This window comes from Xyrauchen texanus, chromosome 9 (genome assembly GCF_025860055.1).
Source record: "Xyrauchen texanus isolate HMW12.3.18 chromosome 9, RBS_HiC_50CHRs, whole genome shotgun sequence".
In the NCBI taxonomy this organism is placed as follows: domain Eukaryota; kingdom Metazoa; phylum Chordata; class Actinopteri; order Cypriniformes; family Catostomidae; genus Xyrauchen; species Xyrauchen texanus.
Genome location: NC_068284.1, coordinates 1,281,555 through 1,425,733, shown reverse-complemented (window position 1 = coordinate 1,425,733; position 144,179 = coordinate 1,281,555). Strand labels below are relative to the sequence as shown.

Here is a 144,179-nt window from a genome sequence, read left to right as displayed (position 1 = left end):
CAAAGCGACATAGTTTCTTAATCTAAACGGGTAAAATATAATTAAAGGAGTTAAAAGAATAATCAAACATTCGCTCACTTTTAATGATGCTCAGATATCATTAAAAACCTTTTTCATTTATGGAGTCAGATGAAATAACGAGATAATATACATAAGAGAAAATGTATTTCATTTAATCTTGTTGTGTTGCGTACAAGGAAAGACAGTAACGCGCAGAGACCTTCACCCGTATTATTGGAGACCGTCATTGGACCGATAAACGGGCTTACATGTCCTAGTGAGATTATTTAACCACAAAAGCTGCGATTTAATGAGATGATGAGCCAAAATATTATTACCACCTGTCTAATGTGCTGTTGGTCCTCCACGTGCCACCAAAACAACCCACCGAGGCATGGACTCTACAAGACCCCTGAAGGTGTCCTGTGGTATCTGTCACCAAGACATTAGCAGCAGATCCTTCCAGTCCTATACATTGCAAGGTGGAGCCGCCGTGGATCTAACTTGTTAGTCCAGATGTTCAATCGGATTGAGATCTGGGGAATTTGGAGGTCAGGGAACCACCTTGAACTCTTCATCGTGTTCCTCAAACCATTCCCAAACACTGTGAGCAGTGTGGCGGGGCGCATTATCCTGCTGAAAGAGGCCACTGCCATCAGGGAATACAATTGCCATGAAGGGGTGTACCTGGTCTGCAACGATGTTTAGGTAGTTGGTGCGTGTCAAATTGATGTCCACGTGAATAGCTGGACTCAGGGTTTCCCAGCAGAACCTTTCCCAGAGCATCACACTCCCTCCACCGGCGTGTCGTCTTCCCACAGTCCATCCTGGTGCCATTTCTTCCAAAGGTAAACCACGCACAATCATGAGTGCTCTGACCGGTCTGGAGTTACGCAGCCCCATACGCATCAGGATGCAATGCACTTTGTTTTGTGACACATTCCTCTCGTAACCATCATTCAAATTTTCTGTGACTTGTGCAACAGCAGACCTTCTGTCGGTTCGGACCAGACGGGATAGCCTTTGTTACCCTCACGCATCAATGTTCCTTGGACGCCCAACAAATTGTCGCCGCTTTGTCCCTTCTCGGACCACTGTCGGTAGGTATTCACCACTGCTGACCGTGACCATCCCACAAGCCTTGCTGTTTCAGAGATGCTCTGACCCAGTCATCTGGCCATAACAGTTTGGCCCTTGTCAAAGTCGCTCAGGTCTTTACATCTGCCCATTTCTCCTGCAATCAACACGTTGACTACGAGAACTGATGGTTCACTTACATCTAATCTACCCAGACCTTGACATGTGGCCTTGTTAGGAAATTATCAATGATATTCGTTTCAACTGTGAGTGGTCATAATGTTTTGGCTCATCAGTATATAGTTTACATGCGTGTCAGCGAACGGAGCGCAAATTCACTTTGAAGTGCGAGGCACATACAGAGTACATATTTAATAAACAGCAGCCTTTTGCGGTTTATCAATTGTTTATCAATTGTAACAATTTATTAATTGTTGACTCAACAATTATCATGTTGAGTCATGTAGCGACCGGCTTTTACGGACTGAATGCTACTGTCATAACATAGAAACACTTCAAAAGCTAAATTGAATGAAAAAAAGGATGAAAGAAATATATCACTACAGTAAAGTTATGTATTATGTATTCACTGTAATACTACAACTGCTACTACTAATAATAAATCAAAAGTAATTGTATAATATTTAAGCAATTTCTTTTTTATTTGACAAAATATAACTCCAGTGCTGTATTCTGGATTGTGCTGTGAGGTTCTGCATATAAGAACTTCATTTGATAAAAAATAATACAATATTATGTTGAAAATGTTTATATTTTAATTTGATTCATGTTTTAATTAATTCATTTATTTAAACACCATTTTGATGATAAAATTGAAATAAACAGATGATATGGAGTTCAGAAAAAAAAAAGTATTAGACTCGGAATCAGCGAGTACCAAGTATCGGTACTCGTTCTCAAACAAATGGTATCGGGACATTCCTATTATTATATTTATAGTAGGGCTGTCGATTTAAAAAATGTACGCAATTAATCGCACCATAATAAGGAAGATTCCTGAGAAATGCAAGCTTGTAATACCACCTGTTTACTCCAGAGGGCAGTAAGTGAAACTTCAGCTGTATGAGCAACGCACAGTTTATACAGTGAAGAAAACAACACACAACACAGACATACCTTATGTTCTTGCGTTCAAAACACTTGAAGGAGCACAAATGCGAACTAAGGGATCTCAAGATGTGTTTAATGATTGAGTATTAAACTATATTTAACTTCACACAGTGACCTAAACATTTTATGTTTATGATGCAACACACCCGAGACGCTACACAAGCATGTCTGATGCTGGTGTTGATTGACAGCCCTAATTTATAGGCATGAGCTGTCCTATCTGTTTAGGAAAACAACCAATTACATTGTTTAATGGAATTTAATTAATTATTCATATACATATTATACACAGCAAAATCCCCAGTTAAGTGAAAACTCCTTAGTGTCTCCATGAGTCAACTTTACAAATGTTAAAAACTAACACTAAAGCAGTGTTGAATCCACAGCAGATAATTCAATAAAGCAAGTACACTCTCTGAGTGATGATTGATCATTAGTGATGACACCTGCTGTTAACAAGCAGAGTCTATAAAAGAAAAGAGGAACAGCAGACACCCCAACAGTTGAATCTGTCTTGCTGTCACACAGCCTTAGATAGACATCAACTGCAAATAAAATAGGTTATTGGAAATCAATATCTTAATATGTTGTGTGAGGATGTTTAAGAAATTTGGGGTTATTTTGATTTTCATATGAGTACAAAAAGTTATGTTTAAGAGTGATTGTCTCTATTTAGTGTTGCTGATGTCATTTTGTTCATTTGAAGTCACCATTATGGTGATTAGTGTTTACTTTGGCTAGACACTTGAACTTTGTATAATTGTACAACAATATACTGTCCAAGAAAACAACAATAATGTATAGTGATGGATAAAAAAAATAGTTGGTTAAGTTCAAATATCTCTTACTAAGCCTTAACAGAAAATATAATTTGGCATTCTAATATGATTTGGGACAAATAATTTTTAAATTTAGACTGAATATGGTAATGGGTCCTGTTGTGTCAAGTTGAGCAGTTACTGTCTTCAGAGTATATAATCATTTGAGATGACATTAAGTTCTGGCAATGTTGAGTTCTGTACTTGCATTTGATTTACATCTCATTAAAATGTATTACATTTTTGTGGTATCCGCTGATTTGTTCTCTTGTTTTCCTGTTCTTGTTGTTCCTCTTTCCTTCAGTAGACTCTGCTTGTTAAGAGCATGTGTCATCACTCAGAGAGTTTTATACTTTATCTCATTAACTGTTTGGCCAATTCAACACAACTTTAGTGTTAGTACTCATGGAGACACCTAGGGGTGTTAATTTAACAGTTATATATGCATGCTCAGTGAGTGTTATACGCATGCGGGTCAGTTCAGGAGCATCAGCTGTACAGACCAGTATCTGATATGTCATATGAACTGTACAACCTTACAAAAAAAATCCGATTTGAGCATAAAATCTTCAGCTGAGGTGTAAATGTAGCATTTGTTTTGTTTTGGGGATTTGAACTCTCTTTTTCTATTGTTACATTTAAATATGATTGAACATCATTCCTTGTGTTCATTTACTTCAGTGTAATATGCAGTACTTGAAGTACTACGAGAACTACTATGTGTTTAATTACGTACATTTTTTTAACGCGTTATTTTTGTAAAATTAATTGCACTGAATGTGGAATAATTAAATGCTTCTCAACAACTTCTCTGGTGATGTAATGTGGAATAATGAAGGCCTCTTTTAAACTTCTTTTGTTGGGGGTAGCTACAACTGTTTCCTGTTCTAAAGATGTTCTAAGGAATGTGTTTTTGTCTCTGTTCTCACGTTTCCCACGTACCGCGAATGTATGTCACCCCCATATAAGGTAAAGAACTATTTCATTGGTGAGGGTCCAGTGGAATGTGGTTTTCTGGACCATATAACAGAATGCTGAAACAAAAAACGAAGAAGAAGGGATTTGATACCATTGAGTCTGTGTCATTTCTTTCTTCCCTCAGCTGAGCCGTATCGAGACGGGGATTGCAGATCAACAAATAAATTAAATACATTGGATGACAAAATTATCGAACAGTTTGGGGGCTCGTCGGGATTTCTCCAGACAGGTAAGACTGATTTAAGTATCAGGTATTCCTGTCTGATGAGAGATTGAATAAAATTGAATAAAACTTAGTTTAATTTGGCTCGATATTAACTCCGTTAATAACTCTGCTCGGGGGCCCCTTCTCAGGGATGATATTGCCTTATTATAAATAGGAAAAACCCCACGACCGCAGCAGTAGTTTTAAGGATATCCTTATTCTGGTATGAATAGGAAGAGGACGGTAATTGTCCTAAGGAAAAGACGGAGAGAATTTGATCTGCATTATTGATCTGCAGGAACCGTGTCGATCGGGAATTGTATTATTATTATTATTATTATTAAAAGGGTGACATTATGGGACAGGAAATAAGTCGCCCGTTATCGAACGAAACTCCAAAACAGTGGATGTTTCGCAATAATCAGGGTTTCAATACTGAACCTTATATTAGTAATCTGGCCGGATGGTCAGAAGGAAAAACACAATTAGATCCATATCCTAGAGATGGCTCATTTATTGATCGATTCATGAGCGAATCAAAATCTATGGTTAAAAAAGGGTGGGGGGACCCTCAGTGGGATTATAAATACATGAAAGAGTCATACGAGGTATGGAAGAAAATGAAACCATTCTGGGACAAAGGTCCTGAACGAAAAGAGACTAATCAAATGTACGCAGCGGTCTCTGTGTCGGAACAACCACCTAAATATGATATTGTCGTGAACAAAGCTTTAACCCCTAACCTCCCAGCGACACCATGCGCACTGTTGTATCCCGATTTAACACAAGTAAAGGGTAACTCATTCGCTGCAGCCGCAAACGTATGCGATTCAGATTCAAAGAAAGATACGGGTGAAGATACAACAGCTGCATTTCCTTTTATCCAATGCCCAGATGGATATAAGATCATTCAACTAACAATGTCAGAGGCGCTGGCGATATGCAAGGAATTACCCGACCCAGTTAGGTCTCCCTTGCAATACGTGAATATTTTAAAGAAACTTACAATGTACAGTCAACTGACCGGGCACGATTATAGATTCCTATTGTCCAAAACATTACCTCCAGACGTAACTGAAACAGCATTAGTTGATAAAGTGCCTTTGCTGGATTCTAAATTCGATCAGCCATGAGAGGAGGAAGGGAAAACCAGGTCAGGAAGAGACTTTAAAGGAACAACCATAGACTGGGCATGGGGAGACAATGACGCCTTGCCAATATTTTTTGGAGACCTCCTCAAATTCCTGCAGGGCATGGCCGCATCCAGACAAGATATTACACATGCGGCTAACACGAAACAAAAAAGAGACGAAGGTCCAGTGGCATTCTTTGCCCGGTTTAAATCTTCGTGGACAGATGAATCATCCCTTTCAACTGATGATGATCAAGCGATTCTATTTATAAACACGTCCTTGAATAACATTGACCCTGAAACTGCTCGATTAATTTGTATCACAACTGCTGGTTTGACTGCAATGACAATTTCAGAATTCGGATGACGTCTTCGTGAGCTGTCCACTGCTGGGGCTTTTGAGGACTGTCAGCGTTCTTTCTCGAAAACGGCATCCGCAATGTTGCAATATACGCCCCAGATGTATTCTCGCACATGCTATTACTGCGGCAGACAGGGACATCTAAAGCAAGATTGTCGTAAAATGATGAAAGATCTGGGACAACCATATTGATGTAAACGAAATGAAAGACAACATTCAGCGCGCTCTGTACCACCGCGCTCTGAACAGTCACGAGAAATTGGCCCACATAACCGCTCCACACCGCGATACCCCACAGAATGGACACCCCGCTAGGGAAGCCCACAGAGCACTGAGCCCTCCGCATATGCATTAGCATCAACGCTGCGTTTCGATAACTCAGCACTGCCTTTTATATCGTTAAATATTGACCACAAACCGTATACATTTCTGGTCAATACTGGCGCATCTAAAAGTTCATTAACAGCACATTGCTATGAGGGCTCTATTACGGGACGCACTCTAAACTCTGTGGGAATTAATGGTGTTCCCATTAAGTGTCAGATGACACCAAAATTACCCGTAACATCTCCTGATAACCCAAACTTGTTTAAAATGCACGATTTTGTGATTTTGCCTGACTCTCCGTTCTGCCTACTGGGTCGTGATCTGATGCATAAAATTGGGGCAAAAATTACTTTTGATTCTAACTCACTACAATTATTGTTTCCCTCAGTATATTTTCAGTCTGTGTATACAGGACATTGTGGAGATGTTTGCAGCTCAACGTCTGTCCGCACTTCTGCTGCGAAACAGGAAATGCTCGACGTCGACCCAGCGCTATGGGCCGCCCACAAAGATGAGGCGGGCCTTATTGACGTAAGACCATATGTTGCCAAACTCTCCTCAAACCTACCAGTATACTGCAAACAGTATCCACTTTCCAAAGAGAAAGAACAAGGCATTGGCCCAATAATACAGCAATGCCTGTCACAAGGTATTTTAAAACCTACTCACTCACCATACAACACACCAATTAATCCAGTAAAGAAAGCTAATGGTACATGGCGTTTAACACAAGATTTAAGGAAAATTTATGATTTAATTATTCCGTTGTCACCTGTGGTACCAGATGTACACACTATTAACTCAATTCCAGCAAACCACACTCATTTTACTGTTATTGATTTATGTTCTGCCTTCTTCAGTGTGCCAGTTGCACCAGTTACGCAGCCCCTGTTCGCATTCACCTATGGAGGCCAACAGTATACTTGGACGCGAATGCCTCAAGGATTTCGAGACTCGCCTGCTGTGTTCTCTGCTGTAGTGCACGCTACTCTCAAAGGTACCAAACTGCCACCACGAACCTGTCTTCTAAAATATGCTGAGGACATCCTGGTTTCCAGCCCGGACATCGAGTCATGCACAGTCGCTTCAACTATTGTGTGCAATGTCTTAGCGAAGGCTGGCTTCAAAGCATCAAAAGAAAAGCTTCAATGGGTGGAACCAAAAGTTAACTATCTGTGTCATGAACTACAAAAAGGAACAATACGACTCTCCACAGACAGGGTGAAAACAATTACTACCTTCAAATGTCCTAAAACAAAAACTCAAATGCAAAGTTTCTTGGGCTTAGTGAACTATTGTCGAGCATGGGTGCCAAATTGCTCATTATATGACAAAATACTGAGAGAAGCAACACTCTCAAATGCTGAAGAACCTATAGAATGGACTGCTGAAATGGACATGGCTTTCAAACATCTACGAAACAGCCTCAGCTCTCCACCTGCGCTAGGCTTACCGAACTATGATGAACCCTTTCATCTGTACGTGCACGAGGCAACAGGCACAGCAGCAGCGATCCTCGCTCAGTCCCATGGCGGAACATATAGACCAGTGGCGTACTTGTCAAGAACTTTAGATGCAGTCGCCAGAGGCCTCCCTGCATGTTTGCGAGCAGTGGCTGCTGCAGCATTGATGGTACAACATGCAGAACGCATTGTACTCTCACATCCATTAGTTGTCCACACCTCCCACCAGGTAGGAACTATCATGCACAACATTACAACACAACACATGACAGCACAACGTCGATCGGGGTATGAAGCTATTTTATTGGCTACTGCTAATCTGACCATTAAACCAACTTCCACTGTACACGGCCCGACATTATCGTTACACAAATTGCTGACTCAAGGTGAGTTTTCCAACGACACACATGATTGCTTTGATCGCCTAAAACATGTACTTCCTACAGGCCGGATGTTTCATCATCTGCCCTGGAGGAGGGGGACCATTGGTACATTGATGGGTCCTGTTCCAAGCCAAATGATTCAGTATACTGGTGTGGTTATGCTGTAACAGAACTTCCGAATCGAATTATTGAAGCTTATTCGCTCCCATATAAATCTGCACAAGCTGCTGAGTTGTTTGCGTTGATCAGAGCATGCCAATTGGCTAAAGGTAAATCAATCAATATATACACAGACTCGAAGTATGCTTATGGGGTGATACATGATTTTGCTCGGATGTGGGAGGAAAGAGATTTCAAGACAGCTGAAGGCAAACCTATATCACATCATAACCTGGTTTCAGAATTATTGAGAGCAGCACAGTTGCGTGCCAAATTGGCCGTAATAAAAGTTGCGGGGGCACATTCCGTTCAAACGTTCAAACACCTGCAAACAGATTTTACACATATGCTGCCATGTAAGAATAACAAATTATTACTCGTAATCGTGGACCGTTTTTTAAGTGGACAGAAGCGTTCCCGTGTGTGAGGGAAAATGCTAAAACAGTGGTAAAAATTCTGGCAAAAGAAATAATATCGAGATTAGGCATTCCAACCGTTATTGAGAGTGACAATGGCACTCCGTTCACGTCCAAAGTTACGCAACTACTCGCAAAGGAATTGAACATAAATTGGCATTTCAGCATACCCTACCACCCACAGTCGGCGGGCGTCGTTGAACGAAGGAATCGCACATTAAAAGAACGATTGAACAAAGCCTGCACCGAAACCGGAAGAACATGGGTTGATGTTCTACCGGCTGTGTTGACTGAACTCAGAATGTCACCATCTTCTGTTGTTAAATTCTCTCCATTTGAAATACTAATGGGTAGGCCTTTCCCGACCCCTTGGGTCAAAGGCCGCGCTGGCTTTCTCTCCACAGGTGACACGGAGGTGGTGATTGCAGAATATGTGGATTCCCTCATTAAGACATTAAATGCAGTGGTGGCTCAGTGGTTGAGGCTCAGGGTTACTGACCAGAAGGTCAGGGGTTCAAGCCCCAGCACCACCAAGATGCCACTGTTGGGCCCTTGAGCAAGGCACTTAACTCCAGGTTGCTCCGGGGGGAATTGTCCCTGTAATAAGTGCACTGTAAGTCGCTTTGGATAAAAGCGTCTGCCAAAATGCGTAAATGTAAATGGCATAAATGGTGATGTCTCTCTCTCTCTCTCTCTCCCTCTGCCTGCAGAAAGCCCTACTCATCCATTTGTTCCAAATCAGTAGGTTCTTGTGAAGTGTCTGAAACCAACGAAGTTAGGAGAACCAAAGTATTTGGGCCCAACTACTGTATTGGCAGTGACAAGAACAAGGGTGCTGACTGACCTTCAACCGCAGTGGATCCACGCAAGCCATGTGAAGCTTGGTCCAGAGGAGGGCCTTACTGATTCGAGGTGAACGGTGAAAGCACTGGAGGAGCTGAACACGCAGCGCCAGTGCCCAACCGGGAGTCTTTGAATTAGGAGGACCTGAGGAGGGGACCCGGAATAGTCAACATGAAAACATTCCTACTGACGCTCTGCATATATCAGGCGGTTATGCTTGCCTTTACCCGTTCAGTGTTAACACAACAGCAGGGAGTCACAAGTGTAATTCCAATTCCCAGAAACAATGTATGGTGGTTATGGATGAACTACACTGCTGGTGGTAAACAATGTATAGTGTGCTCTAGATCGCCAGCATCAATTTCTTATGTCATCCCTGTACCAATGAATACATCAACATGTTTAACTCATCAGGAGGAGCTGGTTAAGAAAAGGCCTCCATATTTGAACTATACAATCAATCTGCCAATAGCCGGGACTAACAAAACAACTCGAACTTGCACTGACCCTAATGCCATAGCCGTGCTCCAGAAGGAGTCAATGTGTCCTTTTTACTGTTTACTTTACAGGGCCAGTGGACGTGTTAACGAAACTATGCTGGACAAATCCCGATGTACAAACTGGCCAGTGCCAGGTGCCAGTCCACCCAAGCTAGTTTCCTGGATCAAGTTTAATAAGACTGAATGTTATAAATTCTCAGATATGGGAAACAGAACTTCATTACATAAAAAATGGTTTCGGATCAAATACTGTTCTCAGGTGAGGTGGATCGAGGCTGTAGAAACATATTCACATCAAAGCATCGGTTTACCCCACACAAATATTTCACAACATGAGGGGGGTTGCAGATATGTGGTGGGTATGTTCTGGTAATGATTCAAAACTTCTTGTCGCACCTCCTACACCATTTGATGGTTTGTGTTTTATGGTAATGTTACAGGAAGATGTTTCTGTTATGAAGGTACGGGTGAACACCCGGATACGAAGGTACCTAGAAGGTGATGCCTCAAGTGACCCTGAAGTATATTTAGACAGTGTTGGACAGCCTAGAGGTATTCCAAACCAGTACAAACCCCGAAATTAAATTGCTAGTGGTTTTGAATCCATCTTTTTATGGATAACCCCAAATAAAAACACTGAATGGATCAATTACCTCTATTATAATCAGCAGCGTTTCTTTAATAAAACTAAACGGGCCTTCGATTTGGTGAAAGAACAATTACATGCAGCAAGTGAAATGACTAAACAGAATCGTATAGCTTTGGATTACCTCTTGGCTAAAGATGGAGGAGTATGTAAAATGTTTGGTGACAAATGCTGTACATACATCCTGGGTCACACTGATGATGATGGAGAATTCACGAAAGTATTGAAGGAAATGGATAGGTTGAATAAAGAGTTAGCAGATAACGCCGGTCATCAGGGAATATGGGGAAACTTTTTCAATATGTTTGGGTGGTTCGCATCCTGGATTTCTTCCATTATATCAATTGGTGTATGCATTATACTTCTGTTATTATTTGGCCCATGTTTGCTACAATTACTAATGCAAAAGATGAATGTGATGATAAACAGGCATAATGTCGCCATGCTCCATTATATGCGTGTACCTAATACTTTCAGGATCAAAGTGGGCATTGTGGAATAATTAATGCTTCTCATCAACTTCTCTGGTGATGTAATGTGGAATAATGAAGGCCTCTTTTAAACTTCTTTTGTTGGGGGTAGCTACAACTGTTTCCTGTTCTAAAGATGTTCTAAGGAATGTGTTTTTGTCTCTGTTCTCACGTTTCCCACGTACCTCGAATGTATGTCACCCCCATATAAGGTTAAGAACTATTTCATTGGTGAGGGTCCAGTGGAATGTGGTTTTCTGGACCATATAACAGAATGCTGAAACAATAAACGAAGAAGAAGGGATTTGATACCATTGAGTCTGTGTCATTTCTTTCTTCCCTCAGCTGAGCCGTATCGAGAAGGGGATTGCAGATCAACAAATAAATTAAATACATTGGATGACAAAATTATCGAACACTGAATTAACGCGTTAAATCGACAGCCCTAATATATATATATAATAAAAAATATTCAGATAATTAAAATGCATTACATTCTTGTAGCAGAAGAGTTAATCATTGATAAGACCATTCAAAAAGCGGCTTTAGAATACAGTGTATTGTTTACTATCATATTATTGATCATAAGCCAATCATTGGCATACAGTTCACAGCAATCCATTACACAAGTGAATTTGTCAATCAGTTGGAGATTTATTATGAGGGCTTGTTTAAGGACACGTCAATTTACACCTGCATCAGACATGCTTGTGTAGCGTCTCGGGTGCGTTGCATCATAAACATAAAATTTTTAGGTCACTGTTTCAAGTTAAATATACCTTTGAGTACAGGAGGAGATTTACTTAATTATTTATGTTTACTGTGTCTGGATAAAACACCTTTTGTGTATGCATTTTACATGCACCCTAAACAATAACCTGTTGTTATTATTAACTGATCATTATTAGTAATTATTATTAACTTAATAATATTATGTGTTATGTGTGCAGATTGTTTCAGTTGTATGTCAAGATCAGGCGGAACTGTCTCTGGCGGGGCAAGTCAATGTGTCCAGGACAGTCTGCTGGTAAACAAGTAATTCAGGCGACACACCGTACACCTGCGTTTCTCTGTCACCATGAGGTAATTCCTGTCAATGTCCAGGACCTTATGAGCTCTTTTGTGGATGTTGTAGCCATTTAACTGGTTCCCACAGATAGGGCAGAACAGCCTCACCTTCCATTGGTGATAGGGCATCCACACTAGGAGCGTGTGTGTAAAGAAACAGTCCGGAGATGGAGCCTGGTGGTAGATAATGGAGGGGACTGGAGGCTCATTCCAGAGCTTCAAGTCTGGCCTAAGTCTGCCAATGTGAAAGAGTGTAGATGCAATCCAACTCTGATCTTGTGAGAGGATCATATTCCTCATTTCATTTGGCAGTGCTGAAGCAGAACCAGAAGCATGAGTGGAAGAAGCAGAAGCAGCAGGAGCTGCCACGACAGGATCACACTAAAGAAAAATAATAAATAAATAAAATATTTCAGATGGAGCATATGTGATGAAAGTTTGTTTCTGTCAAGTTTTGCATTTACGGCATTCACTATGCAACCGCCACCCTTATAAATGCTGTCTATATCAAAGAAGAGGGTATTTACAGATGTTGAAGGGGAAGTGCTGGCTCTCAGAAGTTCAGAAGAACAACTGGCTAGTGGCAGAGGGAGAAGGGCTGGCTCTCATCGTGGTGAAAGGAAAAGGTCTAGTTGTCACAGAGACGGATGAGGTGCTGGCTGTCACAAACATAGAGGACATGCTGGCTATCACAGAGGGTGTGGAAGAAGTGTTGACACTGTCATACAATGTAGTTGAGGAGTCAGATGAGGTATGTAAGACAGAAAGAGCATGTTATAGTAATAAATAAAATCAAACAATAAACAATTTGTTTTTTAAGTACCTGAAACTCCTGTGTCTTCCTGGGTACGTTTATATTAGGCTTTGCTGCAGCACTGTAGCTTTGAAAAATAAAAGTGGGAGTTACAGTGAAGGTGGGGGTAGTGTGGGAGGCTAGGGTGACCGGTGGGCTGGGAAGGACAAGGGCTGGTTCCAGGTAGCCAACAGGCCGAGGAATTAGTGGCCTCAGGGTGGTTAGCTTGGGTCTGGCAGCATTAGCTGAATTGCACGGGGCACGCCTTTTCAGCCTAGCTTGCCCTGCAGTGCTCTGTGGCAGGTTGTAGACATGCTGTTCTCCCTGGACCTGTGGTGGAGCAACAGCACGGACACAGGCAGGCGGGAGAGGCTCAGCAGCAACACTAAGAGTGTCAGGCAGATAAATCCCCTGCAGCAGAAGAGTCTGTTCTTGTTTCTTAAGTCTGTCATTTTGCCACTGGACCAGAGTGGTTTGATTGACCTCAACCAGCTGCAGAGTGGTGCTCTGCATGATGGCACCGTTAGCTAGGATTAGCTATAATCCTGCAATATAAGAGACCACCTCATCAGCAAGCTCTTCCCCTTCTTTCTAAGACACTTGTGGATGCAACAGAGCCTGATGAAAATGGCCTCCACAAGATGACAGCTGTCTGGCCATTGGGCAGGCGAAGCTGTGGACCCCAACACACATCGCTTCAGGCTGTCCACTCCAGGGGTAAAAAAAAGCCTTCTTTTTTGGAGACCTGAACCTCGCAGTGGTCAGCCTCTCCTGGTGTCTGGCAGCAAACACCACCCACTGCTTGTCATACTGAAGCAGGTTATGCCACAGGCTCACAATTTCTTCAACCTGAAGAAGAATAAAGGATAGAAGCATAGATGAGTTAAAAGGAAACTGATCAGATTTAACAAGCATTTTTCCCATGTTAGTGCATTTCAACTTTTTGCTGACCTGCTGTCTGCTAAGCGTTAGCCCTGTCTTTGTCCTCAGCTCCACCAAATGCTAAGCCAGGCTGTCCACCCGGTCCATCCCAGGAAAATTTAGCTCATTCACAGCCTGAAATAGTATCATTTCAAATTGTAAAGAAAAACAGATCAATCGAATTGCATCTTAATGATAGCATTAACAATCATTTAATCATATTCCAAATTAATTTCTACTTCATGAAAATGGCATGTTCCTACTGTTATATTTATATACCAAAATCTCCTGCTCCTCAGTGGGGGAACATGGTTCATACTGGACTGTGGATGCAGAGAGGAGGCACAAGATAGCTGGGTGAAGTGTGCAGCTGGCTGGAGTGTGCAGCTGGCTGGGAGAAGTGTGCAGCTGGCTGGGAGAAGTGTGCAGCTGGCTGGTTGTAGCGTGCAACTGCTGGGTGGAGCCATCAGCTGGCTGGGAGAAGTGATCAGTTGGCTGGGAGGAGTGTGCAGCTGGCTGGGAGGAGGCAGCAGCTGGCTGGGAGATGTGCGCAGCTGGCTGGGTGGAGTGTGCAGCTGGCTGGGAGGAGGCAGTAGCTGGCTGAACTGTGGGTGGGGTCCAGTCAGCTTCAACTTCGAGCAGAAAACTCAGTGTAGGGTCCTCATTAAATTCTTACTCAAATCCCTCATCCCGCTCTTCTACATTTACTTCCTCCGGCATCTGGTCTGTGTTAACAGAGTCAGCATCCATTGCCTGAAGTGGTTGCCCTGTCTGACTAAGTAGATAGTCCACTCCAATTAGCTCTCCTAAAATAAAAACAAAGCACAGATTAGTTATCAAATGGCCCTTTCATTAGCAGGAAACCCATTTTTGTAAAAAAACCTTGTGCTGTACAATGTACTAGTATAGTAACAATACCAAAATTTGGGTAGTTGGTACCAATATCAGTAAACTTTCATGATTCTCGAAACCAATTTCAATACTACAGAAAAAAAAAACACATTTGCTAATGAACACAATCATTTGAACTATTAAAAAAGTTCAATATTAATGCAAATACATAAATTAAAACAATGCCAGTGAGCCTTTGCAAATATTGCTTTAAAAAAGAAAGACCAAAAAAACATTTTTAAAATGGTCCCAAATGTGGAGGTAACGCTGGCCTTTATGTGGTCTATACGGCTGATAATGTCCCTACCATAAAGCCACTTGCTGCTTGGGACGTCGATGGGCTCTGGAGGCTTCTGGCACACAACAGGTAAGAGGCCAGGGTGGTTGATAAAAGCCGCACATTCCTCCATATAGTGCGCCAAACGATCAAGCCACTCCTCCCCATGGTTCTCCCTCAGCTGCTTTACTAGCCTGGTGGGGCTGTTGCCCTGCATCCTCTCTCTCAGCATGCATATGACACAAATGTCAAACGCATACCTTTGTGTACAAGAGGAGATTTGCTTCAGTTATTATTCCATGCTAAATAAAAACACTTTCATTATATTATGAATTTATTTATATTACACATTTCTGCATATACACTTGTGAAATGAGATGATTAACAATGCCATATTAATGACAGGTGTTATAACTATCATTAGGACAGTCTGGCTGGTAGACAGGTAATTCAGGCGACAAACAGTACACCTGAGAGTCTCTGTTACCATAAGGCAGTATCTGTCGATGTCCAGAACCTTCCGTGCCCTCTTGTGGATGCCATAGCCAGTGAGCTGCTTCCCACATGCAGGACTGAACACTAAACTTCCACAAGTGGTAGGGCATCCATACCAGAAGCCTGTGGTTGAAAAAGCGGTCTGGTGATGAAGCCTGGTAGTAGATTAGGCAAGGGACTGGTGGCTCATACCAGAGCTTCAATTCTGGCTGAAGTCTGGCCTCATGAAAGAGCACAGCAGAAATCCACCTCTGATGCCATGAGGGGATTGTCTTCCTCATTTCAGTGGGCAGCCAAAATGTATCTGGCTCAGGTGAAGTAACAGGGGTGGGTGCATGTGCAAGAGCAGGGCTGGGTGCATGTGCAGGAGCAGGGCTGGGTGCATGTTCATGTGCAGGAGCAGGGCTGGGTGCATGTGTAAGATTAGGGCCAGGCACAGAAGAGGCAACATGCTCCTGATTCTAAAGCAATGAAAGATTAGAGATGTAATATAACCATTGCAATTTTATTTCTCTCAAGTTTACATTTATATTACACACACAGGTACTAACAGATGCCACAACAGAGAGTCGGGCACTCACAGAGGCCATAAGAGCGGGACTGGCTTAAGGAGAAGGATTGTGACTACCAGGCTGTAAGGACACATATTGTGCATTATTAACAAACATAATGATGATGATAATAATCAAACTTGTTAAGGTCTTTTTAAATTACCCGAACCCACCTTGGTACATTTAGGTTGGGTTTGGCAGCAGTACTAAGTGACCCTCCAAACCGTGGCTTTGTGAACTAATAGTGGGGGATTACAGAACAGATTGGCATTTATGTAAAATCATACATATGTTGGAAAGTTGAAGATATAAATATTCATGAACCTATTTTAAGATAGAAATCCCCCATGCGCACTCTCGCTCCACAAACTGTGGTGAATTAACATCTCTGCTGATACTAAAGGAATACAGACCAATACACAAATAATCACCCTGCCAACCACTAAAGGACTGCAGGGGTAGGTAACCTACTCAAATTAAAATAATGTTACCATTGATACATTAATTGCAGGCCATCTAATGGTCAGGGCAGAGGCAGAGGCCTGGACCGAGCTACAGACCGGGACAGGGGCAGGACTGGAGGCGTTTGAAGAATTCGTGGCCTGGTAAATGAATAATCAAGAGTGAGAAAAACATGCTTTGTTTATATCAGTTTCAGTCACGTGACTTTTTCTGTGCATCTGCCATCTTTATGACCATCAGCAGAGAAAGTGATGGTAGTGAATACAAAAATATCCAAAAAGTGATACGAATTAAAAATGTCTATCATTGGATTTGATCCATACCAAGTCCATGAAAATATTTGTGCACATCTAAAGTAAGAAAAGACATTGCAAAATGTAACATTCATGGCCATTTATATATATTTAATCCATCTCTGTACACCAGCGAAAGTCTGAGGGCAGAAGCGTTAGGGAGAACCTGTATAAATATAAATCTCAATAAATAAAATATCAGTAATAACTTGTCTCTTTGGGTTTTAAAGGCAATTAAAAAATAATATGTCCATTTCAATCAGATTTGTTTCATGCTGTATTTACATGTATTATGAGATCATAAATAAAATCTGTGATTCATAATCTGAGTATGCATCTAATTTGACATAGTCTAGTTTGAAGCTTTATAAATAGAAATAAAAATTCCAACCACTATACATCTCACAGCACATTGACATAATGTGAAGCAGATAATTACCTGCATGTCTGAAATGTATACCTTAGGAGGATGGAATCCACAAATGCATTTGTTCACCGTTGAAATTCACTGAACAGCATAATAGCGCGGGTAATTTTAAAACGGTTATACGAGAATACAACGAGTAATGCCTCTGTACTGTCAATGACCACCCAAAGATGAAGTTGGCGATCGCCATTGGTTCAGCACTCCTGCCAAAGATGAAATCGGAGATCACCATTGGCTCAAGGCTCCAGAAATATTACCATTCTCTCTAGTCAGAGAGTGTTTGCATGGCTGGGAGAATAAATCTGCACTGCTCGCACATACCTGTGACGATAGCTAATATTCAAGCCAAACGTGGGGCTCAAACATTTTCGAGATTAAGAATATCATGCTCTACCGACTGAGCTAGCCGGGCCCACATCTTTTCTTTATGTGTGATGTCATATATTTGTAATTCTTCAAAGTACATGCCTGATATGAATCATCCCATTTCATGGGTGTCTGACAATAGGAACTTCCAAAGAAATGTTGGGTTTAAGACTAGGGCTGGGCTAAGATTTACTTTTATTTGTTTTCCTGGCATTTGTCTTGTGTGATGAAACATTTGAGGATTTGACAAGTCCTGTGAATTGTTCAACCAAAATGTCAGATCATTGCAGAGGTGTATAGTAACAAAGTACAAGTACTTCGTTACATTACTTAAGTACAGTTTTTACATTTTTCTACTTTATGGAGTATAAACATTTCTTTGAACTTTTACCTTCACTTTACTACATTTTGAAGAGAAAATTGATTCTTTTACTCCGATAAATTTCTCCAGACCGTTACTTTTGTGACTGAATACAACAAAAAATAGCAACTGTATGTGTATATAGCAACTTGAGTACTCAAGATGGCACCAAGTATGGCTGCTGCATTGCGAGCTCCGACACAACACTGCAGTTTATTGTTTGTTTTGTTTACCGTTTTTAGTTTTTGTGTCTTGGATGTTGTCTGCCTTATTGTATACGACAGACAAACGCTTTTGGACATTGGTTCGGCAATTACACACTGAAAACTGGATGAAAACAGTCAACCCGCTGTTTACAAACCCCCAAGCGGAGCCCTTTGTCTGGGCTGTCCGGCCGTGGAAACGCAGAAGGAAAAGAGAAAAAAAAGCTGGCGTTCTCATCAGAGTAAGAGATGCATCAGAGCTAATCAACCCCTGCTACCCAGTATACTGGCAAATGTTCATTCTCTTGACGGCAAGCTCTGCGAGCTGAGATCTCTTTCCAACGAGAGACGAGGGATTGATGCGTTATCTACCTTACGGAAACCTGGATGTCTGCAGAGATATCTGCCTTACGGAAACCTGGATGTCTGCAGAGATTCCAGACTCTGTGCACCGAGCGGACACAGCGAAAGACCTCTTAGGTAAAAGCAGAGGTGGTGGTGTATGTTTTATGATCAACAAATCATGGTCTTTTTGCTCTCCTGATCTGGAATTTCTCATGCTTCTGTGTCGACCATTCTGGCTACCGAGGGAATTCACAGCGGTCAATATCACTGCTGGGCCGCGTCATCAGAGCGTGCGCTAACCAACTGGCTGGTGTTTTTATGGACATTTTCAACCTGTCCCTCTCCCTGTCTGTAGTCCCCACATGCTTCAAAACGTCCACCATTGTGCCTGTACAAAAGCAATCAAAAATCACTTGTTTAAATGACTGGTGTCCTGTTGCTCTGACCCCCATCATCAGCAAATGCTTTGAGAGGCTAATCAGAGATAACATCTGCTCTGTGCTTCCCACCTCTTTGGACCCATTGCAGTTTGCCTACCGCTCCACTGATGATGTCATTGCATCTACAATACACACTGCTCTCTCCCATCTAGAAAAAAGGAACACATATGTGAGAATGCTGCTTGTAGACTACAGCTCAGCATTCAACTCCATAGTGCCCTCCAAGCTTGATGTGAAACTCCGGGCTCTGGGCTTAATTGGCTCGCTGTGCAGCTGGATTCTGGACTTCCTGTCAGGCAGACGTCAGGTGGATTGAATGGGCAGCAACATATCCTCATCACTGACCCTCAACACCAGAGCCCCGCAGGGCTGTGTTCTCAGACCACTCCTGTATTCCCTATACACACATGACTGTGTGGCAACACATAGCTCCAATGCCATCAAGTTTGCTGACGATATGATGGTGGTAGGTCTGATCACTGACAATGATGAAACAGCCTAAAGAGAGGAGGTGCACACTCTGGTGTCAGGAGCACAACCTCTCCCTCAACGTCAGTAAGACCAAGGAGCTTGTAGTGGACTTCAGGAGGAAAGACAGAGAACACAGCCCCATCATCATTAATGGAGCACCAGTGGAGAGAGTCAGCATCTTCAAGTTCCTCTGTGTTGTTGTAGAAATGTTGATACTCATTGATCAGTGATAGTCATTGCAAGGGAATGCCCTTGTGTCTGAGGAATGCAGAGGGGGAGGATCTGCTTCTGTCAGAGACCTTGGGATAAAATAGTATAAAAAACAAGTCAGCCCTCCCCTTCTTGTCTCACTCATGGCACAGATTAACTCCTGTGTAATGACTGGGTCCTTCTTGCCAGAATAAATTATTTTAAAAGACTGTTTGATTCAGAGTGTCTCTTACGCAGTGATAATGGTTGGTTAATAATTTTTTTGCCACAACAATTTGGTGTCAGAATAGTGGGATTCCTTGGAAGTGCCTTCTGGACCTGAGTGCGGACGGTGTTTGGCCACCTGGACTGAGAAGTTCCAGCTCTACCTCGTAAGCTTAAGAGAGAGGGGCCGACCGCATCAGGGCCAGGAGAAACTCAACTGGAATCAAATGAAAACGAACCCGTGGCAACCCAAATATCTCTGGTAAGGGACAACTAAATTATTTTCTTTTGGTATAAAAGTGAGTGAACCATAGTGGCTGAGACTGTTTTCTGTGGTGCGACTACAAGAGGTTCTCGAGCAGAGACTGAGACCTACGAACAGGTCAAGAGGTTTTCTAACAGAGACTGAGTTCTCGCAAAAATTGTTTAATTAGGTTAGCTGAAATACTGAGCGTACTCCAGAGAAAGATTTTGAGCAAACCGTAATTACCAAAGCACTAGGGAGTGCACCCTTAGCTAATCTTTGGTTAAGAAATCAGATCTGTTGGAGACGTCCGACAGATTATTAGAGGTGCGTCGAACGGTAAATCCAGAGAGGAACAGAAACAGCCAGTATGGGGAAATCCCAAAGCAAGCTTACCAAAAACGGTTTTCTGTCAAATGAGAAAAAAACTATAGGAGAAAATGTATGCAGGACATAGAGAAACTGATCAAATACCATGATTTCCCCAGGGGAGGGAACACTGAGCACGACTGGACTGAGAGTGGTGTGTGAATCAGTGGAGCAGGTCAGCGGGGCACAAAGGTTGTTGTGGCTTCGTTCAACATGTGTGAAATTTGATAATGTGAACAGACAGTGGGCTGTTGGCTTAAGGAAGCAGATAGAAGAGAACAAAAGCAAATGCAGAAAGAATTAGCATGTAGGATTGAAAAGTGTAGGAAAAAACTAAAATAAAATGTGTGAAAGATCTGTTTGTGTGTCAGCACCACCAGAACCGACTAATGAAAAGTATGTTTGTGTTTCCCCACATGCAACGACAATTGTGCAGGCGCCGCCGGCATATAATCATCACTATCCCGTGGCGGAGCTGAAAGCCCTGAAACTGAACCCCGACCTGGCTCTCCGCCCAGAAGACAAGCACCACAAGCAGCTTATCCCGTCTCGGAGAGAGAAGGAGACCTGAATGAACTTTTTTCTGAGACCTGAGATCGCACAAGCAGTGAAAGCAAGTTACATTGAATGGAAGAGCGGGGGCTGACCTCCACCCTGGCACACGCTGTACACGCAGAGGAACAGCTGCTGACAAAGAAAGACAAAGTCAAGGAGAGGGGTGAGAAAGATCTTCAATTGGCAGTTGTGCGACTACAGTCTAATGTCAGTACATCGAAACCACAGCAGAAGTGGGCCGACAAAAAGAAGAGAGGCTACAGAAACCAGCGGAAGTGGAATTGCGGCTTGTGTGAGACTGATGACCATGAGTTCAGAGAATGCACGAAATGCAGGCTGTGCAAATAAGGGGGACACTGGGCTTCAGACTGTCAGGAGAAGAAAAAGGCAGACTGAGACAGAGCAGAGAGCAGTGAGGGAGGGGTCCGGACACAGGGCGATCGGCAGCAGGCTACAGAGAAGGGGAGTGAAAAATTTTTTAACCACACACACGTACACTGATTTACATACTGCTCTCTGCAATGAAGACAATGCTTGCAAATCTTTCAGTGTGACTGATGAAGTTTTATGTGATAATGTTTCGGATGAATGTTTGAGAATGTACAAAAGTTCAGGGTTTTTACAAATGCCGAGATATCAAATGTTAGTTGAGGGGACATTAGTAAATTTTTTGGTAGATTCTGGGGCTGGTCATTCTACGATACGACCATGTGACTTGCCATGTGTCCCAAAATTGACAGGTTCAGTGCATAAAGAGCACTTTGGCCTAGGGCCATTTTTTTCTGAAAAATTCACAGTGCCCTTAGAGTGTGAGTAGGAGAAGGGGAGAACATTTAAACATGTGTTTCTGTGTTCACCAGCTTGTCCGGTACCTCTAATGGCCAGAGATTTAATGTGTGAATTGAGTTTGACCCTTACTTCCTTTGGAATTAGCATTGAGGAAGAACCACATATATGTTGTTCTAAATTTGAACCGCAGTGGGCCTATGAATGGCGTGTGAAAAATTATGATTGGGCAAAAATGATCTTGAAATTGGCAAAAGATCGAACAATGTCATTTAACGCCTGACCAATTGCATTGCACGTCACATGTCGTAATTGAACGAAAACCACAATATGAGGTGGTTTAACGGAGCAGAAAATGAAATTTGATACGATTTTCTGGATAGAAAATGTGTGTGCGCTCTCAGCTTGCCTGACAGAAAAACAAATGCAGTTCTATTTGATAGCAGAAGAAGCTGTGCCGCACTTATCTTTGGCCAAGGACAAAGAGCAGCTGTGGGCAGGAGTGGAACACAGGAGAAGTGTAGGAGCATTTATATCAAAATGTGATTTTGAGATTGAAGTACAGTATGTGGATGATTTGTTGATCTGTGCATGTGATGAAGCACCTAAAGGGGGAGGGACACAACTCAGTCTTTCAAAATTGCAGTTTGTGAAACAGGAAATAAAGTTTTTGGGACATGTTATCAGACCAAACAGTAAATCCATCTGTGACAAACGTGTACAGGCCATAAAAGATGTGCCAAAACCAATTACGAAAAAACAATTATTGTCATTTTTAGGAATGTGTGCTTATTGTCGTACATTTATTCCTAATTATGCCATTCTTGAACAGCCTTTGCGAGCCCTGATGACAGGGAAAGGGCTGAGGTCATGTGACAAGCTTGTTTGGACAAGCGAAGCCGAGGAGGCATTTGCTAACATGAAAGTGCAAATGGCTCTGGCTCCCACTTTGGGTCTGCCAGATGTAAACAAACCGTTTGTTCAGATGATTGATGAGAAAAATGGGTTTATGACTTCTGTTCTTTTGCAGACTCATGGAGACAGACTGCGAACTGTGGCATATTTTTCAACCAAACTTGATGCAGTAGCAGCAGGTCTACCACACTGTTTGAGGGCTGTGGTGGCTGCTGAACTGGCAGTACTGGCATCCAGGGAATTTGTGGGGTATTCTGATTTAACTTTGATGGTTCCACACACAGTCTCCATGATTTTGCAAGAACAGAGAACGTCACATTTATCTACAGCCCGATGGCTGAGGTACCACACAATTTTTTTGGACATGCCAAACATAACTGTTAAAAGATGCACAACTTTGAATCCTGCCACACTTCTCCCACAGAGGAGGATGGCGAGGGACACCACTGTTGTCTGTCCACGCTTGAACAAGTGTGCACACCGCGTCCAGATCTATTAGACACGCCATTAGACAATTGTGACAATATCCTCTTTGTGGATGGGTTGGCTTACAAAGATCCACAAACAGGAAAGAATAAGGTTGGTTACGCAATAACCACTGAATTTGAGGTCGTGACATCTGGCAAACTGCCATCAAATTATTCAGCTCAGGCAGCTGAGCTGGTTGATTTAACAGAAGCATGTAAACTTATTACTTAATTTAAACATAACGTGGCAAGAGGGATAAAAACACCTATAGTATCTCAACCACCATCAGGGGGGCCTTTTGAGTATCTGATGATGGATTTCATCGAGTTAACCCCTTGTGGGAAACAGAAATACTGCCTGGTGATGGTTGACATGTGGTCCAAATGGGTTGAGGCTTTCCCAACCTCGAAAGAAGACTCAGCAGCAGTAGCGAAAGCTCTTTTAACCGAGATTGTTCCGAGATGGGGAATTCCAAGGAAAATCAGCTCGGACAATGGGACACACTTTGTCAATGAAGCATAGGCGGAAATCGTGGGGTCCCCCCCTAAAATATCATTAAAATATGTGTATTGTGAATAATATAATGATATATTCTTAAAATAATTGTTTAAGGAATAAAATAATACAAATGCAAACGGGGCAACAACAAAAAACCCCTTCAAAAATTGCTCTTGAGAATTGTTATGTTTATTGTCCCCCCAACATTTTGATGAAATTTTCGCCCCTGCAATGAAGCAATAAAGCAGGTGGGTCAGTTTTTGGGAATTGACATGAAAACACACTGCAGTTACCACACCGCCAGTGGAGAGGGAGAATCAAACAATCAAGAACAAATTGGCTAAGTGCTGTGAGGAAACTGGGCTCACATGGGTTAAAGCACTCCCAGTTGTGTTGATGTACACCAGAATGAGAAAAAGAGTCAAAACAAATTTAAGTCCATTTGAAATACTCTTTGGTAGACCACCATTCATGGGAATAGAAGGGGAAACAATGGCTGCCATCAACAGATCTGTGTGAGAGTGACATGTTGAATTATTGCAAAGAAATGTCTTCTCTGTTGTCCAATGTTTGTGTTCAGGTGAAAGCTGCTCAGGGGAAGGTTGCTGAAACCTTTCTGCATAAGATCAGGCCTGGCGATTTCGTTGTGATTCATGACCTGAGGAGAAAGAGCTGGAAGGCGAAAAGGTGGCTGGCACCATTCCAAGTGCTACTAATGACTCACACACCAGTGAAGGTCGCAGAGAGAGCTACGTGGGTTCATGCCAACCATTGCAGGAAAGTTCCGCCCACATCGCAGGAGAATCAGCAACAGGAAGAGATTGTTCCGAGTGAATTTCAATAAACCCGAGATCAAGTTTGAACACCAAGTACCACTATCAGTGGAAGAGCAAGGCCAACCACAGAGAATAACACGGCCTGTGTGCAGAGTGAACCCCATCGTGTGGTCACAAGCAGTAATCATCATGAAAAGGTACGAACTGAAAAGAATTCAAGAACAATGCGAGACGGTTTAAAGCAGGATGGTCTGACTGCAGGGTCAGAATCAATGTGAAGGACAGAACAGCGGACAACTGTACAGCCGTCATCAACGACAAAGAAGTCAACTTCACATGCCCATTCAGCAAGCCACATGAAACTTCACCTGCAGCAGTGTGGGTGTGTGGCAACAGGGCATTTCATCGGATGCCAAAGAAATAGTCAGGGTGTTGTTATCCAGCTTTGATGAATGTGGGTACATCTGTGTATTTGCCAAACCAGGCACCTGGGGTGGTCATTGTTCTTAGGGGTGGGTACAACGGTAACAATTAATAAGATAAATGGGCTAGCATGGACAGTATTAGCAATAGCTAATCGCACAGAAAATGCTTAGACAATGATAAATGATGAAATTAAACAGTTAAGAGATGCGGTCATTCAAAACAGGTTGGTTCTTGATATGTTAACTGCAGAGAAAGGGGGAGTTTGCAAAATGTTGGGAATGTCTTGTTGTTTCAATATTCCAGATTACAGTGACAACATCACGAATGTAATTGAACACATGAGAAAAGCCGTACAGGAGCCAGAACATGTTGAGAGTACATGGGTTACTTGGTTTATGAATCTCTGGGGAGGATGGGGGTAAAGGCTGATTCAAACTGTGTTACCAATTGCGGTGATAGGACTGTTGATATTGTTATGTTTATCATGCATTATAACGTGTGTTTCCAGCTCAGTACAGAGACTGGTTAAAGCAGGGGTGTCTGTTCAAATGGTGAAAATGACAGTATATCCAGAGGATGATGAACACAAATATGATGATACGAGTAGCGAGAGCTACTGTGAAATGTGTTAAAATGAGGTATGTCTTCCCTTTCTGAGAATGTTTTGATATGTAAAGAGGGTTATAAGCAGTGGTCATCCGTGTTACGAGATGACGTACAAGGAGAGGGTTTGAAATGAGGGATTTTACTCTACTTTTATTCTTTGTATTTTTATAGCCTGCTGACATAACCAAAATGTTAAATTGATGTGTTTTTCCTACTTAATCTGTACACTATTTCTTGTTTATACTGAGGTGACTATGTCAAATGTGCAGTAACTGTGTTTACTTATTTAGCCTGGCTTCAGATAAAGTCTTTACTTGCTTGCTAATACTTAAGGGGACTATCCCCACAAAAAAACAGCCTAAGCTTTTTATTATTCCAAATGTTATTTCACAAATGTTTAAAAGAGTGTTCAATTAAGCGAAAATCAGAGATGAAGAGTGTAAGTGTGATGATATGACTTAAAATTTGTCTTATTGTTATTATTGTGATTGAGTAATCTGAATGATAAAAAGCGGGGAATTGTTGTAGAAATTTTGATACTCATTGATCAGTGATAGTCATTGCAAGGGAATGCCTCTGTGTCTGAGGAATGCAGAGGGGGAGGATCTGCCTCTTTCAGAGACCTTGGGATAAAATAGTATAAAAAACAAGTCAGCCCTCCCCTTCTTGTCTCACTCATGGCACAGATTAACTCCTGTGTAATGACTGGGTCCTTCTTGCAAGAATACATTATTTTAAAAGACTGTTTGATTCAGAGTGTCTCTTACGCAGTGATAATGGTTAATAATTTTTTTGCCACAACAGTGTCCACATCACTGAGGAATTCACATGGTCTATCCACACTGAGGCCATTGTGAAGAAGGCTCACCAGCGCCTCTTCTTCCTGAGACGGATGAGGAAGTTTGGAATGAACCACCACATCCTCATACGGTTCTACACCAGCACTGTAGAGAGCATCCTGACTAGCTGCATCACCTCCTGGTACGGCAATAGCAAAAACCTGCAAAGGGTGGTGCGAACTGCCAGAAACATCATTGGAGGTGAGCTTCCCTCCCTCCAGGACATATATAACAGGCGGTGTGTGAAAAAAGCTCGGAGGATCATCAGAGACTCCAGCCACCCGAGTCATGGGCTGCTCTCACTGCTACCAACAGGCAGGCGGTATCGCAGCATCAGGACCCGCACCAGCCAATTACATGACAGCTTCTTCCCCCAAACAATCAGACTTCTGAACACTTGATCTCTCACGGTCAATAATCAGCTCTGCACTTTATTAATCTATTATCTCACACTGGACTGTCATAATTATATTCTCCACAATAGAACTACAGCATATATATATATATATATATATATATATATATATATATATATATATATATATATATACAGATACCTGTATATATATTATATTATTATTTTTTTTTATTGTATGTGCATTCTATATTGTGTGTATTGTTTACTGTACATTGTATATTATTATTGTGTTGTGTAATTATGTGTACATTTGATATGGAAATTGTGTTGTGTAAAAATGTTGGGGGGGACAGTAAACAACAATTCTCAAGAGCAATTTTTGAAGGGGACACCAAATTTTTTTTGTTGTTGCCCCATTTTGCATTTGTATTATTTTATTTCTTAAACAATTATTTTAACAATATATCATTATATTATTTACAATACACATATTTTAATTATATTTTAGGGGGGGACAACCCTCAGATGGCTATGTTGCTCGGAACTGCACACAAGACTTTCACCTACTGTTGCACTTGTCTATATGGTCGTGTGACAATAAAGTGATTTGATTTGAAATGCATGCTGATTCGTTAAAAGAATCAAAAGAGTCGAATCTTTTAAGTTTTATTACTTTGAACTAAACAAATAGATTCAAAAAGTGGTCTGAATTATTAGTTTTGTGAATAACGAATCTGAATCAAATTCACAAGCGAAGCGCGCGCCATGTTGCGTGTTCTGTTGTCCATCTCCTCTGGGGAAGACAAGAAACTGATCGTATAAGTGTTTTTTTTTACTAATTAATGTGATATGTTTAGGGTTAAATGCTATGAAAGCTGTGAAATAATGAAGTTGTGCGATCAATCTCCCGCCTTTCCAAGGAGACCTGTTTATAAAAGTCAATCAAATGCGTTTACATTTTGAATTTGAACAAGGTATGATGTGAATGAATAATTACCAGCACTCGTGAAAATGTCCATAAATAGTTAATTTTATATTTTGTGTAGATGTGAATGGTCTCTGCCTAAGCCAAACTTGTTTTCTGGTGGTTGCTAAAGTGTTATATTTGCTTTGTAACATATTTAGGGCATGCTATGCAGTTGTCAAGTTGATCTCTGCTAGTTCGGTAAAGTTGGACATATTCACATATTCGAACTTCCCGGATCAATAACTCATAAGCGAAACATTCTTAAAACACAAACAACACCTCTTTCAAACCGCAGTAATGTAGACAACGAGCTACAACATCGTTTACATCAAAACAAGCCTCCGTCGGAGCTGGACAAATTACATTGATCTCTAAGCGCAGCCGGCTGAGACACAAGTCCGCAGGGACCGTCTGCAAAGTGCAAAACCGAAAAGCGATACTACAAAAATATTCAATAACTTCACTGTTACACATTGTAGTATCACCAAATTCAGTTCATAGATCAGTGGCCTCCTGCTGGTTATACTACAACACTTAGTTTGGAAAAATTTGCTTTTTCATATTTTTGGGATTTTATTTGGGGGGATATTCAATAACTTCACTGTTACACATTGTAGTGTCACCAAATTCAGTTCACACATCAGTGGCCTCCTGCTGGTTATACAACAACACTTAGTTTTGAAAATTATTATTATATTTTTCATATTTTGGGGGAATTTAATTAGGGAAAATATTAAATAAATTCACTGTTACACAGTGTAGTGTCACCAAATTCAGTTCACACATCAGTGGCCTCCTGCTGGTTACACTACAACACTTAGTTCTGAGAAATGTTCTTTTTCATAATTCTTTTATTTTTGTTTTAGGAAAAACATTCAATAACTTCACTGTTACACATTGTAGTGTCACCAAATTCAGTTCACTCATCAGTGGTCTCCTGCTGGTTATACTACAACACTTAGTTTGGAAAAAAGTGCCTTTGCATTATCCTTGGATTTTGTTTTTAGGGACCAATTATTTTACAAACTCTATAAGAGATAACCAAAATCTCCTATGGCCTCTTTAGTTAGGGGTGTTGCACAACACACAATACCAAGGGATATCTTTGTTTGGTATTTGTGCAGCTGTCATTCCAAGGCATTGTATGTGAAACCATCTTGCACAAGTTCCACACTGAATCTATATGGGGATAAATACGTTAAACATATTAAGAAAATGTTAAATTAAGGAATCCTGTAATGCATAAAATTATAGAACATTTGATTACTTTAATGTTATCCCTGGAATTTTGCTACAGATTATTTATAGATAATGCACTATTCATATTATCTACTGATGGTTTAAAACAATTATACATTAAGTCTCACCCAAACAGCATCAACAGTTTTGGGCAGGTTCTCATTTCCACACAAGGAACAGAAATCATTCTTTGAAACTGAATAAAGTATATTATAAGTGTTCAACACATGATTTTAATATTTAGAATGATACCTGATGCTTTTAGAATTTCTTCTGCCATGTCTCTTCTAAGAATGAGAAAAGATTGTTTTGATGAGTCAATGTGAAACGTTTGTGGTATGTTTGGAAATTCCATCATTGTCATCTTGGCCATCTGTACGGATGACATAAGAACACATGTACTGTGTATGATCTTACATAGTAAAACTACATGTTGTTTTATTTATCCTAAAGGCAATATGTTGCATAGAATCACCTGCATCACAAAGATCCCACAACTGGTGCCATCTTTTTGAAAGGTGTGATCTATCTTGCCAGGCTGCCACTTGATGTTAACCCAGTCCTCCTTTCCAAATCTATTCCGGCGCATCTTGAAATACTGTCTAAAGGACAAAAGTAAATTAATTTTTGATTTACATTTGCACATACACCATGATTTTCGAATTTCCCCAAAATGTGTGTAACCTATTTATTTCCCATAATCTATTTTATATTACCCAAATCTGTAGCCAGCCTTTTTGGAGTCCTCAACTTCATTTGACCCTTGCATAGGATCAACCACAAAAATGTGGTTTGAAAGGGCATGAAGATACTGTTTGAAACGACACCATGCCATCTTTAAATATGTCATCAATAATAAATATAATTTTTTATTTTTTTTTAAATAAAACTTAAAAACCACAGTTGAAAAACCGATACACAGCATTGAAAGTACATTTACTGTACCAAAGAGACTTAAAAGTATGAGTATACAAAAGTAAAAAGCCATTTATTTAGGTATATTTTAACATTCCTATTAAAAGTATTGAGAAAATTGTAAGCTTTCAGATCAGTTGGAAGTGAGTTTCACAATTTGGGGTCATAGTGAATGACAGAAGACTCAAAGCTTTATATGAGCAGTACGGACCATCAATGAGATACTGTTGTATGGTCTGAGTGCTTTGTTTGGGCAATCATTTAAAATTATTTCACTAAGGTAGAGATGAAGACATCGAAGAGGCATCTTGAGGCACTGATAATATGTTATTATCAGCATGTACAAAATAGGCTTCAATGAGATACAAATGTCAGTATATGTCACTGTCTGTGAGTTGATTAATTACATAAAAAAAAATAACATTAACTTTTATTAAAATGTTTTTGAAATATGAATGTATATTTAGTTATATTTACTTGATTATATGTAGTTATAAATCTTTATAGTAATTGTAAGGCTGATAACCTTTAAATGCACAAACAATGAAACGTGCAAAAATGCTTAAAGGCACAAAGTATTACATGAGTACATATATACTCACCACAAGCTTCCAGTGTACATTTTGTATATTGACAAATCCAATGGCTCCATCATAGTCATCAAATTTGACCTGATACAATGTATGAAAATGTAAAAACAACTCTTTTTTTCCCCTCTACTCTATTTAATATACAGAAGTAAAAGAGATATTGCATGTACCGTAATTTCCGGACTATAAGCCACAACGTTTTTACCACGCTTTGAACCTCGCGGCTTATACAATGATGCGGCTAATATATGGATTTTTCCCGCTTTCAAATTTTATAAAAAAAAAACAAAAAAACATTCTGTGACGTGCTCAGTTTTTTGGCGGTGTGAAGCTTTCATTAGACCAATGAAATTGCCGAACGGGTTAAGGTCAAAACAACTTTTTTTGTTTACTGTTTAGATTAAATCGAGCGCGCTCAAACTTCCCATCATTCTGATTACGGTAGTAATTTTGTCACCCTCACCATGGCAAAGACATGGAGAAACGCATATGATGCTGCTTTCAAGTTGAAGGCGATTGATCTGGCTGTTGGAAAAGGAAATAGAGCTGCTGCACGGGAGCTTGGTCTTAATGAGTCGATGATAAGACGTTGGAAACAGCAGCGTGAGGAATTGACTCAGTGCAAAAAGACAACTAAATCTGAGGCTATTCAACTCCGACACCGAAGGAGATGACTTCAGTGGTTTCAGTGCACAAGACGAGGAAGATAGTGACCAATGACTTTCTTGGTAGGCTACTGTTTACTGCAAATGTTTTATTACAAGCCGTGTGTGGCAGCGGGGGCGTGGTCAAGCGCCCGTCCAGGAGAGAAAAGCTGTAAGGGCGCTTACACCTGCGCTAAATTATGTCTAACACCGGTGTCTAATTTCAAGTGCCCTGCTTCACGTGTCCTTCTTGGGAAAACTGTCACACGGGCACCAGTGTGACAGTTTTCAGCAGGGCACTTGACGTTCCAGGTAAGGCTTTTAATGGCCACAGCAATGTTTACAATAAATTTTATAAAGTTTCTCAATTCTTCTATGCGCCAACACTAGACTGACGTGTGTCACTCTCTCAGCTCTGTGGCTGCTGCCTTTTTATGCCGCTCTCCCCATGCTTACTGAAATTAGACACCGGTGTTAGACATAATTTAGCTCAGGTGTAAGCGCCCTTACCGCTTTTCTCTCCGGACGGGCGCTTGACCACGCCCCCGCTGCCACACCGTGTTTCGTTAAAGCCTATTTATTTTTGTTACAAGCCGTGTTTCGTTAAAGCCTGAGTAAAGTTCATTTGTTTCAATGTACCGTTAGGCACCTGTGGCTTATAGACAGGTGCGGCTTATTTATGTTCAAAATAATATTTTATTTAAAAATCAGTGGGTGCGGCTTATATTCAGGTGCGCTCAATAGTCCGGAAATTACGGTATACAGTATACATAATGTATTATCCTCTACAGGACAAACCAAAATGTATTGGTTAAAAACAACACATTCCAGTTTCATATCAAGGATTATAATAACACTATAAATGGTCTATACACACATTTCAAACCCTACTGACACCCTTTCAGAATACAGTACTAAAATGATCAGATCTTCCTACCTTTTTTAACCCTTGCCTGGTCATCTGCTCTCTTGTGTAGGGATGCACCGAAATTAAAATTCTGGGCCGAAACCGAAAATCCAGGATGCACTTGGCCGAAAACCGAAACCGGTTTCTTTTTTTTTTTTTTTTTTACCTATTTAAGAAAAAAAAAAAGATTTTTTTTGTGTATAATTGTATTAATATTATACTTTTTCATTAATTTCATGAATTTAATGAATCTGAATTGAAAAACTACAAACCAATAAAATAAATCACACTTTTATTGAAAGTAGCACACCAATATTGGACAAAAAATATATTAAAACATTATTAAATATTATTCTTCATTCAGTTCTGTAAAAATCTAATTTTACAGATTTTATTAACAATTATCCAAATAATGTAAAGTTTTAGAAAACTATTATATGCAAAACAACAGTAATGAACTTAGCTAACATCTTTCAAAAAGTTTAAATATGCAACAGTAATTTTAATTAAAACAAAAAGGCAGAACACAGAATGGCAGAGGGCCTCTATTCCACTGATCTATATATAACTATAATATATAATTATATATATATAGATCAGTGCTCTGTTCTGTTTATGTAAACGTATGTACACTTTAAGTGAACATTATTGTGCAAAACAACAGTAATTGAACTAAATCCAACCTCAACTGTAAACGACTGATGTATCCTCAAGTGAAGAACAAGTGTAATGTAATTGCTATACACATCAAATTGGACCGCTTTCTATTTAAGTACAAGTGACCGGTTTCTCTTCAAGAACAAAAGTTGCTAAACTTTCTGACAGTCTCTCCTGTCAGAAAGCTCATCAAGAACATGAGATGCTGCTCTGAACAGTCTCTCACTCTCTGTGCTGGTGCTTGGGCAGATAAATACCTGTGCGCATCTGCGCGCAATCCGCGCAAGCAAAGGAAAGTGGCCTTTGTTTATGCGACCGTAGTCAATGGGATTGTAGCTTCTGGCGTAGTTCAGCTAGATACGCCTCAAGTTGTGGTGTAGCTGCGCTAGTTGTGGCACTGCTGTGGATCGGCGCGCTTTCCTGTAGAATCTCTTGCTGTACTCTGTATATATATATCTTGAAAGTTCTGCTGAACAAACACTGCAGATCGCAAATGTGATGTCCTTATCAGAAACTTTGAAGAATTTCCACACCGCTGACATGATCGGCCTTTGTTTGGTAGCGCCGTGATAAGGGCTAGATCGATCCAGAGTGAAATCAGAGCACAGAGGGGCGGGGCGAGGAGGTATATATTTTCAGCTCATATTTTCGGCCTTTTTTCTCTTTCGGCCGAAAACCGAAAGTGCCATTTTCGGACGAAAATTTTCAGCGGCCGAAATTTCGGTGCATCCTTACTCTTGTGCCGTGTAAAATTACACCCATGGTTTAGTGATTCATGTGGTATAGTCGGCCAGCAAAATTCTTAGAATGTTACATTGGAGCCTTCCTCAATTCTATCACCTTTTGAATAAATTGTAAAGAACATTAATAAAAAAAAAATGTCAGGTAACTTAGAGGCCATAGTTAATGTCTGATCACATCGCTGTCAACAAGTTTGAGAATGGATCACATATGCAACACTTTGGTGAGATTGGTTTGTCTGAAGTCACTCCAGAACTTCTGGAATGACAATCTACTTGGATATTATTTTATGCAGAACAACCCAAAAATGTAATATTTTCCCAAAAACTTTTTTAAGGTTTGATGCATCAACAGATGGATTAATTTGAGATAAACAATCTGGGACAACCACAGTTTTAATGAGAAACTTGCCTCGCCTATGATGAGTTCATCAGGCCTCAAACTCTGAAACTCCCTGTGCCGCAGGGTAAAATTCAGCCTCTGTTCAGCATGCCTTACAACAGCCACAACAACTTCAGTTGGTTTGCATGTCCAAAGGACATCAACCTACAAGGATATGAACAAGAAAACTGTAATCACTTCACACAGTATTTGAAAACTCCAATTTAATTCCATTTAGAAATTTGCAATACTCTGTCTGCACATTCTACTGTCCTGGTACAGAAAGCTGTCATTAAACTAGCCCACCTCATTTTGAATTCATGGATATTTCTCACATTATTAAAATAGTTATTTTATGTGATTTTGGAAGTATTTATTGGATGATGGACCGTGTGCCCTGGGGTGAACATGGCAGTTAGGTGTCAATACAGCTGGCTTAATTTTTAATGTTTCATAATGCTTCCTTAATGTTTATATATCTCTGCAAAGTGCTAAATGGTTTCAGGCTCTACAAGTAACAATTACTTGATTTTAATCTGTTTAGAGCATACATTTTATTTTAGTGATCAGCAAAAAAGTACCTCTGTTGCAGGCTCGGACACTTTACATGTGAGATCATTGCTGCTGTTCTTCACATCTGTGCTCTTCTGAAGACCTTTGCCAGTGGTTTTAGTTGACTTTGCCCTCTTTGGAACTGGAACAGTGAGTGGGTGGAGCAGTGTAAAATTTGGTGTTGGCAGTGTGGGGCTGTGCTCCATCTCTCTTTGCCCAACCCTCCTAAGATTGATTGATGTCTTTTGGTAGCATGGGTTTAAGGAGTAACTGCTCAGAGAAGTTATGAGACATTATGTGTTCTCTGTATCTCCCCTGTAGAGAGCCATGCATTTTCCTGACAAAGGTCCCTGGCCTCAGTCGCCTCTGCTTTTTCAGAATTGAGTGTATAACAATTCCAAACCATCTCTCTACATGGAAGTTTGTGTCCCTTGTTTTAGTTGGGTCAAAGCTGTCATCTTCTTTGTCAGATGCATACCTTTTCAAATTCCCCAACAACAGACCACTCCAAAGGGGAAAAATGTCTAGGTAGTTCTCAAAAAGGACATCAACAATGCCTTGGCAGAAGTATGGATTTTCTTCATTGTGTTTGGTCCCTGCATCCTTTTTTTGAAGCTCTTCCTGTAACTTCATTAAGACCTTCTTGAATTCATATGTGAAGGGAGATCTGCCAACAATTGTGGGGGCATTTGTTCTTTCTTCATAATCTTCTTCCTGTGCTAAGGGGCTGTCCTTTAATTTTTCTGTCTCTTCCATGTCGGGAATCCTGCATTCTTTAATTAAGTCCTGCGTGGCCTTCAGATTAATCAGGACAGTATTGGTATTGTGTTTGCCAATTAATACAGTGCACAGTGAGCGAAAGATTTTGAGTGCTGTGGTCATCGAGGTAGTGTTTTGCAACCTGGCAAATGCAAATGTTGCAAAATCCTTCAAACTTTTGTCTGCTGTTTTTCTCCCAATTGACTGAGCGACAGCTTTGAGCACATGTGCAGAGCATATGTGTAGCACTGTTAATGTTCTAATATCCGTCCATGTCTTCAATTTTGAACAAATAGCAAAAGCCCTGTCCAAGTAGCTGACAATGTTCTCCCTGTTAAATGACAGAAGAACACTTTGGAGTAGTGCCCAGCTGTAGTCTGTTTCTACCTGCTGTACTCTTAGTTTTGTGTACTGTGACAGTTTTCGGAGGAACTGCATTAGCCAGAATGTGATTGGTGGTATAGAGTGTTCATTTGTCAGCATTTCACAGACTGGGAGGGGAGGTGCATTCTGACCACATCCAGGAAGAGTGAGAGAGTAGTAAAGGAGTCTTTTGGTCTGACCAGGAACTTTGGATGCAACATTACCTGTAGCATCTAAGTATAAGGTCAGTGGAGTCTTCTTTCTTAGGTGTTGCACAACAATGCTTATTCCTGTTTCAGTATACATATGTACACCAAAGGGGTCAACTTGAAAGTGCTGTATGTACCCAGGCATTTTGTGATATCTGAAGTCACATTCCTTCATGATATTTTGTGTGAGGTACATCTCCATGAAAACGTCATCATGAATTCTTTTACTTTTTCTAACCTCTGAACTAATCACGTTAAGAACATTTTTATTCAGACTTCGGGTTATGTTTCCTGAAATTAGTTCTGTAACGGGTGTTTTTTTAAGTTTACTATAGAAGAGTTGGCTCACTCCTTTATTTAGAGCTCTTGCAATTTTCCCTCTTCTTGTGTTTGCTGCTGGTCTGAATTTCCTTTTATTTGTTTTGTGTGCCATTTTTCCTCTTTGTAGCACAGATATCTTAACCAGTGTGTCTCCTTCTGGCTCCCTTTTCCTTTTAAAGAAGTACTTTGCACTGCAGGAAGGAAATGTACAAACTGCGCTAATGTTTAAATAGGGACTATTAAATTTATGGCTGTGAGGAGTTTTGATATGATGGCTTTTGAAGGCAAGGGTACAACAGGGATTTTTCTCTCGGAAACTCTTGTACAATATGTTGGTCCATGGTTGCCTCAAGTTTCGTTGAACCATGCAGTGGAACTATTGTCTGCCATTTCTTTCTGTTCACTGTAATTGTGAACCTCTTTGAAACCACTGGCAACCTTCTCCATTATTTTTTGTTTCCTGTCTTTCCATGTTCAGGTTGGGCTCCTCTCTGCAATGACATCTTCTGTTGTTCATCTTCTGCCTCATTCTTGTCTGCTACTTCCTCTACATCTGTGACTGCTTCCTTTACTTGAACTATACTCTGCAATGACATCTTCTGTTTTTCGTCATCTGCCTCATTCTCTTCTGTGTCATCATCTGATACTGGTTCGATATAATGAATCATGCTCAGAGGCAGGTCTTCTGTCCCACTGTCTTGAGTACATGCCTCTGTAACATGTCTCTCTTCGTCAGTTTTTTTTTGGCTCCTTAGTCTCACAATCAGATTTTTTTTTCTTCATAACCTGAGCTTCATTAATCTGTTGTTTTCTAATCAAATCCCTCACTACACTTCGGTTTCTGGTCCATATGACCCATAACCAATGACGGTTTTTCTTATCATCTTGACCAAACAGAGTCAGAGAGAGTTCAGAACAGATTTCTGAGGAATACCCTGTATTTCTCTTTGAAATGTTAGCACTCATCATTGTTGTGACCAAAGCTTCCATTCCACCAGCCATTGCACATACGTTTTTCCTCTGAGCTCTGTTTCCTTTTTTAAATCTACCCATAGTTTTAAAATTGCCTCTCTAACCTAGGAAAATGGGTACAGGTAAAGCTTCAACCTTTTGTCAAGATAAAATCTTTTGTCAAGATTATCTTTAAAAAATATAAATTTCAAAAAAGTCAGTTTGTGTTGTAAGATTATTTGGCAATAAGACAATGTTGACCAATATGTAAAGCTACAGTCAGCACTTTAAAGAAATAGTACTTAAACATATCAATACATTACTATGAACTAATCAAACAAGTAAACATCACATTTCACAGTTTTACACAAATCAATATTCCTAATTTGTAATTTGAATAATATTTCAACACATGGTAATGATATGTTAGGTACATCATATGTATTTGTCTTTGTATGCTATTTATTTCTGATCTATATGTCGAAAAAATATATAAATTTGATTGGAGCATAAACTTGAGCAACATTTAAGTTACTTACACACAAGATCTAGATCAAATTTACATTTCTGAGTCTGAACAGGTATACATGCATACTTCAACTAACTATGTTAATAACTACAATGAAAAGACAATAAAAACAAAAGATTACTTACATATAATGATGGAACTGGACTGAAGAACAATTGTCAATGGAATCCAAATGCATAAAGAACTGAAAAATTGCTTTCTAGCTCATTGGTTTTTTTGCAGACTAAAACAAGATCACTGCAGGTAGAGCTTAATTGAAAGTTGCTTCTGATTGGCTAGTGACGTAGTCACCCTATGCATCTTGCATTTGATTGGTTTAAAGGCAGTGGCCATGAGGCAGCCATGAGATCTATGAGTTCACCATAAGAACATTTAAAAAGAAAATAAAAATTCCCCAAAAATATGAAAAAGGACATTTCTCCAAACTAAGTGTTGTAGTATAACCAGCAGGAGGCCACTGATGTGTGAACAGAATTTGGTGACACTACAATGTGTAACACTGAAGTTATTGAATATTTTTCCTAAAATAAAATCCCCAAAATATGAAAAAAACAAAATTCTCCAAACTAAGCATTGTAGTATAACCAGCAGGAGGCCACTGATGTGTGAACTGAATTTGGTGACACTACAATGTGTAACACTGAAGTTATTGAATATTTTTCCTAAAAATAAATTCCCAAAATATGAAAAAGCACATTTTTCCAAACTAAGTGTTGCAGTATAACCAGCAGGAGGCCACTGATGTGTGAACAGAATTTGGTGACACTACAATGTGTAATCGTGAAGTTATTGATTGTTTTTCCTAATAAAATTCCCCAAAAATATGAAAAAGCACATTTTTCCAAACTAAGTAGTGTTGTTGTATAACCAGCAGGAGGCCACTAATCTATTAAATGAATTTGGTGATACTACAATGTGTAACAGTGAAGTTATTGAATATTTTTGTAGTATCGCTTTTCGGTTTTGCACTTTGCAGACGGTCCCTGCGGACTTGTGTCTCAGCCGGCTGCGCTTAGAGATCAATGTAATTTGTCCAGCTCCGACGGAGGCTTGTTTTGATGTAAACGATGTTGTAGCTCGTTGTCTACATTACTGCGGTTTGAAAGAGGTGTTGTTTGTGTTTTAAGAACGTTTCGCTTATGAGTTATTGATCCGGGAAGTTCGAATCTGTGAATATATGTCCAACTTTACCGAACTCTCTCACTGGTGTGTTTGCTACAGTATGTGGTTGCCAGGTTGTTACTATGCTGTTGCTAAGTTGTTTTCTGTGTTTTTTTTGCTCATTTCGCTGCAGTTTACATGGTGTTCTAAGTGGTTGTCAGTCAGGTTGATACTATGCTGTTAAGTTGTTTTAATTGTGTTTCAGCACATTTCTATGCAGATACCAGGGTGTTATGGGTTGCTGCTTATTGGCCCAAATGAAAAGATCCCACCCCCACAAGTCTCTGTTCTTCTCCTTCCTTCAATGTTCAAATGTTTATGGACTGTGGTGTTCAAGTAGCCTACGCTCATCCCATAAATATTATCATTCTGATTTGACTTGAATGCACCATTAAAGGGATAGTTCATGTAATTTTCTTACCATCATTCGATCCAAGCTGTGTATGACTTTTATTTTGTTTCTGTAGAACACACACACACACACACACACACAAATGATTTTCAGAACAATATCGCTGTTATGTAGGCCAATTCAATGTAAGTGAATGGCAGATAGAACTTTGAAGCTCAAAAAAGCACATAAATGCAGCATAAGTGTAATCCATAAGACTCCAGTGGTTTCAACCAATGTCTTATGAACAGATCCTACTAGTTTTAGGTGAGAATAGTCCAAAATATGACATATTTTTCAACCATAAATCTTTACATTAACAGTCTCCTTGGCGATAAGGATTTCAAGCTCAAATACACTTCCTATAGCGGTATCTAGGGCTCTGCGCACGCATCAAGGCTAAATATAAATGGAATCAGTAAATAAAATGCTTTATATCAAAGATGAACGAGAAACAAGGCGTACTCTTTGCCATAGCGGCTGTTTATCTGCGAAACGCCGGTGTGTCTGGGTCCACAAAACCATTCATGGTGAGTACCACCGGCTGGTGTAGGAGCTGCAGCTGAATGAAGTCTGGTTTGACAGGCTTGACAGGACCCAGTTTGATGAGCTGCTGCAGAGGGTGGGTCCCCTGATCTTTCCATTAGAGGAGCTGAGAGAGCGAGAGAGAAGGATCACGTGAGCTCTACCGTCTTCTCTCGTATTGGCTGTTGCTCCCGTAAGTCGCTCTTCATTTGAATAAAGTTAAACTTGTCTCAACTTTGTCACATCGCTGGGCACGCCCAAATCTGGTCGCCAGCGGTCGCAACAGCTCGTGTCGCCGGAAGTCGCTGTGCTCTCATTTAGATTTTATGGGATGGTATATAAAATACTATATAAAATAATAATAATAAAAATAGTGCAAATATGAGTAGGCACCACCATTACAAGCTTGCTTAATGAATAATGTATGAATAATAATAATTAGAAGAATCATATAAAAATATACAACTTTAAATAAAGTGCAAATACACGTAATCTTAACAAAAGAAATCTTAACAAAAAAACAAATGTGTAGAATAACAATAACAATAATATATACTGTATAAATATACCAATATTATGCAAGAAAAATAATCAATCAAAAGAACTTTGATCCAGTTTAGTCAAGTGTTTGATTGTGCTTGTTGAAAAGTGGTGCTTGTTGCAGTACATTTCGTGGTATTTGTGGCCAGATCTGGTTTTGGCCATACCAGCTGTATTTGGTGGCAAGCTAAAAATGTGAGGGTCATCATCATCACAACCACTCTGCAGTCTCACTTCTTTTTGGAGGGCTGATGGGAGCAGGTGCTGTCATTGTTGCATCTTGTGCAGGGATTCCTTGAGTCAAAATATCCCTCTCCTGAGATTTGGCACATCTGGTGTACCTAGAATGTATAGAAATTAACATGCATAATTAATAAATAATGTGAAAAGTATTGAACAGAAATGAATATGCATAGGTTGCATAACTAATAAAGGGAATTTGCTATTTCTCAGTCAAATTAAGTACAGAAATCAAATCACTCACCACTGTGTTAGTGTGGCTGTATTAACCTCAGGGAGTTGGAGGGTTGTCTGCTGCATCACTTCAGTGTTGCTCAGAATGCACTCTCTGATATGCTTGTATACACGTGCAGTCATAGTAAATCTTGAGATTTTAAAACTTTCTTGACACACAGGGTTGGGATAAATGGCACAGAGCTTTACGAATACCGCTTCAACAATTCTGTTGCAGTCAGGCCACTGTGCAGGACTGTGTGCGCCAACAAAACATCTGAAAAGGTGTACATTGGAGAGATAATTAAAAGTGGTAACAATATAATCATGCAGTTTAGGTAAACTGCCTGGAAGGGGTAACTGTGTGATTAATAATACAGGTGAAAAAAAATGGTACCTTCTGGTGCTTTCGACCCCTGGTGTCACAATTTTTTTGGTGGCCCTAAACCATCCTTTGGAAAGGGAGGATTTGTGGCGTGGAGAATACACGGTCCGCTCTGTCATAACCCACAAGCGCCTGCCATAAAGCAATAATGCGTGCAGATTCTTCCCTTTTCAAGGCAATACTGTGCTCCCTGAGGCTAACTAAAAACTCTGCCAAATTCTGGACTGATCTGAAGCCTTCGATGTTGTCAGGTCCAACCGAATCCTATATTAGATATTCAAGATTACCATTTATAAACGGAATAAAGTAAAACTAAAACATTATAAACTGTTTACCTTTGGTAACACAATACATGAAAAGTATAAAGTAGTTAGATGCTTACATCAGGAAAAGAAGATTGTCCAGCAGAGGAAGATGACTCATTGGACAGGTTTGTGTGCATTGATGTTGGATTCACAGAAGCTAAATTCATGTGAAACAAGTTTTCCATAAATTCATTGCAAAGAGTGTTAATTACATAAATTATATCACAACTTGTGTGATAATCAGAAGCAAAACACCAACATTAAAAAACTAACTGATAATGGCTGCTGATGGTGTAGATTGCATGCATGCTGGGTGAACAGGTGGTGCAGACTGTGTGGCAGGTGGAGTAAGCATGGGACCAATGGAAGCAGATGTGACTGTAGATGGTGCAGGATGCTCTTCTTCAACCATGGTGGAAATAGTAAAATCCTCAAAGTGCATTGGTTCCACATAACCCTCATCCTCTGCAACAGAGACATCAGTTGTCTTTAATTCTTGAATTGCAGACTTGTAGACCTGGGCTACACTCCCTCAAACCAAATGATATCCAGTTTGTGAACTGTCTGTCATTAAAGTCTTTGTGAAGACTGTACTGATTCATGACACATTTATATTTTAGACAAATTAGCAATTTACTTTACTTTTAAAATATAATGAATGTACCAGTATATTTACGTGGAGTAACAAAGGACACAATCTTCTTTCCAAGAACATCCCCTGCCAGCACGTTAACACCATGACGAAGGAGGCCACTATAAGAATGGGGATCGTGCAAGCCCTCAAATGTTGCAGCAGCTGCTCTGTCCGAATTCCACCTGGCCAATCCATCCAACAGGTACGCCTGGAAAAATGTATCGCTGGCCAGAGTGCCTGAAATTACATTGACAGAACACAATGTTCATTTAAATCCATAATTTAACTATTTTAAATGCTGTCTGTTGGACAAAACAATGCATTTACCTGGAATGAGCTGGGATTCAAGCTCTGCATGCTTTGCCTTTTTAAGCCTGTTCAAGTCCTTCTGGTCCCAAAAGAAAATGCAGCGGCTGAGGCAAGACATAAAACTTGCATACAGCTGATGCAAATCTGTCGTGCAACCCACAGCAATCCTTCTCATGAAGTGCCAGATGTCTAGTCTGACCTCCATGTTCCTCCACCCTTCAAACATCCTTCTGAGATAAGTGGACCCACAGCAGTCACGGTCTACATACAGCAGTGCAGGCGGTGGCACTCCAGCGTCCTTGTACCTTTTAATGATACCACTAACCATTAAGGCCAATCCAAAGCCTTCACTGGCTGTAAGCACAGACATTATGACCTGCCCGTGCTCGTTGCCGACATTGGTAACCCAGTTAGCTGTTCCGGCACTGTTACCAGCAAGCTTCCGTGCAACTTTCTTGGTGGAGTCCATCTTTAGCACATGTCCAAATTGAGGTTATGCTGGCTTTGATCTCTTCCAATCTTTGGAGCACATCCTGAGCATACACCTGCTTCAGCCACCGGTGCTTGGGTACAGGAAGCATGGCAGGTACATCTTGGAAAGTCACAGGCTTCACAAGTCCTGAGGTGACTGCATTGCAAAAACTCTGGCAATCTGTCAGATATTGAGTAGTCTTTTGCAGCCACACTTCAGAGTGCTGCTCCTCCAACATCTTCTGTACTTGACTGCTACTGTTCCCCTGTCCTCTTGTATTTCCTGCATGACAGATACTCAGAGGTCTTGAAGTAAGATGTTTTAACATCAATGACGTGTCTGATTTTCTGATGCAGGCTGGCTGATCTAAGCTCCTCTTTCACAAAGTCTGAATGTGGACATGTCAGATTGACTCGCCATAGCTTTCGTGGCATCCAGAGAAACAAGGGGTGGCCAAAGTAATGCTCTGTACCTGGTACTGCAGTTATGGCAAAGGGACACTGGGGAGGGTACAACCACATCCACCAGGGTCCACCTTGGTGAAGTCCATTTCTAGTTGGTTTTGTGCTGACCATTTACAAAGCCTTTGATATCCAAAGCTGATCACCAGGTGGCAATGTGTGAGTCCAGCCCGCAGGAAGGCAAACATTTTTACCTGTGCAAAAAAAAACAAACAAAAAAAAAACAATAAATAAATTACTATTGCATTTTAAAAACACATTAAATAAAACCTCCAAACAAAATAGCATTCAGATGTTTTTGTGCTTACTGGACACTTTGGATTCCACCAAGTCCGCCAGTTCTACCAGTTCACAGTCCTCTTGCTCAGAGGCCAAATCAGGGGTTCTTTCCAAAACTGGCACAGTTGGTTGAGGTGCCTTTCTAGTTCTTCCAATTAAAGCTGAAGAATACACACACCACAATTTAAACATGTAATTAAATCTGCACAATATTTACTTTACTCAAATGGTGTGTTAAAAAAACTATTGATACTTCAAAAGCCTGCTTACTTGTTTTGTCAAAAACCTGTGGATTGCGTGTTTTGCCAACAAGAAAAGAACGGACATAAGAGACGGAAGGTGAGGACTGTGTGGAGCTGGAGGATTCTTTTGAGACGGGGATTTGCTGGAAGCTTTTAGAACCCATATTCTCAGTCTTAACACAAATGGCCTCACGGCCTTCTGGGAAAAGCTCAATGTACTCAGCAAAGGCTGCTTTATTAGCCTTGTGGTTTTTGGAGTCTTTCACTTCTGATGGTTCCCTCCTCATACTTGCCATCAGGTATCCAGCATTTTCAGCAACCCACTTGAAGGTCTGGTCTCTGAAGACTCCAAACTGCATTTCATGCTGCCCTATAACATTTAATTTATTGCCTGGGTCTTCACCTTGGCGCAGTACAGCTCTCCTTGCAGAATCCATGACCTTTTCTGGAGACAGAGCCCGAGACCAAGGTCTCTTTTTGTTCTCCTCCTTCACCTTTAGGGTCATAGAAGAGTCACACATATTCAGACTCCCCTCAGCTTCGATGGAGCCTCCTAAATTGAGGCTCCATTTCTATAAAAAAAAAAGAAGTATTAATATACACTCACCTAAAGGATTATTAGGAACACCTGTTCAATTTCTCATTAATGCAATTATCTAATCAACCAATCACATGGCAGTTGCTTCAATGCATTTAGGGGTGTGGTCCTGGTCAAGACAATCTCCTGAACTCCAAACTGAATGTCAGAATGGGAAAGAAAGGTCATTTAAGCAATTTTGAGCATGGCATGGTTGTTGGTGCCAGACGGGCCGGTCTGAGTATTTCACAATCTGCTCAGTTACTGGGATTTTCACGCACAACCATTTCTAGGGTTTACAAAGAATGGTGTGAAAAGGGAAAAACATCCAGTATGCGGCAGTCCTGTGGGCGAAAATGCCTTGTTGATGCTAGAGGTCAGAGGAGAATGGGCCGACTGATTCAAGCTGATAGAAGAGCAACTTTGCCTGAAATAACCACTCGTTACAACCGAGGTATGCAGCAAAGCATTTGTGAAGCCACAACACGCACAACCTTGAGGCGGATGGGCTACAACAGCACAAGACCCCACCGGGTACCACTCATCTCCACTACAAATAGGAAAAAGAGGCTACAATTTGCAAGAGCTCACCAAAATTGGACAGTTGAAGACTGGAAAAATGTTGCCTGGTCTGATGAGTCTCGATTTCTGTTGAGACATTCAGATGGTAGAGTCAGAATTTGGCGTAAACAGAATGAGAACATGGATCCATCATGCCTTGTTACCACTGTGCAGGCTGGTGGTGGTGTAATGGTGTGGGGGATGTTTTCTTGGCACACTTTAGGCCCCTTAGTGCCAATTGGGCATCGTTTAAATGCCACGGCCTGCCTGAGCATTGTTTCTGACCATGTCCATCCCTTTATGGCCACCATGTACCCATCCTCTGATGGCTAATTCCAGCAGGATAATGCACCATGTCACAAAGCTCGAATCATTTCAAATTGGTTTCTTGAACATGACAATGAGTTCACTTTACTAAAATGGCCCCCACAGTCACCAGATCTCAACCCAATAGAGCATCTTTGGGATGTGGTGTAACGGGAGCTTCGTGCCCTGGATGTGCATCCCACAAATCTCCATCAACTGCAAGATGCTATCCTATCAATATGGGCCAACATTTCTAAAGAATGCTTTCAGCACCTTGTTGAATCAATGCCACGTAGAATTAAGGCAGTTCTGAAGGCGAAAGGGGGTCAAACACAGTATTAGTATGGTGTTCCTAATAATCCTTTAGGTGAGTGTATATACTGTGGTAATGTATATGAGGTCCTGTGTATTAATTAAGCAGTATGGCATGATACATTTTGAAATATATTGCATATTGTTAGGCATGACATGAAGTGTGACTTCAGCTGTGACTATATTCACAATATGGCACAGCCTCGTACTGCCAACTTTAACACTTAAGTTTTTTTTTTTTTACACTTTAAGAAAATAGTTCAACCAAATGTTACATATTACTATATCTTTCAGTCATCTGAGTGCTACTGTTCTTAGTCGTCTTGATAAGTGGACATGTTTATACATGTGAAGAGTACTGAATGATGCATTTGAGATAGTTCCCCAAGAAATGAAAATAATCTTATCATTTATTCACCCTTATGCCATCCCAGATGTGTATGACCATGTGATCTTTGTTTGTGTTCAGCATAATAAAGAAAGTAATGAGGCATGAGGGTAAATAAATGATGATAATTTTCATTTAGCCTTTTTTTAATGTACAATCCCGTTAATGTGATGAAAATCATCAATATATGATAATCATAATTCTTTTTTTATTTTTATTTTTTTTTTTTTATTGAAAGGAGTAAAGCAATATACAGTGAAACCATGAAAGTTACATTTTCCCTCCTTCTAATTTTAACTAGAACAACCCCCCCTCACCCCCAAAACAACCCTGGGCAGCTTAAATACAACAGAATAACATAGCGTCTGGTTACAAAGTCAAAATATAACCATTATGTCACTACACCTTTTCAAGGCATGTACCCATGCATACCAACCAAAACAAAAGTAATGATGATAAAAGTATCACTGTTACAGTATAAATGCATACATAAAAGAGAGAGAAGAAAAATGATAATAATAATAATTTTGCCATTCTGTGAGACAAACTACACTGAGGTCAAAACAGCAAATACAACGACACAAAAAGATGTAAAGAGAGAGATACATGGAAAATAGGTTAACTGGGTAATTCTTCCAGATTTTTAAAATATGACAAAATAGGTTCCCATTTCAAATAAAATCTGTCCACAGATCCCTTAAATGTAAATATTATCTTTTCTAATTTTAAAAAGAACATCACATCTTCTAGCCAAACTGTTGCAGATGGAGGGGTAGGGGATTTCCAACTTAACAAGATTCTTCTGCGGGTCAATAAAGAAGTATACGCAATGATGTCCCTCTGGGTTGCAGTTAAAGTCCCTGTAAAGTCAAAATTAAGTATGTGTTCTGAGTTTGTCATATCACAGAAAAATGTGTTATTAGCCACCCAGCCAAATTTGAATGATAAAAAAAGTCGGCAAGTACATAAAATAAGCTATCAAAATCTTGAAAAAATGAGCAATGGTCTCTGCTCTCAAACGCTGGGGGCGTGTCCGCTGGCTGCGCTGAAACCACGCCCACTCGCGGGAAAGCTGCCGTCGCCACACACACTCAACTGTCACCGCTACAGCCGGAATGGATGCTCCTAGCAGTTTATTAGGTTTTACCAAGCCATATATGTTTGAGCCTCCAGAGCCTGAATCTGATTCAGAGGACATTGACCAAGAAAGTCAACATCGTCCCCCTCGTTCTGCAACAGAATGGTAAGATTTTGCTCTCCCTTGTATGCAAGTTAGCCAAGTTATATGTAACGTTAACTAGCTAGCATAACCTAATTTAAGACACAAAGTTAAACTAGCAATAAATAACAGATTAAAACATATTTTTACACTTTATAGTTATAGATCAAACTAACAGCCATAATGGTTGTTATAGTAAGGATAAAAACGATGTGCATAAATCCATGAGATAATGGACTGCTGAATATTATTATTGCAACACACAAGCTGAGAAACAGAATACGCTCTAAATTGTTCAGATAACTTTTCTGTGATTGTTTATAACACAATACATTTGAGTTGTCAAATCTAAGTCACACTGTGAATTAAACTGTAGGTGCACCTGTGGTGAATGCAGGACAATGCCCACAGAGGATGAGAATGTCTGCTGCAAAGACATTAATGCTGTATGTAAAGATAAAAAAATGTGTCTCCCTCCCATAATGATCATTAAAAGTATGAATACACAACTAGTAGAGTATTAGATCTCTAGCACTAAAACACCTTATAACATAATCCAACAGGTTCAGAATAGATGCGGAGAGCTTCCTGAAGAGCCACGGTGCATGACTCTTCATCCAGGCCTTGAGCCTGTCTGCCTGAACCCATACTCTCTGCAGAATGCCCTAAACACCTACCAGGCAGACCATGGGCCACTGGAGATGAAGGAAAGAGCTGTGCAAGTTAGACCAAATAATTTTGAATGTGTAGAAATTACATTTGTGCTGATAAAATGACATGCCTGTCTTTCAAAAACTGGTAAGGTTTAGGACACAAGAACAAAGTCACACTATGTATGCAATCATATTAGGAAATTATGTTTATTAATGTATACGTGAATGATATGAGGCAGACTGCAGGTTGATGAATCAAACTGTCATCTTCTGGGGTCCCGTTCTGTTAGACCTGACCAAAAAGTGAGGAAAAAATAAGACCAAGGCCTTTTTTGTTGCACAAAGAAACCAGATATTGATAACTTCACAATGTCAGTTTTTATTGCAATTATTAGACAGAAGACCACTGACCCAATACAAACCTATGTAAATATAATATTATTATGTGACATGACATTTTGTTTTTATTTTGTCATTACAGTCGTGCTCGCTATCTGGCCTACAGATGTTTTGTTTCCTGGTGCTGGGGATACTTGGGAAAGCACAACAGGGTTGTCATACCGTCTTGTGTTGTGCACCGTATTCACCAGGAGTACCCGGATGAAGATGGGGAGTACACAGGCTTTAGGCCTCCCATTAAATGCAGAAAATCTGTATATTGTACTTGTTTTGGAAATGTGCTATGTACACAATTATTCAATACACTTTCAATAAATTTCATTTTAACTATCAACCAGTTTGAGTAATTACATGTTTATATGCGTCACAACTTACTGTCAAATCTGGACTATCATGTCTATATACATTGTGCAACAAGTCGATAATGTAATTTTTGTGACAGATCTAATGTACTGTATATATTACCCGAATAACAGAAATTGAGTAAGGGCAAGAATAGTACTGTGGAAATGGTAACTTATATGTTGGCAGAAAACAGAAAGGGATTGTGGACTTAGATGGGTGTTGTTAGAGCTGTTCCCTCACAACCTGGACAGCTGAACCTGGACACATGGCTAGCAATTGCGTCGGATTTCCCAGGACGTTCATACTGTGAACACAGGAATCCAGGAACAGCCACTGTTTTCATATCAGCCACAAAGGGTGCAGGGTCCTGGATGACCTCGTTAAAGAGGATGTCCGTCAGTTCAGTCACATATTCTAAAACACAGGTGAGAGCACATAGCATACAGTTTGAGTCATTCATATGGTATCAACTGTTGACAAACTGTTAACAAAGTAACATGTATTTGATAGTATGGAGATATCAAAAGACAATTGAGAATTAACTTACCAGTAGAATATTTGGTCTTCACCATGGACACCACATGTTCCCCTCTCTTGGCCTTGGGAAATTTAACTTTGAACTGCAGTTCTCCTGCTGCAGTCCTCGCTTGAGTACGGCCAGCATTTTCGTTGAAATGCAATGCAGCCAGGTAAAGTCTGAAATTAGGATTTGTATGGGATTACTCCAACATAATGATGCCATTAAAAGTACATGTTACTTTACAATATTGACAACATGATTACTATACAATTTACCTGCAAAGCATCCCCAAGTATGAGAAGACCACGTTTTTTGGTGCGAACCGCAGAATCACACTGTGGAAACCCTCCAAGGCAGATGTTTGATAGAGAGGGCTCAGCTTTTTCACATCACCAAGAACACGCTTGTTCATTAGCACCTTCTCCAGCTTGTGGATGGCCTTTGTTGCTAGAAGAGGACAGAGAATAACCAATACATAAAAGATGAGTGCATAACAGCTGAGAGTATACTACAGGATTAGCATAATTTCTATTGAATAGTGGCGTACCGGGCTTCAGCCATTTGTTTTTGTCAGTGGAAGGAGGGTGGAGGCACTTGGGGAAGAGTGGATTTTCATGGACATGCACATTCTGGACGTGGTTGAGAAGAGATGTCCATTTTGCCACGGTTTCCTCTCCATTTGATGAACCGGATGCTGACCAGTAGAGGTGATTTTTTTTTATGCTCTTCTGCCACAATTTGACCTTGTTGCAGTCTTTCTCCTTGGACATGGCATCCACCTTCTTGGTGAGTGCTGAGAACAGTTTAAAAAGATGGAATACATTTGTTCTACAGTGGGTGTTGCACAGGATTAGCTGTGCTACAAATAATCAAACTACATTTTCAAAATTATCCTACCTTTACATAAATGCCATACATCATAAAAGTGGTCAATGTCTGGTTTCTGTTCCCAGACAAACTTTTGAACCTGGGTGTGTCGGTCTGTCACAAGGGAAGCTACTTTGACACCAGATTTTTCAAGACATTCCAGGCTCCGGATAAGCCCTTCCTTTTCCATACGGACACTGCTTCCCACTTCATTGCTCTGTGGATCATAGACATAACATTTCTTTAAATACAGATTTCTAAAGTCTGAAATTTAATTAATTTCTCAAAACGTCCCTAGAGTTTCCCTGGCAAATACTGCCTACTTAGTTTTTATAATCTATTTACCTGTACAAGCTGGATATCAACAATTTTGTTTGTGCTGAGATCCATCATGGAGTATGAGCCATATTTTGCACAATGGCCTGGACTGTCAGCTCTCATATCACCACCGAGAGACACAGTTTCTCTCTGTTTTAGTCCCTCAAGCAGGTCGCTCTGGTGCGATCTCCACTTATGTAGCACAGAAGGCAGAATGTAGTTGTGCACATGATTTCGGTGTGCCATTCTGCTGAAGGTTCTCACATGCATTGCATTGAGCACCTGTAAAGTAAAATCAGAAATAGCATGTTCTACATCCCACTGTAGCGCTGTGCAGTGCACTGGCCTTATAAACTTTTTAAAAATAAAGGTCACTATTTTTTTTACAAACCTTGTTAGTCTGGATGAAAGAAGAGCCAGTGTAGTAGATGGCGGCTGATAGGTGCAGATTCCCTGCTGGAGAGCTGCCCAGAAGTGGTTGACTCTTCCACTCTCTGGTGAATGAACAACTCTGGTGGAGGCCCTTCTGGGTCACAGAAAGGAATGTTCCTTTTACAAATGTGATCACCTTGCAGACTCTTGAGCAGGTGGGGCAGATTTTAAAAAGCTCAAGCAGGCACTCCTCATATACCAAGTATTTCACCATGTCCTGTGGTGGCTTGGTTGGTGCTCTATTGACAAAGGAAACCACAAAAAAAAAAAGACTTGTTACAAATTGTATTATTTCTAATTTCTCAACTGCATAGTAAAATTACACGACAATCACATCAGCATAGATTAAAATTATGTTGAGGAAGAGATTGTTCATATTATGTTCATATTATGTTCAACTAACAAAGATCTACAAGAAAAAGTTAACTTACTGTTCACTGGTGGTGTCAACCAATTCAGACATGCTGGGGAGGTAAGAGGAGTCATCAGGATCTGCCATTTTGAAACTGTTTACAGATTCCTGAAAAGAGGGAAACTCCAAGAGAGAGCGCTTTGGTGGTCTATCAGGTGATACTGCTTTCCACTTAAGTGGAGTTGAAGAGCAAAGCGGAAGAAGCATGGCTGTGGTGTTTCCAACAGCAACACTCTTTGTGGCCACAGTAGCTTGAGAACCTGAAAAATATAAGGATAGTAATAAGAGTTATGTATAGTTTATATTTGTATTTTGTAAGAGAGATTGGAGCTATGTAAAAAGAACAAATTTTTAAAAAAACATTTCTGTACTTGCAAGATTTCATACAAGGACGCATGACATTCATCAGAATGTTACTGGAAGTAAACATTTTAACGATAATCGTACTGTTTGTGTTCATTGGTGTGAGATAGTGGTCCAACAAATCACAAAACTAATGAAGTTAAAACATTATTAAAGCAAGTAATCAGTAAAAAAATAAACAAATACATTAATTACAAGCATAGATAAATACAATATAGTCTATCGAAGTTAAAAATAAAGTAAGTTATTTCAGGTACAAAAATGTAAATATATTCAATTCGGAGTTCGCGCGCTCTCTGAAACGCGCATCTCTCTCTGTGTGTGTGCGGCAGTGAGCAAACAAAGCGCGCGAGCCGCGAGAACGGAATTAAATTATCCTTTTCCTCTTTTATCGATGAAATGGTTTAAAATCTATTGAATGTGAAAACAAGCAAGACAAAACACGTGCAGATTTCAAAAAGACAAATTAGGCACTTGACCTCTTAACATACGGTAACTTACCTGTACTCTTTATGTTGGCTAGTGTTCTTTTAGACAGTTGTGTGGCCACAGTCCTTTTCCCCACAAAGTGATCTGTCTGACATCCAACTTCTCGAGTGACTTTATGCATAAAAGACTCGGTCTCTTTTGTGGTCGGAAGGGACTGCTTTGTGAACAGATAATAGTTTAAATTACTTGGCTAAGGAATCATATTGATCATATAAATAAACAAACAAAATCACGTTAGAGGGTTGCAGAATTTAGTAGTTACTGTGGACTACCTACTATAATTGTAACATAAGCACACAAGGCAGCTTACCGTCATTGGTGGGCACGCACTGCCGATGATGGCTCCAGTTGTCGGCGCGATGGGAGGATGAGGGCCAAGGCGGGAGATAGTCGGTTCGGCCCCATTCACCAGTAACAGCGGATTATCAGTGAATCCCAGTTGTCTCCGACGAAAGTTTATAAAACTATCCCTTGTAAAATGATCACTACAGAGGCGGGTTTTGGTGGTGATCCTCAGCTCTCCATCAAGGTGGCTCTTCACAAAATTAATCCACCTCTTCTTGATGTGATCGTTTTTAGGAAATTTAAATAAGGACACCGATCTGTTTCGTACATGATCGCATCCAGGTAGTACGCATTTCTGTGCCGAAGGCATAGCTAACTAGCAAACTGTAGGCTGTAGTAACTAATAATAGTACTGACAGTAACTCGCGATTGAGCGCCAAACTGATGCGAATGTGCTCTATTTATATTGTTAGGGAGCGGCCAGCCTCAGGGGCTCCAGTGCGTCAAGTAGGGGCGTGTCCAGGAGCTCAGGGGCTCCAGTGCGTCATTGAGCCCCCGTTTTAGCCCCGCCCAAAAAATCCGGAAAATAGCAATGGTGAAAAACTGTTTAACGGTCTAACTCCACAATTCAGTCCTTCACAGTATAAAAAATGCAAAAGCATTAACATGAGATTTTCTCCCACTTTGTTGCTTTCGCTGCTCCACCTGCTATAATGTGAGGTCCGTGTGGTCAGGCTATGCCTTTTGTGTCAATTAAAAGCTCTTTTCGTCCCTGGGTGGGCTTGAACCACCAACCTTTCGGTTAACAGCCGAATGCGCTAACCGATTACGCCAAAGCTGGGGAACAATAGTCTGTTTGGGGGGGGGGAAGAAGAGGAAGGAGGGGGGAGAAGAGAAAAGAAAGAAAAAATGAGAGAAAGAAAGAGAAGAAAAGATCAAAAGCCCCCCCTGCAACTTTTATTCATTTTTCATCTATCTCTTATTAATTTTCTTATCAGTCATATATCACTGAAAAAAACGGCTTTGTATTGAAATGACAGACAAGAAGGACATTGGTTCGAGTCCAACCTCCGACATAAATGAAACTTTGAAATTACAACTGATATTCTACATAGATATTGGTGATAAGTTCATTGTTTGACATCTGTTTAGTTTGATAATGATTCTGTTAAGTTAAATGCAAGCTAAAGCATTTCTTTATATATGATTACTGTTAAAAATGCTGGTAGTGAAATAAGTAAATCACTCATCACCCAGGTTCATTTATGGGTGGTTTGATGATGATATTTAACTGGAAATTATATTATATTATCTAAATAGCGCGGCTAATATTCAAACAATTATACGAGAATAAAACGAGTCCCGCCTCTGCACTGTTCAATGATGAAACCGCGAATCGTGATTGGTCGCAGCACTCCTCACAAAGATGAAGCCGGAGATTGCTATTGGCTCAGCAGTCCTCACAAAGATGAAGCCGGAGATCGCCATTGGCTCAGAAGTCTCCACAAAGATGAAGCCGGAGATCGCTATTGGCTCAGCAGTCCCCACAAAGATGAAGCCGGAGATTGCTATTGGCTCAGCAGTCCTCACAAAGATGAAGCCGGAGATCGCTATTGGCTCAGCAGTCCTCACAAAGATGAAGCCGGAGATCGCTATTGGCTCAGCAGTCCCCACAAAGATGAAGCTGGAGATCGTCATTGGCTCATAAAATTGGAAATAACGTGCCCTGATTGGATGCGGTTACACAGACGATCCTGTTGCGGGTAGCGCCACAGAGACACATGAGGTACCACCTTCAAGATTACGCTGTGGCAGTCAATGGCATGTGTGTCATACTTGATGGGTTTGAAAGGAGGCAGATTGTTTAGTGGGGATTGTTAAACACATTAACAGCAGCACTGCGCTTATTTTTAGAGATAGTACTTTGGAAGCAGATAGCTGGAGACCTGTTACCTGTTCTGAATTTCTGGACAAGTTCCCAGAAATGTTGCCGTTCTCTCTAGTCAGTGAGTGTTTGCATGGCAGGGAGGATACATTTGCACTAGTACCACATACCTGTGGTGATAGCTAAACGTTAAACCCAACGTGGAGCTCAAGCCCCATGACACTGTGATTAAAAGTCTCATGCTCTACCACCATTTCTCTCTCGGCATATATGCCATTTTTTGGTATATCTTCAAAGTACATGCCTGAAATTAATCCTCCCAATTCACAGGTGTCTGACAATAGGATCTTCCAAAGAAAGGTTCGGTTTAAGAAGAGGGCTGTGCAGAGTGTTTCTTTTATTTGTTTTTCAGTCATTTGTCTTTGCACACTTCTGTACACTGTGTGATGAAACATTTGAGGATTTGACAAGTCAGTCCTGTAATTAGTCAACCAAAATGTCAGAACATTGGTATGTGTAAAGAAATGCAAATGCTTTGGAATGAGATTTTATTCCACTTTGCTTGTTTCACTACTCCACCTGCAATAAGGGGTTGTCCCAATGCTCAGGCTATGCCTTTTGTGGCATTTAAAATCTATCTTCATCCTGGGTAGGCTTGAAACAGCAGACTATCGGTTAATAGCCAAATGCACTACTTAATTGCACCAAAGAGACAGGTGAATAGTCACCTTCTGGGTTATGATGTGGCAATCAACAGCATGTTGTGCCTCATATGTGAAAAGGGTTTGAAAGGAGACGTGAAGAGACCTATTGGTTAATGGGGATTGTTAAATGCAGCAGCACTGCTGTGTAGGGTCCTCATTCAATTCTTCCTCAAATCCCTCATCCTGCTCTTCTACATTTACTTCCTCCAGCAGCTGGTCTGTGTTCTCAGAGTCAGCATCCATTGCCTGAAATGGTTGCCCTGTCTGACTAAGTAGATAGTCCACTCCAATTAGCTCTCCTAAAATAAAAACAGAATGCAGATTAGTAAACAAATAGCCCTTTCATTATCAGGAAACCCATTTCTGTACAAAACCTTGTGCTGTATAATGTACTAATATTGTCACAATACCAAAATTTGAGTAGTCGGTACCAGTACCAGTAAAATTTCACGATTCTCGAAACCAATTTCAATACTACAGAAAAACAAAATTAATTTGCTAATGAACACAATCATTTGAACTATTTAAAAAGTTAAATATTAATGCAAATAAATAAATGAAAACAAGGTCACTGAGCCTTTGCAAATATTGCTTTAAAAAAACAAGTAAACAGCAGTCAGTAATACAATGAACAAAGAAACACATTATAAGACACCTAGTTTCACAATATATAACTGTTGATGTTTATTAAAGCTACTAAAATTACCAAGCCATGAGCAGTAAACAATTTCGTCTTTACCTTGTCAATATTGCTGTTTGTTTGATTATTATGAATGACACAATAAAGAGTGTCTGCTTTATTAGCTGCATGCACACTGCAAGACCTAATGCACACAGGTTAGAATTTTTGTCCCATATATACTTTTGACATCACTACAATGGACTGTGAGAGTCTTACCAGTGTACTGTGCAGGAGGTTGGAAGGTGGGCACAAGCTTCTCACCAAAAACCTTCAGGCTGTTAGTATTGATGGACTGCACTACCTTGCCTGCATAGGTAAGAAGAGAGGAGGGTTTGGTGGCAAGGGATGCTGCTGCCCTGTCCTGGTTCCACCTGTTCAGGCCTTCCAGGAGATACAACTGAAAATTCAGTGTGTTAGCACTGGTTCCTGTAAAGAAGTGAAAAATGGAAAACATGAAATTGGGATAAGAATATTTCATGAAGTGATATTATATTCTATTGCATACTATACTGCAATAAGAATAAGCCACAAACCTGGAATGAACCTGTTCAGGTGGCAGTGGAAAGACTCAAGGGAGGTTGAGCCTCTAGCACACCTGTACTTGGTGAGAACTATCCCTCCCTTGGTGGTGGTGGTCCCTGTCTCAGTGTAGAGAGACACACCTGGCACATCCTGGATACACTTCACATGCTTCACCTGCACACGCCAGATGTGCTCTATCCTCTCTGTGTCCAGCAGAGGAAAACCCATCAGATCTCTCCCCTTCTCCCCCTTCAGCTCCTGCAGAAGCTTGTCAATGTGGCGGGTCGTGGACTCTACTCCACGGGTCCGCCGCCGACAATAGAGAGCCAGCTCCTTTTTGGTAATGCGCTGGTTCACCAGGTCATCGGTGATGACAGGCACCCCTTCCTCCTGCAGGTGCTCTCTCTTTGCTTGGCGCAACAATGCAACATCACGTGGGTCCCACTCAAATATGCATGCAGAGAGCCTTGCCATGAAAGCTGGGTAGAGAGGATGGGCATCGGTGGTGCACCCCACTGCCAGCCGACGCATGAAGTGCCAGATGTCCAGTCTGATAACGAGGTCAGGCCAGTCTCCAAACCTGGCCTGTAGCTTGCTCTGCCCCTTCTCTACGCAGCAGCCAGAATCCACGTACAGCAGCACTGGTGGAGCCACACCCGCCTGGCTGTACCTGTTGGTCAGGCCGGAGACCATGGCGTCTAGACCAGACACTGATAAGTATTTGCCCCGTCTCATTTCCAAGAGACGTCAGCCACTGTGCTGTCCCCCTGGCTGTGCCCGCCAGCTTTCTTGTGATCTGAAATCAAAAGCAATATACATGAAAAATAAGAATAATGCATAGCACAAATGATTCAAAAATATTTTAGAACAAGAAAACTTTTTTTACAAAAGTTTAAAGGCCAGTTATAATGTCAACGAACTACCTGCTTTGTTGAGTCCATTTTTAAAATGGTCCCAAATGTGGAGGTAATGCTGGCCTTGATGTGGTCTATACGGCTGATAATGTCCCTCCCGTAAACCGACAGGAGCCACTTGCTGGTCGGGACGTCGATGGGCTCTTGAGGCTTCTGGCACACAACAGGTAAGAGGCCAGGGTGGTTGATAAAAGCCACACATTCCTCCATATAGTGTGCCAAGTGATCAAGCCACTCCTCCCCATGGTTCTCCCTCAGCTGCTTTACTAGCCTGGTGGGGCTGTTGCCCAGCGTCCTCTCCCTCAGCATGCGTATGACACGAATGTCACATGCATACCTTTGAGTACAATAGGAGATTTGCTTCAATTATTATTCCATGCTAAATAAAAAACACTTTCATTATATTATGAATTTACTTTATATTACACATTTCTGCATATACACTTGTGAAATGAGATGATTAACCATGCCATATTAATGACAGGTGTTATAACTATCATGATTATAAACTGATTTCAAAATTCTGTATGGTGTGTGTAGATTGATAACTCACTTCTGGGTCAAGATCAGACGGAACAGTCTCCTATGGGGCAAGTCGATCTGGTCCAGGACAGTCTGGCTGGTAGACAGGTAATTCAGGCAACAAACAGTACACCTGAGAGTCTCTGTTACCATAAGATAATATCTGTCGATGTCCAGGACCTTCCGTGCCCTCTTGTGGATGCCGTAGCCAGTGAGCTGCTTCCCACATGCAGGACAGAACACTCTAAACTTCCACAAGTGGTAGGGCATCCATACCAAAAGCCTGTGGTTGAAAAAGCGGTCTGGTGATGGAGCCTGGTGGTAGATGAGGGAAGGGACTGGTGGCTCATACCAGAGCTTCAAGTCTGGCTGAAGTCTGGCCTCATGAAAGAGCACAGACGAAATCCACCTCTGATCCTGTGAGGGGATTGTCTTCCTCATTTCAGTGGGCAGCCAAAATTGATCTGGCTCAGGTGCAGGAACAGGGCTGGGTGCATGTGCGGGAGCAGGGTTGGGTGCATGTGCGGGAGCAGGGCTGGGTGCATGAGCAGGGCTGGGTGCATGTGTAAGAGTAGGGCCAGGCACAGAAGAGGCAACATGCTCCTGATTCTAATGCAATGAAAGATTAGAGATGTAATAAACCATTGCATTTTTATTTCTCAAGTTTGCATTTATACTACACACACAGGTACTTACAGATAGTCGGGCACTCACAGAGGCCGTAAGAGCGGGGCTGGCTTCAGGAGAAGGATTGTGACTACCAGGCTGTAAGGACACATATTGTACAATATTAACATAAACATAATGATGATGATGATAAAACATGTTAAGGTCTTTTTAAATTACCTGAACCCGCCTTGGTACATTTAGGTTGGGTTTGGCAGCAGTACTAAGTGACACTCCAAACCGTGGCTTTGTAAACTAACAGTGAGGGATAACAGAACAGATTGGCATTCATGTAAAATCATACATATGTTGGAAAGTTGAAGATATAAATATTCATGAACCTATTGAAGATAGAAATCCCCAAACTGTGATGAATTACACATCTCTGCTGATGCCAAAGGGACCAATACACAAATAATCACCCTGCCAACCACTAAAGGACTGCAGGGGTAGGTAACCTACTCAAATTAAAATAATGTTACCATTGATACATTAATTGCAGGCCGTCTTATGATCGGGGTAGAGGTAGAGGCCTGGACAGAGGCCTGGACGGAGGTAGAGACCGGTACAGGGGCAGGACTGGAGGCAGTTGAAGCACTCGTGGGCTGGTAAATGAATAAACAAGAGTGCGAAAAACATGCTTTGTTTATATCGGTTTCAGTCACGTGACTTTTTATGTGCATCTGACATCTTTATGACCATCAGCAGAGAAAGTGATGGTAGTGAATACAAAAATATCCAAAAAGTGATACGAATTAAAAATGTCTATTGATCCATACCAAGTCCATGAAAATACTTGTGCACATCTAAAGTAAGAAAAGACATTGCAAAATGTAACATTCATGGCCATTTATATATATTTCAATAAATATAATATCAGTAATAACTTGGCCTGTTATTTCTGATATTATAAAAAATAAATATGTCCATTTCAATCATTTTTGTTCCTTGCTGTATTTATATGTATTATGAGGTCATAAATAAAATCTATCCTTCATAATCTGAGTATGCGTCTAGTTTGAAGCTTTATAAATAGAAATAAAAATGTTAACCACTATTGCAGCATCCCACAGCAAATTTACATCACATGAAGCAGATAATTACCTGAATGTCTGAAATGTATACCTTAGGAGGATGGAATCCACAAATGCATTTCTGAGGTGCACCAAAAAGCGCTGCCTGGCCACGGACCTGCATTGGACATTTATCTATCTGTAACAAAAAAAGACCTCTAGGTTATGTTACATGGCTTTATGCATGTTTTCTTATTACATTTTGTCAATACATACCTTCTGAAAGTGGTCAAACCATTTCTTCTGACGGGGGGCAGGTCTGTTGCCAGCATCAGAGGGCCAAACCCCTGTGCTGGCAAACCGCCGAAGACAGGACATCCACTCATCATCCCCCATGGCTTTGTGTGACTTTGGCTTAGACATGTCTAGAACATTTGAAACTTGTTTAGTATTTATTGTTAAACATACTGATTACATTAAATTATTAAGAACATAAAACAGTGTAGCCCATGGACTGAAAACTAATTATTACTGTTTGTGCTATAGTCCTATAATTAATTATAGGACCAATTATAATGGTCGCAGCACCCCTCACAAAGATGAAGCCGGAGATCGTGATTGGTCGCAGCTCTCCTCACAAAGATGAAGCCGGAGATCGCCATTGGCTCAGAAAATTGGAAATAACGTGCCCTGATTGGATGCGGTTGCACAGACGATCCTGTTGCGGGTAGCGCCACAGAGACACATGAGGTACCACCTTCAAGATTACGCTGTGGCAGTCAATGGCATGTGTGTCATACTTGATGGGTTTGAAAGGAGGCAGATTGGTTAGTGACCCTGAGATTAAGAGTCTCATGCTCTACTGACTGAGCTAGCCGGGCCTACATTTTCTGCTTCTGTGTGATGTAATTTATTTGCAAATACTCAAAGTACATGCTTGAAATGAAACATCCCATTTTACAATGGAACTTCCAAAGAAATGTTGGGTTTAAGACTAGGACCAGGCTAAGATTTACTTTTATTTGTTTCTCTGGCATTTGTCTTTCCACACTTCTGTACACTGTGTAATGAAACATTTGAGGATTTGACAAGTCAGTCCTGTAAATGGTCAACCAAAATGTCAGAACATTGGTATAAAAAATGCAAAAGCATTAACATGAGATTTTCTTCCACTTTGTTGCTTTCGCTGCTCAACCTGCTATAATGTGAGGTCCATGTGCTCAGGCTATGCCTTTTGTGGCAATTAAAAGCTCTTTTCATCCCTGGGTGGGCTTGAACCACCAACCTTTCGGTTAACAGCCGAACGCGCTAACCGATTGCGCCAAAGCTGGGGAACAATAGCCTGTTTGGGGGGGGGGAAAGGGAAAAAGAAGAGGAAGGAGGGGGGAGAAGAGAAAAGAAAGAAAAAACGAGAGAAAGAAAGAGAAGAAAAGATCAAAAGCCCCCCCTGCAACTTTTATTCATTTTTCATCTATCTGTTATTAATTTTCTTATATATCAGTCATATATCACTGAAAAAAACGGCTTTGTATTGAAATGACAGACAAGAAGGACATTGGTTCGAGTCCCACCTCCGACATAAATGAAACTTTGAAATTACAACTGATATTCTACATAGATATAGATGATAAGATAATTGTTTGACATCTGTTTAGTTTGATAATGATTCTGTTCAATTAAATGCAAGCTAAAGCATTTCTTTATATATGATTACTGTTAAAAATGCTGGTAGTGAAATAAGTAAATCACTCATCACCCAGGTTCATTTATGGGTTGTTTGATGATGATATTTAACTGGAAATTATATTATATTATCTAAATAGCGCGGCTAATATTCAAACAATTATACGAGAATAAAACAAGTCCCGCCTCCGCACTGTTCAATGATGAAACCGCGAATCGTGATTGGTCGCAGCACTCCTCACAAAGATGAAGCCGAAGATCGCTATTGGCTCAGCAGTCCTCACAAAGATGAAGCCGGAGATCGCCATTTGCTCAGAAGTCCCCACAAAGATGAAGCCAGAGATCGCTATTTGCTCAGCAGTCCCCACAAAGATGAAGCCGGAGATCGTCATTGGCTCAGCAGTCCCCACAAAGATGAAGCCGGAGATTGTCATTGGCTCATAAAATTGGAAATAACGTGCCCTGATTGGATGCGGTTGCACAGACGATCCTGTTGTGGGTAGCGCCACAGAGACACATGAGGTACCACCTTCAAGATTACGCTGTGGCAGTCAATGGCATGTGTGTCATACTTGATGGGTTTGAAAGGAGGCAGATTGGTTAGTGGGGATTGTTAAACACATTAACAGCAGCACTGCACTTATTTTTAGAGATAGTACTTTGGAAGCAGATAGCTGGAGACCTGTTACCTGTTCTGAATTTCTGGACAAGTTCCCAGAAATGTTGCCGTTCTCTCTAGTCAGTGAGTGTTTGCATGGCAGGGAGGATACATTTGCACTAGTACCACATACCTGTGGCGATAGCTAAACGTTAAACCCAACGTGGAGCTCAAACCCCATGACACTGTGATTAAAAGTCTCATGCTCTACCACTGTTTCTCTCTCGGCATATATGCCATTTTTTGGTATATCTTCAAAGTACATGCCTGAAATGAATCCTCCCAATTCACAGGTGTCTGACAATAGGATCTTCCAAAGAAAGGTTCGGTTTAAGAAGAGGGCTGTGCAGAGTGTTTCTTTTATTTGTTTTTCAGTCATTTGTCTTTGCACACTTCTGTACACTGTGTGATGATACAAGCTTCCTGCACAGGTTCTGTTCGGACGCTCTTGCTTACTGCTCCGCGCTTTGCTCTATCGCTTTTATATTTTCATATTTTATCTCCTTTTATCAACTAATCTGAACTAATTTTAACTTAAACAAATCAGCACAGTGCTCAAAAGCTTGGACTACAAAAAGCCTCCCACTGAAAGTTTATTCCAGGGAAGGGAAAACACAACTGCCTACTTTCAAAAGGATAAGAGAAAATGCCTCTTCTGGAATCTACTTGCTGCACTAACTGCCACAGACTTTTACAAAGGATTGCAGTTCTTGAAACAAAGTTATTTACAGGACCACCATACCAGACGGAACACACAACAGAGCTTCGTCATGGACGCCCTTAGCATACAGCCGGTGAGTCCCATGAATCTAGTGCTCCTCGACAGGCCATACTGAGTGTAGAGAAACAAGCCGATCGACTTACAAATCGATGGCAAAAACAGGGAGCGAGACCAAAAGGCACTCGAGACATCAGATTGTCACGAGCATCTCATATTGCCGCAGTAGCATCCTCTACCCCAGATACGGCTCTGACAAGGATTGCAAACACTGGTTTCCTACTACCGCCTATACATCTTGAGAACAGATTTGAAGTATTAATGAATGAGGAATCCCCAAACGTGATGAATGTGATCGAACACAGACTGAATCAGCCAGTAGCTAACACTGATGTCAACTGGCGCTCAAGGTCGAGCAGACAGCGGCATTCAGCTCAGAGTGCAGCCGGGCCCAGGACTCTGATAATGGGTGACTCCATAATCAGAAACATTAGCAGCAGGGATACAACTACATGCTGCCTTCCACAAGCAACAACAGGGAACTTCAGAACATTCTGATGAAACATAAGACTGCAAATCGACTCATCATTCATGTGGGGAAGAATGATATTCATAAAGAGCAGTCAGAACTCCTTAGAAGGATTTCAATGAACTTTTTGAAACACTTAAAAGACTGAAAGTTCAAACATTCATCAGTGGACCACTTCCAGCAAGAGGAACAAACAGGTTTTCACTGTTGCTTGGGCTTAATACATAGCTACAAAAAACCTGCAATATAAAAGGAGTGAACTTCATTGACAACTTCAATCTTTTCTGGAGTCAGAGGCAACTGTTTCGACAGGATGGCCGCCACCCAAACAAACTTGGTTCAAGAGTGCTAAAGGACAATGTCTACTTCTCCCTCAATCATCCTTCTGCAGTGTGTGCCAATCCACTCAATCTGAATGGCACACACACCTGGACACAGTATGAATGACCACAGGACTTCACTTCAGCACCTGAATGGACATGCAGTTGACAAATCACACAAGGACAATGATAACACCACTCAGCCACAACAATTTCTGCTCATGGACACAATCTCATCTGAGCCTTGCCCACAAAGTTCACCACAGACGGACTGTGACATATTAGAACTGCTCCAAGATTCAGCACCCAAGGACGACTTTCTGGAAAACACCCAGGGAAACCAGAACAGCATATTACAGCCTCCAATAACACCAGAGCAACAGCCCCTCTCACCAGACACGTTATCCCTCTCTCCAGCATCTCCACATCTGTGCTTCTCAGAGAAAATGGAAGAACTGGTGTATGCTGGAACCAAACTATCCCACTCTTTTGCTGCAAGCCCCCAGATATCAAGCAAAAAACATCAGGCCCCTCAAGCACCTGCAGGCCCAGCTCGCCCTCCCCCTCCTCCTGTGAGAGCTCTTCGACCTCTGCCACAACGCCAGGGCTCACACCCTCCTCCATCTGCTCGAGGTGAACCAAAAACAACTGATACCAGCTCTCAGTGATATGTGTTGGGTCCCAGCTATGATAACAGTAACTTTCTCAAATGTTTACAAAACAAGCGGGAACCCAGTGTGCCTGTATCTTTCTCTATTGCTGTTCGATTACATCATAGAAAGTCTAAGGCCTTCAAAAGCCGTACAGCAAACCCATCTAATCTGGTGCCTATTACACGCCAAACTAAGATTGCTGTGGGGACAAAAACTGTTAAGTTAGTACTTTTAAACATCTGCTCACTTAAAAATAAATCACTTCTAGTCAGTGACTTAATAAGCACATACAACCTGGAATTTATGTTTCTAAATTAAACTTGGCTAGAAGACAGCTGTAGTGCAACAGTCCTTAATGAAACATCCCCTCCTAACTTTAATTTTTTGAGTGTCTGCAGAGAAGGTAGGAGAGGTGGGGGTTTAGCTGCTCTCTTTAAATATGTCTATCAATGTAAGCAAATATCATTTGGGAATTACCCGTCTTTCGAATATCTGGGTAGTGTGTTAAAAGGTGCTCCACGCATTTTACTTATCATTATTTACAGGCCTCCAAAATACTCTCCAGCCTTCGCTGAGGACTTTACAGAACTGTTATAAACAATTACCTCAGAGTTTGACTGTTTTGCCATTGCTGGAGACTTTAACATTCACATATATAATGCAGAAACCAATATGACAAAAGAAATCAAAACAGTTTTAAAACCTTTTGATCTGACTCAGCATGTACATGGACCCACACACAATCATGGACACACTCTAGATTTACTTATCAGTAAGGGTCTAAACATTTCATCGATTGTTATTAAGGATGTAGCACTGTCTGATCATTTCTGTATTTTCTTTGTTATATTGATCTCTCCTGCCATTGAAGCTAGATCTGTGTCTGTCAAGAAGAGATGCTTAAATGAGAACACTAGTGTACTATTTATGAAGGCTATATCTTTAACACCAAGTATATCTGCTGACTCTGTTGATTTTCTCCTTGATTCTTTTAACTCAAAAGTTAAAAGTGTAATTGATGATATTGCTCCTGTGAAAGTCAGGAAGAAGAGTGGCAGACAAAAAGCACCTTGGAGAAACTCAACAGCAGTGCAAAATATGAAAAGACAATGCAGAAAAGCAGAGCGCATGTGATTGAAGACAAAACTTGTAGTCCATTATAACATCTACAAAGACAGCATCCATGCTTTTAATATGGAACTAGGCAAAGCTAGACAGACTTTCTTCTCGAATATTATAAACAGCAACTTAAACAACACACGCACTCTTTTTGCAACTGTAGAGAGACTGACAAACCCCCCAAGCCAGATTCCCAGTGAAATGCTCTCAGACAGCAAGTGCAGTGAGTTTGCTTCTTTCTTCTCTGAAAAAATCAATAATATCAGAAAGGTGATCAGCACATCCTTGAGTTGTGCTGGGGTCAGACAAATCAAACCACAACCTGAGAAAGTAGTTACTATGTCAGATTTCAAAGAAATTGATTTCTTTGGAAGAAACCGTACAGCACCTTAAAACATCAACCTGCGCCCTTGATGCACTTCCCACATCTTTTTTTCAAAAGTGTGTTCAACTGTTTAGAAGCAGATCTCCTAGAAGTGATAAACCCCTCACTTCTCTCTGGGAGTTTGTCAAGCCCCTCTTGAAAAAGAACAATCTGGATAAGACCATATTAAGCAACTATAGACCGATCTCAAATCTTCCTTCAATCAGCTGAACAAATTCTTGAACTCAAATGGATACTTTGACAATTTTCAATCTGGTTTCTGATCGCATCACAGCACAGAGACAGCGCTCATAAAGATAATAAACGATATTCGCTTAAATACTGATACAGGCAAATTATCAGTACTGGTACTACTCGACCTCAGTGCTGCATTTGACACTGTCGATCACAACATACTTCTTGACAGGCTGGAAAACTGGGTGGGGCTTTCTGGGATGGTCCTAAAATGGTTCAGGTCATACTTAGAAGGGAGAGGTTATTATGTGACTATAGGAGACAATAAGTCTGAGTGGACGTTCATGACATGCGGAGTCCCTCAAGGCTCAATTCTTGCGCCACTCCTGTTCAACCTGTATATGCTCCCAATGAGCCAAATAATGAGAAAGAACCAAATTGCTTACCGCAGCTATGCAGACGACACACAGATCTACTTAGCCCTATCACCTAACGATTACAGCCCCATTGACTCCCTGTGCCAATGCATTGATGAAGTTAACAGTTGGATGTGCCAAAACTTTCTTCAGTTAAACAAAGACAAAACTGAAGTCATTGCGTTTGGAAACAAAGATGAAGTTCTCAAGGTGAATGCATACCTTGAGGCTAGGGGTCAAACAACTAAAAATCAAGTCAGGAATCTTGGTGTGTCTCTAGAGTCAGACCTTAGTTTCAGTAGTCATGTCAAACCAATAACTAAATCAGCATACTATCATCTGAAAAATATTGCAAGAATTAGATGCTTTGTTTCCAGTCAAAACCTAGAGAAACTTGTGCATGCTTTCATCACCAGCAGGGTGGATTATTGTAATGGACTCCTCACTGGCCTTCCCAAAAAGACCGCAAGACATATCACACCAGTCCTCAGGTCTTTACACTGGCTCCCAGTTACATTTAGGATTGATTTTAAAGTATTATTACTGCTATATAAATCACTCAATGGGCTAGGACCTCAATATATTGCAGATATGCTCACTGAATATAAACCCAACAGATCACTCAGATCATTAGGATCACATCAGCTAGAAATACCAAAGGTTCACTCTAAGCAAGGAGAGTCTGCTTTTAGCTATTATGCCAGCCGCAGCTGGAACCAGCTTCCAGAAGAGATCAGATGTGCTCCTACAGTAGTCACATTCAAATCTAGACTCAAAACACATCTGTTTAGCTGTGCATTTACTGAATGAGCACTGTGCCACTGTGTGTCCGACTGTTTGTACTGTATTTTATTTTATTTTATTCTAAACTGTTTCAATTATTCTTATTTTTTTTATTCTTATTTTAATCTCTTCTATGTAAAGCACTTTGAATTACCATTGTGTATGAAATGTGCTATATAAATAAACTTGCCTTGCCTTTATGAAACATTTGAGGATTTGACAAGTCAGTCCTGTAATTAGTCAACCAAAATGTCAGAACATTGGTATGTGTAAAGAAATGCAAATGCTTTGGACTGAGATTTTATTCCACTTTGCTTGTTTCACTACTCCACCTGCAATAAGGGGTTGTCCCAATGCTCAGGCTACGCCTTTTGTGGCATTTAAAATCTATCTTCATCCTGGGTAGGCTTGAAACAGCAGACTATCGGTTAATAGCCAAATGCACTACTTAATTGCGCCAAAGAGACAGGTGAATAGTCACCTTCTGGGTTATGATGTGGCAATCAACAGCATGTTGTGCCTCATATGTGAAAAGGGTTTGAAAGGAGACTTGAAGAGACCTATTGGTTAATGGGGATTGTTAAACACAGAAGCAGCAGCACTGTGCTTGAGTTTTGTGATATTGCTTTGGAAGCAGATAGATTGTTATTTATTCACCATTCTCTCTAGACAGAGAGTGTTTTAATGGCTGGGAGAACACATCTTGCACATACCTGTGACAATAGCTAATAGTGACGCCCAACATGGGGCTCGAACCCACGACCCTGAGATTATGAGTCTCATGCTCTACCGACTGCACCAAGGCCATCGCGTGTCCTTTGATGTAGAGCTCATAAAAAACTACCAGAAATCGTCAGAGACGTGGGTTCGCATCCAGCTCTGGACTATAAACCTATATATGAAATTATCAGTTGGAAAAATCATTATGTGATTTAAATAATGTGATTTTAATCTGATTATGTTTTGTGCCTCACGGTACACAATTCAGAATTATCTTTTTATTGTTTGTGTTGCTATTAAAACGATTATAAATGATCAATAATGACAAATAATGATACATGGAATGGTGTAACAATTCTTCTGTTGTGTCATAAATATTGGAAAATGTTGTTTTTTATCAGTACTACTCAATTGATGTATGATATCAATTGTGTAATTTGATATATCAATAATACTGGAGAATGCTATTTTTAATCTGTACTGTAATATGTGCTTTTATGTTTTAATATGTCTAAGAGCAAATTCATGTGATTCTTGATTTTATTGTACAAGTTTATTAAAAATTATTTCTTAAATATTATTATGATTGGATAAAAACTGTAAGCATATTGCAAATGTAAGTAATCTTTTTAACAATAGTGTGAGTGCAAAGGTATATAATAATAATATACTAATAAATGTAGCTATAGTGCAAATATATCTTAATAATATTAAACACTTAGGAGATACCAACCAGTAAGAGACAAAAAGAAAATAATGTTTTTATAGGTTGTATATATTTACAGCAAATGCATAAAATCCTAATATATAATTAGGTATTACTTATATAATCAACAGCATTAAATAAATGTTACAATATATAAATAATAATAAAAAACTGTGCAAATTAGTAATCGTCACCATTAAAATACTTGCTATTCAACTGTAAGTGTATTGTAAATAAAAGTGCACAAATACAAACAAACCTGTTTATTTGAATTAAAATGTGTAGTAGAAGATTTCAAATAAGAATAATAAAATTAAAATATACAACTCTAATTATTACAATAAGTAATAACAATTAAGTGAGGACAAATGTATAAAGTATTAGCAATAATAATAATTTACAGTTTTTGCTATGAGTCAAAAACACTCATTTTACAAGTTATCTATTTACAGCAATGCAATTTGAAAACATAAAGCAAAAATAATATACTATTTGCATAATTAGGTATTATTTAGATAATCAACCAAATTACAAATACTATATAAAATAATAATAATACAAATTGTGCAAATATGAGTAGTCACCACCATTACAATGCTTGCTTAATGAATAATGTATGAATAATAATAATTTGAAGAATCATATAAAAATATACAACTTTAAATAAAGTGCAAATACACGTAATCTTAACAAAAATGTGAGGGAAAATGTGTAGAATAACAATAACAATAATATATACTGTATAAATATACTAATATTATGCAAGAAAAAATAATCAATCAAAAGAACTTTGATGCAGTTAATCAAGTGTTTCCCCTTCTAATCTTCAGTGTGTGCTCTCTTCTTGCCATAGCCCCGTGTCTGCAGAGCTGTCCTCCACTCTGTAAATGTGTAGCGGTCTCCTCACAGTGCCAGTTCTGTAGCGGTCTCCTCACAGTGCCAGTTTCCAAAATACTGGAGATGCGATGGTTGTTTCCTTTCGTTGTTGCACTTCTTGCAAAGGATGACTTCAGTCTTACGCACATATTTCCTTTTTAGTGATTCCTTCTGCTGCCTTTCCTGATTTTTCCTCCTATAGTAATGAGTGGTGTATGGCACAGAAGGCTGTGGCGCTGCCGGTGATGTTTCCATAATTTGTGCAACAGAGACATCAGTGGTCTCTAATTCTTTAATTGCAGACTTGTAGACCTGGGCTACACTCCCTGTCTGCTGGTAAAGATACTCCACTCCAATCAGTTCTCCTGATACACAAAGAAATACTTTGTGTTAGGCAGCAATATACCAAATGATATCCAGTTTGTGAACTGTCTGTCATTAAAGTCTTTGTGAAGACTGTACTGATTCATGACAAATTAGCAATTTACTTTAACAGAAAATATAATGAACGTACCAGTATATTTACGTGGAGTAACAAAGGACACAATCTTCTTTCCAAGAACATCCTCTGCCAGCACGTTAACACCATGACGAAGGAGGCCACTATAAGAATGGGGATCGTGCAAGCCCTCAAAGGTTGCAGCAGCTGCTCTGTCCGAATTCCACCTGGCCAATCCATCCAACAGGTATGCCTGGAAAAATGTATCGCTGGCCAGAGTGCCTGAAATTACATTGACAGAACACAATGTTCATTTAAATCCATAATTTAACTATTTTAAATGCTGTCTGTTGGACAAAACAATGCATTTTCCTGGAATGAACCGGTTCAGGTGCAAGTGAAATGATTCAAGTGATGTTGAACCTCTGGCACACCTGTATGTTGGTAAAATATGCCCTCCCTTCTGCAATGTCCCAGTCTGCCCTATAACGTTTAATTTATTGCCTGGGTCTTCACCTTGGCGCAGCAGCTCTCCTTGCAGAATCCATGACCTTTTCTGGAGACAGAGCCCGAGACCAAGGTCTCTTTTTGTTCTCCTCCACCTTTAGGGCCATAGAAGAGTCACACATATTCAGACTCCCATCAGCTCTCCTCTACCACCATATTCTGTGGTAATGTATATGAGGTCCTGTGTATTAATTAAGCAGTATGGCATGATACATTTTGAAATATATTGCATATTGTTAGGCATGACATGAAGTGTGACTTCAGCTGTGACTATATTCACAATATGGCACAGCCTCGTACTGCCAACTTTAACACTTTTAATTTTTTTAGTTCAAACAATTGTTACATATTAATATATCTTTCAGTCATCTGAGTGCTACTGTTCTTAGTCTTCTTGATAAGTGGTCAGTTTATACACGTGAAGAGTACTGAATGATTTGAGATAGTTCCCCAAGAAATGAAATTAATCTTATCATTTATTCACCCTTATGCCATCCCAGATGTGTATCTTTGTGATCTTTGTTTGTGTTCAGCAGAATAAAGAAAGTAATGAGGCATGAGGGTAAATAAATTATGATCATTTTCATTTAGCCTTTTTTTAATGTGCAATCCCTTTAATGTGATGAAAATCATCAATATATGATAATCATAATTCTAAGTATTATGACATTTGTTTGTTTTAATACGTTTGCAGTCTTGTCAAATAAACGATTTTGTCTTTAGAAAATGTAATTAACACTTTGTTAATGTCATTAACACGTTGTCAACATATAGCAGAGATACAGTACATTGCCACAACGATACAATATACAATTTAACAATATATACGCTTGAATATTTATTAGATTCAAGGTTTATACAAGGCCCCCTTAATAAAACCTAATTTTAAATTTGTATTTTCTGCCTATTATTTCATTATTTAGGCTTTAAAGGGTTAAGCTTTATGCTTTGAATAAAAGGGTTGTCGAACAAAAATAATTTTTATACTATTCATTGAAATAAGAGCATTTCTCCTCAATGTTACAAAAAATAACCGGGCTTATGTGGTTGGGCAAAGAAGATATTTATATTTTAATTTGCTTGGTGCCCTTTCTGAAACTTTAAAGTACTTTTAAATGCTTAGCGTTGGATATGCGTATGTTTACAGGTCTTACAGTAAAGTACAATACACATATACGTGCATTTATATACTGTCTAAATATATATATATATATATATATATATAAGAGAGAGAGAGAGAGAGAGAGAGAGAGAGAGAGAGAGAGAGAGAGAGAGAAACTTACCTCAACGTCGTCAAAAACAAAGGATTTGTAGTAATAATCTCGAATCAGAAGAAACACTTGTGCGCCGAACGAAATGTTTATTATAACACCCGCTCCAGCATCGCTCTTCTGCTGATTGGTCCATTCCTCTTGGCAACCAGGTAGAGACGCGCACCTCATTGGCCAATTTATCACCAAAATTCCAAGTAACGGAATGGGCCTTGATTGGTCAATTCTTGTTAGAAACAAGGTAGTGACAAGCGTCTGATTGGTTAATTCTTCGAATATTCTTGGTAGCGATGCGTGCCGTGATTGGACAATTTCTGGATGTCACTACCCTTCTGTTCCTGTTAACTAGCTGCTTCCTGAGCGTTCAAATTGATGTGGTATGCTTGAAAAGTTCTAGTTTCCTAGTAATCGTAAATAAGTAATGAAATAAAACACAAACACCACAGCGTGGAAAGAATGCTAACTCCTTCCCTTTTCAGTGCTCAGGGTCTCAAGCAAAAGTGCAACCGGTGCATTTACTTGGAAAGTAGCAAATGTGACAGCACAATAGTGGTCACAAAGTTCCAGTAAGTTCACACAGGAAAAAGTTGTCAGAAGTTGTCACAACATTTGCAGTCAATCACTGTGCGAGATTCCTTAAAACTTCTTAACATTTACAACATTTGAACGATCAGAGTACAGGGAATGTCGGAGGGCACATTGCCACTTTTCACCGCTGGGGGCAGTCTGTGTCAATTCAGTTTCCAATCTGAGCTGAAAGTTTACAACATTTGACGATGACACACTCACACTCTTGGAAAGTGTCAATGACCCTCAGGGAGAGTGTCAGAGGGCAATAGAGTTCACAACTTACCGTACGACAAGCAACAGTTTATTTGCTGTTGTTGTAGGTTTTTGCCTTAATCTGTGAAGAATCACTCTCAAATTCTTAGGTTTTGAGTCATTCTGCAGAGCAACTAACCAACTCTGGGTTTCGTTCACTTAAATACATCTCCTCAAACAAGTTGGGGCTTATCCTTTTTTAAACATGTATTATCTATCATCCTCTTCTTTGACTCTGGTCTGACCATATTAAGAAGTAACAGAACCACCTTTGGAAGAGATCAATTCTCCCAGCGGTCATGAGAGCCCCCCATGTAATGCTTTTCCTGTTTTTGCACATACCTTCAAATGTCACACATATATGGAGCACACATTCCATTACGACCACAGGCCTTCATGCACACACAGTAAACTGTATGTTTGCCTGTCAGATATAACTGTGGTACAAATCAACAATGTTTACATTGATTGTACCTGATAAAATCTCCTACATATCCCCTCTTTGTGACTTTTTAGAGTCACAGCCCTGAGTGCAGTTTCATAATTCAGCCGCTTTAGCTATGCTATCTAGTGACTCAATTAAGTCTCACCATTGCACTACCAATGACCCCATTATGCAACCGCACTCCGGTGGAGATTACAGAACCAAACATCTCTACTCAAATTGTTTTAAGAGCAGAGTAAAATATTCTGTCTCCATTTTCTTTTAATATATAAGCATGTTATAGTCCTAAATGTGCAATTGGTTCCGCTTTGATTGTGATGGTTCAGCTCTAATTGTGTTTGCCATAGTCTTGAGGAGTACATAATCAAAACATTCATCATATCATTAAAGTGTAATGTAGATGTCTTCAACCCAGATACTTTACGTATCGTAGAGGGTCACCCGTTGGGGAGAGGTTAGGCTAGCACTTTCACCCAGGGTATTTCTCATCTTTATTCATCTTCTTTGTCTTCATTGGAGGTACTTGGATCTTGACATCTTAGCAATTCCATTTGCTTAACTGTGGCTTTAATAACTAATGACCTTAATAAAGGTGTCATACAACAAAATACTAACACTCCTATTACTATTGCAATTCCCAAAAACATTCCTAATTTAGCAAACCATGCTCCCCATGCTCCTAACTTTAAATCAAACCAGTCCCACATTTGATTATCTCTTCCAGCATTTGATTTAACTTCAGTTCTTAAGCTTTTTAACTTAATCATGACTTCACTAAATGTTCCTCCTGGTGCGGTATTGTTTGGTATGAAAGTACAACACTGATCTCCAAACATAACACATACACCCCCTTGTTTTGCCAGTAACCAGTTAAGAGCCTGTCTGTTTTGCCATGTCATTCTACTTGTTTCATGTACTTGCTCTCCTAAAGCAGATAAAGCATCATCAGTGTAATTAATAAATCTCTGTTGATTATAGTAAATATAATTGATCCACTCTGTATTCTTATGTTGTGTAATCCAAATGAATATTGATTATAGCCCTGCTTTGACCTCATCTCTAGCCTTAAATTCATTAGGTATACCCCTAGGCTGACCAATTGAGTCTAAAAACACATTAGGGTCTGTTTTATATGCCCTTTTCGTTCTGTTCCTATCTTCCTTTATGAATTGTCATGCTTCCCACTGTGCCATTGCAATTTCCAGAATCAATCATACTCTAACACATATCCCTTTCCATCCTAGTGGTAAAGATGCCATAAGTTGTTCTTTTCCACAGACCCAGAAAAAATCTGCCACCACTAATGTTTTATCTTCATATAATTATATTGACGGTAATGCTATAGTTTGATTTTCACACTTTTCTTGATATATTTTTATTCCCTTTCTCAATCCTTGTGCTTGAAGTTCTGGGGCTCTTACAGGTACATCTGAGTGCCAAGCATTTGTTTTATCTAGGTTCCATGTAGTAGCACATTTTCCCATAAATTCTCCCAAATCATGAACTCCTTCAGGTTTACTATAACACTCATACTCTTGGCTATAATCTATGTCATACCATTTTGGGATTTCTACCTTTCCTTTTTTTATTTTAATGTTTTCTTTTATATCCCCATATCTACACCAATCTCCCCAATGTGGTTTATTGAAGTGATCCTTAAGAATGGAATTTCCCAGAAATGTCAAACATTCTGCCGGGCAGTATGGTCTAACATGCTTTCTTAAATGACAAAAGTTTCTATTAAAGTTGGCACACTTTTGATAGTCATGCTGATTTGGAATTACCGTTACCTTATTTAGGGGTGATTTGGATTATAGTAGGCAGTTTTCCATACCTATCTCTTTTGCTGTAAAAGTTGCCCATTCATACCTTTAATTATTTTGCGCTGTTTCCCATAACCTATCTAATTTCCTAATATTTCCATTACTGTTGATATTATTTTCAATGTTTCTACGTTGTTTTGATATCTTTTGTTTTTTTTACCTAATTCTTGATTTGTTTGTGTTATTTCTGAATTGCTACTGGGTTTGACTGAGGGCTGAAAAATCAATGATAGGGAAGTCTGGTTGACTTCCTGAGTAATAGTGTTGGCTGTGGCTTGAGCTTGAGCTTGCATTGCCAGATGCAATAGGTATATGATGATCATCACACATGTTATTGGATTCATTCCTATTGCTTTGTTGATCTTCTCTGCTTTGCTCCACTCCCTGTGTAACTCTTTCTGAACTTTTGACATTCTGTACCTTTTCCTCTTGTGTCTCTGGTCTTACCACGCTTTCTTTTGTATCGTCGGGTTCAAGTTTTTCTCCTTCTCCTTCCTTCCTTGCTTTGGGTACCCTTGTACAGTGGTTCAAATGATACCAGGTGGTACTTCCTTCCACTTGGGCTGCTGTTGGAGTAGCTGTCACCACTTTGTAAGGTCCCTCTCTCCTGGGCTCATTCCACTTTCTTCTGAATACTCTCAAATAGATTTGATCCCCTGGAACGACTGGACAAGATGTCTCAGGCTCTTTTCTCTTTTCCTGTAAATAAATAGCTTTATGTATTGCAGTTAGTTTTTCATATACGACCTCAGTTCCATTTGCAATTGCTCTAGAGGGGGTCCTTTGTACGGACCTCTGCAATATGGCACAGGCATGGGTCGACCCTTAAGCATTTCATGCGGTGTTAAATGCGCGCTTCTGTTAGTTTGCATGCGATAACTCATTAGCGCAAGAGGTAAAGCATCAATCCAGTTGAGTTTAGTACTTTCACATATTTTGTTAAGTTTGGCCTTGAGGGTACCATTTACCCTTTCCACCATCCCTTGGGATTGTGGGTGATAAACACAGCCTAACCTTTATTCTTAGTTGCTGTAATACTTGCTTTACAGTTTTTTTAATAAATGCTGACCCATTATCTGAACTTATTTCTGATGGTATTCCAAATCTAGGGATTACTTCCCTTGTTAGAAATGTAATAACTGTTCCTGCCCCCTCATCTGCTGATGGTATTGCTTCTACCCATCTGCTAAATCTGTCTATTACCACAAGCATGTATCTTTTGCCTTGCACTCACTTTATCATGTCCACATAATTCATTACTAGGTGCTTGAATGGTCCTTCTGGTATTGGTATGTGGCCTATTGGCGTGGTTGTTCCTTTCCTAACATTGTTTTTGGCACAAATTTCACATGTGGACAGAAATTCGTCTACCATTGCATGTAAGTATGGTGACCAATATCCTTGCTGCTTAATTTTTCGTACTACTTCCCCTTAGCAATGGTCAAATCCATGCGATCTGTAATAAGTATGTTTAATAGTGTAGTTGGTGCTACTATCTGTCCTTCATGTGAACGCCAAATATCTTGTGTGTCTTTCTTGGCTCCTCTTTGATGCCACATGGTCTGTTCATATGGACTTGCTTGTTGTTGAATTCTGATTATATCCTCTATCTGAAGTTGTGGTTCTATTAAAATTGCTGGAGCTAATACTGCCACCTTACATCCTGATGCTTTTTTAGCTTCTAAATCAGCTTTGTTGTTACCCTTAATGATATAATTGTTTCCTTTTTTATGAGCCTGACATTTGATAACAGCTAATCGCTTTGGTAACATCATAGCAGAAATTAACTGACCTATCTGTTGAGTGTGTTGGATGGGAGTTCCATCACTCTTTTTTAAACCTCTTTGCTTCCACACAGCCCCAAATAGATGACATACACCATGAGCATAAGCTGAATCAGTAAAAATATTTGCTATTTGTCCTTTTGCTAATTGGCATGCAATTGTTGGAGCTTTTAATTCTGCTAATTGAGCAGAACATGGCTGTACACAATGTTTAGATATTACTGGTATAAATTCATCCTTGTCTTTCTTTATGACTGAATAGCCTGTATGAGTTCCTATATAATCTCTGAAACTGGAACCATCAACAAAGTAAATTACTTATGCTTCAGAGATCGGTGTTGACTCAAGATCCTGTCGCAACCTAGTGAAGGCCAATGAATTAGCCACACAATCATGTGGCTCACCTTCAAGCCAGAGGAATCAATTCAGTTGGATTGATTGTATTACATCGTTTAATGGTAATATCTGGATACGTCAGCAGTGATGAGTATGCTAAAATACGGGCTTGCTGTAAACCCATAGTCAACGTGGATGTCTTCTCATAAGCAAAATATAATGCTGCAAGGCCTTGTTGGTAACATGGTGGGTACATTTTCCAACTTAGTGCTATAGTACGCTATGGGTTGTTTTTTCCTGCCACTACATGTCTCTTGCATCAATACAGCTGATGCATAGCCATCAGTTCTGTTAGCCACATACAGGTGAAATGGTATAGTATAGTCGGATTACAGAGGGCAGGTGCTTGTTGTAATTCTTTTTTTATAGATTCAAACGATATCATTGCATCTGAATTCCATTTTAATGTAGTATTTACATTTTGCAATCCTGCTTGTTTCATGATCTCTCTTAGTGGAGCTGTTTTTACTGCATATCCCTCTATCCAATCAGAACTAAAGCCTGTCATTCCTAAGAAGGTCATCATCTGCCCTACTGTTTGCGGCAATGGTGTTTTACTTATGCCTTCTAAATGATTTGGAGCTATAGCTTTTGTGCCATATGAGATCAGTCGTCCTAAGTATTCCACTTGTGGCTGGCAATACTGTACTTTTGTTTTGGATGCTTTATGTCCTCCTTGTGCTAACTTAGTAAGTACTTTAATAGAATCCCTATGACACTGTTCCAATGATGTGGAGCAGATCATTAAATCATCTACATACTGCAGCATAACGCTGTCTATCATTAGGTCTTCTAAGTCAGCTTTGAGAACTTGATTAAATATATGTGGTGAGTGTTTAAATCCTTGTGGCATTTGTTTGTAAGTATACTGTTTTCCAGCATATGTGAATACAAATAAGTATCTACTTTCCTTTGCCACCAGAACACTGAAAAATGCAGAACATAAATCAATCACAGTAAAGTACTTGGCATTAGGTGAGACATTTGGCAGCAGCGTGTGTGGGTTTGGAACATCAGCTGGCCAATCCTCTACTATATAATTTATTGCTCGTAAATCATGTACTAGTCGCCACTTAGATTTGTTTGCTTTGATTACAGGAAAAATTGGAGTATTACAATAACTGTTTGTTTCCACTAATACTCCTGCTTTTACTATACCATCTATAGTGTATTTTATGCCTGTTTCAGGCCGCAATGGGTACTGCGATTTTCTTAGCAAACGTGCACCTGGCTTAAGTCGTATTCTTATTGGACTGGCTGAATTTACCAGTCCTACATCTGTGTCATGCTGAGACCATATCTCATTTGGTACTTGACACTCCAATTCTTTAAATAGTTCAGCATCAATAGTCTCTACCAATTTGTGTGTTGTCATCATTTGCGTTTTAATTTTTTCATTGATGACTACTTCCTGTGGAGTACCCATTAATGACGTCCCACACAAAATTTTTATGTAATTTTTGTCAGTAGAATGGAAAATCAATGGATTTATTGTCGTTTCCCATTGGCACTGTTAAGCTTTTATCATCATTGGCCCCAAATCTTTTCCAAATTTTAACCTAAATATAAGAATACATGTGGAGCGGAATCTACCATATTAAACCAATTTTTTACAAATTCATTCTCTGTTATATTCAAAGCTGCTCCCTGTTTACCTATTATGATGTATTGTGAGGTCATTTCGATTTTTTGTTCTTTAGTTCCTTCCTGCCATTTCTTTTCTATTTCTGCATCTCGCTCAGGATCGTATATCATTGTACAGTGAAATTCTGATTTTGGAACCTGTGCTTCTGGAATCTGTGCTTCAATTAATTTTCCCCATTTATTTATTATTTGTCTCACGTCATTTTCTATCTGTCCTATCCAGTACACATTTGCCTTTGGCTCAGAAATTATCATTTGAGTTTCTATTCCCTGTAAGTCTATATACACTCCCTCTGGAGAACACCAAATTTGAAGTTCCATTTTACACAATGCATCTCTTCCTAATATATTAACCGGTGTCTGATTTGATACCAGGATAGGTATGGTTGCAGTTTTGTTTTTAGTTTGTAAACAAACTGGAGAGGTCATTGGAATTAGCTGCATTTGTCCCAAGAATCCTATTGTCTTTGCAAATTTTCCAGACAAGGGGAGATGTGAGGCATAATTTGAATTTACACATGTGTAAACTGCTCCTGTGTCTACTAGCATTGGAATTGTTTCCCCCTCTATTTTAACCTGCAGCATAGGTTCCTGATCAGCATTGGTTGTTAAAATTGGAAGCTGACTCTCCCCTATAGGATTCTGTGGGCATCCCTAAAATCCTTGATTTGGTCCTCCCCAAGTATTTACTGGGCCTTGACCTGCACCCCGGTAGGGCTGATGCCAACTCCCCCCCCTTCCACCCCCATGTGGCCGTTGCCATGGATTTATTGGGCAATCCCTTCTGTTATGTCCAGGCTGTCCACATTTCCAGCACTCTCTGCCTCTTAATCTTTTTTCCATTTGTGATGGTCTTGTTTCCCATCCCATCATCTCTGGTTGTTGAGCATAAACATTGATGACAGGCGTAGGGCCCTGGTGTGTATTTTTAGGGATAGCTATAATTGGATTCCGATGCATGTTTGGTGTTGAAGCATTTACAGGAGTCATTACTGTCATTTGCTCTGATTCTTCTTTCTTTACTGTAGCTTGAATCTTTTTCTTATTCTTTTGTGTTAATTCTTCATGCTGTAACTGAGTTAGTTTTTTCTGCAGCTCTTTCTCTTGGGTTTTTAACTTTTGTTAATTTTTTCTGTATTGTTCTACTGCATGAGTCACATGATCACAAAACTCCTTGTGTGTTTTGGAGGTTAAGCCGACCAGGTCTTCCAGCCTGCTCTTTACAGCTTCTTGCATAGCATCTATTACAGCATTTCTGAACAATGTAGCTATTAATGAGTCTCCTTCTGGATTCCCTTCAGTCTCTTGCTTCCATTTGTTTAGTTGTTTCTGAACATATGTGATTGGGTTTTCTGTTTCCCCAAGCTGTTCCCCTTTTAATGCCTTAGGGTCCACTCTGGTTGGATACTCATTACGCATTGCTTGCCACACTGCTGGACGGTATGCATCAAAAACAGTTCCATCCATATAATAAGAATCCACAGCTCTATCAAGATCTGATGCTTGAAGGATTTTTACCATATCGGCCGCTCCTATAACTTTTGCCAGGAGTGCTTTAATGTCCCCCACAGACAACAGTTTGCCCATTGTTTGTTCTTCAAACACTCTAATCCACTTTCCAGCCCCCTGTTGGATATCAGGGAGGCGAGCGACAAGCCCATCAAGGTCCTGTGTAGCCCAAGGTACATATTGTCCCTGCGTACCCTTTAATTAAAATTGGGAGTTGTTGCGGCAATGGTCTAAGCCTTCGTCTCTCTCTCCCCTGCGTCCACCTTCCTTCATCAAATGACAGCTCCTCTTCACTCTCCCTCTCCCCTGTGTCTAATAATCTGCTTCTACTTCTGACCAATTTATCTGTATCTCGTATTAATTTCTCTGTTTCTTTAACTTTCCTATTTATTTGTGCTTCTATTATTTGCGCTTCTGCTTCTAATTCCTGTTCTTCTCTTCTTACTTGTCCTAATGGTTCTTCACATAATGTTTCTTCATTAAACTGTGCTTTCATTTTTTGTAACGCTGTCCGTGCTTGATCATAACAATCTAATGACAGACTCCTCTCACTTTTTCTATCCTGTTTCTTTTTTGGTTTTGCCCCTAATTTTGTAAGTGTTTCTTTTTCAAACTGCACATTACCTTCCATCTGCATTTCTCCTAAAACCTCTACAGTTCCCTTGAGCATTGGGAATTGACAATATGAGTGTATATTTGGAGGTGATTTGACAAGGGCCTCTTCTCCTTTTTTATTCATCTCTTTTTCTGCCTCTTTTAGTATTTTCCTAGTCTGTCTTATGGTTTTTAGAGAATTTTCTCCTTCTTTTTTAAACAATATCAGCACTTCTCTCTCTCTCTCTCTCTCTCTCTCTCTCTCTTTTCGCTTCTCTCTTTTTATTTTTGTTACTTTCCTTAGGTCTATAATTGTTTATCAATGTTTCCATTTCCTCGCACAAAGCTACATCAAATGTCCCCTCTTTTGGCCATTTTGTTATCATATTTTTAGTTCTTTTTTGCCATTTGTTTGAGAGTTTATCTATAAGTTCTTTACACAATGGATATTTTAATCCTAATATATCTACTGGAGTTGCTGCCATAATTATACCTTTTATTTTATAACTACCTTTTGTTTTAAAAGCCACTTACTCCATTGACCTTTGTTTTAAAACAATTTACTGGACTCAAAGCTTGAATTCTTATTCTTATTATTTATTATTTTATTTTTCTCCTAGCTATTTTTGATTTTTCAAACTGATTTTAATTACTTTAAAGTTGTTTAATTTTTATTTCAATTTCTAATTTTTCATTGTTACTTGTCCCTGTGCTTTAAATGTTAAACTTTAAGCACAGATATATCTTTTGACTGCACAAATTCTCTGTATGAAGTTCACTTCTCTTCTGTGACTGACTAGTTCAGAGGTCTGGCATATTTTTACAGTCAGCTGCTTGTCTAAAAAAACCTCACAAGCTGAGAGTTAACTTTCTGTTCACGCAGCAAAGGCTGAGTCTCTCTACCTTGGTTACACACCCTACAATTTCTCAGATTTTAGTTTTCTATGTGTTACCTTAGGAAATTTCCTTCCACAGTTTTATGAGACAGCTTTCATTTCCAACATTTATTCAACATATAAATGACAAACTTTCTTTATTGGACAACTTTACTCCATTCATCTTGTCCCTTATTAACTTATTGGGCTCATATTGCATCCACGCAGTGTTCCTTTTATTGCCAAGGACTAATCACACATTCCAATCCCTATACTGGGCTTATATTTTTATTCAGTCATACTTTTTCATACACATTCACTCTACACACTCTTTCACCCACAGATACTCTCACAACCACAGAAATGTCACACTTATTACAAACACAAGGCCTTCATAAACACAGAGCTCTTAAGAAATACAATACAATTTTGCAATTATTATTATTCCTATCCTAAGTAACCTGCAGGATTTATTTTTAATTATTTACTTTTTAATTTTTTATTGCCTATTCAGTCCTATTATTACTATTCCAAAGTGCGGTATTCGCAATATTGCCTATTCTGACCTCTTATTACTATTCCAAAGAGCGGTATTCACAATATTGCCTATTCAGACCTCTTATTACTATTCCAAAGAGCGGTATTCGCAATATTGCCTATTCAGACCTCTTATTACTATTCCAAAGAGCGGTATTCACAATATTGCCTATTCAGACCTCTTATTACTATTCCAAAGAGCGGTATTCGCAATATTGCCTATTCAGACCTCTTATTACTATTCCAAAGAGCGGTATTCACAATATTGCCTATTCAGACCTCTTATTACTATTCCAAAGAGCGGTATTCGCAATATTACTTCTTAAACTTTATGTGCCCTTATTTACTGCTATTTCATCTAGACCCTTATCAGCAAATAAAAACAGATCATTGCATGCAATTATTTCTTCTGGAATCAAAACCCTTTATTTATTTTTATTTTCCTTTCTTTATTGGTTTAGAAGAGCTTTTTGAGTGTTCTTACCACCACAGGCAAACTGGCAAGCAACACAAACTTTTATATAAGCAAAAGTTGCTTACCTTTTAATGGTGGCCACCTGTTTGTGTTGCCTTCCCAGCCAGCCCACGATGCAATTACTCTGCTCTCTTCTGTCGCTGTTCGGGCGCCATTTGTTGTAGGTTTTTGCCTTTATCTGTGAAGAATCACTCTCAAATTCTTAGGTTTTGATTCCAGAAAATTTGACTTTATTATTACAACCAATAAAGCCGAGTCATTCTGCAGAGCAACTAACCAACTCTGGGTTCCGTTCACTTAAATACATCTCCTCCAACAAGGTGGGGCTTATCCTTTTTTAAACATGCATTATCTATCATCCTCTTCTTTGACTCTGGTCTAACCATTTTAAGAAGTAACAGAACCACCTTTGGAAGAGATAAATTCTCCCAGCGGTCATGAGAGCCCCCCATGTAATGCTATTCCTGTTTTTGCACATACCTTCAAATGTCACACATATATGGAGCACACATTCCATTACGACCACAGGACTTCATGTACACACAGTAAACTGTATGTCTGCCTGTCAGATATAACTGTGGTACAATTCAACAATGTTTACATTGATTATACCTGATAAAATCTCCTACACTGTCAGACTCTGTCAGACTATCAGATAGTTGAACATCATCACCACTATTTTTAAACACTATTAAAATGTATGTAGTTTTGTGAAAAAGATTTTAATCTAGGACATCCAAAAAAAGTCTTCCAATCCTAAAAAGACACACAAAGCCATGTTTGGGACGGATTGGATATCGCGTCTAAAAAAGTTTTCCAGCACAGGAGTTTGGCCATCAAGTGAGGTTAACAGGCCAACTCCTTGACAGCAGAAGTGGCATGAACATGAAGCTTCCTGTTCTTCGAGATTTGCAAGGCATCCTTGGCTGCTCTGAAGGGCAGGAATGTACCTTGCCCTCACTGGTGGTCTTGTGGTTAGGAGTTGGTGCTCTCACTGTTACAGCCTGGGTTCGATTACCGGTCAGAGAGTGTATTTTTGTCTGTCCAAAGCTGGCCTCTTTGACACAAGTTCAAGCAACTGTGAGTTTGAAGGGCAAGGCGAGTAGTGCCTCCAAGAGATAAAAAAACATCTTCTTTCGAGCCGGAATTGAACCAGCGACCTAAGGATGGCCACTACATCACCTACAGTCCTCCGATCTACAAACTGAGCTATCAAAGGGATGGTTCTGTGGTGTGAGTGTTCCTAATTTGCAGAGCTACTGTTTCCAGGTGAACACAGAATTGAAATGCCATGAGTATCATGGAGTTAAAAAAAGAGAACTAAAACAAACCAGCCAGGAGTCAAACCTAGAATCTTCTGATCCGTAGTCAGACGCATTATCCATTGCACCACTGGCCCATTGCCCTTCTGTTCGAGAGGCCTGTTAACTAGCTGCTTCCTGAGCGGCAGTGCTTGAAAAGTTCTAGTTTCCTAGTAATCGTAAATAAGTAATTAAATAAAACACAAACACCACAGCATGGAAAGAATGCTAACTCCTTCCCTTTTCAGTGCTCAGGGTCTCAAGCAAAAGTGCAACCGGTGCATTTACTTGGAAAGTAGCAAATGTGACAGCACAATAGTTGTCACAAAGTTCCAGTAAGATCACACAGGAAAAAGTTGTCAGAAGTTGTCACAACATTTGCAGCCAATCACTGTGCGAGATTCTTTAAAACTTCTTAACATTTACAACATTTGAACGATCAGAGTACAGGGAATGTCGGAGGGCACATTGCCGCTTTTCACCGCTGGGGGCAGTCTGTGTCAATTCAGTTTCCAATCTGAGCTGAAAGTTTACAACATTTGACGATGACACACTCACACTCTTGGAAAGTGTCAATGACCCTCAGGGAGAGTGTCAGAGGGCAATAGAGTTCACAACTTACTGTACGACAAGCAACAGTTTATTTGCTGTCAGACTCAGCGAAGAAAAAGTTTGTTCATCAAGTTATTACACTACTACAAGAGGTAATTACGCATATTTTTATCAGATAGTTGAACATCATCACCGCTATTTTTAAACACTACTAAAATGTATGTAGTTTTGTGTAAAAGAGTTTAATCTAGGCCATCCAAAAAAAGTCTTCCAATCCTAAAAAGACACACAAAGCCATGTTTGGGACGGACAGTTTTCCAGCACAGGAGTTTGGCCATCAAGTATGGTTTACAGGCCAACTCCTTGACAGAAGAAGTGGCATGAACATGAAGCTTCCGGTTCGACGAGATTTGCAGGGTGTCCTTGGCTGCTCTGAAGGGCAGGCATGTACCTTGCCCTCCCTGGTGGTCTTTTGGTTAGGAGTTGGTGCTCTCACTGTTACAGCCTGGGTTCGATTACTGGTCAGAGAATGTATTTTTGTCGGTCCAAAGCTGGCCTCTTTGACACAAGTTCAAGCAACTGTGAGTTTGAAGGGCAAGGTGAGTAGTGCCTCCAAGAGATAAAAAAAAATCTTCCTTAGAGCCGGAATTGAACCGGCAACCTAAGGATGGCCACTACATCACCTACAGTCCTCCGCTCTACCAACTGATCTATCAAAGAGACGGTTCTGTGGTGTGAGTGTTCCTAATTTGCAGAGCTACTGTTTCCAGGTGAACAGAATTGAAATGCCATGAGAGTCATGGAGTTAAAAAAGAGAACTAAAACGAGCCAGCCAGGAGTCGAACCTAGAATCTTCTGATCCGTAGTCAGACGCGTTATCCATTGCGCCACTGGCCCATTGCCGTGCTGTTCCTGAGTCCTGTTAACTAGCTGCTTCCTGAGCGGCAGCATTCAAATTGATGTGGTATGCTTGAAAAGTTCTAGTTTCCTAGTAATCGTAAATAAGTAATTAAATAAAACACAAACACCACACGCGTGGAAAGAATGCTAATTCCTTCCCTTTTCAGTGCCTCAAGCAAAATTGCAACCGGTGCATTTACTTGGAAAGTAGCAAATGTGACAGCACAATAGTGGTCACAAAGTTCCAGTAAGATCACACAGGAAAAAGTTGTCAGAAGTTGTCACAACATTTGCAGCCAATCACTGTGCGAGATTCTTTAATACTTCTTAACATTTACAACATTTGAACGATCAGAATACAGGGAATGTCGGAAGGCACATTGCCGCTTTTCACCGCTGGGGGCAGTCTGTGTCAATTCAGTTTCCAATCTGAGCTGAAAGTTTACAACATTTGACGATGACACACTCACACTCTTGGAAAGTGTCAATGACCCTCAGGGAGAGTGTCAGAGGGCAATAGAGTTCACAACTTACTGTACGACAAGCAAAAGTTTATTTGCTGTCAGACTCAGCGACGAAAAAGTTTGTTCATCAAGTTATTACACTACTATAAGAGGTAATTACGCATATTTTTGTCAGATAGTTGAACATCATCAACGCTATTTTTAAACACTATTAAATTGTATGTAGTTTTGTGTAAAAGAGTTTAATCTAGGACATCCAAAAAAAGTCTTCCAATCCTATAAAGACACACAAAGCCATGTTTGGGACGGACAGTTTTCCAGCACAGGAGTTTGGCCATCAAGTATGGTTAATAGGCCAACTCCTTGACAGCAGAAGTGGCATGAACATGAAGCTTCCTGTTCGACGAGATTTGCAGGGCATCCTTGGCTGCTCTGAAGGGCAGGCATGTACCTTGCCCTCCCTGGTGGTCTTGCGGTTAGGAGTTGGTGCTCTCAATGTTACAGCCTGGGTTTGATTACCAGTCAGAGAATGTATTTTTGTCGGTCCAAAGCTGGCCTCTTTGACACAAGTTCAAGCAACTGTGAGTTTGAAGGGCAAGGCGAGTAGTGCCTCCAAGAGATAAAAAAACATCTTCCTTCAATCCGGAATTGAACCAGCGACCTAAGGATGGCCACTACATCACCTACAGTCCTCCGCTCTACCAACCGAGCTATCGAAGGGACGGTTCTGTGGTGTGAGTGTTCCTAATTTGCAGAGCTACTGTTTCCAGGTGAACAGAATTTAACTCTTTCCCCGCCAGCGTTTTAAAAAAAAAGTTGCCAGCCACCGCCAGGGTTTTTGATGATTTTTGCTAAATTTTAATGGCCCGCAGAATATTTTCTTCCATGAATATATGAAGATGCTATATATCACAATAAAGATCTGAGCCTCTGCTTTTAGGCAAAAAAAACGATTTTATTTTATCTTCATTTGTTCTTTTTTTATTGCGACTTGAACAGAGGTCTGTTTTGTCAAAAAACAACATTTCAGACAAAAAGCTGATAAAAAGGCATGTTTATGTCTGATATTTTGAGCTTCTCAATACTCCACTTCTTCATGTTTGAGACGATCGCAGTCTGTTTCTTTGATCAAAGAGTTGCGTACTCTTTCAAAACATGCGCAGGGGCCTTCCTTACCGTATAACACCTAAAACACGGAAACCCGGAAAATTCCGTGTTTGGCGGGGAAAGGGTTAAATGCCATGAGAGTCATGGAGTTAAAAAAGAGAACTAAAACGAGCCAGCCAGGAGTCGAACCTAGAATCTTCTGATCCGTAGTCAGACGCGTTATCCATTGCGCCACTGGCCCGTTGCCCTTTTGCTCCAGAGGCCTGTTAACTAGCTGCTTCCTGAGCGGCAGCATTCAAATTGATGTGGTATGCTTGAAAAGTTCTAGTTTCCTAGTAATCGTAAATAAGTAATTAAATAAAACACAAACACCACAGCGTGGAAAGAATGCTAACTACTTCCCTTTTCAGTGCTCAGGGTCTCAAGCAAAAGTGCAACCGGTGCATTTACTTGGAAAGTAGCAAATGTGACAGCACAATAGTGGTCACAAAGTTCCAGTAAGATCACAAAGGAAAAAGTTGTCAGAAGTTGTCACAACATTTGCAGCCAATCACTGTGCGAGATTCTTTAAAACTTCTTAACATTTACAACATTTGAACGATCAGAGTACAGGGAATGTCGGAGGGCACATTGCCGCTTTTCACCGCTGGGGGCATTCTGTGTCAATTCAGTTTCCAATCTGAGCTGAAAGTTTACAACATTTGACGATGACACACTCACACTCTTGGAAAGTGTCAATGACCCTCAGGGAGAGTGTCAGAGGGCAATAGAGTTCACAACTTACTGTACGACAAGCAACAGTTTATTTGCTGTCAGACTCAGCGAAGAAAAAGTTTGTTCATCAAGTTATTACACTACTATAAGAGGTAATTACGCATATTTTTATCAGATAGTTGAACATCATCACCGCTATTTTTAAACACTATTAAATTGTATGTAGTTTTGTGTAAAAGAGTTTAATCTAGGACATCCAAAAAAAGTCTTCCAATCCTAAAAAGACACACAAAGCCATGTTTGGGACGGACAGTTTTCCAGCACAGGAGTTTGGCCATCAAGTATGGTTAACAGGCCAACTCCTTGACAGCAGAAGTGGCATGAACATGAAGTTTCCTGCTCGACGAGATTTGCAGGGCATCCTTGGCTGCTCTGAAGGGCAGGCATGTACCTTGCCCTCCCTGGTGGTCTTGTGGTTAGGAGTTGGTGCTCTCACTGTTACAGCCTGGGTTTGATTACCGGTCATAGAATGTATTTTTGTCGGTCCAAAGCTGGCCTCTTTGACACAAGTTCAAGCAACTGTGAGTTTGAAAGGCAAGGCGAGTAGTGCCTCCAAGAGATAAAAAAACATCTTCCTTCAAGCCGGAATTGAACCAGCGACCTAAGGATGGCCACTACATCACCTACAGTCCTCCGCTCTACCAACTGAGCTATCGAAGGGATGATTCTGTGGTGTGAGTGTTCCTAATTTGCAGAGCTACTGTTTCCAAGTGAACAGAATTTAAATGCCATGAGAGTCATGGAGTTAAAAAAGAGAACTAAAACGAGCCAGCCAGGAGTCGAAACTAGAATCTTCGAATCCGTAGTCATACGCGTTATCCATTGCGCCACTGGCCCATTGCCCTGCAGTTCCAGAGTCCTGTTAACTAGCTGCTTCCTGAGCAGCAGCGTTCAAATTGATGTGGTATGCTTGAAAAGTTCTAGTTTCCTAGTAATTGTAAATAAGTAATTAAATAAAACACAAACACCACAGCATGGAAAGAATGCTAACTCCTTCCCTTTTCAGTGCTCAGGGTCTCAAGCAAAAGTGCAACCGGTGCATTTACTTGGAAAGTAGCAAATGTGACAGCACAATAGTGGTCACAAAGTTCCAGTAAGATCACAAAGGAAAAAGTTGTCAGAAGTTGTCACAACATTTGCAGCCAATCACTGTGCGAGATTCTTTAAAACTTCTTAACATTTACAACATTTGAACGATCAGATTACAGGGAATGTCGGAGGGCACATTGCCGCTTTTCACCGCTGGGGGCAGTCTGTGTCAATTCAGTTTCCAATCTGAGCTGAAAGTTTACAACATTTGACGATGACACACTCACACTCTTGGAAAGTGTCAATGACCCTCAGGGAGAGTGTCAGAGGGCAATAGAGTTCACAACTTACTGTACGATAAGCAACAGTTTATTTGCTGTCAGACTCAGCGAAGAAAAAGTTTGTTCATCAAGTTATTACACTACTATAAGAGGTAATTACGCATATTTTTATCAGATAGTTGAACATCATCACCGCTATTTTTAAACACTATTAAATTGTATGTAGTTTTGTGTAAAAGAGTTTAATCTAGGACATCCAAAAAAAGTCTTCCAATCCTAAAAAGACACACAAAGCCATGTTTGGGACGGACAGTTTTCCAGCACAGGAGTTTGGCCATCAAGTATGGTTAACAGGCCAACTCCTTGACAGAAGAAGTGGCATGAACATGAAGCTTCCTGTTCGACGAGATTTGCAGGGCATCCTTGGCTGCTCTGAAGGGCAGGCATGTACCTTGCCCTCCCTGGTGTTCTTGTGGTTAGGAGTTCGTGATCTCACTGTTACAGCCTGGGTTTGATTACCGGTCAGAGAATGTATTTTAGTCGGTCCAAAGCTGGCCTCTTTGACACAAGTTCAAGCAACTGTGAGTTTGAAGGGCAAGGCGAGTAGTGCCTCCAAGAGATAAAAAAAACATCTTCCTTCGATCCAGAATTGAACCAGCGACCTAAGGATGGCCACCACATCACCTACAGTCCTCCGCTATACCAACTGAGCTATCGAAGGGACGGTTCTGTGGTGTGAGTGTTCCTAATTTGCAGAGCTACTGTTTCCAGGTGAACAGAATTGAAATGCCATGAGAGTCATGGAGTTAAAAAAAGAGAACTAAAACAAGCCAGCCAGTAGTCGAACCTAGAATCTTCTGATCCGTAGTCAGACGCGTTATCCATTGCGCCACTGGCCCGTTGCCCTTTTGCTCCAGAGGCCTGTTAACTAGCTGCTTCCTGAGCGGCAGCATTCAAATTGATGTGGTATGCTTGAAAAGTTCTAGTTTCCTAGTAATCGTAAATAAGTAATTAAATAAAACACAAACACCACAGCGTGGAAAGAATGCTAACTCCTTCCCTTTTCAGTGCCTCAAGCAAAAGTGCAACCGGTGCATTTACTTGGAAAGTAGCAAATGTAACAGCACAATAGTGGTCACAAAGTTCCAGTAAGATCACAAAGGAAAAAGTTGTCAGAAGTTGTCACAACATTTGCAGCCAATCACTGTGCGAGATTCTTTAAAACTTCTTAACATTTACAACATTTGAACGATCAGAGTACAGGGAATGTCGGAGGGCACATTGCCGCTTTTCACCGCTGGGGGCAGTCTGTGTCAATTCAGTTTCCAATCTGAGCTGAAAGTTTACAACATTTGACGATGACACACTCACACTCTTGGAAAGTGTCAATGACCCTCAGGGAGAGTGTCAGAGGGCAATAGAGTTCACAACTTACTGTACGACAAGCAACAGTTTATTTGCTGTCAGACTCAGCGAAGAAAAAGTTTGTTCATCAAGTTATTACACTACTATAAGAGGTAATTACGCATATTTTTATCAGATAGTTGAACATCATCACCGCTATTTTTAAACACTATTAAATTGTATGTAGTTTTGTGTAAAAGAGTTTAATCTAGGACATCCAAAAAAAGTCTTCCAATCCTAAAAAGACACACAAAGCCATGTTTGGGACGGACAGTTTTCCAGCACAGGAGTTTGGCCATCAAGTATGGTTAACAGGCCAACTCCTTGACAGCAGAAGTGGCATGAACATGAAGCTTCCTGTTCGACGAGATTTGCAGGGCATCCTTGGCTGCTCTGAAGGGCAGGCATGTACCTTGCCCTCCCTGGTGGTCTTGTGGTTAGGAGTTGGTGCTCTCACTGTTACAGCCTGGGTTTGATTACCGGTCAGAGAATGTATTTTTGTCGGTCCAAAGCTGGCCTCTTTGACACAAGTTCAAGCAACTGTGAGTTTGAAGGGCAAGGCGAGTAGTGCCTCCAAGAGATAAATAAACATCTTCCTTCGAGCCGGAATTGAACCAGCAACCTAAGAATGACCAATACATCACCTACAGTCCTCCCCTCTACCAACTGAGCTATCAAAGGGATGGTTCTGTGGTGTGAGTGTTCCTAAAACGAGCCAGCCAGGAGTCAAACCTAGAATCTTCTGATCCGTAGTCATCCGTAGTTATCCATTGCGTGTCTGTCAAGGTAGAGCTCATAAAAAACTATCAGAAATCATCAGCGACGAGGGTTCGAATCCAGCTCTGGAGTATAAACCTATATATGACATTTAGATCATAGAAAACTACCAGAAATTGTCAGTGATGTGGGTTTTAATCCAGCTCTGGCGTATAAACATATATATGAAATTATCAGTTGGAAAAATCATTATGTGATTTAAATAATGTGATTTTAATCTGGTGATATTTCGTGCCTGATGGTGCACAATTCAGAATTATCTTTATATTGTTTGTGTTGCTATTAAAACGATTATAAATGACCAATAATGTAAGTAACATGCAAATGTAAGTAATCTTTTTAACAATAGTTTGAGTGCAAAGGTATATAATAATAATATACTAATACATGTAGCTATAGTGTAAATATATCTTAATAATATTAAACACATAGGAGATACCCACCAGTAAGAGACAAAAAGAAAATAACATTTTTATGTATTTACAGCAAATGCATAAAATCCTAATATATAATTAGGTATTACTTATATAATCAACAGCATGAAATAAATGTTACAATATATAAATAATAATATAAAACTGTGCAAATTAGTAATCGCCACCATTAAAATACTTGCTATTCAACTGTAAGTGTATTGTAAATAAAAGGGCACAAATACAAACAAACCTGTTTATTTGAATTAAAATGTGTAGTAGAAGATTTAAAATAAGAATAATAATATTAAAATATACAACTCTAATTATTACAATAAGTAATAACAATTAAGTGAGGACAAATGTATAAAGTATTAGCAATAATAATAATTTACAGTTTTTGCTATGAGTCAAAAACACTCATTTTACAGGTTATCTATTTACAGCCATGCAATTTGAAAACATAAAGCAAAAATAATATACTATTTGCATAATTAGGTATTATTTAGATAATCAACCAAATTACAAATACTATATAAAATAATAATAATACAAATTGTGCAAATATGAGTAGGCACCACCATTACAATGCTTGCTTAATGAATAATGTATGAATAATAATAATTAGAAGAATCATATAAAAATATACAACTTTAAATAAAGTGCAAATATACGTAATCTTAACAAAAGAAATCTTAACAAAAAAACAAATGTGTAGAATAACAATAACAATAATATATACTGTATAAATATACCAATATTATGCAAGAAAAATAATCAATCAAAAGAACTTTGATGCAGTTTAGTCAAGCGTTTCCCCTTCTAATTTTCAGTGTGTGCTCTCTTCTTGCCATAGCCCCGTGTCTGCAGAGCTGCCCTCCACTCTGCAAATGTGTAGCGGTCTCCTCACAGTGCCAGTTCTGTAGCGGTCTCCTCACAGTGCCAGTTTCCAAAATACTGGAGATGCGATGGTTGTTTCCTTTCGTTGTTGCACTTCTTGCAAAGGATGACTTCAGTCTTAAGCACATATTTCCTTTTTTGTGATTCCTTCTGCTGCCTTTCCTGATTTTTCCTCCTATAGTACTGAGTGGTGTATGGCACAGAAGGCTGTGGCGCTGCCGGTGATGTTTCCATACTTTGTGCAACAGAGACATCAGTGGTCTCTAATTCTTTAATTGCAGACTTGTAGACCTGGGCTACACTCCCTGTCTGCTGGTAAAGTTACTCCACTCCAATCAGTTCTCCTGAAACACAAAGAAATACTTTGTGTTAGGCAGAAATAAACCAAGTGATATCCAGTTTGTGAACTGTCTGTCATTAAAGTCTTTGTGAAGACTGTACTGATTCATGACACAGTTATATTTTAGACAAATTAGCAATTTGCTGTAACAGAAAATATAATGAACGTACCAGTATATTTACGTGGGGTAACAAAGGACACAATCTTCTTTCCAAGAACGTCCTTTGCCAGCACGTTAACACCATGACGAAGGAGGCCACTATAAGAATGGGTATCGTGCAAGCCCTCAAAGGTTGCAGCAGCTGCTCTGTCCGAATTCCACCTGGCCAATCCATCCAACAGGTATGCCTGGAAAAATGTATCGCTGGCCAGAGTGCCTGAAATTACATTGACAGAACACAATGTTCATTTAAATCCATAATTTAACTATTTTAAATGCTGTCTGTTGGACAAAACAATGCATTTTCCTGGAATGAACCGGTTCAGGTGCAAGTGAAATGATTCAAGTGATGTTGAACCTCTGGCACACCTGTATGTTGGTAAAATATGCCCTCCCTTCTGCAATGTCCCAGTCTGCCCTATAACGTTTAATTTATTGCCTGGGTCTTCACCTTGGCGCAGCACAGCTCTCATTGCAGAATCCATGACCTTTTCTGGAGACAGAGCCCGAGACAAAGGTCTCTTTTTGTTCTCCTCCACCTTTAGGGCCATAGAAGAGTCACACATATTCAGACTCCCATCAGCTCTCCTCCTAAATTGAGGCTCCATTTCTATAAAAAAAAATATATATATATTAATATATACTGTGGTAATGTGTATTAATTAAGCAGTATGGCATGATACATTTTGAAATATATTGCATATTGTTAGTTATGACATGAAGTGTGACTTCAACTGTGACTATATTCACAATATGGCACAGCCTCATACTGCCAACTTTAACACTTTTAATTATTTTTTTTTACACTTTAAGCAAATACTTCAAACAATTGTTACATATTACAATATCTTTCAGTCATCTGAGTGCTACTGTTCTTAGTCTTCTTGATAAGTGGTCAGTTTATACACATGAAGAGTACATTTACATTTATGCATTTGGCAGACGCTTTTATCCAAAGCGACTTACAGTGCAATTATTACAGGGACAATCCCCCCCCCGGAACAACCTGGAGTTAAGTGCCTTGCTCAAGGGTACAATGGTGGGGGCCATGGGATTCGAACCAACAACCTTCTGATTAACAGCCCTGTGCTTTAGCCACTAAACCACCACCACTCCCTGAGTACTGAATGATTTGAGATAGTTCCCCAAGAAATGAAAATAATCTTATCATTTATTCACCCTTATGCCATCCCAGATGTGTATCTTTGTGATCTTTGTTTGTGTTCAGCAGAATAAAGAAAGTAATGAGGCATGAGGGTAAATAAATGATGATAAGTTTCATTTAGCCTTTTTTTAATGTGCAATCCCTTTAATGTGATGAAAATCATCAATATATGATAATCATAATTCTAAGTATTATGACATTTGTTTGTTTTAATACGTTTGCAGTCTTGTCAAATAAACGATTTTGTCTTTAGAAAATGTAATTAACACTTTGTTAATGTCATTAACACGTTGTCAACATATAGCAGAGATACAGTACATTGCCACAACGATACAATATACAATTTAACAATATATACGCTTGAATATTTATTAGATTCAAGGTTTATACAAGGCCCCCTTAATAAAACCTAATTTTAAATTTGTATTTTCTGCCTATTATTTCAGTATTTAGGCTTTATAGGGTTAAGCTTTATGCTTTGTATAAAAGGGTTGTCGAACAAAAACAATTATTATACTATTCATTGAAATAAGAGCATTTCTCCTCAATATTACAAACAATAACCGGGCTTATGTGGTTGGGCAAAGAAGATATTTGTATTTTAATTTGCGTGGTACCCGTTCTGAAAGTTTAAAGTACTTTTAAATGCTTAGCGTTGGATATGCGTATGTTTACAGGTCTTACAGTAAAGTACAATACACATATACGTGCATTTATATACTGTCTAAATATATATATATATATATATATATATATATATATAGAGAGAGAGAGAGAAAAACTTACCTCTGTTTCAACGTCGTCAAAAACAAAGGATTTGTAGTAATAATCTCGAATCAGAAGAAACACTTGTGCGCCGAACGAAATGATTATTATAACAGCCGCTCCAGCTACGCTCTTCTGCTGATTGGTCCATTCCTCTTGGCAACCAGGTAGAGATGCGCACCTCATTGGCCAATTTATCGAAAATTCCAAGTAACGGAATGGGCCGTGATTGGTCAATTCTTGGTAGAAACAAGGTAGTGACAAGCGTCTGATTGGTTAATTCTTTGAATATTCTTGGTAGCGATGCGTGCCGTGATTGGACAATTTCTGGATGTCACTACCAGAAATGAGCTCTACTGACAGGTTGCTTTAGGAGCTAGCCGGGCCTACATTTTCTGTCTCTGTGTGATGTCATTTATTTGCAAATCCTCAAAGTGCTCAGGCTATGCCTTTTGTGGCAATTAAAAGCTCTCTGCATCCCTGGGTGGGCTTGAACCACCAACCTTTCAGCTAACAGCCGAACACGCTAACAGATTGCACCACAGAGACACGTGTGGTACCACCTTCAGTATTACGATGTGGCAGTCAATGGCATGTGTGTCATACTTGATGGGTTTGAAAGGAGGCAGATTGGTTAGTGGGGATTGTTAAACACATTAACAGCAGCACTTCGCTTATGTTTAGAGATAGTACTTTGGAAGCAGATAGCTGCAGACCTGTTACCTGTTCTGAATTTCTGGACAAGTTCCCAGAAATGTTGCTGTTCTCTCTAGTCAGTGAGTTTTTGCATGGCAGGGAGGATACATTTGCACTAGTACCACATACCTGTGGCGATAGCTAAACGTTAAACCCAACGTGGAGCTCAAGCCCCATGACACTGTGATTAAAAGTCTCATGCTCTACCACCTTTTCTCTCTCGGCATATATGCCATTTTTTGGTATATCTTCAAAGTACATGCCTGAAATTAATCCTCCCAATTCACAGGTGTCTGTCAATAGGATCTTCCAAAGAAAGGTTCGGTTTAAGAAGAGGGCTGTGCAGAGTGTTTCTTTTATTTGTTTTTCAGTCATTTGTCTTTGCACACTTCTGTACACTGTGTGATGAAACATTTGAGGATTTGACAAGTCAGTCCTGTAATTAGTCAACCAAAATATCAGAACATTGGTATGTGTAAAGAAATGCAAATGCTTTGGACTAAGATTTTATTCCACTTTGCTTGTTTCACTACTCCACCTGCAATAAGGGGTTGTCCCAATGCTCAGGCTATGCCTTTTGTGGCATTTAAAATCTATCGTCATCCTGGGTAGGCTTGAAACAGCAGACTATCGGTTAATAGCCAAATGTACTACTTAATTGCACCAAAGAGACAGGTGAATAGTCACCTTCTGGATTATGATGTGGCAATCAACAGCATGTTGTGACTCATATGTGAAAAGGGTTTGAAAGGAGACTTGAAGAGACCTATTGGTTAATGGGGATTGTTAAACACAGAAGCAGCAGCACTGTGCTTGATTTTTGTGATATTGCTTTGGAAGCAGATAGATTGTTATTTATTCAACATTCTCTCTATTGTGTTTTAATGGCTGGGAGAATACATCTTGCACATACCTGTGACAATAGGTAATAGTGACGCCCAACGTGGGGCTTGAACCCACAACCCTGAGATTAAGAGTCTCATGCCCGACTGAGCTAGCCGGGACTACATTTTTTGTTTCTGTGTGATGTCATTTACTTGCAAATACTCAAAGTACATGCTTGAAATGAAACATCCCATTTTACAATGGAACTTCCAAAGAAATGTTGGGTTTAAGACTAGGACCAGGCTAAGATTTACTTTTATTTGTTTCTCTGGCATTTGTCTTTCCACACTTCTGTACACTGTGTAATGAAACATTTTAGGATTTGACAAGTCAGTCCTGAAATTGGTCAACCAAAATGTCAGAACATTGGTATAAAAAATGCAAAAGCATTAACATGAGATTTTCTTCCACTTTGTTGCTTTCATGACACTGTGATTAAAAGTCTCATGCTCTACCACCTTTTCTCTCTCAGCATATATGCCATTTTTTGGTATATCTTCAAAGTACATGCCTGAAATGAATCCTCCCAATTCACAGGTGTCTGACAATAGGATCTTCCAAAGAAAGGTTCGGTTTAAGAAGAGGGCTGTGCAGAGTATTTCTTTTATTTGTTTTTCAGTCATTTGTCTTTGCACACTTCTGTACACTGTGTGATGAAACATTTGAGGATTTGACAAGTCAGTCCTGTAATTAATCAACCAAAATGTCAGAACATTGGTATAAAAAATGCAAAAGCATTAACATGAGATTTTCTTCCACTTTGTTGCTTTCGCTGCTCCATCTGCTATAATGTGAGATCCATGTGCTCAGGCTATGCCTTTTGTGGCAATTAAAAGCCCTCTTTGTCCCAGGGTGGGCTTGAACCACCAACCTTTCGGTTAACAGCCAAACGCGCTAACCAATTGCACCACAGAGACACATGAGGTACCACCTTCAAGATTACGCTGTGGCAGTCAATGGCATGTGTGTCATACTTGATGGGTTTGAAAGGAGGCAGATTGGTTAGTGGGGATTGTTAAACACATTAACAGCAGCACTGCGCTTATTTTTAGAGATAGTACTTTGGAAGCAGATAGCTGGAGACCTGTTACCTGTTCTGAATTTCTGGACAAGTTCCCAGAAATGTTTCCGTTCTCTCTAGTCAGTGACTGTTTGCATGGCAGGGAGGATACATTTGCACTAGTACCACATACCTGTGGCGATAGCTAAACGTTAAACCCAACGTGGAGCTCAAGCCCCATGACACTGTGATTAAAAGTCTCATGCTCTACCATCTTTTCTCTCTCGGCATATATGCCATTTTTTGGTATATCTTCAAAGTACATGCCTGAAATGAATCCTCCCAATTCACAGGTGTCTGAAAATAGGATCTTCCAAAGAAAGGTTCGGTTTAAGAAGAGGGCTGTGCAGAGTGTTTCTTTTATTTGTTTTTCAGTCATTTGTCTTTGCACACTTCTGTACACTGTGTGATGAAACATTTGAGGATTTGACAAGTCAGTCCTGTAATTAATCAACCAAAATGTCAGAACATTGGTATGTGTAAAGAAATGCAAATGCTTGTTTCACTACTCCACCTGCAATAAGGGGTTGTCCCAATGCTCTACCGACTGAGCTAGCCAGGCCTACATTTTCTGTTTCTGTGTGATGTCATTTATTTGCAAATACTCAAAGTACATGCTTGAAATGAAACATCCCATTTTACAATGGAACTTCCAAAGAAATGTTGGGTTTAAGACTAGGACCAGGCTAAGATTTACTTTTATTTGTTACTCTGGCATTTGTCTTTCCACACTTCTGTACACTGTGTAATGAAACATTTGAGGATTTGACAAGTCAGTCCTGTAATTGGTCAATTAAAATGTCAGAACATTGGTATAAAAAATGCAAAAGCATTAACATGAGATTTTCTTCCACTTTGTTGCTTTCGCTGCTCCATCTGCTATAATGTGAGGTCCATGTGCTCAGGCTATGCCTTTTGTGGCAATTAAAAGCTCTCTTCGTCCCTGGGTGGGCTTGAATCACCAACCTTTCGGTTAACAGCCGAACATGCTAACCGATTGACACAAAGCTGGGGAACAATAGTCTGTTTGGGGGGGGGTTAAGGGAAAAAGAAGAGGAAGGAGGGGGGAGAAGAGAAAAGGAAGAAAATATGAGAGAAAGAAAGAGAAGAAAAGATCAAAAGCCCCCTGCAACTTTTATTCATTTTTCATATATCACTTATTAATTTTCATATATATATATCAGTCATATATCACTGAAAAAATCAGCTTTGTATTGAAATTACATGTTACAACAGAGACAAGAAGGACATTGGTTCGAGTCCCACCTCCAACATAAATTAAACTTTGATATTACAACTTATATTCTACATAGAAAATGGGGATAAGTTCATTGTTTGACTTCTGTTTAGTTTGATAATGATTCTGTTTAATGAAAGGCAAGCTAAAGCATTTCTTCATATATGATTACAGTTAAAAATGCTGGTAGTGAAATAAGTAAATCACTCATCACCCAGGTTCATTTATGGGTGGTTTGATCATTATATTTAACTGGAAATTGCATAAAATGTATGCATACTTTTGTTAATGTATGAATACTTTTTAATTTGTGTATGTTTTTATGCCTTGTTTTTGTATTTGTCTTATTACAAAGTCCACTTTTCATAGTGTGAGATGCATGTTTTATATTTATTGATTACCCATATTAATATTAATTTGCTTGAAATGTGCAATGTGTTTATTTATATATATATATATATATATATATATATATATATATATATGTTTTATAAACAAATAACCCATGCTAAGTATATATACAAATTTTATTAAAATAATTTTACCCAGGCTCACAGAATGATTACTGAAGCAAAAGGACAGTGTCAAAGATGAATCAAAGACGAGTAACTGTTCTATGAACCATAAATGTTTTATTCTTTGCTTGAACCATAATGAACCATAAATGCTTGCCCTGCAGTGCTCTGTGGCAGGTTGTAGACATGCTGTTCTCTCTGGACCTGTGGTGGAGCAACAGCACGGACACAGGCAGGCGGGAGAGGCTCAGCAGCAACACTAAGAGTGTCAGGCAGATCAATCCCCTGCAGCAGAAGAGTCTGGTCTTGCTTCTTAATCCTATAATTGTGCCACTGGACCAGAGTTGTTTGATTGACCTCCACCAGCTGCAGAGTGGTGCTCTGCATGATAGCACCGTTAGCCAGGATAAGCTGTCGGATCCTGCGGTAATCCCGCAATATAAGAGACCACCTCGTCAGCAAGTTCTTTCCCTTCTTTCAAAGACACTTGTGGATGCAACAGAGCTTGATGAAAATGGCCTCAACAAGACGACAGCAGTCTGGCCATTGGGCAGGTGAATCTGTGGACCCCAACACACATCGCTTCAGGCTGTCCACTCCAGGGGTGAAAACAGCCTTCTTTTTTGGAGACCTGAACCTCCCAGTGGTCAGCCTGTCCTGGTGTCTAGCAGCAAACACCACCCGCTGCTTGTCATAATGAAGCAGGTTCTGCCACAGGCGCACAATGTCTTCAACCTCAAGAAGAATAAAGGATGGAAGCATAGATGAGTTAAAAGGAAACTGATCAAATTTAACAAGCATACTCCACTGTTTTGAATAACTGATTTCTTTTCCATGTTAGGGCATTTAAAGTTTTGGCTGACCTGCTGTCTGCTAAGTGTTAGCCCTGTCTTTGTCCTCAGCTCCACCAAATACTCAGCCAGGCTGTCCACCCGGTCCATCCCAGGAATATTTTGCTCATCCACAGCATGAAACAGTATCATTTCAAATTGTAAAGAAAAACAGATCAATAAAATGACATCTTAATGATAGCATTAACAATCATTTCATCACATTCAAAATTAATTTCGACTTAATAAATATGGCATGTTCCTACTGTTATATTTACATACCAAAATCTCCTGCTCCTGAGTGGGGGAACCTGGTTCATACTGGACTGTGGATGCAGCCGGCTGGGAGGAGTGTGCAGCTGGCTGGGAGAAGTGTGCAGCTGGCTGGGTGGAGTGTGCAGCTGGCTGGGAGGAGTGTGCAGCTGGCTGGGAGAAGTGTGCAGCTGGCTGGGAGAAGTGTGCAACTGGCTGGGAGGAGGCAGCAGCTGGCTGGGAGAAGTGTGCAGCTGGCTGGGAGGAGGCAGCAGCTGGCTGGGAGAAGTGTGCAGCTGGCTGGGAGAAGTGTGCAGCTGACTGAACTGTGGGCGGGGTCCAGTCAGCTTCAACTTCATGGAGGAAACTCAGTGTAGGGTCCTCATTCAATTCTTCCTCAAATCCCTCATCCTGCTCTTCTACATTTACTTCCTCCAGCAGCTGGTCTGTGTTCTCAGAGTCAGCATCCATTGCCTGAAGTGGTTGCCCTGGCTGACTAAGTAGATAGTCCACTCCAATTAGCTCTCCTAAAATAAAAACAGAATGCAGATTAGTAAACAAATAGCCCTTTCATTATCAGGAAACCCATTTCTGTACAAAACCTTGTGCTGTATAATGTACTAATATTGTCACAATACCAAAATTTGAGTAGTCGGTACCAATACCAGTAAAATTTCACGATTCTCGAAACCAATTTCAATACTACAGAAAAACAAAATTAATTTGCTAATGAACACAATCATTTGAACTATTTAAAAAGTTAAATATTAATGCAAATAAATAAATGAAAACAAGGTCACTGAGCCTTTGCAAATATTGCTTTAAAAAAACAAGTAAACAGCAGTCAGTAATACAATGAACAAAGAAACACATTATAAGACATAGAACAAAGTTCTAAGAGTTTCACAATATATAACTGTTGATGTTTATTAAAGCTACTAAAATTACCAAGCCATGAGCAGTAAACAATTTCGTCTTTACCTTGTCAATATTGCTGTATGTTTGATTATTATGAATGACACAATAAAGAGTGTCTGCTTTATTAGCTGCATGCACACTGCAAGACCTAATGCACACAGGTTAGAATTTTTGTCCCATATATACTTTTGACATCACTACAATGGACTGTGAGAGTCTTACCAGTGTACTGTGCAGGAGGTTGGAAGGTGGGCACAAGCTTCTCACCAAAAACCTTCAGGCTGTTAGTATTGATGGACTGCACTACCTTGCCAGCATAGGTAAGAAGAGAGGAGGGTTTGGTGGCAAGGGATGCTGCTGCCCTGTCCTGGTTCCACCTGTTCAGGCCTTCCAGGAGATACAACTGAAAATTCAGTGTGTTAGCACTGGTTCCTTTAAAGAAGTGAAAAATGGAAAACATGAAATTGGGATAAGAATATTTCATGAAGTGATATTATATTCTATTGCATACTATACTGTGTTAGGGGTATAACAGTTATGACCCGGATCAGATAAGGAGAAAGAAAAACCAGGAGTCAAGAAGTTCAATCAAAGAATTCAAAATTTACTGAAGAATAGTTTGCAGTGAAATTGGTAGAGCCAAAGGCAAAGTCTCACGAGGAGATCGAAAGCTAACTCATACATTACACAAAATCTTACATCAATTATACCATTTGCAAGGAGTACATTCTATTATTTCACTCCTGATTGGCTAACAGAGCATAAAGTCACAACATATAGATAGCTATAGCACATCAACATTAATCAGCGCAATTGTCGTCCTGGCCCGAGATTTACATCTGAAGTGACCTCGCAGATGGTCTCGGGCGTCTTCGAGTCTGCCTGCTGTGTCTCCCTGGGTTCAAAACCTGGGTAGAAGGTCAATACGCACACACGAAACACTGATCGAACGACAGTGTTTCTCTGCGCACAAGGGAACCAGAGCACACATTTATCAGGTCATTTTAACCAAAACAGTGAGATAAGAAATATTCACCCCTCAGGCAAAGGAGAGGAAAGAAATAATAAGAGAAAATTTACACTTCTACTTATTCAAGTGCTATCACATAGGATTTTAAATCATATAATTAGTCATGGACAGGTAAAAATCAACCACAGAATACATCTGGAACATATGTTTAACATTCTCCCCGGTGTCTCATCTCAAGCTTATTCCCAAGACGACCTTCAAGTCAGCCTCCATGCAGAACAGAGAGAGAGGCTTCAAGGAATGTGCATGAAATCAAAATTAACTCTTAACACACATATGATTCAGCGTATATTTCAGTTATGCATAAGAAAAATAAAATTGATTATGTGATCATGCATATAGTTAATTCATCATTTTATTAAAGAAGTTAAGCAACAGAATATAGATAGATATTGATATAAAAGGATATATATATGTATTGATATATCTGAAGAGACAAGGGATTTCGACCCTCACCCTTCAGTCCCCCGTTTTAGACCAATGTGGGGTCCAATACCGCCACGTCTGGTCTACCAAGTGAGGTCACTAAGGAAGGTGGAGTGGTAACGCATGCTTCCCTGACGGGTCACACTTGTCTCTTCGCCTCATTGCGGACATGCTGGATACTAAAAATTCCCAGTCCCCACGCAAAGGCTCTCCCCCCTTCCACTCACAACAGGGCATTGATGTTATCCTTCTTAAGTTTCTCTTCCAAGCGTGTAGTCAGTTTTCTCAGTCGGTTCTCCTCCTCGGAAGGGTTCAAGTTACTGCAAGCAGACCTGCATACATAAGAAAAACAGAAACGAACACACATCCACACACACAGACAGAGGACACCCACTCCCAAAAGAGCTCCGAAAGCATATAACACATATTTAACAGCTCCCATGACCAAATCCTCTGACGCAGCCACAAACTCCTCCCAGGCTTCCTCCACATATTCCTCCACTGTTTCCGTCATGTCAGTAAATATTGCTCCTACCGAAAAAGCCAAAACCAATGCTACTGCTATAGCAGACGGAGGTTCCGAATCAGTATACCATGGAGTGCCCTTAGATTTAAGCCATACAGAATTCAGATACTCATAACCTGCAAATGGATCATTAGTTTTTATCTGTTCCAGAAATGCAGTGATAAATTTCTGCCGAGCTGTTTGCGCCTTCAACCGAGGAAAATATTCAGTCTTCTGCTTCAACTCTGCAACACAAAGAGACAGCTCTGCTTCGTTAGCTTTCTTACTCTTATCAACTGGACGCCATGCAGGACCCATGGGGTGTGTCAACCTGTGTTTAGCACAGTCCTTTGATGGAGTCTTAGACTCTAGATCTCTGATTTCCTGTACTGAAGGAATTGGACTCAGAAATTGTCTAAATTGTTTTGCCCTGTCAAACCACTCATCTCCAATAGCTACATCGGACAACTGAGGCCACATCCTCACCTGAAATGATTTATAATTGTCCCACAACAGCTCCTCATACTTTAAAGGTACCAGACTAGTCTTTGCTCGAGTGTACATCGTTTCAATATTCAGTTTAAACACTTGCAAATGCATCCAGGCTGTCACATTATAAGCCGTCGATGTAGGACTATAACATTTATCTTCAAGGTAATCATGCAAGTGATCCATGTTGAAAACAGTTTTGTTAGCAAGGTTCCTAGCAAACTCATACTGGTGTAACACATCAGAAAAACTAGCCCAAGTGTAATCTGACTTAACAAAAGAAGCATTACACACCTCCCAGGGTATCTCCATCATCTTCACACCGGTGAGCTTCTCAGAAATTTCTCTACATTTATCAACATCTCCAGGAGGAAACATCTTAACAAACCACTTTTGAATTTCTTTACCTAAACAACGCTCAACATGTGCAGTCTCCTTCCAAGGGTCATCAAATCTAGTGTACCTGGGCCAAGAGAGGGACAAAGCATTAATAGCAGGCAAACCATTTTTACTGCCATTCAGATCGAACTTGTCCTTGTCAGTTTTATCTATCCGCCCTAACCTATCACAGACTGCACCGTAAGCCCTATTAGTGTCCCATCGGATCATGTGGCATGTAGTTGGGACTAACACTCCCCATCTCATCAAATCCTTATCATTTATTGCGGTTTGATACTCATCAGACCCAGGTTCTTCTCTAATCACAATATTGCTATATATATAGCTTAGGGCTACATCTTTAACTACTTTGTTGTAACCAAGTTCATTCTTAGCTTTGGGAAGATAGTATGACATGATGTGGCGAGGATCAGGAGCACTTGGGTAGAACGGAAGTTTCACTGCTTTTCCACCTAAAATCATGTGGGAGTCATTCACATCTGCTACCTGACGCCTCCTTCGTTCTGCTCTACTCTCACCTTTCCTAGATTTTAACAAATATCGATTAACCATATCCATTCGTATAGAGCATGCACTCATGTTTTCACGAGCTATGTAGTCAGGGATCCAGCTCATTGAACTGAAATCTCCTTCAAACAGGTCAACGCCTCCACTCCTCATCCACCGACCTTTCTGCATAATGAGGGTAGTATCGGGATCATTTGGGGAGTGACCAAGCCAATAGATCACTGTCTCATTTCCGTCCAAACGATAACAATGATCATTTACCTTTTGGTACATAGTCGGAATTAAATTTAGACCCTCAGTTGAATTTAGACATGGGTATTGTACCCATGATGGACGGTTATCGATCTCCTCGCAATCCCAATGAGTTGAAAACGCATGGAATCTCCCTGTCCAAATTGGAAATTTGAATCCACATCAAAAATGATAAAGCGATCAGAATTAAAAATACCAACGAGAGCGGAAGTACCAATCGGATGAAAGCTCGTTTCACTTTCAGTCGTCTCTCACTTCTTCTTGAAGAATTAGCAGCTTCAGTATGTCGTCGGATTCAGCCATCTGTAATGATAAAACATTGGTTCTAGAATTCTAGAATTTTAACATACACAACAGACATTTAATGATCCCGAGGTAGTAAGTTGTTACACTTTTCAAGTGGTTTCACCTGTGACCAATGTCTCCATACGGTACCCAAAACCCCCCTGTCCAGTAGAACAGAGGTGTTAGTGGTCAATACCACCTGATAAGGCCCATCAAATTTCGGACCTAAGGGGGAAACTATCTCCCGCTGTAACATTACATTGTCACCTATTTCAGGCAAAGCAGGCATGTCTTTTTGCTCAACATTATCTCGATCTGCTTGTCGTGTGCTAACACTAACCCGTGTGTCTCGCAGACTGTCATCCAAAGCGTTCAGATAATTTTGTAAAGCGTCTTTCAAAGGCCCGGATGGTCCCTCATGTTGCAAGGGGGCATCCCAGGGCAGCCGCATGTAGCGACCTGTCATTACCTCAAAAGGGCTGAGCTGTGTAGTCTTGTTAGGGCTGGCTCTCATGCTTAACAAAATCGCTGGGACAGCCGCATGCCACCCTTTCCCCCACTCCAACAATCTCTTTCTCAATTAAGTTTTAAGCGTACGATTAGTGCGTTCAATAGATCCGCTAGATTGTGGCCTAAATGGAATGTGAAAGTGTTGCCTCACCCCCATCAACTTCATGACATTTTTCATCACCTTCCCAGTAAAATGTGTACCCTGATCTGAATCAATTTGTAAGGGCAAACCCCATCTTGGGAAAACTTCATTCAACATAATCTTGGCGGTTGCATCTGCGGTGCAGTTTCTCAGTGGAAATGCCTCAACCCATCTGGAAAACATCAACAATCATTAGAATATATGTAAAACCTCCACTAGGGGGCAGTGGACCTATGAAATCAATTTGGAGGTGTGTCCACGGCCCTTGAGGTCGAGGGGCATGTCCTAAGGGAATTTTCAGCTTAGAAGAAGAATTAACCTTAAGGCATACTAGACATCTCTTACAAAAATCATTGCAAGAAGCCCTCAGTCGTGGCCACCACCAGGTTTTGGAAATCATTGCATGTAGTTTTTCAGGACCTGCATGTGCCAAACCATGATACAAAGACATTAGTTCAGTTCTAGCAGAAACAGGACAAACAAAACGCTCATGAAATTTCCACAGTCCTTCTGCATTTTTCTGAGCTCCTAATTTCATCCATTGTTCTATCTCTTCCGAGTCGTCTTTATCATAGAGTTTAAAAATGTCTCTGGGGGTCTCACTATCCTGAGGAGCAAGAGCCATAACACTCACGCAAGTCTCAGTCCGTGTTGCAGCCTCTCTGGCAGCTGTGTCAGCAGCTCGGTTTCCTGTGGCCTCAGGAGAATTGTCCGTTGCATGTCCAGTGACTTTGATAACTGCTCCTGTTGCAGGAAGATCACAGGCATTCATAAGTTCTTTTACCTGCTGTTGATGAGAGATCGGCAGACCGGCAGTGGTTAGAAATCCTCTGCGTCTCCACACAGGGCCGAAGTCATGAACAGCACCATATGCATAACGGCTGTCAGTGTAAACATTGACTCGTTTCCCCTGGCCATACTGCAATGCTCATGTTAATGCGACCAGCTCGGCCACTTGAGCCCCTCCTCCTGAAAGAGAACCACAATCAACAGTTTCACCATGTTCATTTACAACAGCCCAGCCAGTGAAGCGTTTTCCCTGTTCATGAAAGCTGGAACCATCCACGAACAGCTTCATGGCATCAGAAAGTGGTTCGGATTGAAGAGGGCTCTGGCTGTCCGTCTCGATCAGTCGGGCACAGTTGTGTGCAGTTCCTTCTTCTGGAAGTAAGGAGGCAGGGTTGATAGCAGTTTCAATGTCAATATTTATATCCACATTTTTACTCAAGAGAGTGGCCTCCCATTTAGCTCGTCTTTGATTAGAGATAGAGCCTAAACGAGTGTTTGTTAACAGTTTCAAAATCTGGTGTCTAGTGTGCAGTATCACCTTCTGATGAGTCACAATGTCCTCTGTAATCTTTATGGCCCATTCTGCACAGTCGCATATCAACAGGCACGGATGCTGTCCTGCCATTGAAACAGGAATAGGAGCTGAGTAATAGCCTACCATCCCATAGGAGTTTCTTCCTGGAACCCTTTGACCCAGGGCAGCTGAATAGGATCGAAGTTCCCACCCATGTCCATAGATGGAACGGCCTGCTGGCATCGGCATGACGTAATGCTGGGGAGGAAGCAAGAGTTTCTTTGATACTCACAAACGCCTCCTCCATCTCCTCAGTCCAGTCGATCAGCTCCGATCCAGGTTTTCCTCCTTTCAGCGCCTCTGTGAGTGGTTTAGAAAGTTCAGTGTATTCAGAAACATACTGGCGACAGTAATTCAAAAGACCCATTACTTGCCTTAGACCAGTAACCGTGTTTGTTTTTGGAAGTTCAATGATAGCTTTAACTCGTTCAGGAGTGATGCGTCTGCCGTGCACACCCACAATTTGCCCCAAATAAGTCACTTCAGGCAGTGCTATCTGTGCTTTTTTCGAGTTCACTTTGAATCCCCCGTTTTGGAGGGCATTCAAAACAGTCTGTACAGCAGTCAAATGTTTGAACTTGGTTGGACTAGCAATTAAAATGTCATCCACATATTGTAGAACAACAGATCCGTCATATTCAAGTTGTTTTCTTACCAGATCGATGAAGGATGCTAGTACCTGATGAAACAGTGTGGGTGAGTTGCAGAAACCTTGTGGCAAACGACTCCATGTCCATTGGCGACCCCTGCTGGTGAAAGCAAATCTGCCTTGGTCCTCCTTGGCTAGGGGACAAGTCCAAAAACCGTTAGAAATGTCTAAAGCAGTAAAAAGACAATGTTCAGATCCTATCTCATGTAAGATAGTTGCGGGGTTGGCCACCAGAGGGTGCATTTTCTCAGACACTGCATTCAGAGAAGTGTAATCAATGGTCAAACACCAGCTCCCATCTGGCTTTTTGACAGGCCACATAGGAGAGTTAGTGGGGGAAGCACAGGGGATCACAATTCCCCGTTTGCATAACTCATCAACAACAGTTTCAGCACCCTCCCGAGCCTCATTTTTCAAAGGATATTGTCTTTTAGCCTCATGCAAAGGACATGGGATGCTCAGTGGCTGAATCTGTGCTAAACCACAATCATATTTATCTTTTGCCCATACATCAGGAAATTTGGAAATGATAAACTTCCACTCAGAGCGAGTCTCAGTTAGAATAGCAGGTTCAGCCACTGCACATCTCTGCGTTTGGTGGGGGCCACTCTGAGATAAGCGAATGGTTTCATTGCAGCCAAGCACTAGCTTTGAAATGTTAAGAAGATTGCTAGAGACTGATCACCTCAGACCACATTTTGACATAAATGCTCCTATACTTTTGCTGTGTTTCACGCCTGCACTTATTTAGCCCAATCTGTTGCTTTAATGCATTCTCTCACACAGGGGCCCACATCTGCTCACAGCAGACCACATTCATTTTCATTGTGTTTTTTTTCAATGAAAGTGAATGGTGACTGAGACTGAACGCTCTTTGGCCTTGATCACTGATAAAGTGTCTCAGTGTTCCCTGCTATCAAAGTAGAACTGCATTTGTTTTTCTGTCAGGCAAGCTGAGAGCACACACACTTTTTCCCAGAAAATCTTATCAAATTTCACAGTCTCAGTTTTCACACACCATTCATAAGCCCACTGCGGTTCAAATTTAGAACAACATATTTACTTCCAAAGGAAGTAAGGGTCAAATTTAATTCACACATTAAATCTCTGGCCATTAGAGGTACCGGACAAGATGGTGAACACAAAAACACGTTTAAATGTTCTCCCCTTCTCCTTTGACTCATACTCCAAGGGCACTGTGAATTTTTTTACAGCATTTTTCTGCCTTTTCACAAACAGCCTCGAAACCCGTACTCACACTACACAGATCACAGCCGACTTCCTGCCCAATAATTTTTGCCACGCTGGGCAATCAAACTAGACCATCCGTCCATCATATTTGGAATTGCCTTTTCATGGTTTAAGGGTACACCACCCAGTTTATAAATCCATGAATAGGCAAACACGGATAAATATTTGGCCCTATCAGCGTCTTTTTTGTTCTGCAGCCTAAATATAACAACACTTATCTTAAATACACCCTTGGTTTAAAATTCAATAACTTATTTGACTTCAGTTTAACGCAATACACTCAAAGCTTTATTGTTTGTCCAGATAATGTGATTTCCCAAATACAATTCAATCGCTTTAAAGTGATCACTCCTTTTATAATCTAAATATTCTTACTCATCACTTTGATATAAAAGGAGTTATGATCTGACACATGTCCATTCAACAGCTGCTCCCTCTCTCTTTAGTTAATCTTACATCAGGCTTCAATCATGACATGAAAAGAACAGCCCAAGAATAAACATTGTCCAGTCCGCTAAGGGTTAACTTTTTGATTTCATGCACATTTCTTCGATTTGAGCTCGTCAGAGCAGAGCTGTTTACAGCGTGTGCCCTGCTCGTTTTGGTCAGAACTACTCAGAAAATTCCCTTTATCAGACATTTTTCTTGGTCACAGTTGAAAATCACTACCGAAAAGATTTTAGCAGCAAATATTTTACGCGGATAAATTAACTATAGCAGCAACAATACTGGATTTCTACCAATTTCACCACAAAGTATTCTTCACAAACATCCTGGTCACATATACTGATCCATACCAATTAGGGTCACAATTTATTTACTTACTTGGGACCGCTCCTGATGCATCCCTGGCAAAACAATCCCTATTGTATTTTATTTTATTTTATAACTAATATCTGAATCCCTAACTGCCTGATTCACTAAGCTCGGGGTACCCCTAACTGAGTTGGAAGAGACTGAGCAGGTTTACGGTGCCACTGGACCTCTCGTCCAGGGACGCACTCTGCCGGGGTGGTGCTTCACCCATGCCCACCTGGGCCCCCTCACAGAGCACGTTTCACTAGCGCTGTTTGCTGTTTTAACCCGCACTCTGCCGGGGTGGTGCTTCACCCATGCCCACCTGGGCCCCCTCACAGAGCACTAACAGCTCTCTCAGCGACTTCTCTTCACACGCCTCGTCGGAGTGAAGCTCTCCCGCTCCCCTTCAAAATCTCTTCCAGTCAGACAGCCCTAACAATTAATAAAAGCTTCCTACCTTGTTTGCTGATTTGCCAGAGATGTCACCACGGAGTGATTGCCCGCGAATCCTCCACCAAACTGTTAGGGGTATAACAGTTATGACCCGGATCAGATAAGGAGAAAGAAAAACCAGGAGTCAAGAAGTTCAATCAAAGAATCCAAAATTTACTGAAGAATAGTTTGCAGTGAAATTGGTAGAGCCAAAGGCAAAGTCTCACGAGGAGATCGAAAGCTAACTCATACATTACACAAAATCTTACATCAATTACACAATAATCTTACATCCCTCACCCTTCAACTGCAATAAGAATAAGCCACAAACCTGGAATGAACCTGTTCAGGTGGCAATGGAAAGACTCAAGGGAGGTTGAGCCTCTAGCACACCTGTACTTGGTGAGAACTATCCCTCCCTTGGTGGTGGTGGTCCCTGTCTCAGTGTAGAGAGACACACCTGGCACATCCTGGATACATTTCACATGCTTCACCTGCACACGCCAGATGTGCTCTATCCTCTCTGTGTCCAGCAGAGGAACACCCATCAGATCTCTCCCCTTCTCCCCCTTCAGCTCCTGCAGAAGCTTGTCAATGTGGCGGTCGTGGACTCTACTCCACGGGTCCGCTGATCGACAATAGAGAGCCAGCTCCTTTTGGTAATGCGCTGGTTCACCAGGTCATCGGTGATGACAGGCACCCCTTCCTCCTGCAGGTGCTCTCTCTTTGCTTGGCGCAACAACGCAACATCATGTGGGTCCCACTCAAATATGCATGCAGAGAGCCTTGCCATGAAAGCTGGGTAGAGAGGATGGGCATTGGTGGTGCACCCCACTGCCAGCCGACGCATGAAGTGCCAGATGTCCAGTCTGATAACGAGGTCAGGCCAGTCTCCAAACCTGGCCTGTAGCTTGCTCTGCCCCTTCTCTACGCAGCAGCCAGAATCCACATACAGCAGCACTGATGGAGCCACACCCACCTGGCTGTACCTGTTGGTCAGGCCGGAGACCATGGTGTCTAGACCAGGTCCTTCCTGAGCAGTCAGGACACTGATAAGTATTTGCCCCATCTCTTTTCCAAGAGACGTCAGCCACTGTGCTGTCCCCCTGGCTGTGCCCGCCAGCTTTCTTGTGATCTGAAATCAAAAGCAATATACATGAAAAATATGAATAATGCATAGCACAAATGATTCAAAAACATTTTAGAACAAAAAAACTTTTTTACAAAAGTTTAAAGGCCAGTAATAATGTCAACGAACTACCTGCTTTGTTGAGTCCATTTTTAAAATGGTTCCAAATGTGGAGGTAATGCTGGCCTTGATGTGGTCTATACGGCTGATAATGTCCCTCCCGTAAACCGACAGGAGCCACTTGCTGGTCGGGACGTCGATGGGCTCTGGAGGCTTCTGGCACACAACAGGTAAGAGGCCAGGGTGGTTGATAAAAGCTGCACATTCCTTCATATAGTGTGCCAAGCGATCAAGCCACTCCTCCCCATGGTTCTCCCTCAGCTGCTTTACTAGCCTGGTGGGGCTGTTGCCCAGCGTCCTCTCCCTCAGCATGCGAATGTCACATGCATACCTTTGAGTACAATAGGAGATTTGCTTCAATTATTATTCCATGCTAAATAAAAAACACTTTCATTATATTATGAATTTACTTTATATTACACATTTCTGCATATACACTTGTGAAATGAGATGATTAACCATGCCATATTAATGACAGGTGTTATAACTATCATGATTATAAACTGATTTCAAAATTCTGTATGGTGTGTGTAGATTGATAACTCACTTCTGGGTCAAGATCAGATGGAACAGTCTCCTATGGGGCAAGTCGATCTGGTCCAGGACAGTCTGGCTGGTAGACAGGTAATTCAGGCGACAAACAGTACACCTGAGAGTCTCTGTTACCATAAGGTAGTATCTGTCGATGTCCAGGACCTTCCGTGCCCTCTTGTGGATGCCGTAGCCAGTGAGCTGCTTCCCACATGCAGGACAGAACACTCTAAACTTCCACAAGTGGTAGGGCATCCATACCAAAAGCCTGTGGTTAAAAAAGTGGTCTGGTGATGGAGCCTGGTGGTAGATGAGGGAAGGGACTGGTGGCTCATACCAAAGCTTCAAGTCTGGCTGAGGTCTGGCCTCATGAAAGAGCACAGACGAAATCCACCTCTGATCCTGTGAGGGGATTGTCTTCCTCATTTCAGTGGGCAACCAAAATTGATCTGGCTCAGGTGCAGGAACAGGGCTGGGTGCATGAGCAGGGCTGGGTGCATGTGTAAGAGTAGGGCCAGGCACAGAAGAGGCAACATGCTCCTGATTCTAATGCAATGAAAGATTAGAGATGTAATAAACCATTGCATTTTTATTTCTCAAGTTTGCATTTATACTACACACACAGGTACTTACAGATAGTCGGGCATTCACAGAGGCCGTAAGAGCGGGACTGGCTTCAGGAGAAGGATTGTGACTACCAGGCTGTAAGGACACATATTGTACAATATTAACATAAACATAATGATGATGATGATAAAACATGTTAAGGTCTTTTTAAATTACCTGAACCCACCTTGGTACATTTAGGTTGGGTTTGGCAGCAGTACTAAGTGACCCTCCAAACCGTGGCTTTGTAAACTAATAGTGAGGGATAACAGAACAGATTGGCATTCATGTAAAATCATACATATGTTGGAAAGTTGAAGATATAAATATTCATGAACCTATTGAAGATAGAAATCCCCAAACTGTGATGTATTACACATCTCTGCTGATGCCAAAGGGACCAATACACAAATAATCACCCTGCCAACCACTAAAGGACTGCAGGGGTTGGTAACCTACTCAAATTAAAATAATGTTACCATTGATACATTAATTGCAGGCCGTCTTATGATCGGGGTAGAGGTAGAGGCCTAGACAGAGGGCTGGACAGAGGTAGAGACTGGTACAGGGGCAGGACTGGAGACAGTTGAAGCACTCGTGGGCTGGTAAATGAATCAACAAGAATGAGAAAAACATGCTTTGTTTATATCGGTTTCAGTCACGTGACTTTTTCTGTGCATCTGCCATCTTTATGACCATCAGCAGAGAAAGTGATGGTAGTGAATACAAAAATATCCAAAAAGTGATACGAATTAAAAATGTCTATCATTGGATTTGATCCATACCAAGTCCATGAAAATATCTAAAGTAAGAAAAGACATTGCAAAATGTAACATTCATGGCCATTTATATATATTTCAATAAATATAATATCAGTAATAACTTGGCCAGTTATTACTGATATTATAAAAAATATATATGTCCATTTCAATCATTTTTGTTCCTTGCTGTATTTATATGTATTATGAGGTCATAAATAAAATCTATGCTTCATAATCTGAGTATGCGTCTAGTTTGAAGCTTTCCCAGATAGCAGACGGATGTGGGCCACTTCAGGCAATGATGCAGCACTGCAGGCCTTCTTATGGCCCGGACCAAATGTATCTGAGCCTGAAGTGGCCCATATATAAAATGGCAAATATGGCCCAAATATTTAAAATCACATGTGGGCCTTTTTAGGCAAAGATGCGGCACTCATGGCAATGTGTAATCTGAATGTGAGCCTAAAGTGGCCCATATGATAGGTAAAGAATATGGCCCAAATGTCACAAACCAAATGTGGGCCACCTATGGCAAAAACGTGGCACAATCGACAATGACTAATCTGAATGTAAACCAAATATGGCCCACATATGTTGCAGCAAATGTGGCCCAGTTATCTTAAAACATATCTGGGCCAGTTTTGGCAAAGATATGGCACAGTCGCACTGGCTCATCTGGATGTGAGCCAAAAGTGGCCCACATATGTTGCAGCAAATGTGGCCCAGTTATTTTAAACCATATCTGGGCCAGTTTTGGCAAAGATATGGCACAGTCGCACTGGCTCATCTGGATGTGAGCCAAAAGTGGCCAACATATGTTGCAGCAAATGTGGCCCAGTTATTTTAAAACATATCTGGGCCAGTTTTGGCAAAGATATGGCACAGTCGCACTGGCTCATCTGGATGTGAGCCAAAAGTGGCCCACATATGTTGCAGCAAATGTGGCCCAGTTATCTTAAAACATATCTGGGCCAGTTTTGGCAAAGATATGGCACAGTCGCACTGGCTCATCTGGATGTGAGCCAAAAGTGGCCCACATATGTTGCAGCAAATGTGGCCCAGTTATCTTAAAACATATCTGGGCCAGTTTTGGCAAAGATATGGTACAGTCGCACTGGCTCATCTGGATGTGAGCCAAAAGTGGCCCACATATAATGCTGCAAATGTGGCCCAGTTATCTTAAAACATATCTGGGCCAGTTTTGGCAAAGAAATGGCACAGTGGCACTGGCTCATCTGGATGTGAGCCAAAAGTGGCCCACATATAATGCTGCAAATGTGGCCCAGTTATCTTAAAATGTATCTGGGCCACTTTTGGCAAAGAAATGGCACAGTCGCACTGGCTCATCTGGATGTGAGCCAAAAGTGGCCCACATATGTTGCAGCAAATGTGGCCCAGTTATTTTAAAACATATCTGGGCCAGTTTTGGCAAAGATATGGCACAGTCGCACTGGCTCATCTGGATGTGAGCCAAAAGTGGCCCACATATGTTGCAGCAAATGTGGCCCAGTTATCTTAAAACATATCTGGGCCAGTTTTGGCAAAGATATGGCACAGTCGCACTGGCTCATCTGGATGTGAGCCAAAAGTGGCCCACATATGTTGCAGCAAATGTGGCCCAGTTATCTTAAAACATATCTGGGCTAGTTTTGGCAAAGATATGGTAGAGTCGCACTGCTCATCTGGATGTGAGCCAAAAGTGGCCCACATATAATGCTGCAAATGTGGCCCAGTTATCTTAAAACATATCTGGGCCAGTTTTGGCAAAGAAATGGCACAGTGGCACTGGCTCATCTGGATGTGAGCCAAAAGTGGCCCACATATAATGCTGCAAATGTGGCCCAGTTACCTTAAACCATATCTGGGCCAGTTTTGGCAAAGAAATGGCACAGTCGCACTGGCTCATCTGGATGTAAGCCAAAAGTGGCCCACATATAATGCTGCAAATGTGGCCCAGTTATCTTAAAACATATCTGGGCCAGTTTTGTCAAATATATGGCTCAGTGGCACTGGCTCATCTGGATGTGAGCCAAAAGTGGCCCACATATAATGCTGCAAATGTGGCCCAGTTATCTTAAAACGTATCTGGGCCACTTTTGGCAAAGAAATGGCACAGTGAGCACTGGGTCATCTGGATGTGAGCCAGAATTGGCCCACAAATAATGCTGCAAATGTGGCCCAGTTATCTTAAAACATATCTGGGCCAGTTTTGGCAAAGATATGGCTCAGTCAGCACTGGCTCATCTTGATGTGAGCCAAAAGTGGCCCACATATAATGCTGCAAATGTGGCCCAGTTATCTTAAAGGGCACCTATTATGGCATTTAAAATGTTCCTAATATTGTTTTGGGAGTCCCCAACAACAGTTTTACATGCATGCACTGACAAAAAACACTTTTGTTGTCTTATAATATGCATTTATGTTTACCTGATTTGCTCACCGACTCCCAAATGATTCGTTCAACGACTCATTTTTCCAAACCCCTCCTTTGCGTGACACTAATCTGCGGTGATTGGTCAGATGACCCAGTCAGTTGTGATTGGTATACTCTGTGCAGAGATTGTCAGAAACGGAACGCCCATCACCGCTTTGTAGTAAAAAAATCAAAATCAGAGAAGGAATGAGTTGATTTATGTTAGCGATCATAGCCCAAAGTTCGGTGGTAAACACCCAATCAGTTATTGTTTGCATTAGCCCAACGCATAAACATATTGATAAAGCACTGCATTACTACAAGTTATTGCTCTATTCTTTATGACAACTCCAATAACATCGACAAACATTTCACATATTTCCAAAAAATTTACATTGGAGACCTAGAAGCTGCACTGAGCGTAACTTACACAACACACACAAATACTTATTAAGCATGCTAAAAAACACATAAAAGCAACAATTATTAATAATACTTTCAGGTTGTGATTCGGAGGAGGAAGCTGATCCAAATAAACTTGGTACTGAACCTTCCTTCAGTATCAACCGCTCATGAATCCACACTTGAAAGCATTCATGTTCGTAAAGCAATCGTCATTAAAATGACGCGAACACAGCACAAGGTTCGGGCTATACTTGTGTGGTATAGTTGTAAATATAAAATCTAGACACTGATTCTTCACATGCTCGTCCCTGGGCAGTGAAAAAAAGGTCGCTTTTGATATGCACTTCAGAACACAGAGTCTTGTTGTCGACATGATGTTTTCAAGTTTTCCCTGGTGTCTGCGCGCGCAATGAGTGGGCGCGGCCAATTTGATAATTGTTCATCTTGACGTCACAACGAAAAGGAAAATGACTCATTGGAAAAACGATTCATTACATTGACTCAGTCGACTCCTACTTTTGAGAGACAATAACTTTTTTACGGTGAACTTTCATATATAAAACTTTGCAGGATGTTTTTGTTCACTTAAATCTACACACTACATGAAAGGTAATTTTCAAAATTCCATAATAGGTGCCCTTTAAAACGTATCTGGGCCACTTTTGGCAAAGCACTAACTCATCTAGATGTGAGCCAAAAATGGCCCCCCATTGAGGACATTTAATTATATATACTATTAATAATACTATTACAACATTATTTTCCTGTTATCTCTGTAAAGCTGCTTTGAAACAATTTGTATTGTAAAAAGCGCTATATGAATAAAGGTGACTTGACTTGACTATGACATGGCAAATATGGCCCTAATTCATAATAATTTGGGCCACGTTTGGGAAATATATGGCACAGTCAGCATGGGTAATCAGGGTGTAAGCCTAACTTGGCCCACATTCGACGTGGCAAATGCCCCCAAAAAATTAAAACCTACGGGGTAAGTCCAACCGATGGAGTGCGTACTCAAGTTAGGGAAGGAGGTATTGCCCCAAGTGAAGGAGTTCAAGTACCTCGGGGTCTTGTTCACGAGTGAGGGGACAATGGAGCGGGAAGTTGGCCGGAGAATCGGGGCAGCGGGGGCGGTATTGCACTCGCTCTATCGCACCGTTGTCACGAAAAGAGAGCTGAGCCGAAAGGCAAAGCTCTCGATCTACCGGTCAATTTTTGTTCCTACCCTCACCTATGGTCATGAAAGTTGGGTCATGACCGAAAGAACTAGGTCACGAGTACAAGCGGCCGAAATGGGCTTCCTCAGAAGGGTGGCGGGCTTCTCCCTTAGAGATAGGGTGAGGAGCTCAGTCATCCGTGAGGAGCTCGGAGTAGAACCGCTGCTCCTTTGCGTCGAAAGTAGTCAGTTGAGGTGGTTTGGACATCTGGTAAGGATGCCCCCTGGCCGCCTCCCTAGGGAGGTGTTTCAGGCACGTCCAGCTGAGGCCTCGGGGAAGACCCAGGATTAGGTGGAGAGATTACATCTCCAAACTGGCCTGGGAACGCCTCGGGGTCCCCCAGTCAGAGCTGGTTAATATGGCTCGGGATAGGGAAGTTTGGGGCCCCTTGCTGGAGCTGCTGCCCCCGCGACCCGACTTCGGATAAGCGGTTGAAGATGGATGGATGGATGGGGTAAGTCCATTTCTGGCTTGGATGCAACACTTCTGACAATGGCTAAGCTTAAAAAGGACAGAGTTTGAAACTGTAATAGCCTGAATATTTTTTAAGACATTTTTTTTTAAACATTTAACAATACATTTTGGTATGGATGCAGCAGACACTTGGCTGGATGTGAGGCTACATGTACTTACAGCCTATGCTATTGCTGAAATATGAGTTTCTAGAAAAGTTCAAGTGTCTAAACTTATGAAAAGTGTTTATGGTTTTGGGATGTGCAAGAAGATACTTTAGTTGCTGTTTGTGCAAAGCTTGGGGCACAGTGATTATGCCAAGTACATGTTCCTGTATCAACATATGTTTTTGATCTTGGAACAACATTCCTGTCCATAAAAATAGCCCTAACCCTAACCCTAACCCTACCCCTAAACCTACCCCTAAACCTACAATCAGAGGGAAATGATCTGATCTAGAAACATGGTCTAACTGCAAACTTCACTAATTGGTCGATTTGAATGCTGTTCCAGGATCAACAAAGATGTTGAGCCAGGAACATGTAGCCGTGAAACCTTGCTTGCTTGCTGTGTCATCTAACTACAGCAGACCCGGACAAACTTCCAATGGGGCCTCAGGATGACTTAAAATGATGATAAAACTAAAACCACCAAAAATCAAGATATTTCTTATTATTTGGTATTTTTATAACAAATGTACAGGATTTGTTGTGGAAAATATAAGGGGACATTGAAGTCAAAAAAGTTGCGATTCACTGTTCCTAGTGTGTCAAGTGACCCCACAAAGGGTAATATTTTAAACCCCCTTAAAATATTTAAATATTTTAAATATAAAAAAAATGTATATTTTAAAATAAAAAAATATTTTATTTTAAATAAATAAATAAACCTTTAATTTTTCTTACATTTCTGGCTAAATATAATTTACATTTATACAACTGTCATCTTTAGGCTATAAATAATATTTCTTAGATTAAAAAATTATAATACTAATAGAGTAAATGTACGACAAATCAGCAGAAGCTGCTATGAGAAAATATTATTATTTTGATATGAACTTTTTCAACCCTCTGCATTCATGACAAAATTTTCCACTTTTTCTTCTTCAGCTTACTACTTTATTCGTGATAAGATCTCTATTTTGTTTAAATAAAATATTTACTGCATTTGTAGTTGAAAAAAAATCAAACGATTTTCCTGTTCACGCACTTTAAATTTAAATGTAGCCGGAAAGCACGAAAAAGGCGCTCAAAACCAAAACGTCAGAAGATTGTCAGTTGGAGGGAGGACACTGCATAAAGTCAAGGTAAGATATAATCGATAAATGTTTCTTTTTGTTAGCGCTTCGTTATATCTAGTTGGAGTCCGCATGCTGTGTGATATATAGAGTTGATGGAATAATTTATATTCGAAGTTACATTATTTTGGCAGTTCAACTCTAAGCTAGATCTATGTTGTCACGAATGCGAAATGAACAAGTATCGATTGCGCTGCGCGCCATTAGGCTACATTTAGATTTGCTCATGTTGCTCCCTAGAACTCTTGTCTTACTATAAAAGCTTTTGAGATGATTACAAAATAACATTAATAGATTTTGTATTTGTAGCAAGTTTGTTCAGGGATTATTCTGTTTCACATTTTTATTATACAGGAATTATAAAATTATTTAGCATGCATTAGACTATGTTTTTTTTTTTTTGTCATGTACTGTTTTGAGTCAGGATGTTTTTCACCTTAATAACATGTGTCAATGTGATTTGCTACAGAAAACTGCTGGTGGGAATAAAATAGCCTACAGTTTAAAATTCAGTGTCACCATTAAGGTAAGCTGCTAATACATTTCATGCTGTGATACAAAATAAAAAAGTATCAATGTAAAATGTTTGTTCTTTTTTTCCCACAGCTCACCTGGTTATTGACTGTAATGCATGTAATTGTAGATGTAATTACTGTGTCATGGAGAGAGAAAAGTGGAATATCACTAGCAGCAATTTAAGGAAAAGGGCTGTTAAAAGAGTCACCCAGTTTATTAAATCTTTGAATGATGAGGACAGTAGTGTTATGGATTGTACTAATGAAGAGCATAGCGTTGAACATGAAGTAGTTACTTCAAGCTTGTTTCGCCACCAACCTGTGGATCAGAAAGTGATGGGGAAAGTGAATCAGCAAGTGATGAGGATAGCCATGTTGATATTACTAAAGATTTAGCGGGATGTTTGAGAGACTGGGCAACACATTTTGGCATTTCATTGATTGCTTTGTCTGCCCTTTTGCCAATACTGAAAGTCCATCACCCATCTTTGCCAAAAGAGGCAAGAACATTACTCAAAACACAGACTCAACATAGTATTGTTTCCTTGGCGAGTGGAGCATTCCATTACTTTGGTATACAGAAAATGTTCAACCACATATTTCAGAAGCTTACATCAGTTGTCCGGAATCATCACAGCTTCAAATTACAATTAAACATGGATGGTCTTCCAATTTTTAAAAGTTCAAGTGTACAGTTCTGGCCAATTTTAGGAATGCTCCAGGCTTACAGTAGGAAACCTGTGCTGATTGCTCTTTACTGTGGGAACTCAAAGCCTCAGTCATTGTCAGAATATCTGAAGGATCTGATCTGTGAGTTGAAATCCTTGAGCACTGGTTTTGTTGTTAATGGAAAGACCTTCTTCTTGACTGTGTGCTCAGTAATCTGTGATGCTCCTGCGAGGGCCTTTATTAAGGGTATTAAGTCACACAATGGATACAGTGGATGTGATAAATGTGTACAGTCTGGCATTTACATTAATAATCGCATGACATTCCCAGAACTTAATTCTAGAGTAAGAACCGATATTTCTTTTTCAAATGCAGAGGATGAAGACCACCATGTACAACATTCCCCATTTTGTGAAACATCAGTTCCCATGGTTAGTGGATTTCCACATGACTATATGCATTTAGTGTGCTTAGGCGTGGTACGTCGTCTGCTTGATTTGTGGATGGGAACTCGCGGCAAGTTGAGTTACCGTATTTCATCCAGGCAAGTGTCTATCATTTCAGGCAAACTGCTTGCTCTCAAAAGTTACATACCCTCTGAATTTGCAAGAAGACCTAGGGCACTTGACAAGAGGTTACGATGGAAAGCAACAGAACTTAGGCAGTTCTTACTTTACACTGGTTCAGTAGTTTTGAGGGATGTGCTGTCTACTGAGGTTTACCAAAACTTTATGTTGTTGTCTGTGGGCATATATATCTTGGCAAGTCCAACATATTGTTTGCTGTTAAATGACTTTGCAAACACACTACTTAGATCATTTGTTAAGCATTTTGGGGAACTCTATGGTCATTGTTTTTTAGTGTACAACATACATGGTCTGACTCATCTCAGTGATGATGTGAAGGTGCATGGCCACTTAGATTTAATATCAGGCTTTCCTTTTGAAAACTACTTAAAAAAAATTAAAGGAATGGTTAGAAAACCTAGCTCACCACTGCAGCAAGTTATACACAGAATTTCAGAACTTGATTCAACAAGTTTAAAAGATGAGGATACCCGGAAAGCTCACAAAAAAATGAAAATGCTGCACTCAGATGGACCTGTTCCACAAGGATTCACAGGAGCAGTCTCACAATTTAAGCAACTGTCAATAGATGAGTTTGTCATCAACACATCAGAGAGGGACAGATGTATAAAGATGAACGATAAGATACTATTGGTTCAGAATATAATTGTCTATGAGGGTGAGGAATATATTGTCTGCAAAGAATATAGACACATTGCAAATTTCTTTGATTATCCCATTGAGTCCACTGATTTGGGAATTTGTTTTGTGTCAGATCTGTCACCAAATCTGATGTGCTTAACATTAGATACCAATATGCAGAAGTGCGTCCGGTTGCCTTTGGAGGTTGGATTTGTTGTCATTCCACTTCTTCATGCAGACCCATCCTAAATTTCAGTCATAGCGTTGTTTTGGTAGTCTTTAAATCAGAATTTTAGATAGTTCAAATATAAAAAGATAGTTATTTTTCAAATTGAATTAATTTATGTGCAGATCAGCATCACAATTAGACAGCAGACAGAGTCCAGCCTGCCTTGGTTTATCTCAGTAGGTGTGTATACCATATTTATACTTCTAATATCTTGGTTCTGAAACATGTATTAATAAGGACTTTTATGTGCACTTAAACCATCATTCACCTTTTATACCTGTGATTATTATAAAAATGACTTCTAATTATGTTAATTTGTTTACATTAAAAAAAAGTACAAAAGTTACTGTTCATACTCTTAATGCTAGTAACTTTGTGTTTTACATCAGTGGTTTTCAAACTTTTTCAAGAGGGACCCTTTTTTAAAAAAAAATTTTTTTGACGCGACCCATAGGCTTGTGCGCAGAACAAAAAGCACTTTTTTAACCACTTTTGATGATGCACGTGCACTTGCTGATCCTTGACGCGATTGGTCGATTCTGAAATAATTTGATCAAGCTATAGGCCTACATACAGGAATGTTAACCAATTAATAGCCTATCGTTTGCTGCATGCTTAAAAAATACACAAAACATATTCCACAACAAACTCTTTAAATGTAATATTCATTATATACAGAACAGAACAAGAATTAAAAAATAATAATAACTTTAAACAAGCCAAAACTAAATAAAGCGAAAGTAAAAGTAAGGGGCATTATGCTCACGTAACTCTCTCATTAGTTGCAATATCAACAGGAAAAAAATCATCCTTTTCACATGCGCAAAAATGTGCTTGGAAACATCACGTGGAGCGGTACGTGCTTACGCTAAATAGTAGGCTACGAATTGTAGGCCTACTACTGACTATTTTAACAGAGCAGTGTGATTTTTATATTAGTTGACTATTTTATTATCATATTTTGCCAACTTTTCACCGCATATTACGCACATTGGTATTGCTGCATGGACTGCGTCCGAACAGTTGACAAACCCAAACTTCAAAAAAATCATCTTTATATGGCCTTACTCCGGGTTTCTGCTTTTTCTTTGCTGGGAAAGTACTGCTACTCTGTTGACATGCATCGCCTTCATTATCTTCCCTGCTGATCTCCGCTGTTCGCGGCAGGGTTTGATGGTTGACCGCGTTTTCTGCTGCTTCATTTAAAGGGGTCTCGGTCTCTGACCCTCTTTTTCTTGTGAAAAAATCATAAATGGTTTTTGACTTTGGTTTGCTCATGTTCAGCATAAAATGAATTCATTACGGGCTACTAATTTCACGGTACCGAATATTTTCATCATCTCATGGGAAAATAAAATAAAATGGCTGCATATCAACAACACTGCGCACAAGGTTTTTTGTTTTGTTTTATGTTGCCTAGGGTTACGAGTAGGTCGGTCAGCCGGTCAAGTGACGTGTGGATTATTTATTTATTTATTTATTATTATTAATATTAATATTATTAAAAAACGAAATAATAATTATTATTTTTTTTAATTTTAAACCACTGGCGACCCATTTTTTAATTCTCGCGACCCTCGGGTTTGAAAACCACTGTTTTACATTGTAGAATTTCTGGAAACCCAAGAAGTTGAAGTGGTACCAGCACTTTGGGTTGAAGAAGAAATATGTCAATGGCCAGCTCACTACAGACCTGATGATTTAGTAAAGGCCATACGAAGTCAGGAGCAACCTGGACACATGTGGGACGCATATCGTGTTCGAATTTTATATACAGCTGGTATGCACATCACATATTATTAATTAACAATAGGCTTCACTAATTTGAAAAACAAATCTAATGATATTTCTTTACAGCAACCTACAAAGCTGCTCGTCTAAAACTTCCTCAAGCGGAAACCCAAACTGACCTTCAAACAGCAGAGGAAGAAGATGTGGATGACAATCCGAAGAAAAAGCGAAAAAGGCTGTAAGTATTAAGTGCCATTCTACTACCATTGCTGTAGGCGTAAAAAATTATGGAAAAATCTAATGTCAAGATTTATGAATTTGTTCATGTTGTCAAATATGATCTATTAGTTCTCAGGAAATGAGACTAATATATCTTAAAAGAGAAATCATATTTTTTCAAGTATTGGAACAAATATTTATATACAAAAACTAGTGATTCACCGATCATGATTTTTCATTAACAATGAATAATAATCATTTTGTTGAATAATACAGAATATAAAGAGCTTAAAAAAATAGCATATTAAATCGCAATATTAGTATAAAAAACAGCAAAACACAGTTAGATTATTTTCCAAAATCGTTTAGCTCTAATATTATTCCATCTTCTGCCTCAAACTCTGACCATGATGACATTGTGATACTACTAAAAGAGAGTGAATCTGATCTTAGATGTTAGTGCATTAACATTAACAAATGCTTAGACTGTTTGGGGGTAATATGATTGTGATATGTAATATGCTTAGGGAAACCCTGGAGATTGGCCTTAAAGGAGAACTCCGGTCAATTTTAACATTGAGCTCATTTATTTGTAAATTTGGAGTGCTGTCAGTACAGAGAACAACGACAAAAATCGGTGTTGCCTACACCGTGTTATCCTCTTTTTAAAATTTGCACCCTGTTGACTTAATGAGGCAAGTTTTAAACCTGATGTTGTCTTAAAAATGTTAAGAGGATGTATAGAGGCTAAAAGCAGGTTTAAAACTTGCCCCATTTAAGTCAACAGGGTGCGATTTTAAAAAGAGGATAACACGGTGTAGGCAACACCGATTTTTGTCGTTGTTCTCTGTACTGACAGCACTCCAAATTTACAAAAGAAATGAGCTCAATGTTAAAATTGACCGGAGTTCTCCTTTAAATACAAGCTTAAATTTAAGAAAAGGGTACAGCTGGGCAGATAAGGGCAGGAAAACAAAGCATTGATGATGCTTAAGGGAAACGGTTGGGCAAGTAGGAGATAGTGGTGCAGGAAATAAGAGACCTGGGAGTGCCTGTGACAGAAGGGAGAAACAGGGCAGGCAGGGAGGAACAGGAACAGCAGAAATTGAGACACTACCAGACTAGACTGAGACTGATTTGTGAAATTGATTAAAATCAATTTTGATTTTATTTTCTGTGCCCCCTGCCAAGACCAAACATTCGCTTTGAGAGTGATGATGAAGATACGGTCAAACAAACAAGGACATTGCCTCCAGCCCCAAAGATAAAAGGACCAAACTTTGATATAGAGTCTGCAATAAAGAGACGGGTTCAAAAGCCTGAACCCAACAAGCAGATGAAAGGTCCTGAGCCCAGACGGTCTGAAATAAGCCCTGAACCCAGTCGGTCTATGACAAGTTCTGAACCACAACGACAAGATGAAAGTCAAATACAGTCAGGACCAGCTACTTTAAGGGGTCTTGCTCGTAAGTGATTTATTAAATAAATCCTCATGTCTCTTTATAGGTTTGTTTTCACAGGTAAATACAATTAATTATCTGTAAAAATGACGGAAATCACATGTTTGTCTTTATTTTTTAGCTCTTCTGCATAGACTTCTTACTAATCAAGAAATGATTATGGATCAACTCAAAGTTATTCTGATGACTGTTCAGAAAACGGGTGAACCTGCTCGTGGGCAGGATCCCATCGAGAGAGATTTACTGCCTCTAAAAGATCCTACCTCCCTGCTGGCTCTGGAAAAACGTCTGAGGGAAGAGCCTGACCTCAAAAAACAAATGGTAAATAACACTTTGCCTTACCAGCATATTGCATAAACTACACCGGTATACATTCAATTTGACTACACTTTCATCATACAGTATATTAATCTTCATCTTTATTGAACTAAATAGCACTATATTCCACTCCATGGAAAACTAAAATTTATATTTTAAACTGGGGATCATTGAGGTATTAAACTTGCAGCATTTATTTACTGTAGCATCTTGTGTTTAAACCTAAAGGACACTGCAACTTCTACTTGTCAGTTGAATATGGAATTGCATCAGTGATAGAGTGGCAGGCAGTCCTACAGTAGAAAACAGGTTAAGAAAGCAAGTATCCAGCAATGAGACTTTCCTAAATGCCAACTAAGCGTGAAGTGGCATAATGTATTTTTTATTTTATTCTGAATTGGGTAACTGTGAGTAGTGTTAATAATAAAACATGTATCCATGACTTTTAAATATCTTTTTTAGATTACTGCGTTGAGCGTCATTGGAGGAGTTGACATTAAGGATAGCGTTTGGCGGGTTATGGGGCACTGTATTACCAACTCCCTTGGCAAACAACTCAACTGGCGTGGCATCAATGGCAAAACAGCTTTCCACAGACTGCAGCTGAAAAATGTAATTACTGGTAAGTGTTACATTGTACTTACATCTGTTACATCTTCAGTCTAATAAGTCCATTCTCTATTTCTTGTATGCTTGATGCATATTAATGCTCAAATGACATAATTATTAAAAAAGGTTGATTTAAAAAAAAAAAGTAAATAGTGAAGCACTTGTACTCTGCCCTTGCAAGGGTATGACAGCCAGCAGTTTATCACTAAAAGCTTCATTGTGGAAACAATCCCAAACATAGCTGTCCATCCCCACACATATGGAGCTCTCATACAATGAGAAACTGATGCAACAGGCAATGGATATATCCATATTACATGTTGCATCCCTTACAAAAATGAAGTATACTTCAAGTATAAATATATACTTTAAGTTTATTTTATGAAGTATTCTCTAGTAATGTTCAAGTACAGTTGTGGTCAGACTTAACGGCACCCCTGGTAAATATGATAAAAAATGGCTGTAAAAAATAAATCTTTTGATCTTTCATAAAAATAAAAAAATCACAAAAATCTAACCTTTCATATAAGTAAAATAATTGAAAGTGGGGGTAAATCTAGCCTGGCAAACCAGACCCACATCAAGATGTTAGGTCTGGGAACTCACCATTGGCATGCCACAATCTGAGGGGTGGGATAAACGGTTGTCTTTCAAATTCCCTCTGCACACAATAGGATAGCGCTACAACCAACCAGAGCAACAAACGGTTGTGGCTGAGTGAGTACCATGCGTTTTACCACCAGCGGAGCTAGTTGATATATTAAAGTTTTGCCGTATCCAGTCGGCAAAACTCCGAACACATCTTCCTTTTTTAAGAATGACGTCAGTGGCGTTCTTTGTTCTTTTCTCAAAGAAAAGCTTAACTCCAAGTCCTCCAGTCACGGCCAAAGCACATTCGAAAGACGCTGTTCTCCAGCAGCAGCGCTCATCTTCTTTGTTTTCAAGTAGCAGGGATTTCACGCAGAACCGTCACAACTCTGCAGTCATTATGTTAAGCCCGCCCACCAACTCTATACACGATGTGATTGGCCTGACTACAGTTGGCCTGACTACAATAAATGCTTTTCTATATTAACGGTCATAATTATCTTTTGCCAAGAGAACAGCTCTGAGTTTTCTTCTATAATGCCTGATGAGTTTGGAGAACAACTGACAAGAGATCAGAGACCGTTCCTCCATAAAGGAATCTCTCCAGATCCTTCAGATTCACAAGTTCATGTTGATACTCTGGGTTCGGGCCGAACTCGGAGCTCGGAGCCCTCCCCCGGACAGCACGCCAAATACGCATTAAACTTACTCCCTCTAATTTTATGTAAGTGTGAACTCGTGAAATCCCTGTTTGCACCAAACACTTCTGGTGGGTTTGCTGCCAAAAAGCCAGTTTTTTGTTTCATCTGATTATAGAATCTGGTCTCTTTGGAAGTTCAAGTCATGTCTGACAACTGAATATGCTGGAGTTTGTTTTTGGAGGAGCGAGGAGGATTTTTCTTGAAACCCTCCCAAACAACATGTGGTGATGTAGGGGTTGATTGATATATATGTTTATTCTTTCTGTCCCCCAAGACTCAAGTAATCTCTGCAATTCTTCATCTGTGATCCTTGGAGAGTCTTTTGGCCACTCAAACTTTCCTCGTGCATTAAGACAATATAGACACACGTCCTCTTCCTGGCAGATTCGTAACATCTTTAGTTGATTGGAACTTCTTAATTATTGTCCTGATGGTCAAAATGGGGATTTTCAATTCTTTAGCTATTTTCTTGCCACTTTCTGTTTTGTAATGCTCAACAATCTTTTGATGCACATCAGAACTATATTCTTTGGTTTTACTCATTGTGATGGATGATTAAGGGAATTTGGCCTTTGAGTTTCCTAATATTTAAACTCCCGTGAAACAAAAAGTCATATAATTTCATGTAGTCACCATGGTGTGCCAAAAAAGGTAAATATTAATGGGAATATACTTCAGAGATATTTTACTCATAAAAAATCTAGGGGTGCCAATAATTGTGGCCAACGTGTTTTGGAGAAAAACATTTATTTCATAATGTGATTTCCATTTTTTGACGCAGTCCGATCTTCCTAGCAGGCATCAAACTTGTTCCTTTTGGGCATCTGGAAGCAAAGAGTGTCTTTGGCCGTAGCCAAAATGTTCTTTACATTGGCACTGCCAAACTATGCACTTTGCTAATGCTTGTGTTCCCTAACTGTGTTCTAAGATTTTAAAAGTTGTGTAATCCATCCTTGCATTTACAATGTTATATTTTTTTTAGGAACTGTCAGAAACAACAGACTGACAGCTGAGGCCACCGATCAAGAGATCGAATCATTTATTAAAAAATGGCTTCATCTTTCAAGTGACCGAGACGGAGGGAGAAGAGAAAGAGAGAAACGGAGGAGGGTCCAAGACACCTGTAAGTCAGTTACATTGTGTTTTTACTATATGTGTATAATACCATGGTGTGTCTGAATACTTGATTTTGATTGGCTGCAAGGTGTGCATTAAAACATTTGTAACACTTTACAAGTTAGCATTAGTTACTTTAGTTAACATGCCGTGAGGCTAGAAAGCTCTTTGCTGTTCTAGAAAGGAGACTGATCCAATGCAGCAAAGATATTTAAAGGCTAAAGTCCCTAACATAGCCTATTGGCTATGTTGTATCCCCAGAATTCCGATCGGCGCACAGGCACAAAAATAAATACTGTACAATTTTATAATTTCTTTTTGAATTTTGTTTAAAAGTAGACATTTCAAGCTTTCTATTTATTTCTCATGTCTGTGAGGCAAGTAGCCTATACGCTGAGTTTCGGTTCATTTATGAGACGAGCTCCAGTTCACGAGCAATGCAAGAGATCGCACTGGCGCTTCCATGTCTTGATTATATCTGCTGTATTTGCTTCTTATTTATTAATTCCAGGCAATTGGTTGATGAAACAGTGATTAAAATTAAGATACAATTTTTCCAAACGAAATTCAATTTAAAGAAAGGCTTTCTACAAAACAAAACTTAATAAAGTGGTCAAAATCATGTCTGATCATCTTATGATCTTACTCATGCTGTTCACTTTTCATATAATCGTATTGTCAAATGTATACTGAATGTAAACTCTTAGGAATTTAACATTCAATGCGAATGTATCTGAGAATATTCTTAAATAAGGAAATCTATTCGGTGATTGGTCCATGCCAAATTACTGCCTGATGAAAATTTGACTATTTCAAAGTGTGCTCGTTTTTTTCCGGATGTAGGTAACAATATTTAACAAAGCCTGTCTAGCAAAAACGACCTTTGGTGTGTGCGCTGGTGTGTGTGCGAAAGTATGTGGGGGGGTGGGATGTTTACCGCTATACCGCGGGAATTTCTTTCTTTTCAACTGCGGTTAAAAAAAATCCATACCGTCCCTGCCCTACTGTAACATTAAAAAAGCTTAATAAATAATGTAGTTAATTTACTAGTTAATAAATAAACTAATGTTAACAAATAAGACCTTGTAGTGTTACCAAACCGTTTAATGCACTGATAGTTCCAGTCCATTTATTCACCATTCAATATTAATGTGCTGCTTTCATTAAAGCACAGAGACAGCTGTTTTTAAAATTTTTAAAACTTGCAGCTTCACTATTAGTAAAAAGACAGTGCACAGACGCAGGTAATTCCTGAACGCATCTCTCACTACAGTGCCTAGCTTTTTTTGTTTTGTGTTATTTATTTTTTAAATTATATTTTGTTTAGGGTTTTTTATTTAATTTGGCTTCTAAATAGTTGTGTGTGTGTGTGTGTTTTGTACTTAAACACTATTGTATAATCAGCGTTCTGTTACTGAGTCAACAGTTTTTTTCATTTGTGTATCCAATAAAGGCTTGCAAGATTGCCATGACGCAGATGGGCCCAGTCAAGAAGGTCAAATTCTTTAATTTTGGATGGTTCCATTTGCCAAGGTTTTGTAGTGTGTTCACTTCTGCATTGTCTGTTTGTTTTTTTGGATGACCAGCTACTGGAAATATGTTTTGTTTTTATTTCGTTTCTACAATGCTTTCTATGCACATATTTTGTGTTTGTTTATTATTGTTTTTTTTTTAAAATTGGTTTCCAGTTTTGAAAATGTAAACAGTGGTTTGTTCTTTGGCAATATTAATAAATTATGCAAATGTTTTCAGAAATGTGTTTTGATCATTTGTTGTAACTTATCTTAGCATAAAGAGGGGCCATTTCTCTTTACTGTATGTTGGATATTGTTGATGCAGTTCACTTAGTGTCAGTGATATTCAGCCTCTGAGTTTTCCATAGGTTTAATGGCACAGCATGCGCAACGCACACACACACACACACACACAGAGTTATGGTTTATTTAGTTAATTCTTGGCTAACATGTGGCTAAACAAATGGCCTGCTTGTGGACCAGATCTGGCAAACAGGTGTGCACTGCAAAAGTGCCACCATTCCATGCTGCGTGTGGCCCACATGAGGAATGTTGGGAAAGACCAGGGTTTGTATAATCAACTGTGGCCAGGTGTGGTTTATTTGGTTTGTTGTGGCATTGCTAAGGCTTTCTTGAGGCCCAAATGTGGAAAACAGGACCGGGTTGCACAATTGCCAACATTCCATGTGTTATGTGGGCCAGAGTAAGTTGTCAGATCTGGGCCAGAATTGAAATGAACTGTGGCACAGATTTGGGCCAGTTCTACCTTATGTTTTGTTCTCGGCTGACATGCGGCATTGCTATGGCTTAATTGTGGCCCAAATCTGGCAAACAGATCGCCCAAGTGCCATCATTCCACGCGGTATGTGGGCCAGATGAGAATGATGGCACTTGGGCGGTCCGCTCCTGTTTGCCAGATATGGGCCACAATTAAGCCATAGCAATGCCGCATGTCAGCCATAAACAAAACAAATGAAGCAGAACTGGCCCAGACAGAAAAATTACTGTGGGCCAGTTCTGCTTCATTTGTTTTGTTTATGGCTGACATGTGGTATTGCTATGGCTTAATTGTGGCCCAAATCTGGCAAACAGGAGCGGACCGCCCAAGTGCCATCATTCCATGCGGTATGTGGGCCAGAGCAAGGTTTTAGGTCTGGGCTGGATCTGGGCCAGAATTAAAATAACCTGTTGCCCAGATGTGGGCCAGTTCTGCTTCATTTGTTTTGTTTATGGCTGAAATGCGGCATTGCAATGGCTCGATTCTGGCCCATATCTGGCAAACAGGAGTGGGCCGCTCAAGTGCCATCAGTCCATGCAGTATGTGGGCCAGAGCAAGGTTTTAGGTCTAGGCTGGATCTGGGCCAGAATTAAAATAACCTGTTGCCCAGATGTGGGCCAGTTCTGCTTTATTTGTTTTGTTTATGGCTGAAATGCGGCATTGCAATGGCTCGATTCTGGCCCATATCTGGCAAACAGGAGTGGGCCGCTCAAGTGCCATCAGTCCATGCGGTATGTGGGCCAGAGCAAGGTTTTAGGTCAGGGCCGGATCTGGGCCAGAATTAAAATAACCTGTTGCCCAGATGTGGGCCAGTTCTGCTTCATTTGTTTTGTTCATGGCTGACATGCGGCATTGCTACGGCTTGATTGTGGCCCAAATCTGGCAAACAGGAGCGGACCGCACAAGTGCCATCATTCCACGTGGTATGTGGGCCAGATGAAAGTGTCAAGTGTGGGCCGGATCTGGGCCACAACAATTTTGCTATCTGGGTTATAAATAGAAATAAAAATGTTAACCACTATTGCAGCATCCCACAGCAAATTTACATCACATGAAGCAGATAATTACCTGAATGTCTGAAATGTATACCTTAGGAGGATGGAATACACAAATGCATTTCTGAGGTGCACCAAAAAGCGCTGCCTGGCCACGGACCTGCATTGGACATTTATCTATCTGTAACAAAAAAAGACCTCTAGGTTATGTTACATGGCTTTATGCATGTTTTTGCATGCATGTTTATAAAAATTATAAACAAAAGAAATGTAGGAATCTATTGTTGTTAATCATAAGAGAGACAGTAACATGATAAGTGCTGCAGATCAAGATCGCAAACTAATATAACACTTCGAAAAGACCTTTAACGCATCATAAAAAATTATAAACAAAAGAAATGTAGGAATCTATTGTTGTTAATCATAAGAGAGACAGTAACATGATAAGTGCTGCAGATCAAGATCGCAAACTAATATAACACTTCGAAAAGACCTTTAACGCATCATAAAAAATTATAAACAAAAGAAATGTAGGAATCTATTGTTGTTAATCATAAGAGAGACAGTAACATGATAAGTGCTGCAGATCAAGATCGCAAACTAATATAACACTTCGAAAAGAACTTTAACGCATCATAAAAAATTATAAACAAAAGAAATGTAGGAATCTATTGTTGTTAATCATAAGAGAGACAGTAACATGATAATTGCTGCAGATCAAGATCGCAAACTATTATAACATTTCGAAAAGACCTTTAACGCATCATAAAAAATTATAAACAAAAGAAATGTAGGAATCTATTGTTGTTAATCATAAGAGAGACAGTAACATGATAAGTGCGGCAGATCAAGATCGCAAACTATTATAACACTTCGAAAAGACCTTTTAATGCATCATAAAAAATTATAAACAAATACAAGAAATATAGGAATCTATTGTTGTTAATGTAGATATTTAAAAAGTTTGATATCTTACCTCACTGTTGAAATTCACTGAACAGCGAAATAGCGCGGCTAATATTCAAACAATTGTACGAGAATAAAACGAGTCCCGCCTCCGCACTGTTCAATGATGAAACCGTGAATCGTGATTGGTCGCAGCACTCCTCACAAAGATGAAGCCGGAGATCGCTATTGGCTCAGCTGTCCTCACGAAGATGAAGCCGGAGATCGCCATTGGCTCAGCAGTCCCCACAAAGATGAAGCCGGAGATCGTCAATGGCTCATAAAATTGGAAATAACGTGCCCTGATTGGATGCGGTTGCACAGACGATCCTGTTGCACAGAGACACAAAGCTGGGGAACAATAGTCTGTTTGGGTGGGGGGAGAAGGGAAAAAGAAGAGGAAGGAGGGGGGGGGAGAAGAGAAAAGAAAGAAAAAACGAGAGAAAGAAAGAGAAGAAAAGATCAAAAGCCTCCCCCTGCAACTTTTATTCATTTTTCATCTATCTCTTATTAATTTACTTATATATCAGTCATATCTCTGAAAAAAGTGGTTTTGTATTGAAATGACAGACAAGAAGGACATTGGTTCGAATCCCACCTCCGACATAAATTAAACTTGGAAATTACAACTGATATTCTACATAGATATTGGTGATAAGTTCATTGTTTGACATCTGTTTAGTTTGATAATGATTCTGTTAAATTAAATGCAAGCTAAAGCATTTCTTTATATATGATTACTGTTAAAAATGCTGGTAGTGAAATAAGTAAATCACTCATCACCCAGGTTCATTTATGGGTGGTTTGATGATGATATTTAACTGGAAATTATATTATATTATCTAAATAGCGCAGCTAATATTCAAACAATTATACGAGAATAATACGGAGTCCCGCCTCCGCAATGTTCAATGATGAAACCGCGAATCGTGATTGGTCGCAGCACTCCTCACAAAGATGAAGCCGGAGATCGTCATTGGCTCATAAAATTGGAAATAACGTGCCCTGATTGGATGCGGTTGCACAGACGATCCTGTTGCACAGAGACACATGAGGTACCACCTTCAAGATTACGCTGGGGCAGTCAATGGCATGTGTGTCATACTTGATGGGTTTGAAAGGAGGCAGATTGGTTAGTGGGGATTGTTAAACACTGTGCTTGATTTTTGTGATATTGCTTTGGAAGCAGAGAGATTGTTATTTATTCAGCCGCCCAACATGGGGCTCGAACCCACGATTAAGAGTCTCATGCTCTACCGACTGAGCTAGCCAGGCCTACATTTTCTGTCTCTGTGTGATGTCATTTATTTGTAAATACTCAAAGTACATGCCTGAAATGAATCCTCCCAATTCACAGGTGTCTGACAATAGGATCTTCCAAAGAAAGGTTCGGTTTAAAAAGAGGGCTGTGCAGAGTATTTCTTTTTTTGTTTTTCAGTCATTTGTCTTTGCACACTTCTGTACACTGTGTGATGAAACATTTGAGGATTTGACAAGTCAGTCCTGTAATTGGTCAACCAAAATGTCAGAACATTGGTATAAAAAATGCAAAAGCATTAACATGAGATTTTCTTCCACTTTGTTGCTTTCGCTGCTCCATCTGCTATAATGTGAGGTCCATGTGCTCAGGCTATGCCTTTTGTGGCAATTAAAAGCTCTCTTCGTCCCTGGGTGGGCTTGAACCACCAGCCTTTCGGTCAACAGCTGAACACGCTAAATGATTGCACCACATAGACACATGAGGTACCACCTTCAAGATTACGCTGTGGCAGTCAATGGCATGTGTGTCATACTTGATGGGTTTGAACGGAGGCAGATTGGTTAGTGGGGATTGTTAAACACATTAGCAGCAGCACTGCGCTTATTTTTAGAGATAGTACTTTGGAAGCAGATAGCTGGAGACCTGTTACCTGTTCTGAATTTCTGGACAAGTTCCCAGAAATGTTTCCGTTCTCTCTAGTCAGTGAGTGTTTGCATGGCAGGGAGGATACATTTGCACTAATACCACATACCTGTGGCGATAGCTAAACGTTAAACCCAACGTGGAGCTCAAGCCCCATGACACTGTGATTAAAAGTCTCATGCTCTACCACCTTTTCTCTCTCGGCATATATGGCGTTTTTTGGTATATCTTCAAAGTACATGCCTGAAATGAATCCTCCCAATTCACAGGTGTCTGTCAATAGGATCTTCCAAAGAAAGGTTCGGCTTAAGAAGAGGGCTGTGCAGAGTGTTTCTTTTATTTGTTTTTCAGTCATTTGTCTTTGCACACTTCTGTACACTGTGTGATGAAACATTTGAGGATTTGACAAGTCAGTCCTGTAATTAGTCAACCAAAATGTCAGAACATTGGTATGTGTAAAGAAATGCAAATGCTTTGGACTGAGATTTTACTCCACTTTGCTTGTTTCACTACTCCACCTGCAATAAGGAGTTGTCCCAATGCTCAGGCTACGCCTTTTGTGGCATTTAAAATCTATCGTCATCCTGGGTAGGCTTGAAACAGCAGACTATCGGTTAATAGCCAAATGCACTACTTAATTGCACCAAAAAGACAGGTGAATAGTCACCTTCTGGGTTATGATGTGGCAATCAACAGCATGTTGTGCCTCATGTGAAAAGGGTGTGAAAGGAGACTTGAAGAGACCTATTGGTTAATGGGGATTGTTAAACACAGAAGCAGCAGCACTGTGCTTGATTTTTGTGATATTGCTTTGGAAGAAGATAGATTGTTATTTATTCACCATTCTCTCTAGACAGAGAGTGTTTTAATGGCTGGGAGAACACATCTTGCACATACCTGTGACAATAGCTAATAGTGACATCCATCACCTGAGATTAAGAGTCTCATGCTCTACCGACTGAGCTAGCCAGGCCTACATATTTTGTTTCTGTGTGATGTCATTTATTTGCAAATACTCAAAGTACATGCTTGAAATGAAACATCCCATTTTACAATGGAACTTCCAAAGAAATGTTGGGTTTAAGACTAGGACCAGGCTAAGATATACTTTTATTTGTTTCTCTGGCATTTGTCTTTCCACACTTCTGTATTCCACTTTCTTCCACTTTGTTGCTTTCATGACACTGTGATTAAAAGTCTCATGCTCTACCACCTTTTCTCTCTCGGCATATATGCCATTTTTTGGTATATCTTCAAAGTACATGCCTGAAATGAATCCTCCCAATTCACAGGTGTCTGACAATAGGATCTTCCAAAGAAAGGTTCGGTTTAAAAAGAGGGCTGTGCAGAGTGTTTCTTTTATTTGTTTTTCAGTCATTTGTCTTTGCACACTTCTGTACACTGTGTGATGAAACATTTGAGGATTTGACAAGTCAGTCCTGTAATTAGTCAACCAAAATGTCAGAACATTGGTATGTGTAAAGAAATGCAAATGCTTTGGACTGAGATTTTACTCCACTTTGCTTGTTTCACTACTCCACCTGCAATAAGGGGTTGTCCCAATGCTCAGGCTACGCCTTTTGTGGCATTTCAAATCTATCGTCATCCTGGGTAGGCTTGAAACAGCAGACTATCGGTTAATAGCCAAATGCACTACTTAATTGCACCAAAAAGACAGGTGAATAGTCACCTTCTGGGTTATGATGTGGCAATCAACAGCATGTTGTGCCTCATATGTGAAAAGGGTGTGAAAGGAGACTTGAAGAGACCTATTGGTTAATGGGGATTGTTAAACACAGAAGCAGCAGCACTGTGCTTGATTTTTGTGATATTGCTTTGGAAGCAGATAGATTGTTATTTATTCACCATTCTCTCTAGACAGAGAGTGTTTTAATGGCTGGGAGAACACATCTTGCACATACCTGTGACAATAGCTAATAGTGACATCCATCACCTGAGATTAAGAGTCTCATGCTCTACCGACTGAGCTAGCCAGGCCTACATATTTTGTTTCTGTGTGATGTCATTTATTTGCAAATACTCAAAGTACATGCTTGAAATGAAACATCCCATTTTACAATGGAACTTCCAAAGAAATGTTGGGTTTAAGACTAGGACCAGGCTAAGATATACTTTTATTTGTTTCTCTGGCATTTGTCTTTCCACACTTCTGTATTCCACTTTCTTCCACTTTGTTGCTTTCATGACACTGTGATTAAAAGTCTCATGCTCTACCACCTTTTCTCTCTCGGCATATATGCCATTTTTTGGTATATCTTCAAAGTACATGCCTGAAATGAATCCTCCCAATTCACAGGTGTCTGACAATAGGATCTTCCAAAGAAAGGTTCGGTTTAAAAAGAGGGCTGTGCAGAGTGTTTCTTTTATTTGTTTTTCAGTCATTTGTCTTTGCACACTTCTGTACACTGTGTGATGAAACATTTGAGGATTTGACAAGTCAGTCCTGTAATTAGTCAACCAAAATGTCAGAACATTGGTATGTGTAAAAGAAATGCAAACTGCTTGTTTCACTACTCCACCTGCAATAAGGGGTTGTCCCAATGCTCAGGCTACGCCTTTTGTGGCATTTCAAATCTATCTTCATCCTGGGTAGGCTTGAAACAAAAGACTATCGGTTAATAGCCAAATGCACTACTTAATTGCACCAAAGAGACAGGTGAATAGTCACCTTCTGGGTTATGATGTGGCAATCAACAGCATGTTGTGCCTCATATGTGAAAAGGGTTTGAAAGGAGACTTGAAGAGACCTATTGGTTAATGGGGATTGTTAAACACAGAAGCAGCAGCACTGTGCTTGATTTTTGTGATATTGCTTTGGAAGCAGATATATTGTTATTTATTCACCATTCTCTCTAGACAGAGAGTGTTTTAATGGCTGGGAGAACACATCTTGCACATACCTGTGACAATAGCTAATAGTGACGTCCAACGTGGGGCTCGAACCCACGACCCTGAGATTAAGAGTCTCATGCTCTACCGACTGAGCTAGCCAGGCCTACATATTTTGTTTCTGTGTGATGTCATTTATTTGCAAATACTCAAAGTACATGCTTGAAATGAAACATCCCATTTTACAATGGAACTTCCAAAGAAATGTTGGGTTTAAGACTAGGACCAGGCTAAGATTTACTTTTATTTGTTTCTCTGGCATTTGTCTTTCCACACTTCTGTATTCCACTTTCTTCCACTTTGTTGCTTTCATGACACTGTGATTAAAAGTCTCATGCTCTACCACCTTTTCTCTCTCGGCATATATGCCATTTTTTGGTATATCTTCAAAGTACATGCCTGAAATGAATCCTCCCAATTCACAGGTGTCTGACAATAGGATCTTCCAAAGAAAGGTTCGGTTTAAAAAGAGGGCTGTGCAGAGTGTTTCTTTTATTTGTTTTTCAGTCATTTGTCTTTGCACACTTCTGTACACTGTGTGATGAAACATTTGAGGATTTGACAAGTCAGTCCTGTAATTAGTCAACCAAAATGTCAGAACATTGGTATGTGTAAAGAAATGCAAATGCTTGTTTCACTACTCCACCTGCAATAAGGGGTTGTCCCAATGCTCAGGCTACGCCTTTTGTGGCATTTCAAATCTATCTTCATCCTGGGTAGGCTTGAAACAAAAGACTATCGGTTAATAGCCAAATGCACTACTTAATTGCACCAAAGAGACAGCTGAATAGTCACCTTCTGGGTTATGATGTGGCAATCAACAGCATGTTGTGCCTCATATGTGAAAAGGGTGTGAAAGGAGACTTGAAGAGACCTATTGGTTAATGGGGATTGTTAAACACAGAAGCAGCAGCACTGTGCTTGATTTTTGTGATATTGCTTTGGAAGCAGATAGATTGTTATTTATTCACCATTCTCTCTAGACAGAGAGTGTTTTAATGGCTGGGAGAACACATCTTGCACATACCTGTGACAATAGCTAATAGTGACGCCCAACGTGGGGCTCGAACCCACGACCCTGAGATTAAGAGTCTCATGCTCTACCGACTGAGCTAGCCGGGCCTACGTTTTCTGTTTCTGTGTGATGTCATTTATTTGCAAATACTCAAAGTACATGCTTGAAATGAAACATCCCATTTTACAATGGAACTTCCAAAGAAATGTTGGGTTTAAGACTAGGACCAGGCTAAGATTTACTTTTATTTGTTTCTCTGGCATTTGTCTTTCCACACTTCTGTATTCCACTTTCTTCCACTTTGTTGCTTTCATGACACTGTGATTAAAAGTCTCATGCTCTACCACCTTTTCTCTCTCGGCATATATGCCATTTTTTGGTATATCTTCAAAGTACATGCCTGAAATGAATCCTCCCAATTCACAGGTGTCTGACAATAGGATCTTCCAAAGAAAGGTTCGGTTTAAAAAGAGGGCTGTGCAGAGTGTTTCTTTTATTTGTTTTTCAGTCATTTGTCTTTGCACACTTCTGTACACTGTGTGATGAAACATTTGAGGATTTGACAAGTCAGTCCTGTAATTAGTCAACCAAAATGTCAGAACATTGGTATGTGTAAAGAAATGCAAATGCTTGTTTCACTACTCCACCTGCAATAAGGGGTTGTCCCAATGCTCAGGCTACGCCTTTTGTGGCATTTCAAATCTATCATCATCCTGGGTAGGCTTGAAACAGCAGACTATCGGTTAATAGCCAAATGCACTACTTAATTGCACCAAAGAGACAGGTGAATAGTCACCTTCTGGGTTATGATGTGGCAATCAACAGCATGTTGTGCCTCATATGTGAAAAGGGTGTGAAAGGAGACTTGAAGAGACCTATTGGTTAATGGGGATTGTTAAACACAGAAGCAGCAGCACTGTGCTTGATTTTTGTGATATTGCTTTGGAAGCAGATAGATTGTTATTTATTCACCATTCTCTCTAGACAGAGAGTGTTTTAATGGCTGGGAGAATACATCTTGCACATACCTGTGACAATAGCTAATAGTGACACCCAACGTGCGGCTCGAACCCACGACCCTGAGATTAAGAGTCTCATGCTCTACCGACTGAGCTAGCCAGGCCTACGTTTTCTGTTTCTGTGTGATGTCATTTATTTGCAAATACTCAAAGTACATGCTTGAAATGAAACATCCCATTTTACAATGGAACTTCCAAAGAAATGTTGGGTTTAAGACTAGGACCAGGCTAAGATTTACTTGTATTTTTTTCTCTGGCATTTGTCTTTCCACACTTCTGTACACTGTGTAATGAAACATTTGAGGATTTGACAAGTCAGTCCTGTAATTGGTCAACCAAAATGTCAGAACATTGGTATAAAAAATGCAAAAGCATTAACATGAGATTTTCTTCCACTTTGTTGCTTTCGCTGCTCCATCTGCTATAATGTGAGGTCCATGTGCTCAGGCTATGCCTTTTGTGGCAATTAAAAGCTCTCTTCGTCCCTGGGTGGGCTTGAACCACCAACCTTTCGGTTAACAGCCGAACGCGCTAACCGATTGCGCCACAGAGACACATGAGGTACCACCTTCAAGATTACGCTGTGGCAGTCAATGGCATGTGTGTCATACTTGATGGGTTTGAAAGGAGGCAGATTGGTTAGTGGGGATTGTTTTTAGAGATAGTACTTTGGAAGCAGATAGCTGGAGACCTGTTACCTGTTCTGAATTTCTGGACAAGTTCCCAGAAATGTTGCCGTTCTCTCTAGTCAGTGAGTGTTTGCATGGCAGGGAGGATACATTTGCACTAGTACCACATACCTGTGGCGATAGCTAAACGTTAAACCCAACGTGGAGCTAAAGCCCCATAACACTGTGATTAAAAGTCTCATGCTCTACCACCTTTTCTCTCTCGGCATATATGCCATTTTTTGGTATATCTTCAAAGTACATGCCTGAAATGAATCCTCCCAATTCACAGGTGTCTGACAATAGGATCTTCCAAAGAAAGGTTCGGTTTAAGAAGAGGGCTGTGCAGAGTGTTTCTTTTATTTGTTTTTCAGTCATTTGTCTTTGCACACTTCTGTACACTGTGTGATGAAACATTTGAGGATTTGACAAGTCAGTCCTGTAATTAATCAACCAAAATGTCAGAACATTGGTATGTGTAAAGAAATGCAAATGCTTGTTTCACTACTCCACCTGCAATAAGGGGTTGTCCCAATGCTCAGGCTACGCCTTTTGTGGCATTTAAAATCTATCATCATCCTGGGTAGGCTTGAAACAGCAGACTATCGGTTAATAGCCAAATGCACTACTTAATTGCACCAAAGAGACAGGTGAATAGTCACCTTCTGGGTTATGATGTGGCAATCAACAGCATGTTGTGCCTCATATGTGAAAAGGGTTTGAAAGGAGACTTGAAGAGACCTATTGGTTAATGGGGATTGTTAAACACAGAAGCAGCAGCACTGTGCTTGATTTTTGTGATATTGCTTTGGAAGCAGATAGATTGTTATTTATTCACCATTCTCTCTAGACAGAGAGTGTTTTAATGGCTGGGAGAATACATCTTGCACATACCTGTGACAATAGCTAATAGTGACGCCCAACGTGGGGCTCGAACCCACGACCCTGAGATTAAGAGTCTCATGCTCTACCGACTGAGCTAGCCTGGCCTACGTTTTCTGTTTCAGTGTGATGTCATTTATTTGCAAATACTCAAAGTACATGCTTGAAATGAAACATCCCATTTTACAATGGAACTTCCAAAGAAATGTTGGGTTTAAGACTAGGACCAGGCTAAGATTTACTTTTATTTGTTTCTCTGGCATTTGTCTTTCCACACTTCTGTACACTGTGTAATGAAACATTTGAGGATTTGACAAGTCAGTCCTGTAATTGGTCAACCAAAATGTCAGAACATTGGTATAAAAAATGCAAAAGCATTAACATGAGATTTTCTTCCACTTTGTTGCTTTCATGACACTGTGATTAAAAGTCTCATGCTCTACCACCTTTTCTCTCTCGGCATATATGCCATTTTTTGGTTTATCTTCAAAGTACATGCCTGAAATGAATCCTCCCAATTCACAGGTGTCTGACAATAGGATCTTCCAAAGAAAGGTTCGGTTTAAAAAGAGGGCTGTGCAGAGTGTTTCTTTTATTTGTTTTTCAGTCATTTGTCTTTGCACACTTCTGTACACTGTGTGATGAAACATTTGAGGATTTGACAAGTCAGTCCTGTAATTAATCAACCAAAATGTCAGAACATTGGTATGTGTAAAGAAATGCAAATGCTTGTTTCACTACTCCACCTGCAATAAGGGGTTGTCCCAATGCTCAGGCTACGCCTTTTGTGGCATTTAAAATCTATCATCATCCTGGGTAGGCTTGAAACAGCAGACTATCGGTTAATAGCCAAATGCACTACTTAATTGCACCAAAGAGACAGGTGAATAGTCACCTTCTGGGTTATGATGTGGCAATCAACAGCATGTTGTGCCTCATATGTGAAAAGGGTTTGAAAGGAGACTTGAAGAGACCTATTGGTTAATGGGGATTGTTAAACACAGAAGCAGCAGCACTGTGCTTGATTTTTGTGATATTGCTTTGGAAGCAGATATATTGTTATTTATTCACCATTCTCTCTAGACAGAGAGTGTTTTAATGGCTGGGAGAACACATCTTGCACATACCTGTGACAATAGCTAATAGTGAGGTCCAACATGGGGCTCGAACCCACGACCCTGAGATTAAGAGTCTCATGCTCTACCGACTGAGCTAGCCAGGCCTACATATTTTCTCTGTGTGATGTCATTTATTTGCAAATACTCAAAGTACATGCTTGAAATGAAACATCCCATTTTACAATGGAACTTCCAAAGAAATGTTGGGTTTAAGACTAGGACCAGGCTAAGATTTACTTTTATTTGTTTCTCTGGCATTTGTCTTTCCACACTTCTGTACACTGTGTAATGAAACATTTGAGGATTTGACAAGTCAGTCCTGTAATTGGTCAACCAAAATGTCAGAACATTGGTATAAAAAATGCAAAAGCATTAACATGAGATTTTCTTCCACTTTGTTGCTTTCGCTGCTCCATCTGCTATAATGTGAGGTCCATGTGCTCAGGCTATGCCTTTTGTGGCAATTAAAAGCTCTCTTCGTCCCTGGGTGGGCTTGAACTACCAACCTTTCGGTTAACAGCCGAACGCGCTAACCGATTGCGCCACAGAGACACATGAGGTACAACCTTCAAGATTACTCTGTGGCAGTCAATGGCATGTGTGTCATACTTGATGGGTTTGAAAGGAGGCAGATTGGTTAGTGGGGATTGTTTTTAGAGATAGTACTTTGGAAGCAGATAGCTGGAGACCTGTTACCTGTTCTGAATTTCTGGACAAGTTCCCAGAAATGTTGCCGTTCTCTCTAGTCAGTGAGTGTTTGCATGGCAGGGAGGATACATTTTCACTAGTACCACATACCTGTGGCGATAGCTAAACGTTAAACCCAACGTGGAGCTAAAGCCCCATAACACTGTGATTAAAAGTCTCATGCTCTACCACCTTTTCTCTCTCGGCATATATGCCATTTTTTGGTTTATCTTCAAAGTACATGCCTGAAATGAATCCTCCCAATTCACAGGTGTCTGACAATAGGATCTTCCAAAGAAAGGTTCGGTTTAAGAAGAGGGCTGTGCAGAGTGTTTCTTTTATTTGTTTTTCAGTCATTTGTCTTTGCACACTTCTGTACACTGTGTGATGAAACATTTGAGGATTTGACAAGTCAGTCCTGTAATTAATCAACCAAAATGTCAGAACATTGGTATGTGTAAAGAAATGCAAATGCTTGTTTCACTACTCCACCTGCAATAAGGGGTTGTCCCAATGCTCAGGCTACGCCTTTTGTGGCATTTAAAATCTATCATCATCCTGGGTAGGCTTGAAACAGCAGACTATCGGTTAATAGCCAAATGCACTACTTAATTGCACCAAAGAGACAGGTGAATAGTCACCTTCTGGGTTATGATGTGGCAATCAACAGCATGTTGTGCCTCATATGTGAAAAGGGTTTGAAAGGAGACTTGAAGAGACCTATTGGTTAATGGGGATTGTTAAACACAGAAGCAGCAGCACTGTGCTTGATTTTTGTGATATTGCTTTGGAAGCAGATATATTGTTATTTATTCACCATTCTCTCTAGACAGAGAGTGTTTTAATGGCTGGGAGAATACATCTTGCACATACCTGTGACAATAGCTAATAGTGATGCCCAACGTGGGGCTCCAACCCACGACCCTGAGATTAAGAGTCTCATGCTCTACCGACTGAGCTAGCCGGGCCTACATTTTCTGTTTCTGTGTGATGTCATTTATTTGCAAATACTCAAAGTACATGCTTGAAATGAAACATCCCATTTTACAATGGAACTTCCAAAGAAATGTTGGGTTTAAGACTAGGACCAGGCTAAGATTTACTTTTATTTGTTTCTCTGGCATTTGTCTTTCCACACTTCTGTATTCCACTTTCTTCCACTTTGTTGCTTTCATGACACTGTGATTAAAAGTCTCATGCTCTACCACCTTTTCTCTCTCGGCATATATGCCATTTTTTGGTATATCTTCAAAGTACATGCCTGAAATGAATCCTCCCAATTCACAGGTGTCTGACAATAGGATCTTCCAAAGAAAGGTTCGGTTTAAAAAGAGGGCTGTGCAGAGTGTTTCTTTTATTTGTTTTTCAGTCATTTGTCTTTGCACACTTCTGTACACTGTGTGATGAAACATTTGAGGATTTGACAAGTCAGTCCTGTAATTAGTCAACCAAAATGTCAGAACATTGGTATGTGTAAAGAAATGCAAATGCTTTGGACTGAGATTTTACTCCACTTTGCTTGTTTCACTACTCCACCTGCAATAAGGGGTTGTCCCAATGCTCAGGCTACGCCTTTTGTGGCATTTAAAATCTATCATCATCCTGGGTAGGCTTGAAACAGCAGACTATCGGTTAATAGCCAAATGCACTACTTAATTGCACCAAAGAGACAGGTGAATAGTCACCTTCTGGGTTATGATGTGGCAATCAACAGCATGTTGTGCTTCATATGTGAAAAGGGTTTGAAAGGAGACTTGAAGAGACCTATTGGTTAATGGGGATTGTTAAACACAGAAGCAGCAGCACTGTGCTTGATTTTTGTGATATTGCTTTGGAAGCAGATATATTGTTATTTATTCACCATTCTCTCTAGACAGAGAGTGTTTTAATGGCTGGGAGAACACATCTTGCACATACCTGTGACAATAGCTAATAGTGACGCCCAACGTGGGGCTCGAACCCACGACCCTGAGATTAAGAGTCTCATGCTCTTCCGACTGAGCTAGCCGGGCCTACGTTTTCTGTTTCTGTGTGATGTCATTTATTTGCAAATACTCAAA

At 40.2% G+C, this 144,179-nt stretch overlaps 15 non-coding genes across 15 annotated transcripts; all 15 read right to left on the bottom strand.

The window, feature by feature from the left end:
* Positions 1-52,622: 52,622 nt before the first annotated feature.
* Positions 52,623-52,693, bottom strand: trnan-guu (transfer RNA asparagine (anticodon GUU)). The gene has a single exon. It is a non-coding gene; the product is annotated as a tRNA-Asn (tRNA).
* A 7,325-nt stretch (positions 52,694-60,018) lies between these two features.
* trnan-guu (transfer RNA asparagine (anticodon GUU)) lies at positions 60,019-60,097 on the bottom strand. The gene has a single exon. It is a non-coding gene; the product is annotated as a tRNA-Asn (tRNA).
* Positions 60,098-84,301: 24,204 nt separating this feature from the next.
* Positions 84,302-84,374, bottom strand: trnar-acg (transfer RNA arginine (anticodon ACG)). Its single transcript has one exon. It is a non-coding gene; the product is annotated as a tRNA-Arg (tRNA).
* A 1,742-nt stretch (positions 84,375-86,116) lies between these two features.
* trnar-acg (transfer RNA arginine (anticodon ACG)) lies at positions 86,117-86,189 on the bottom strand. The gene has a single exon. It is a non-coding gene; the product is annotated as a tRNA-Arg (tRNA).
* Positions 86,190-87,295: 1,106 nt separating this feature from the next.
* Positions 87,296-87,382, bottom strand: trnay-gua (transfer RNA tyrosine (anticodon GUA)). Its single transcript is given in 2 exon segments — positions 87,296-87,331; positions 87,346-87,382. It is a non-coding gene; the product is annotated as a tRNA-Tyr (tRNA).
* An 8,998-nt stretch (positions 87,383-96,380) lies between these two features.
* Positions 96,381-96,454, bottom strand: trnan-guu (transfer RNA asparagine (anticodon GUU)). Its single transcript has one exon. It is a non-coding gene; the product is annotated as a tRNA-Asn (tRNA).
* Positions 96,455-136,763: 40,309 nt separating this feature from the next.
* On the bottom strand, positions 136,764-136,836 carry trnak-cuu (transfer RNA lysine (anticodon CUU)). Its single transcript has one exon. It is a non-coding gene; the product is annotated as a tRNA-Lys (tRNA).
* A 943-nt stretch (positions 136,837-137,779) lies between these two features.
* Positions 137,780-137,852, bottom strand: trnak-cuu (transfer RNA lysine (anticodon CUU)). Its single transcript has one exon. It is a non-coding gene; the product is annotated as a tRNA-Lys (tRNA).
* A 943-nt stretch (positions 137,853-138,795) lies between these two features.
* trnak-cuu (transfer RNA lysine (anticodon CUU)) lies at positions 138,796-138,868 on the bottom strand. Its single transcript has one exon. It is a non-coding gene; the product is annotated as a tRNA-Lys (tRNA).
* A 376-nt stretch (positions 138,869-139,244) lies between these two features.
* On the bottom strand, positions 139,245-139,318 carry trnan-guu (transfer RNA asparagine (anticodon GUU)). The gene has a single exon. It is a non-coding gene; the product is annotated as a tRNA-Asn (tRNA).
* A 1,030-nt stretch (positions 139,319-140,348) lies between these two features.
* trnak-cuu (transfer RNA lysine (anticodon CUU)) lies at positions 140,349-140,421 on the bottom strand. The gene has a single exon. It is a non-coding gene; the product is annotated as a tRNA-Lys (tRNA).
* Positions 140,422-141,463: 1,042 nt separating this feature from the next.
* On the bottom strand, positions 141,464-141,536 carry trnak-cuu (transfer RNA lysine (anticodon CUU)). Its single transcript has one exon. It is a non-coding gene; the product is annotated as a tRNA-Lys (tRNA).
* Positions 141,537-141,910: 374 nt separating this feature from the next.
* trnan-guu (transfer RNA asparagine (anticodon GUU)) lies at positions 141,911-141,984 on the bottom strand. Its single transcript has one exon. It is a non-coding gene; the product is annotated as a tRNA-Asn (tRNA).
* A 1,030-nt stretch (positions 141,985-143,014) lies between these two features.
* Positions 143,015-143,087, bottom strand: trnak-cuu (transfer RNA lysine (anticodon CUU)). Its single transcript has one exon. It is a non-coding gene; the product is annotated as a tRNA-Lys (tRNA).
* A 971-nt stretch (positions 143,088-144,058) lies between these two features.
* trnak-cuu (transfer RNA lysine (anticodon CUU)) lies at positions 144,059-144,131 on the bottom strand. Its single transcript has one exon. It is a non-coding gene; the product is annotated as a tRNA-Lys (tRNA).
* Between the last annotated feature and the right edge of the window lie 48 nt (positions 144,132-144,179).